Source organism: Alnus glutinosa, chromosome 1 (assembly GCF_958979055.1).
Source record: "Alnus glutinosa chromosome 1, dhAlnGlut1.1, whole genome shotgun sequence".
NCBI lineage: Eukaryota > Viridiplantae > Streptophyta > Magnoliopsida > Fagales > Betulaceae > Alnus > Alnus glutinosa.
The window spans coordinates 52064685-52208863 of NC_084886.1; the positions used below are offsets into that span (position 1 = coordinate 52064685).

The 144179-nt window shown below is 35.2% G+C and overlaps 12 protein-coding genes, 1 long non-coding RNA gene and 2 pseudogenes across 21 annotated transcripts; 13 read left to right on the forward strand and 2 right to left on the reverse strand.

Moving 5' to 3' along the window:
• Nucleotides 1–71: 71 nt before the first annotated feature.
• On the forward strand, nucleotides 72–1161 carry LOC133858161 (acidic endochitinase-like). Its single transcript, XM_062293625.1, has one exon. The coding sequence runs from the start codon at nucleotides 110–112 to the stop codon at nucleotides 989–991; it is 882 nt and encodes a 293-aa protein (XP_062149609.1). The 5' UTR covers nucleotides 72–109; the 3' UTR covers nucleotides 992–1161.
• A 4737-nt stretch (nucleotides 1162–5898) lies between these two features.
• Nucleotides 5899–6830, forward strand: LOC133861620 (cytochrome P450 86A1-like; annotated as a pseudogene).
• Nucleotides 6831–8855: 2025 nt separating this feature from the next.
• On the forward strand, nucleotides 8856–9874 carry LOC133862538 (acidic endochitinase-like; annotated as a pseudogene).
• Nucleotides 9875–25409: 15535 nt separating this feature from the next.
• Nucleotides 25410–26548, forward strand: LOC133862559 (uncharacterized). Its single transcript, XM_062298393.1, has 4 exons — nucleotides 25410–25556; nucleotides 25720–25964; nucleotides 26067–26300; nucleotides 26411–26548. The coding sequence occupies exons 1-4, from the start codon at nucleotides 25448–25450 to the stop codon at nucleotides 26531–26533; spliced, it is 711 nt and encodes a 236-aa protein (XP_062154377.1). The 5' UTR covers nucleotides 25410–25447; the 3' UTR covers nucleotides 26534–26548.
• A 5666-nt stretch (nucleotides 26549–32214) lies between these two features.
• On the forward strand, nucleotides 32215–33347 carry LOC133858152 (hevamine-A-like). The gene has a single exon (XM_062293614.1). The coding sequence runs from the start codon at nucleotides 32254–32256 to the stop codon at nucleotides 33154–33156; it is 903 nt and encodes a 300-aa protein (XP_062149598.1). The 5' UTR covers nucleotides 32215–32253; the 3' UTR covers nucleotides 33157–33347.
• Nucleotides 33348–42498: 9151 nt separating this feature from the next.
• Nucleotides 42499–43579, forward strand: LOC133862567 (hevamine-A-like). The gene has a single exon (XM_062298403.1). The coding sequence runs from the start codon at nucleotides 42534–42536 to the stop codon at nucleotides 43434–43436; it is 903 nt and encodes a 300-aa protein (XP_062154387.1). The 5' UTR covers nucleotides 42499–42533; the 3' UTR covers nucleotides 43437–43579.
• A 2451-nt stretch (nucleotides 43580–46030) lies between these two features.
• LOC133862578 (uncharacterized) lies at nucleotides 46031–49527 on the reverse strand. Of its 5 annotated transcripts, XR_009899254.1 has the most exons (8): nucleotides 49190–49527; nucleotides 48067–48149; nucleotides 47832–47950; nucleotides 47630–47739; nucleotides 46808–47016; nucleotides 46567–46661; nucleotides 46341–46456; nucleotides 46031–46202 (listed from the first exon to the last, which is right to left on the reverse strand). It is a non-coding gene; the product is annotated as an uncharacterized LOC133862578 (long non-coding RNA). The 5 variants fall into 5 exon arrangements; XR_009899247.1 differs by lacking the exon at nucleotides 46567–46661; XR_009899249.1 differs by lacking the exon at nucleotides 46567–46661 and having other exon boundaries at nucleotides 47630–47744.
• A 9709-nt stretch (nucleotides 49528–59236) lies between these two features.
• On the forward strand, nucleotides 59237–60332 carry LOC133862594 (acidic endochitinase-like). The gene has a single exon (XM_062298437.1). The coding sequence runs from the start codon at nucleotides 59247–59249 to the stop codon at nucleotides 60084–60086; it is 840 nt and encodes a 279-aa protein (XP_062154421.1). The 5' UTR covers nucleotides 59237–59246; the 3' UTR covers nucleotides 60087–60332.
• Nucleotides 60333–64264: 3932 nt separating this feature from the next.
• On the forward strand, nucleotides 64265–65363 carry LOC133862604 (hevamine-A-like). Its single transcript, XM_062298448.1, has one exon. The coding sequence runs from the start codon at nucleotides 64322–64324 to the stop codon at nucleotides 65219–65221; it is 900 nt and encodes a 299-aa protein (XP_062154432.1). The 5' UTR covers nucleotides 64265–64321; the 3' UTR covers nucleotides 65222–65363.
• A 2701-nt stretch (nucleotides 65364–68064) lies between these two features.
• Nucleotides 68065–77303, reverse strand: LOC133858166 (plastidial pyruvate kinase 2). 3 transcript variants are annotated; one of them, XM_062293648.1, is made up of 13 exons: nucleotides 76875–77302; nucleotides 76132–76419; nucleotides 75250–75415; nucleotides 74384–74518; nucleotides 74172–74282; nucleotides 73973–74061; nucleotides 73734–73796; nucleotides 73429–73604; nucleotides 72869–72971; nucleotides 72588–72736; nucleotides 72045–72153; nucleotides 71287–71401; nucleotides 68065–68283 (listed from the first exon to the last, which is right to left on the reverse strand). In XM_062293648.1, exons 1-12 carry the CDS (start codon nucleotides 77106–77108, stop codon nucleotides 71294–71296), a joined length of 1731 nt encoding a protein of 576 aa, XP_062149632.1. In that variant the 5' UTR covers nucleotides 77109–77302; the 3' UTR covers nucleotides 68065–68283; nucleotides 71287–71293. The 3 variants fall into 3 exon arrangements, with proteins under 3 accessions (XP_062149632.1, XP_062149640.1, XP_062149622.1); XM_062293656.1 differs by lacking the exon at nucleotides 68065–68283 and having other exon boundaries at nucleotides 71098–71401; nucleotides 76132–76401; nucleotides 76875–77303; XM_062293638.1 differs by lacking the exon at nucleotides 68065–68283 and having other exon boundaries at nucleotides 71098–71401.
• On the forward strand, nucleotides 69254–70457 carry LOC133862614 (hevamine-A-like). Its single transcript, XM_062298458.1, has one exon. It carries the CDS (start codon nucleotides 69371–69373, stop codon nucleotides 70256–70258), a length of 888 nt encoding a protein of 295 aa, XP_062154442.1. The 5' UTR covers nucleotides 69254–69370; the 3' UTR covers nucleotides 70259–70457.
• Nucleotides 77304–83239: 5936 nt separating the features above from the next.
• LOC133858182 (uncharacterized) lies at nucleotides 83240–96866 on the forward strand. 3 transcript variants are annotated; one of them, XM_062293667.1, is made up of 19 exons: nucleotides 83240–83566; nucleotides 84455–84607; nucleotides 84712–84871; nucleotides 85453–85771; nucleotides 86052–86186; nucleotides 86265–86457; nucleotides 86558–86688; nucleotides 87490–87702; nucleotides 90171–90337; nucleotides 90746–90824; nucleotides 91677–92207; nucleotides 92423–92793; nucleotides 93040–93123; nucleotides 93216–93323; nucleotides 93534–93764; nucleotides 93994–94062; nucleotides 94218–94445; nucleotides 95145–95258; nucleotides 96342–96866. In XM_062293667.1, exons 1-19 carry the CDS (start codon nucleotides 83464–83466, stop codon nucleotides 96760–96762), a joined length of 3810 nt encoding a protein of 1269 aa, XP_062149651.1. In that variant the 5' UTR covers nucleotides 83240–83463; the 3' UTR covers nucleotides 96763–96866. The 3 variants fall into 3 exon arrangements, with proteins under 3 accessions (XP_062149651.1, XP_062149652.1, XP_062149653.1); XM_062293668.1 differs by having other exon boundaries at nucleotides 93219–93323; XM_062293669.1 differs by lacking the exons at nucleotides 95145–95258; nucleotides 96342–96866 and having other exon boundaries at nucleotides 94195–94386.
• A 4334-nt stretch (nucleotides 96867–101200) lies between these two features.
• LOC133861629 (receptor-like protein EIX2) lies at nucleotides 101201–101992 on the forward strand. The gene has a single exon (XM_062297423.1). It carries the CDS (start codon nucleotides 101201–101203, stop codon nucleotides 101990–101992), a length of 792 nt encoding a protein of 263 aa, XP_062153407.1.
• A 3964-nt stretch (nucleotides 101993–105956) lies between these two features.
• LOC133861638 (receptor-like protein EIX2) lies at nucleotides 105957–111575 on the forward strand. Its single transcript, XM_062297431.1, has 7 exons — nucleotides 105957–108717; nucleotides 109968–110104; nucleotides 110348–110758; nucleotides 110848–110919; nucleotides 110974–111179; nucleotides 111280–111409; nucleotides 111510–111575. Exons 1-7 carry the CDS (start codon nucleotides 105957–105959, stop codon nucleotides 111573–111575), a joined length of 3783 nt encoding a protein of 1260 aa, XP_062153415.1.
• A 23144-nt stretch (nucleotides 111576–134719) lies between these two features.
• Nucleotides 134720–136855, forward strand: LOC133861647 (receptor-like protein EIX2). Its single transcript, XM_062297439.1, has one exon. It carries the CDS (start codon nucleotides 134720–134722, stop codon nucleotides 136853–136855), a length of 2136 nt encoding a protein of 711 aa, XP_062153423.1.
• The last annotated feature ends 7324 nt before the right edge of the window (nucleotides 136856–144179 follow it).

Here is a 144179-nt window from a genome sequence, read left to right on the forward strand (position 1 = left end):
CTTTTCCTCCCTAGCCCTTTGGACTCACAAGCTAGACCGTACCCCCGCACCTATATATATATATGCACTCACTTCACCATTCACAATTAAGCCAAAGAAGAACCAAAACATGGCAACCCATAAACTAGCATCCTTCCTACTATTCTCCCTATTATTCATCACTTTGTGCAAGTCCTCACAAGCGGCTGGGATTGCCATTTATTGGGGCCAAAGCGGCGATGAAGGCTCTTTGGCCGACACTTGTGCAACGGGGAATTATCAATATGTGAACATAGCTTTCCTATCCTCATTTGGTAGTGGCAAAACCCCGATACTAAACCTAGCTGGGCACTGTAATCCCAGTGTCAATGGTTGCACCCGTCTAAGCACCGACATCAAAGCTTGCCAAGCTCGAGGCATCAAAGTCCTCCTTTCTATTGGTGGCGGCGCCGGAAGCTACTCACTTTCTTCAGCCGACGATGCAAAGCAAGTAGCCAACTACCTTTGGAATAACTACTTAGGCGGTCGGTCCAATTCACGTCCCCTAGGTGATGCGGTTTTAGATGGCATTGATTTTGACATTGAGGCCGGTTCAGGCCACTGGGATGAACTTGCTAGATCTCTTAACGGGTTCAGCCAACAAAAAAAAGTGTACCTAGCGGCAGCTCCACAGTGTCCATTCCCTGATGCTCACCTAGATGCCGCTATCAAAACAGGCCTATTTGATTATGTTTGGGTTCAATTCTACAACAACCCTCCATGTCAATACGCTGGCAATGCTAACAATCTTTTGAAGGCATGGAAGACATGGACCACGGTTCAAGCTAAACAAGTGTTCTTGGGGCTGCCAGCGGCTGCCGCGGCTGCTCCAAGTGGTGGATTTATTCCGGCTGACGTGCTCAAGTCTCAAGTTCTTCCCTCCATTAAGAGCTCACCAAAATATGGAGGGGTTATGCTTTGGAACAAAAAGTTTGATAATGGGTATAGTTCAGCCATAAAGGGCAGCATCTAGATGATCAAATGCCCTGATGAATAAGTTACATGCCCTGATGAATAAGTTACCCATGCAATTGGGTTTTTGGGTTTTCCAATCTATGGAGTGTAACCTAGCTAGCTTGCTAGCCTCTGAATAAGTTGTAGATCAATTAATATATATATATATATATACATATTTCATGACAACTAGCCTTTTCGTACGCTTTATTTATTACCCTTTGACTTTTCGATGAAGTTGGTAATGCCATATATATCCTGGTTTTGCATTTTCATTGAATGGCATTGGATTTAGAGGACTGAAACATTGTTCCACTATTTATAAAAGACATCGCTGTTTTTATGTCATTTATTCGGAACAAAACTCGAATACGGGAAATAGTTTGTGGAGGGCAAGTAACCGTCCCCAACCTCCTCTTTGTATTAAATAAATGAGTTTTAATGACATTAAAGGACATTTTTACATTAAAACTCACTTGTTTAATAAAAAGAGAAGGCAAGGGGACCTGTCCCCTTGCATATCAGGGCTCCTTGAATACACTCTCTTAGCCTTGCATTACCGACTTACCGTGCGTAATACTTTTGTTAAAGTAAAGAAATTATCCGTAAGTATTTTATAAAGATCTTTAAAAGCCATAAAATCAGTTGGAAGATCATAAAACATATAGTTATGGAGCCAATAACAATATTAATTAAGTACTTTATTTTTTTTATCAATTTAAACTTTTGGAACTATAATTTAACATGGTTTCAAAAAATAAAGGAAAAAATATAAAAAATCCTCCTGAATTAATAGCCGTTATTATAATAGCCCTTTAAATTTTCAACTGCACCAATATAATATGACTCATCAAACTACCAAAATGTGCCAAAAATATCACTTTTATCGAAATATAAATCGCATTAGTACGCTCAAAATAAATATGACATTAGCATGGATAGTTCGATGGGTCACATTAATACGCTTGAAAATTTAGTGAGCTATTCTAAAATCGTTTGTTAGTTTAGGGGGCTTTTTTATATTTTTCCCAAATAAAAATTTTGTGTAAAGTTTAACCCCTCTCAAACTACCACATAATTCATAATTTCCTTCCAAACTTTCAATTTGGATAATGTCTCTCAAACTACCAAAAATAGTCAATGTTCCTCCAATGACAAAAATACCCTTAATAGAATAAAATAAAAAAACTAAAAATTAAAATAAAATAAAAAACTAAAAAAAAAAAAAAACTAAAAAAAAAAACTAAAACTAAAAAAGAAAATGAACAAAGAAATAAATAAAAATAAAGGGTGGCCAAATTTAAAAATTTTGAAAATAAAAATAAAATAAAATAGTCATTTAAAAAAAAAAAATCTCTTGCTTTTTCAGAGAAATTAAAAAATTTGGCTTTTAAAAAAAATTAAAATTTTTCTTTTTTTTTAAATAATAATTTAGTTTCTTTTTTCAAACAAATTAAAAAAAAAAAAAATTCTTATTTTTTTTTTTAAAAAAAATCTCATTTTTTTTTAAAAAAAAAATTATAAGGATATTTTTATTTTATTAAAAAGAATTCTAAAGTCATTTTTGTCTTTTAACACATCCTCCTCTTCTTCTTGTACGTCTTGCTGTTGACAAGTTACAACACTCGAAGTGGAAGAGATAACTTCTCTGGGTGCTTATTCAGGGCATAAACGATGCGCTTTAATTTGATCCAACGGTACCCTTCATATTGGATCCATTCGAGGCCAAAACTAATTTTGTTCTTATGGGAAATCCGAACAAAATCTTAATTTACAGATGGAGCGAGCAATAGAAGTAGGAACACGTACACTTCATGGATGGTACTTTAGGTTCCCGATAAACACAAATAATCTTTTTAATTAAACAGATCATAGACATAAAGTGACATCGAATTCCGTTCTTGTTGAGGTATAGTTTAACTTTAATATAATTTTTTTAATTAAACAGATCAGACCCATCAATCTTAATCGGCTAATTTTGTGTTGGGTCGTATCCAAAAAATTTCAACCTTAAATGTTGTGTGTATTGGATTCAAATTATGTTAAGACATTGATATAAAATTATATAAGTCAACTTTAACTTAATTCATTTAATTAAACAAGTCAAACTCACTTATTGAAACCATTGACAATACTGCATTGAAAGAGATGTTTCGCAACAAAGCATTAAATGAGACGTTACACAGCAATTATGATCAGTTCATTGATAAATCAATGAATACTAAATAAGTTTGATTATATAACGGCTGTGTAACGTCTCATTTAATGCTTTGATTTGTTGTATAATATTTCTTTCAATGCAGTCATGGTCTCGATACCTTTAAAATTAAAAATGAAACAACTTTGCCAATAGTGCAGCAATGTAAGATTTTTTATTTTTTCTAAATTGGACTTTTATTTAAAGATATGTTATCTGTACATTTCTCATTAATATTATCAATTATATATTTTTTATGATAGAAAGACAAGAAGAAAAAATGAACTATTTCTCTCTTATTAAAGAATAACTTTAATTAGTCCAATAAAAATGCTCTTTAAGTTTCAGGCTACACTAGTCTTGTGGAATGTGGATAGCTATCTAGCCACCTCTAGAGAAGTCCAAAACCACAACCACAACCATTTTTTCCAAGAAAATTATCAAAATCTTCCAAAACAACGTGATCTTCGGAGAATCTAATATAAATCAAGAAGTCATGTTGTGACAAAGCTGCTTCCAAACACAAACTGGAGGGTAACGTGGCATGATCAATATGTTCAGGAAAATCTGTCCTCTTTTTAGTTTGATTGATGGGTATGCTCGACTTGTCAGTTGTCAGCTGCTGAATTGGGGCAAGAATGTGGAAAATTGTTAGCGTTGAACAGACTTTTTCCACCCAGACAAGAATTGATGGCTACAGATTTGGATAGGATGTAATTAACCGTTTCTAGAGCATGAACAAGGCAAATAAAATAATTTCATATTTGAAATGAAAATGATCCTATTCGGGGCAAGTTCAATCGGCCCACGGAAGAGACCCAACAACCAATTGGTCTAGATTGACCCAATTTGACATTAGCCTATCACTGTAGATTCCACCATCAAGTCGAAGTTGACATTCAGATACTTAACGAACGTACGCTTAACTCAAAAAACTATCCATTGAAAAAAGTCCAGTAATACAAAGATCAGTGGGAATTAACTCCCTGAGGGGGTCATGCAAAAACAACTAAGGCTTCAAAGAGCAGCCTAAGCCAAGAGAGCTAATCGATCTGTCACTAATTTCATTATATAATAATAATAATAATAATAATAATAATAATAATAATAAATAAATAAATAAAACACTCCAAAACCCCATCAGCCACCTACTAATAGGAGATGGCTATTTACCATCCAAGGAATTTATCCTAACTCTAACATTGAAGATAATTACTGAGACGTTAGGTTTTTAGTGTGTTGACAAATCCATGCCTTAATTAAACACATGGTATTTGGGTAGTTGAGTTGTAATGTTTAGGTTTTGAGTTTTGGTTGAGTTGATGTAAAAGTTGGTTCAAGGCATAAAGAATTCCAGACATTATTCAATACTTTGATCGATGCACAATCAACTTCTCTCAACCGAACTAGTGTGACATGGGTTTTTTCAATTCTTGAGAGTTCTATCGACACTTTGATTGATGTTTGATCAAAAGAAGTAGTGCATTGAAGATGATACATATACATGAGAGTTTGATCGATTCCACGATTGATGTTGAATCAATTGAATGTGTACATCAAGTGGAATATTGAAACCTAAGATTTCGATGGAGCGAACTTGCAAGAGCCTTTTTTTCTTTGGGAAAAATATATTTTATCCTCCCAAAGTTCGATCATTTTTTCCCTTTTTACCTCTAATGTTTAAAAAGTGGCAATATGCCCAACAAAGTTTTTGAATTTTTCAATATAAGCACTATGTTAATTATTTCTGTCCTCTTTAACATAAATTATGGAAAGGACCTAAATGCCCCTATTTTTTTAATGAGAAAAGAAGAAGAAGAAGAAAAAAAAAACAAAAAAAACAAAGGGGTGGTCGTAGCCACCCCCATTCGGCCGAAGGGGTGGCCAATCCACCCCCATCTGGCTGGAATGAGGGTGGCAAGCTACCCCCATGGCCCATGGGAGTGGCCGTAGCCACTCTCTTTTTTATTTTTACTTTTAAATGAGATCATTTAGGAAATTAACACGTGTATATGGGGCAATTTTAAAAATTTTGTACAAAAAAATGCATGTGCGGCGCAAGTGAACCATTTTTCGTCAAAAAAGATGGAAATGGCTAACAGAGTACTTACATTGAAAAATTTGAAAAAAAAAAACTTTGTTGGGTAAATAGCCACTTTTTAAATATTGTAAGCAAAAGTGAAAAAGTGGTCAAACTTTAGGAAGTAAAATGTGTTTTCCTTTTCTTAATTGACTTTCCCAACCCCGCCAAGTTTTACCGTAAATATTTAAGTCTCAGTTACACGATTTTGAGAGAGTGTAGTTGTTCCAAAAACCTTGGAGAGAAAATCAAAACTACTTGAACCAAACAAATATTCCTAACCTCCTTGTTTATATGATTAAACTACAATAAACCTTCATTCATCAGATTTTTGGGTTGCAGCGAGCGACTTCGTTCGTGGAGGGAACATAAAGTTATAAAACAAACAATAACCTTTCAATTAAGAAGATAAACATTATCTAAAACTTCTAATTAGTCGTATGATAAAATCTAGGAAAAAATACAATTTGCCCTCCAAAGTTAATCACCCAAATTGCAATCTTGCCTCCAAAGTGAAAAATTTGCAATAGACCCCAACAAAGTTTCAAAAATTTGCAATGTAGCCATTTCGTTAGCTGATTCCATCTTCCTTGACAGAAAGTACTGCACATGCGCCACACATGCGATTTTTGGTCCCGATTTCACGAAAATGCCCTCATTTTTCCAAGCCCTTGCCATGGCCTTTGACACAGCCACCAAATCCACTCTCCAATGCCTTCTCTACGCAATTTTTCTTTGGAGATTGGGAAAGATATTCAGTATCAGAGCGGAGAGGAGATTGAAAGAAAGCCTTCAATTCGTCAAAAACTACATGAACGATGCCATCACAGTACATAAGGAATCTATGTTAGATGATTTACTCTCTCGCTTCATCAACAAACGTGACGTCGACGGCAAAACCTTCTCAATGTCCGTCCTCCAATGCATCGCTCTGAACTTCGTCCTCGCCGACCGCGACATGTTGTTAGTGGTGCTGAGCTGGTTCTTCTGGCTCATCATGCACTACTCGGAGGTCGAGGACAAGATCGTCAAGGAGATATCAATGGTCCTGAACAACAAACGAGGCGCCCACCACCGAAAATGGGTCCAAGAGCCATTGGTTTTTGATGAGGCAGACCAACTGGTCTACCTGAAAGCCAAACTAGCCGAAACGCTGCATTTGTTCCTATATGTGCCAGAGGACTTCAAGTATATCTTCTTAGAGGATGTTTTGCCAAAAAACACGTCCATACCAGCCGATTCGATGGTGACATATTCAATATATTCGGTTGGGAGGACGAAGAGTATATGGGGTGAGGACTGCATGGAGTTCAAACTGGATCGGTGGCTCTCGACCGATGGAGATCGGTTTGAACCGCCCCAAGACGTGTACAAGTTCATGGCCTTCAATGCTGGACCCAGGACTTGGCTTACCTGCAAATGAAGTCTGTCGCTTTGGCTATGCTTTTGAGGTACTAGTTATCGTCGAATCCTGATCACCGGGTGGAGTTGAAGATATCTCTCACGTTGTTCATGAAGAATGGGATCCACGTCAGCTCTTTGGTTGAAAAAGGAGGGAGGAAAATACGAGTAGAAAAATAAGGGCATTTTTTTGAAGTCGAGACCAAAAACAACACATGCAATACTTTCCATATGGGAAGACCGAATCAGCTATCGAAATGGCTACATTGCAAATTTTTTCACTTTGGAGGCAAGATTACAATTTTGGTGAAAATTTAAAAGGGTAAATTGTAATTTTCCCTAAAATCTAAGATAAGCCTCGCTCATTCTTGTAAGCAATTGGTAGCTTTCTTCTTTTAACAAGGGTATGCATGTATTTTGGATCCAACCCACGGAAAAGGACTTGGAGGGGTAAAGTTACCATCCATTGTGTTGTTTATAAAAAGGATAAGATATTAAGATAAGCAGTTAGCATATACATTAGCATCTTCTAGATCGAAGAGAGTTGGAAATTTATGTCCCTTCGAAATTGCCAATAAGGCTAGAACCATTTGTTTAGAAGTCAAATCTGCAGATATTAATTAGGGTTTTTTTCTAAACAACTTGATCCTCAAATCCTAGAAGTTATACCAACAAACTAGTCATCATGACCAGGCATATAGCTACTTTCAAGTACAGACTATTGGCAGATAGATCAGCCAGTCATAAATGGATACATTTCATCATCATCTCTCTCGGATGGCTAAGTGGGAAGCAGTTAAAGTTAATTAACAAGAAAGCTAGCAATCAGGCTCATCTAGTGGCTAAATCGGCTGCCCTCATACATCTCTTAATTGAAAATAATAAATAGATTCTAAACCAACCATAACTAAATAATTCACCAAATATGTAAAGTAGTAAACTGCATTTCATCATCATCTCTCTCGGATGGCTAAGTGGAAAGTATTTAAAGTTAATTAACAAGAAAGCTAGCAATCAGGCTCATCTAGTGGCTAAATCGACTGCCCTCATACATCTTAATTGAAAATAATAACTAGTCTCTAAACCAACCATAACTAAACAATTCAGCAAATATGTAAAGTAGTAAAGCAGTTAAAATGGATATTTGGTTACGAAGTGAAAACTCTTTGAACTCAAAGAGAAAAAATACTTTGGGATAGCCAAACCTAGAAAATCAATTAATTACGAAGAAACAACGAATTACAAGATGTTCATACTTATAAAACATTTGCAGTTATCACACTCTTGAATTATAACAAGTGATCCACTTGTCTGCTTCTCTCTCCAGAACCTCTAAAGAGTTTTTCTTCTTGATTTTCCTTAATCGGAACTCTAGTTGGCTTCAATTGTTCAAGGTTGATGGTTAAACTAAAAAATCTAAGGGATATACAACATAAATCAATCCAGGTCTAATATCCTCTCTTAGCACACATAATTTCAGGCTAAAATTCTTAATAAACTTTTGCCTAGAAACCTCTTTAAATATGCTTTAGAAACCCTAATACAAGTCAGGAATGGATTCCTAAGCGGTGGCTTCTGAACAGGTTATTACCGTGTCCGGACACAATGAAGAAAGTAAACTTTTTGTAATTTCGGTTCGGACAAGAGAACCATTTGTCCGAACATAAGAAGAAAATCGATCTTTCTGTGAGTTCTGTCCGGACACATGAAGAGAATTGATCTTTCTGTAAGTCCTGTCCGGACACGGCTTTTGACTGTTCAAACAAACTAGACTTCTTGAGACTTTTCTTCTCAGAAAAATAAACAAACTTTTGTCACTTGAATGAAGCTAAGAAATAAAACTAACATTAATTATGGGTATTATTCTTGTAATTCCTCCTTATTTTCTTTTCTCTCTGCCTTATTGTAGCCTTTCTTAATTAATTTCCTGTATTACTCCAAAAAAAAAAAAAAAACAGGCTATATATAGGTCGTATGTAGTAATTAGAAGAATTCTAACTTGATTTTTGTTTTTTTTTTTTTTCATATTTTCTCTTTGCTCCACAGAAGAATTAATGAATATTACCAATTTGTTACCCGCAAGACACGACTCTCAAACTTTTCCTCCCTAACCCTTTGGACTCTCATGACCCCCGCACCTATATATATATATATATGCATGCACTCACTTCACCATTCACAATTAAGCCAAAGAAGAACCAAAACATGGCAACCCATTAACAAGCATCCTTCCTACTATTCATCACTTTGTGCAAGTCCTCACAAGCGGCTGGGACTGCAATTTATTGGGGCCAAAGCGGCGATGAAGGCTCTTTGGCCAACACTTGTGCAACGGGAAATTATCAATATGTGAACATAGCTTTTCTATCCTCATTTGGTAGTGGCAAAACCCCCGTACTAAACCTAGCCGGGCGCTGTAATCCTAGTGCCAATGGTTGCACTCATCTAAGCACCGACATCAAAGCTTGCCAAGCTTGAGGCATCAAAGTCCTCCTTTCTATTGGTGGCAGTGCCGAAAGCTACTCACTTTCTTCAGCCGACGATGCAAAGCAAGTAGCCAACTACCTTTGGAATAACTACTTAGGCGGTCGGACCAATTCAAGTCCCTTAGGTGATGCGGTTTTGGATGGCATTGATTTTGACATTGAGGCTAGTTCAGGCCATTGGGATGAACTCGTTAGATCTCTTAACGGGTTCAGCCAACAAAAAAATGTGTACTTAGCGGCAGCTCCACAGTGTCCATTCCCGGATGCTCACCTAGATGCCGCTATCAAAATAGGCCTGTTTGATTATGTTTGGGTTCAATTCTACAACAACCCTCCATGTCAATATGCTGGCAATGCTAACAATCTTTTGAGTGCGTGGAAGACATGGACCACGGTTCAAGCTAAACAAGTGTTCTTGGGGCTCTCAGTGGCTGCCGCGGCTGCTCCAAGTGGTGGATTTATTCCGGCCAACGTGCTCAAGGCTTAGGTTCTTCCAATCATTAAGAGTTCACCAAAGTATGGAGGGGTTATGCTTTGGAACAAAAAGTATGATAATGGGTATAGTTCAGCCATAAAGGGCATCGTCTAGATCATCACATGCCCTAATGAATAAGTTACATATGCCCTGATGAACAAGTTACACATGCAATTAGGTTTCCCTATCTATGGTGTGTAACCTAGCTAACTAGCTAGCCTCTAAATAAGTGACAGGTCAATATATATACATATTTTATGACAACTAGCCTTTTTCGATCATACGCTTTATTACCCTCTGACTGTTCGATGAAGTTAGTATGCCATATATATCCTGGTTTTGCATTTTCATTGGATGGCAATGGATTTAGAGGACTCTGAAACATTGTTCCACTATAAAAGACATCGCTGCTTTTATATTATATATGTATTCACAACAGAGCTCGAATACATTCTCTTAGCTAATTGCATTACCGACTTACCGCAGTACTTTTGTTCAAGTAAAGAAATTATCCGTAAATATTTTATAAAGACCTTTAAAAGCTATAAAATTAGCTGGAATATCATAAAAAAACACACACACACACAATATATGGAGCCAATAACAACCATAAAGTACCGAGGACGAAAATCTTCATTAATTCCATGCTCCTCCTTGTTAAAATTAATATTAATTAAATACTTGAATTTTTTTTTTTATCAATTTAAACTTTTGGAACTATAATTTAACATGGTTTCAAAAAAAGAAAAAAATATATAAAAAATCCTCCTGAACTAATAAGTAATTTTAGAATAGCCCTCTGAATTTTCAACTACACTAATGTGATCCATCAAACTACTAAAATGTGTTAAAGATACCACTTTTATCAAAATATAAATGGCATTAGTACACTCGAAATATATATGGCATTAGCATTGATGGTTTGATGGGTCACATTAGTACACTTGAAAATTCAATGAACTATTCTAAAATCATTTTTTAGTTCAGGGGGCTTTTTTATAATTTCTCCAAATAAAAATTTGGTGAAAAGTCTACATAATCCCTTCAAACTACCACCTAATTCACAATGTCTCCTCCAAACTTTCAATTTGGACAATGTCCCCCAAACTACCAAAATAGTCATTTTCCCCCTAATGACGAAAATACCCTTAATAGAATAAAAACTAAAAATAAAATGAACAAAGAAATAAATAAAAATCAAGGGTGGCCAAATTTAAAAAATTTAAAAATAAAATAAAATAATCATTTTTTAAAAAAATTAAATTTTTTGTTTTTTCATAGAAATTAAAAATTTTCACTTTTTTTAAAAAGAAATAAAATTTTTGTTTTTTTAAATAATAATTTTCTTTTCTTTTTCAAACAAATTAAAAAAAATCTTTTTTTTTAAAAAAAAAAAAAATTATTAGACTATTTTTATTTTATTAAAAAGAATTCTAAAATTATTTTTATCTTTTAACACATCCTCCTCTTCTTCTTGTACGTCTTGCTGTTAAGAAGTGACAACATGCACTCTAAGTGGAAGAGATAACTTCTCTAGGTGCTTATTCAGGACAGAGCAGTGATCGGGAGGACCCTAGCTGGCCGCCTGGCCCCTTCCCTCTCTTTTTTAATAAACAAACCAATTTTATTGAAAAAATAAATAAAACAATAAGACAATTCACTTTTTGAATATAATTGATTTGTTTATTGAAAAGGAGAGGAAGGGGCGACTAGGGGTTCCCTAGCTCCCAATCACTGCTCTTCAGGACATAAACGATGCGCTTTAATTTGATCCAACGGTACCCTTCATATTGGATCCATTCGAGGCAAAAACTAATTTTGTTCTTATGGGAAATCCGAACAAAATCTTTACATATGGAGCGAGCAATAGATAAAAACGATTGGGGGATATGCAAACAAATATATATGATCCGAAAAACCTCCCCAGAAAATGATATTTCTCAAAACATCTTTCGTACAATTGGGCACTGTAAAGTTAGGAAGATTTTTAAGCATATTTTCATGTCATATTCAGTATTCACCTTTCAGGTGGTCTCTGCGATATATTAATGCAGAGTTTAAATTAATGAACCCACCAACTGAAGGTCCAAAAGTTGGCTGGGTGAACTTCCGCAATTATAGGCCCTAGGTGGGCTACGGTAGTGTCCAAATCAAAACCTTATTTGGAAGCATATATAGCTGGTGAGGGGGATAAAAAATAAAAAAAAGTGACAATTTTTGGTCGCGTATCGAATTCGGTTGTTGTTGAGATATGGTTCAACCTTAATATGATCTTTTTAACTAAACGGATCAGACCCCTCAATTCTAATCCGCTAATTTCATTTTAGGTTCGTGAGTCGTGTCAAAAAAAATTCAACTTTAAATATTATATGTTGGGTTCGAATCATGTCGAGACATTGATATAAGACTATATAAGTTAATTGTCATCATTTACTTAAATGAGTCAGACCCCTTTATTGAGACCATTGACAATACTGTATTGAAAGAAATGTTACGCAACAAAGCTAGCATTAAATGAAACGTTACACAGCCGAACATGAAAATTAAAAGGAATTCTTGTTGAACCATTTATCTTTTCTCTTTCTTTTTTTTCCTCTATTTGTTTTTTCTTTTCTCTCTTATCTCTCTTTGAACAACCTTGAAACTCTTTCTTCTCCGTCCAGATTTCGCTGAGTCAATGATTTGTCCTTGTATTCTTGCTACCTCCATGGCCTTTCTCTCCTCTCCTTGAAGCTCTGCATTCTTTTCATTTTTTTGTTCTATATTGTTTTTGCTGTTAAATATTCTCTCTTTGGAGAAAGCACAATGGAAGAAATTTTGGTTTGTGAAGAAGAAGACATGCAGTGCCGTGAAGAAAATCTTAACAAACGGCGTGATACTTGGTTTTCTTAAACGTTTGCCTTCAGGCTCCTCTACGACATCGTTTATAGATAAATGAAATGTTATAAAATCTGAGCCGTTTGTTTTTATTACAGCAGATGTACGTGTTGTAGTTTTTACCACAGCACAGAAGCCGGATCCTTCATTGATTTGAGCTGGATCATCAGTTGCTGTGTAACGTCTCATTTAATGCTTTGTTGCATATCATCTCTTTTAATGCAGTATCGATCGTCAATGGTCTCAATACCCTTAATTACCCTAGTCCGTTAATCCGTTAATTTGTCAAAAAATTGACGATCCAACCAAGAAAAAAAGAAGTCTATTGTAGACGTTTTTTTTTTTTAGATAGACTTTATACTTTTTGGGCTAAGAAGGAATGTTTTCTTTACATCCATTATAGAGTTCCTTGCCGGGTGAATTTCAATAACAAATTAAAAATGAAACAACTTTGCCAATAGTACGTGCAGCAATGTAAGATATTTTTTTTTTCTTTCTAAATTAAACTTTTATTTAAAGATATGTTATCTGTACATTTCTCATTAGTATTATCAATTATATAGTCCCCAAGGGATAACTCAATCGGCTAGGGACTACGCCTCATGAAACGGAGGTCATTAGTTCGAATCCCCATCCCCTTCTTGTGTGGACATGTCAAAAAAAAAAAAAGTATTATCAATTATATATTTGTTATGAGTGTATATTATCAATTATATATATCACATATAGTTAATTACCATATTTGTTAACTTCATCTAAAAATTAATAAGACATATAATAATAATATTTAATTTGTTCAAATTAATAACGTTTTGCTGACCATATATCTTTCTTTGTGCAATATGGTTTGTGTTTTCCTCTAATATGCTTTTCTTTTTTGACTTTTTTTTCACCAATGTGGTCAATTTTGAGTATGTACTATACCGAACTTTTGCAAGTACGTTCTAGGAATTAGTAATATCTTTATGGAGAGCAAAGATGTAACCAAGATGCAAAGATGGATTTAGGGAATATATCATGTGATTTTTTGTTTGAAAGAAGCTAGAACTTTCATTTGTCCATACAAAAAGAGAATAATTAAAAAGAAAACCCATATATGATAAGCCAAGTGCATGGCCAGTAAATTAGTTGGCTAGCAGCCTAGCTAACTATCTTATGACTGGGAGATAGCGTACACTGGAAATTATGGGCCCTCAAAAGAGCGTATGCCATTTGAGCTGAGCTTTACAGACGTCTAATAATATCTCTTATGATCAGGCAATAGGCAGCCATTTCATGATTTCCATTTGCTCTACATTGAGACATGCATGCTATATATAAATAATTTTCTGAATATGTGGGGTAAATAATTTTCTGAATATGCGGGGTTCCTGTATAAGATAACATAGGCAGTGGATAGATCTCATAAATTCAATGATGATTTTAATAAGTACGAGAATAAAAATAAAAAATAAAAAATAAAAAAGACAAGAGAAAGAAATGAATCAATTCTCTTTTATTAAAGATCTAGCCAACGTAACCTTTGATTAATCCAATAAAAATGCTCTTAAGTTTCATGCAACGTTAGCTAGTCTTGTGGACAGCTATCTAGCTACCTCTAGAGAAGTCCACAAGCACAACCATTTTATCCAAGAAAATTATCAAAATCTTCCAAAACAATGTGATCTTCGGAGAATCTAATATAAATCAAGAAATCATGCTATGACAAAGCTGGGCGCTTCCAAACACAGACCGAGGGTACGTAACATGGCATGATCAACATATTCAAGAAAATCTGTCCTCTTTTTAGTTTGATTGAAGGGTATGCTCGACTTGTCAGTTGTCAGCTGCTGAAATTGGGGCAAGAATGTGGAAAATTGTTAGCGTTGAACAGACTTTTTCCTCCCAAACAAGAATTGATGGCCATGGATTTGGATCAGATGTAATTAACCGTTTATAGTGCATGCACATGACAAATAAAATAATTTCATTTGAAATGAAAATGATGCTATCCGGAACAAGTTCAATCGGCCCATGGAAGAGACCCAACAACCAATTGGACTAGATTGGCCCAATTTGACATTAGCGCATCACTGTTGATTCCACCATGTAGTCGAAGTTGACATTCAGATTCTTAACGAAGGTACGCTTAAAAAGAATTCCTTTTAGCTGCCCACCGGCCAGAAGCATCCATCATAATCACTACAAAAATCGCTGCAGTTTGACACGTGTCTACAGTACCTGTTACTGTAGACACGCGTCAAATTTGACACGTGTCACAAGTGACACGTGTCAAATTGTGCAAGCGTCAAAAATGGACACGCGTATGAAATACACGTGTCCAATTGGACACGTGTATTTTATACTCGTGTCCAAATGGACACGTGTATTAAGACACGTGTCCAGTTTGACACGAGTATTTTATACTCGTGTCCACTTGCACACGTGTATTTTTACACGTGGCAAATTGGTATTTTTTGTCAAAATAAACATTAAAAAAAAAAATCAGTGTTGTATTAATTTTTTAAAATTAAAAAAAAAAAAATTAAACTCATTATCTTATTAATCATACAAATCTTTGAAAATACGGTGTACATAACTTATACACATAAAATTAAGTTTGAAAAGTATATGCTATATGTAAATTTTATATTTGAAATTTATACTTTTTAGGTTCTTTATTTATATGTATATAGTATACTATATTGTACTATATACATAATTAACCAAATTTGGTGCTATATATCTAATTAAACCAAATAGTTCAAATTAGGGTTCAGTTTTGTACACCATCTACGTTTAGAAACAAAAAAAAAAAAATTTAAACATAACAAAGTTAAAAAACCTATAATTAATACTATATATATAGATATGCATGCATGTAAACGGTTTAGAAATTATATACAGTAACCTTTTTATTTATGGCTATATATAGTAATTCCAATTATTTTTAGAATTCTGCGCTACATAATGAATTAAATACTTATAGTTTAGTCCCTCATATAGTACATATATACATTTAGGGTTTATGGCTATATATAGTACATACCCTTAGGGTTAGGGTTTATAGCTATATATAGTATATACACTTAGGGCTAGGGTTTATACCTATATATAGTATATATACTTAGGATTATGGTTTATCGATATATATAGTATATACACTTACGGTTTGGGTTTTAGGGTTTATAGGTATATATAATATATACACTTAGGGCTATGAATTATAATTTAATTGATTTTACGTTTAATGAATAATAATGTCAATATATTTTTCACGTTTCATTATTGTACACTTTTAAATATATATATATATATATTAAATCATGAGCAGTTCAAAATTAAATAAAACCGATATATATAGTATATACACTTAAACTTATGATTTATAGCTATATATAGTATACATACTTAGGGTTAGGGTTTATCGCTATATATAGTATATACACTTAGGGTTAGGGTTTATAGCTATATATAGTATATACTTAGGGTTAAGGTTTATCGCTATATATAGTATATACACTTAGGGTTAGGGTTTTATGTTGTATAGGTATATATAATATATACACTTAAAGCTATGGGTTATGATTTAATTGATTTTACATTTTATGAATAATAATGTCAATATATTTTTCATGTGTTATTATTGTATACTTTTAAATATATATATTAAATCACGAGGATTAGGGTTAGGGTTTATGACTATATACAATACGTACCATTAATTAGGATTGTAGTTTATAGCTATATATAGTCTATGCACTTAGGGTTAGAGTTTAATTTTATGGTTAGGTTTTAGTTTTTATTTTTTATTTAGCTATATGTACGGTATATACATTTCAGGCTGCATGGGTTTATATTTTTTTTTTATGTGGTTAAATTATATATATATATATATATATATATATTTTATGCATGCAAATACATTTCGGGACGTGTATTTAAATACACGTCCCGGATTGGACACGTGTACTCAGTACACGTGCCCAAACCTTATAACAAAACAAAAACCCTAACCCTAACCCTAAACCATTTTTTTAAAAAATATCCCCTAACACCCTAACCCTAAACACGGAACAATAAACCCTTTTTATAAAAAGAAGAAATACCCTAAACCCGTATTTGTTTTTGTTTTTTAAATAAAGAACATTCAACTCTTAAAACAAAACAAAAACTGTATCCCAAAACTTTATATCCTAAAATCATAACCATAAAACCAACACAATAATAAACCCTTAAATAAACTCTGAATCGTACACGTTCTTAAAAAAAAACCCTTACCCTAAACCCCAAACCTTAAATCCTAAACCCTAAAAAATAAAAAATTCCTACACTTTCAAACCCTAAAAACCCTAACCCTAAACCCTAAAAACAAAAGTCCTAACCTTAAACCCTAAACCCTAAACCCTAAACCCCAAAAATATCGTACACTTTCTAAAAAAAGAAACTCTAACACTAAAAACAAAATTCAAAAACCTTAAACCTTAAACCCTATACCCTAAAAAAACAAAATATCATACACTTTCAAAAAAAAGAAACCCTAACACTAAAACAAAATTCCTAACCTTAAACCCTAAACCCTAAACCCTAAACCCTTAAACAAAAATATCCTACACTTTCTAAAAAAAGAAACTCTAACACTAAAAACAAAATTCCTAACCTTAAACCTTAAACCCTATACCCTAAAAAAATAATTACCCTACACTTTCTAAATTAAGAAACCCTAACACTGAAACAAAATTCCTAACCTTAAACCCTAAACCCTTAAACAAAAATATCCTACACTTTGTTAAATTTTTTTTCCTAACACTAAAAACAAAAATCATAAACTTAAACCCTAAACCCTAAGAAAGTAAAACCCTAAACCCTAAACCCTAATCCTATATCCTTAAAAAAAAATAAAAAAAAAATAAAAAAAATCCTACAATTTCTAAAACCAAACCCTAACCTTAAACCATAACGAACCCTAAACCCTAAACCCTAAGAAAAAAAAAAACCTACACTTTCTAAAAAAAGAAACCCTAACACTAAAAACTAAAATCCTAACCTTAAACCCTAAACCATAAACCCTTAAACAAAAATATCCTAGACTTTCTAAAAAAAAAATTCGTAACACTAAAAACAAAAATCCTAACCTTAAACCCTAAACCCTAAGAAACTAAAACCCTAAACCCTAACAATTTTTTACGTTGTTAAATTATATATATATATATATATATATATAATTATTTTTTTTTAATTACATACAATTTCTACAATGGGGGACGTGTATTTTACTTACACGTCTCCCGCGCGCCGCCATTTTAAAATTCAAAATAATATATAGTACATATACTTAGGGTTATGGTAGTATAGTATATATACTTATACTTAGTGTCATGATTTAAATTTAGGGTTTATATTTAGTTTTAATTTATAGTTTATGTTTTAGTTTTAGGTCTTAGGGTTTAGCAATGTGTACATGCAGTACATGCAGTGCATACACGTTATGGGTTGCATGGGTTTATATAAAATATATATAATATATTAAATATATATATATATAATATATTAAAAAAAATAAAAAAAAATGACATTTGGAGACGTGTATTTACATACACGTCCCCAATTGGGCACGTGTACTACGTACACGTGTCCAATTGATTGGCCAGGTACTGCGCGGGAGTTCTCCCGCGCGCCACCTGGCCAATCTTAGGATATAAATTATATTTAAATTATATATTATTCAAATTATATACTTTTTAAATATATTTTAAATTTTAAATTTTATATTTAATTTATATAAAAGAAATGGGTAGCTTCCAGAGGAAGCTACCCATTTCTTACGTAAATCTCTCTCTCTCTCACTCTATCTCTCTCTCTCTCTCTCTCTCTCTCTCTCCGTCGAGCTCTGGCCGGCGACGACAGCCCATTCCGGTGCTCTCTGCCGGCGACCCTCCCTCTCTCTCGCTCTCCCTAGCTCTCTCACCTCCCGTTCCGGCCAGTACTGTCCGGTACCGGCCCTCTCTCTCTCTCTCTCTCTCTCTCTAGCTCTCTCTCTCTCTCAGATCTCGCCACTGTCCCCCGCCCACCACAGCCCTCGCGTCCGTTCAAGGTATTCCCTCCACTTCCTCTCACTCTCACTCATCTTCTCAATCTCTCTCTCTCTCTCTCTCTCTCTCTCTCTCTCTCTCTCTCTCTCTCTCTCTCTCTCTCTCGGTTTACAGTGCATATCTGTTCTAACATTTTGAGCTTTAATTTTTTTTTTTTTTTTTTTTCTGTCAAAAATTCCAGGTACACGTACAAGCTTGCACTACAAAAATCACTGTGAGTTATTTTTATTTTTGTTTTGAATTTTTTGCTATAAGTTTGTATATTTTATTAATTTTTTTTGTGATATTTGTATAATTTTTTTCATTGTCTAGTTTGTGGAAATATGGAATATATACTTGTAGATTTTTTATTACTGATTTTTTATTACTGAATCATTGTCTAGTTGGTGGAAATATGGAAAATATGGAATATGGAAATATGGAATTTATTGGTGATTATATTTAATTTTTTTTTTAAAAAAACTCTTGATGTGAGGATATTTGAGATATATTTTAGTGTGCTACTATGGATTTAATGTGCTATTGTGAATTTTGGTATTTTTATGAAGTGGCAAAAAGAAAAAATATCCGCTATCATCTTAATTTTATAAAAATATGATCGTGAGCAATAATGGCAAAGTAAAATTAAAATACAAAATTATAATCAACATATTGTGCTATGAATATATATAAATTGTGGGGAAAATAAATTGTGCTACTAATATATATAAATTGTGGTATTTTCGGGAAAAAAAAAAACAAATATTCCACTGTCCACCATTTACAATTATATTCGTAAAAAAAACCTTAAAACAAACGTCATAAATCATCAATTGCGACGAATTTGTTTTTTATCTTCCATTTTTAACGTTAACTATTCATGTGAAGAGACTACAGATTTATAAGAAGAATTTGGTATCTTCGGATAAAAAAACTCAAAAAAAAAAATACTAAAATTTCTCTCATATGCATATATAAACTTTATATCCTAAAATCATAACCATAAAACCAACACAATAATAAACCCTTAAATAAACTTTGAATCCTATACGTTCTAAAAAAAAACCCTTACCCTAAACCCTAAACCCTAAGCCCTAAAAAAAAATCCTACACTTTCTAAAAAAAACCTAAACTGCTAAACCCTAAACCCTAACAAACCCTAAACTCTTATAAAAAGAATAAAATAAAACCCTAAACCCTTTAAAAAAAATAAAAACTTACTACACTTTCGAAAAAAAAAACGAAAACCCTAAACCCTAATCCTAAATCCTTACAAAAAAAGATTCCTACACTTTCTTAAAAAAAACTCTTAACCCTAAACCCTAAACCGTAACAAACCCTAAACCCTAAAACCCTAAACCCTAAACCCTAATCGCTTTAAACCAAAATAAAACCCTAAATCGTAAACCCTAAACCCTTAAAAAAAAAAAAATTTACCTAAAACCCTAAACCCTAAACCCTTAAAAAATAAAACCCTAAACCCTAACCCTAGACCCTAGACCCTAACAAACCCTAAACCCTAAACCCTAAAAAAAAAAAAAAACCTAAAACCCTAAACCCTAGACCCTAACAAACCCTAAACCCTAAACCATAAACCCTAAAACCCTAAACCCTAAACCCTAATCGCTTAAAAAAAAAAAACCCTAAATCCTAAACCCTAAACCCTTGAAAAAAAAAATTTTACCTACAACCCTAAACCCTAATCGCTTAAAAAAAAAAAAACCTAAAACCCTAAACCCTAACCCTAGACCCTAGACCCTAACAAACCCTAACCGTAAACTCTAAACCTAAACCCTAAACCCTAAACCCTAACAAACCCTAAATCCTAAACCCTAAACCCTAAAAAAAAAATAACCTACACTTTCTAAAAAAAATACCCTAACCCTAAACCCTAAAAAAAAATCCTACACTTTCTAGGAAAAAAATCCTAACCCTAAACCTTAAACCCTAACTCCTAAACCCTAAACCTTAAAAAAAAAAAAATAACCTACACTTTCTAAAAAAATACCTTAACCCTAAACCGAAAAAAAAAAAAAAAATTCCTACACTTTCTAGGAAAAAAACCCTAACCCTAAACCTTAAACCCTAACACTAAACCCTTAAAAATAAAAAAACAAAATCCTACACTTTTAAAGAAACAAATAAAACCTAACCCTAAACCCTAACAAACCCTAACCCTAAACCCTTTAAAAGAATAAAAAAAATAAAAACACTTACACTTTCTAAAAAAAAACTAAAACCCTACATAAAATAATCCTACACTTTCAAAACAAAAAATACCCTAAACCCTAACAAACCATAACCCTAACCCTAAACCCTTAAAAATAAAAAATGAAATATATTTGTACACGTTTATACTGTAAGCCGTATGATTTGTCTTGTCCTCTTAACCCTATACAGATAAACATGGACAAGTCTTGGATGTCAACACCTAGGGGTACGACACGGTATAACGATGGGTGTAGGGCGTTTGTGGCATTTGCCGTTAGTAATTGTACGGCCGGCGATGGAAAAATTTACTGCCCATGCAAGTATTGTCGAAATAACCAGCGTCACACTCCTGAGTACGTTCTTGCCCACCTGACTGGAGGTCGGGGGATGAATCCGGGATACAATTTGTGGTATATGCACGGTGAGACTACGACTGGTTCCGCTATTCCTGGTCAGTGTTCGAGTCATCACAGTGGCACAGAGGCCGCTGACCGTAGCACTGAACATGGTGATCATGTCACAGAACAGGAGGGTGTCGCCGTGGAACAGGATGATAACATGCACGCCATGTTGCGTGACGCCTTCGGCGTGCACGATGTTCCTGAAGGGGTCAGTACTCTTCCGCAACAAGTTGATGAAGATACCTCGTGCGGGGACGCATTGAAGTACCAAGAGCTGTTAAAGACTGCCGAGAAGCCCCTTCACCCTGGTACGAAGCACAGTAAATTGAGTGCTACTGTACACATGTACAACTTGAAGTGCGTTGGAGGTATTAGTAACAAGATATTTTCAGACATTCTCGAATTCATCAATCAGTTGTTGCCTCCTTGCGATGAGGCATTGCCAGATAACACGTATGAGGCGAAAAAGTTCCTAAGTGGCATGGGTCTGGGGTATGAGAAGATTCCGGCGTGCCGTAATGACTGTATGTTATTCTGGAAAGACAATAAAGAATTAGATTCATGTACCGTATGTGGAGAGTCTAAGTGGAGGGCTGATACACATGTAGATGATGATGGTGAGATCATATCAGCGAGAAAAAAACGCCCGGTGAAGATCTTGAGGTGGTTTCCACTCATCCCACGGTTGCAGAGGTTATTCATGTCTGAGCATACTGCGCCCCATATGAGATGGCATGCAGAAGGCCGCACTAGGGATGGCGTATTGAGGCACCCGGCCGACGGTGAGGCATGGAGATCGTTTGACATTTTACACCCATATTTTATGGCAGAGAGTAGGAACGTCCGGCTTGGTTTGACAGCAGATGGATTTAATCCATTTGGGAACATGAGCACATCCCACAGCACATGGCCCGTAATGCTTGTGCCGTACAATTTGCCACCTTGGATGTGCATGAAACAGTCGTCCTTCATCCTTTCCATGGTTATCCCTGGACCGAGCTCACCAGGTATGGATATTGATGTTTACCTTCAGCCATTGATTGATGAGTTGCTGGAACTGTGGAATGTAGGGGTACGAACATTCGATGCTTCAAAGAAGGAAAATTTTATTATGCGATCTCAGTTGATGTGGACGATAAACGACTTTCCAGCGTATGCAGATTTATCTGGTTGGCCTAACAGGGGTGCGAAGGCATGTCCTTGCTGTATGCAATCGACGCGTTCTATACGCTTAAAGAACGGATGCAAATTTTGCTATATGGGGCACAGGAGATATCTGCCGCCTGAACATCTGTGGCGGCTTAACAGGAGGACATTTGACGGTACTGAAGAATTTGACAGCGCCCCGATTGTGCCATGCGGATACGAGGTTCTCCAACAGTTGGACGGAGTTGCGTTTGGGGATGAGACCGCGGGTAAGAAGAAGAAACGGAAGTAGCGGAAGAAGGGTGCAGGGAGTTCCGATGTTATATGGAAGAAGAAAAGTATATTTTTCAGATTGCCGTATTGGGAAGACAATTTGCTTCAGCACAATCTTGATGTTATGCACATAGAGAAAAATGTCATGGACAATATACTTGGCACTATTTTGGATATAAAAGGGAAAACGAAGGACAACTTGGCAGCTCGGCTGGACTTGCAGGAAATGGGGTTGAGACCTAAGTTGCATCCGTTCACGGCCGCCAATGGTAAAACGTATATTCCCGCTGCCTGTCACACCATGACTAGAGAGGACAAAGAAAGTTTTCTGAAGGTTCTTCGAAATGTGAGGGTCCCGGACGGATACGCCTCGAACATTTCACGATGTGTTCGGCTGAAGGACCGTACAATTTCCGGGTTGAAGAGCCACGATAGCCACATACTGATGCAACAGCTTCTTCCAATTGCACTGCGTAAGTCATTGCCTGATAAAGTTGTTAGACCTCTTGTGGAGATTTCGGCATTTTTTAGAGGCATATGCTCAACAAAGCTATCACAAGAAGATATGGACCGACTGCAGGGTGACATCTGTATCACTTTGTGCAAACTAGAACAGATATTCCCTCCAGGGTTTTTTACGAGCATGGTCCACTTGGTCGTGCATCTTGTGCGCGAGTGTAGACTCGGCGGACCCGTGCAGTATAGATGGATGTACCCGGCAGAGAGGTAAAATTCAGCGTAATATGTAAATATATAATTTGATTTAAATGTAACCATAATTGACGACAATTAAATTGTCGTGTATGTGTGTACACCAGGAGTCTGGGGCATTTCAAGTCTACTGTGCGCAATAAAGCGGCTCCTGAGGGGTGCATTGCAGAGGGGTACATAGCGACCGAGCTGGTAACGTTCTGTTCAAGGTATCTGAATAACGCACCAACATTCCACAACAGACCTCAGAGGAATCCTGATGGATCCAAGGGGGCGGGCACGCGTGTTACCCTGAACCGGTTGATAATGCACCAGATTCATCGTTATATTGTGTTCAACTCTGAAGAGTTTCACAATTTGCGGACGTAAGTAGTGTTTATATATTTAACAGAATTCGAATAACGCATCTAATTGATTTTACTACATAATTGTATACGCTGAATGTAGGATGCACAAAGACGCGCTTAGGCGATCATGCACTAGAGGTCGCATTACGGAGGCTCTTATTGAAGCAGAACATCATGAGCAGTTCTGCGAATGGTACCCTGCATATGTAAGGAAATAGTTGTAATTTTTAAGTTGGATAAAGTTATGCGGGTTCAATATAATTACCCAATACACGTGTTTAATATTTGTAATTATAACATAGGTCGATGGCCTTGACGATCAACGTAGGGAGGAATTGGGCCACAACTTGGTTATGCGTTGTAGAGGGCTGAAGGAGACAGCGGTCAAGTACAACAGGTACGTGGTAAATGGGAAATTGTTTCGCACGCTTGCCCATGATGTGGGAAGGAGGACTCAGAACAGCGGCGTATGTGTTCCTACCGTTGAAGGCGAAACGTACTACGGGCAGTTAACCGATATAGTTGAGGTCGAGTACTATGACAGGACTACGTACGTCCTATTTAAGTGCAATTGGGCAGACCCCACGATGGAAAGAGGATTCACAATAGACGAGTATGGCCTAGTGTTTGTCAACTTCAATCACCTCGTCCACAAGGGAGAACTGATTCAGGACGAGCCGTACGTGCTTACATCTCAGGTGGATCAAGTATTCTACGTCGAAGATGGAAGGAACCCAAATTGGGTTTGTGCGGTTAGGACCAAACCGCGCAACGTGTACGACGTTGGCCAGGGGGATGGGAGTAATGAGGATGGTACAACCTACCATGAGTGCGTACCGCTCGTACTAGCCACTGATGACCTACCTGATACGAATGATGAATTCGAGTACGACAGGCCCGATATTGATCCGATTGAAGCTCCCGTGATACAATGATTGATGTATTTCTTGTGAGTATAATTAGCTTGAACTCAACACACTTGACTGATATATAAATTGTTTGTACAATTCGCTTGAACTGAATAAGGGTTTCTATTATTATATGCAAATTTCGTTGTATAATTTGCATATTCATTAAAAATATATTACAAAAAATATTCTAATTAATTTGTCTACATTTATTCGCAGGTATTGATGGACCAGGGACGCCATCCTTATGCATATCGGGCACCTCGCCCACCCGTGCCCCCCATGACCACGCCCACTGATTCGACGCCAGTATATACTGCGGCGTGGCCACCCCACCCAGACGGGGCTTATAGACCATTGTTGCCGGGTATGGTGGCCATGCCCACGTCAGATCACGGGCAGACCAGCACAGCTGGAGTTGGCAGCTCTCCATTGTCGGAGCCGCCGACATTATCTCAGTTAGGGTTCACCCAACCGGGTAACGCCTATCGATGGTGGGTGCAAGAGGGGGTGGGGTCACAGGGTTATGCGCCGTACTTTCCGTATACGTATAGTCGACCTATGACGTGTAACCCTGATAGTGAGACGCAGGATTGTAGATTTCCACTGTCACAGACCGGGGAGATGCAGATGCCGGCTGTGGGGTTGGGACAGATACCGGCACAGGCGGCGATGCAGGGCCAGATTTTGGGGCCGAGACAGATGCCAGCATCGGGGGCGAGTCAGGGCCCGGGGCATGTAGAGAGGCAGATGACGTTACCTGGTGAGAGCCAGATGCCGCTTTCCGGTGAGAGTCAGATGCCGCTTTCCAATGAGAGTCAGATGCCAGATGTGGGGGGGAGCCAGACTACCCATGAGGAGGACGTTACGATGTTGGGTACCGATCAGTTGGCCCCCGGTAGCCCCCAGGGTATGGATTCAGATGATGATCAGCATCCTCCACCAGCCGGAGAGGTTGGCGAGGAGGTTGCAGGCGACCCAGCGACGCAGCACATAGGGACTGGGCAGATTCGGTTGATGGGTAAGTACATATGTAGACATCCTTAAAACTCATATTATGTTACCAAAATATTTTTTTTGGTTTGGAAAAAAATAACTATTTGATTACATTTTGTTTATATATGTGTGTGTGTGTTATTTAGTGTTAACCAATTAAATTAATGTTGAATATATTTTTTCATTAGGGTACAACCCAGACGGGACCATTTATTATGAGGTGATTGACGACCCAGCGAGAAACTGGGTGCTCCCGAGGGGGAAGAAGGTTGTATTGCAGTACAATGCTGCTATACAACCTGTAGGACGAGCCTGCAATCGTTTTCGGCGGGAAGTGGGCAAGATGATCAGGAGTGGGTCCTACATACACATGCGGGACGAATGGGCGAGGGTAAATAGGCAGATTAAGCAGGCAATGTGGAACGCACTGATGGTATGTTTATGAATATAATTTAATTATTTATTTGAATTAAACTTGAGCTTAATGTTTAGGTTGAAGTTTTTAAACCTATAATGCTTTGATTGAAATGTGCAGGAGGAGTTCTATCTACCTGTATCAGTTGACATGCGCAGGGCACAACAGGAGGCGTGGAATGATATTGGACGTAAGCACCGCTCGTGGAAGTCGAGGTTCAAAACCCAACTAGGAATTGGAGACGGTGACACGCCCGAGAGTATCCGTGCGAGAATGCCGGAGAAATTTTTTGAGCAGTATGATGCAGAAGATGTAGAATTCCTGCTGAGAGATTGGTGCAGAGAGCATAAAATCGTATGTAGGCCAAAAAATTGTCAACTATTTTTTAATAACAGTTCATTTAATTTTAGTTTTAATTTAAGTGTGTCAATTGTTACATGTTTATTTTCATGTTCAATGCGTAGGCAACCTCTGAACGGATGAAGAGGTTGCGGGAGCGGAATGACCTACCCCATTGTGCGGGATCTAAAAGTTATGCCAGATTTAATCACGAGGAGGTAATTAAATATATATGTTTATGTTTTTAATATTTGTTGGTAATTGTTTTTCTTTTTCTTTTTCTTTAAACTATTTTTATCGCTATCTGTTTGTTATATATGTCAACTGCATGACGACAAGCATGTACATCTGGCACGCCCCCCACTCGCGCCGCGTCGTTCGTGAAGACCCACACAAAGAAGGACGGCACTTTCCTGAACGACCGTACACGGGTCTTATGCGTATGCTACTGATTTAGTTTACTAATATTTTTAAATTATGTGTGATATGTCATTATTCAATATATGACTTTTTCATGTTGACGACGTACAGGAGAGGATGACGCAGAGTTTAGCCAGTGATCCAGCCGCCACGCAAAGCGTCTCCGCAGACACGGTGCGTTGGGCACCGAACGACGCTTACGAACAGGCGATTGGGAGGCCTGAGTATGCAGGGAGGGTTCGGCAGGTTGGCCCGAACGTCACACCTGTTCGAGGGACATGTTTTTCATATAGGCCTCGGTCACAGGGGGGACCATCTCAGGAGACGTCTCGGGATTGGGCCGAACAGTCTCGGAAGATGGAAGAGATGCAAGCGGAGCTACATGCTGAGCGAGCGAGGAATGACCGTTTGGAGCAGCGCGTGCAACAGTTCGACGGCATAGAGCAGCGCTTGCGAGAGATGGAGGTCTTCATGTCCTCCATGGCAGTACCAGCACCATGTGTTGGTAATCAGTCTTCTCCTGCACACGTAGGTAGTACGCCGTCCGTTGGTAGTGCATCTGCAGGTATGGTTTATATTGTGTATAGGACAAAATTAATTTCAATTTGTTTTCATTACCCCTTTAATTTTGCAAGTAATATTATATACTTTAATTGTCTATATTATTTGCAGGTAATTCGACAACGGTTGGTACGTTCTCGCCTGTTGGACGACAGCTGAGCCAGCACTCCACTGTCGCTACACCTTCGCCCGCTACACCATTCATTGCGCAGCAATCGCCGGTGGGCGAGAACACGCCTGGGACGGTACCTCGTGATTCGCAGAGACGCCTTTCAGATTTGTAGATATTTTGTGTAATTATTTTTTGTTCGTAAATATTTGCTTGTTAACGAATATGTTATTAATTATTTGTTTGTGTAGTATGATTTCGTGTTGGTTTTGGGTAAAATAAATGCTGCGTTATTTGTGGTCGAAAATTACAAAATTTGAAAAATTCAAAAAAAAATTTAATTAACCCAAATAAATTTTATAAAACAATAAAAAATTTATTTTTTTAAAAAAAAAAACTAAATTCAGTTTTTTATTTAATTAAAATTTTTATTTAATTTTTTAATTGTATTTTTAATTTAATTAAAAATACAATTAAATAATTAAATAAAAATTTTAATTAAATAAAAAACTGAATTTAGTTTTTTTTTTAATTAAAAACATTTTGACACGTGTATCGGAATACACGTGTCAAATTTGACACGCGTATTCCAATACGCGTGTCAAAATGTTTTGACACGTGTATTGGAATACACGTGTCAAATTTGACACGCGTATTCCGATACACGTGTCAAAACATTTTGACACGCGTATTGGAATACGCGTGTCAAATTTGACACGTGTATTCCGATACACGTGTCAAAATGTGCAGTTTGTAACATGCACATTTGACACGCGTAATACGCGTGTCAAAGTACACGTGTCTAAATGTTTGACACGTGTACGACACTGTACACGTGTCAAACTGCACGTGGCTACTTATAAGTAGGTTCTACACAAATTAGCATCTTCTTATGGAGATCGATAGAGCAATGATCTAATGCAAAACACAAAGATGGATTTGGAGAATATATCAGGTGCTTTTCTGGCTGAAAAAGAAGATCAAGTAAAACACCAATATAAGAATGATCAGGAGACAATCCTATCTTCTCTAAGAGCTATGCTTCCTCAAGAGAGCATATGTCATTTTGGGATGAGCTCTACAAACCTCCAAAATCAATGTTTGATGACCAGGAAATGTCCATTTTCCATCCATCAGGTCTATGGCTATAAACGAGTCGGGCTTGAGTGAGTAGTACATATGCAAGCTCGGCTCATTTAAATTTATCACGAGCCCGAGCTGAGCTCGAGCTCATTTTTCACGAGCTCGAACCGAGTTCAAGCTCATGATGATTTTAAAAATTAAGTCCAAGTCGGCTGAATGAGCTGAAGCTTATGACGAGTTTAAAAATTAAGCTCAGTTCGGCCGAGTTTGTTGTAAATTATATAGTTTATTTAACATACAAAAAAAAAGGGATAAGCTCATTTAAAAATTAATATTACATTATATAACATATAAACAATATATATTTATATTGTATGTTAAATAAACTATATTACTTACAAAAAAAAAATTATATAATGATTATTAAATATCTAATGATAATACTTATAACATATAGTAAAGTCATTACATGTCATATGCCATAATGTTATATTATTATATGATCATATAGTCTTATTATCCTATTATATTACATGAATAATATGATTAGGTATCTGGATTGTTCTTATATCATATGACTAACAATTAAGTATTGATATTATTTACTTTTACTATTTTATATACATATAACCAATAAATTATAATCAATTAATATATACTGGCCAATGACCATTATTATTTGTTACTTAATTTATGCGTGCATATAGTATATTGTTTATTAATATACTATATTATAAAAATAAGTTATATATTAACAAATTAATATTATATATATACGAGTCGAGCCTTAATAAACGAGTCAATTCTTATATGAGCGGGTTCATGAGCATTAATCACATCAAGCCGATCGAGTTTATACGAATTTGCATCGTTTAATAATCGAGCTTAATTCCGTGTTCACGAATAGCTAATTTAATAATCGATTTGAATACGAGTCGAGTTTATTCGAGCTAATCTCAATCGAGTGAGCTCACGAATAGCTCCGCTAGTGCTCGTTTACACCCCTAATCAGGTCTAGATGTTACATTATTTGACTATGCTTGATGGTTAATTAGGCTTAGGATATATAGTGTGTACTCAGGCAATAGCACGCCTGTAGATCGACAACCATATTTAGATGGGAATTTCCTATAATTTGCTGTTCCAATTGCCTGAGTCGTAGGGTGGAGCTAGCTCACTTATTTAAATTGGTGGTTCTTATACGAACAAAGGAGCCCCTGCCCCCTGGTCAGGCAAAAGCTAGGCCTCATCAAAAGTCTTGCATAGCCCCTCTCCGAAGTACAGAAGGACCAAGAATATATTAGAGAAAATTCCAATCCCAATCTACGTGCTGCATCTACCAGTTTTTCAAAATGTAACATCATAGAGAAAACTAATTAAAACAATCTTCCAAAACAATGTGATCATCTTCCTGATCATAAAATCCGAAGGTTCCGTCAAAGCTATTGCGTGGACCTGGCCTATTGTTAACTTTAATTTGCTTATCACATAAAGTTTTCAATCTTTTTTTCTTTTTTTAATCTCATAAAGCTATTGGCAACTCAATAAAACTCCTTAGATGGTTTTGCATTTTTCTCATTATTAAAATTTAAAAGCCAAAGTCCAAGTCAAATCACCATCTAACGTCTTGCGCACTTAAAGCCAATGGTACGTGGATTATATTAATAATGTACGACTCAATTCACCTATCTACAAGAAATTTTATTTTATTTTATTTTTTTCTCCGAGTCATATATATATAAAAGGTACTTTCGAGTTTTTTCACTGCTAAGAAGTAAGGCTAGCTATTAAATACGAGTTTGTGCCTTAGACTTGTTTGGATCTGATTTTTCAACAATTTGTTATTTAGATTATCTTTTATATTTATTATTTAGATAATAAAATTGTTGAAACCTCTTTCTAATTCACACATCTGGGAATATCACATTTGGTCAGGATAATGTATAAAATGAATACACAAATCGTGGTCGCCAAAATCAAAGTGATATAGTACTTAAAGTTATCCTGGCCGTTAAGCATACGATAATATGTGTGGACCAATTAGATTTATTGATCTAGTCAAACCTAGGCTAATAAAAGGAGCCGACCCATAGCTTATTGCGCAAACATTGAATCTTCATGCTTGTGCGCCAACGTAATTAATATTTAAGATATAACGTACGGTATCAAGTGGTCAGATATTTCGCATTACGACTGCTAGTTTCTCATTAATTAATTACGATATTGTATCACTCTTTTCTAGATATTAAAGGAGTAATGTTATAATCTATCTTTTTCTTTTCTTCTTTTTTATTTTACAATTATTCAGTTATCCCATAATACTAATGTCACTGTACAGCTTCCTCAACGTTCAATCATTCATAAAGTTATGATTTTTATTTTTTTAACTTATTAATGCTGGTCTAAAAAAAGATGTAGTGCAGCCTTAAATTATTGCCTCCATTCCTATATATATATATATACAGTACATATATTAAGGAAGGACATAAGGAACTTCTTGAAGAACTAATAAAAAAAATGATTGATTTTTTTTTATTCACTCGTATTTGAACAATCAAAAGAAGTTCATGTTTGAGGAAAAACATATATTAAGGGCATACAACATTTATTTTTCTTCTTTAAAATTTTGTAAATTATAAACTCTCCCTATAGCATATTTCATGATATACAAAGCGATTGATTAACATTTTTATTTTGATGGAAAACCCTGTTAATTTGTGCAATTTGTATGCTAGTCAATAGTACTTAGGAAAATAACAGCAAAGTAAAATTATACACAAATATATAACAATAAAAAGGAGGGTAGCTGTCTTTAGTGTTGCTGACATGATATCAATAATTCAGGATTAAAAAAGAAAATAAAAGGCCGTACCTACCAAATGGACAAGAGGATCTGCCCATTTTCCTTGAAATAGAGGGAAGATTTTAATTTTGTTAAATTTAACAGTTAATATAATGTCAATTATTTATAATTTTTAAATGATATAGTAATATATTTACCTCGTGATATCACGTACATTGTTAAATATATGAAATGAAATATTGACCATGAAATGAATCAATTGTATTCACTTGAAATGACTCTAAAAAATTATTTTGTCACAAAAATAATTGTATGAGATCTATGTATGGCTTTTGCTTAAACAAGTGTCATGGTTTTTGATGCATCTGCAATTATACTTATTACTTTTTATACAATCTTTCATCACTTTTACAATTATACTTTTAAACTTTAAAATTTGTTGATTTAGTGTATTTATCTTTCAATTTTTTTTTTCAATTTCACCGTTCCATTAAGATTTTTCATTAAATACTATCAAAATTCTCAAAATACCCTTATTTTTTAAAATATATATATATTAGAGATTCAGGCATAGATATTTTTATAAATTCTATTAAATCCTGACCAATGTCAAAATCCTTGCAATTTTTTTTTTCCTTAAAAAAATCATGGGTATTTTATTAATTTTGACCCTCCTCCTTTAAGATTTAATGAAAAATTATAACAAATTTTTGAAATTGAAAAAAATAAATAAATAAATGAATATACTAAATTCATATTTTTTTTAAATTTAAGAATATGATCGTGAAAATGACAAAAGGCCAAATCGGGTGAAAAGCGAAATTTTTCTCGCTCATGAACGTTATTGGAATTATTTAATTGATAAGCATCGTTGGTCAAGTTACCAAACCCAAAGGGCACTGGGAACCCTATAAAAGGAGCCTTCCGTTAACACTATGAAAGCACAAAGCACCCCAACAAAAGAAAAGAAACTTCACGTACATTGAGCAATAATGGCCACCATTAATCTTCGACTTACACCTCTACTCTTTCCCCTCTTACTCGCCCTGAGCCTAATCCAAACCTCTGACGCCGGTGGCATTGCCATCTACTGGGGCCAAAGTGGCAGCGAGGGAACACTAATCGAAACATGTGCCACCGGAAGATACGAGTACGTAAACATAGCCTTCCTCAACAAATTCGGCAGTGGCCGAAAGCCAGAAATCAACCTCGCGGGTCATTGCAACCCAGCATCCAATGGATGCAGGATTGTTAGCAATGGCATTAGATATTGCCAAGAGCGTGGAATCAAGGTGATGCTCTCCATCGGAGGTGGAATTGGAAGCTACTCTCTGTCTTCTGCTAAGGATGCTCAAAACACAGCACTTTATTTGTGGAACAATTTCTTGGGTGGTAAGTCACCATCACGTCCACTAGGAGATGCCATATTGGATGGTATAGATTTCGACATAGAGCTGGGCTCCACAAAATATTGGAATGACCTCGCGAGGTATTTAAAGGCGTACAGCAAACCAGGAAGAAAGGTGTACTTAAGCGCAGCTCCCCAATGTCCATTTCCTGATAGATTTCTTGGTGCCGCGCTTAACACAGGCCTTTTTGACTATGTTTGGGTTCAATTCTATAATAATGCTCCATGTCAGTATAGTTCGGGTAACATCAACAAACTTATTAGTTCGTGGAACCGATGGACTAAGTCATTGAAGGCTGGGAAGTTATTTTTGGGTTTACCGGCAGCTCCACAGGCAGCCGGAAGTGGGTATGTTCCACCCAACGTGCTCATTTCTCAAATTCTTCCTGTCATTAAGAAGTCGTCAGAGTATGGAGGTGTGATGCTTTGGTCAAAGTATTATGATGATAAGACTGGATATAGTTCTAAAATTGTGAAATATGTTTAAACTGTGTTTCAATTTGTCTAGTTTAATTTAAGTGATAACGAGTTGGATATCCATGTATGGCTCTCAAATAAAAAACCCTAGCTAAATAAAAGATCTCGGGATCAGTATCGTTTAGGGTATTAATAAATAAACCTCAAGTGCGCGCATGTATTTCAACTCACATTTGTATTATTGTACTTCGTATGCTATGTTATGCCTACATTTATGGTTGCTCGCCTTCTTTCTTTTCTTCATTAATCATCATCCAATATTTTTTTTCCAGATTTTTGTTTTATTTTTTAATGTTTTAACAGTATATAGTTGATAAGGTTGAAAAATGCACTTGTGAGTCTAAAAAAAAAAAAAGTACTTTTCAGTACTTAAAAACATATGCACTTCTAACCCTCAAAAAACTATACCAAACCGATCCCAAATTCCTATATGTGGGGCTAAAATCACAATTCATGCCATGTTACATTAGTTTTCGAATTTATGTGACTATATATATGTGCTTCTAAAAGAATACTAGAGATCGAGGTTTTGTCAAGGTATAGTAGATATATTGTTCTTTCAGTTTTTTTTTTTTTTTTTAATGCTTTTTGGACTTAATTTTTCTTTTGACTTTTGCACTATACAAATGAATATAAATCCATCGATTTGAATGAGATAATCCCGGAATTTGACCAGTAACAGCAACATAACAGCTAGCTTCAATTCTAAAAGCCTTGTACCACCCGCCATTTCCTTAACTATCCAATTCCAAGATAAAATTATATCCGGCCCGGTTGCAATGTGTACTCAAAATGAATTTAATGGGCTGTCCAGTACGTACTCCTCAATTAAAGCCCAAGGAATTATTGTTGTTAGAATTTTAGTATCGGCAAATTTAGTGTCCATATTTGTTGTAACTTGTAGGTCTAGGTTGTATTGGGGTGTAACTTTAGTGCTGAGATTGAAAACTTTGTTCGAATGAAACCATTTTGTTCCAACAAGAATATGCATCATATTCTAGATGACTCGATCAAAGAATCGCTCAAAGCTCAATCGAACGAAGGACTTAAAGAAATTCCAGAATGATGTGATTGCAACCTCGTTTGAAAGAGAGCCATAGATTTGTGAAACCTTACATGTCATTTCCGAAACTTATTATCGTTTGAACAAGATTGTGGCAGATCCTAAAACCTAGCTGACTTAGCTTAAAAAGTTAAGTTTTTTCCCCCTTCTATATAAGCCTCATATATATATCACGATTTTTGGGTTGACGCAACGAAGTTCATTTGTGAAGGTTATTCATGTAAAAGAAGGCCATAGGTTCCGAAGCTACTGCAGTGTTGAGGTAAACATATTGTTTTTTTTAGGGTCACAAATTGAGTTTTCAGAGTTACAAAAGTTTTATAAGTAAGAAGAATCTGCGACCCAAGTCTATTATGATGGGTACCTTTGGGTTTGGCTAGCCCTCAAAGTAATTTTACTTTTGAATGGTTTTTTCAAAAAGTTTCTATTTCATTATTAAAATACTTGTGTTGTTTGATTTTATGCTTTAGTCCGTAGATTTTGGTATTAATGAGTTGATAATTGTCTGATAATCTTGTGTTTAATTAACAACTTGAGGTCAATGTCAATTGCTTGTTCAGGGTTTAAACTTGATTGCATGCCCATAGATGTTTGGAATTGATCAGGCCGATCGACTTAGAAATTCTTGACGGAGTAGTAGTGTTATGTTTAATCCTTTATTAAGGCCCAGTAAAGAATGATGTCACTAGCTAATACCCAATTGGACTAGGCTAAACCAATTTGACATCAGCCCATGAGTCTAGATAATTCCACCATCAAGTTGATAATTAGAATCTTAACAATAGCTTAAAATGAATTCGATCATTTTAGCTGCCCGGCCGGCCGGCCACCAGAAGTCATATATATATATATATCCTTGGTCATTTTTTATTTTTTCTCTCTTCCACGTTAGCACCATTTTTAGATATGGATAGTAATATATACATAAAACCATGTTTTTTTATAAGAACTAGAAAAATTTTGTCATAAATTTAATTATTTGAAAATAAAATATTGAAATTTTATTTTAGAATTATATCCACATCCATAAACATCTTAGTTTCATCCCTACAAGTAATTAGTAGTTATTATATGAATAGGATGTGATTATTTGATCGAAAAAAAAGTATTAAAAACGCAAACAAGAGTGAATCAATCCACGAAAGACAACATGTTTGGTTTGGAAGATCTTCTCAGGGTTAACAGAATCAAATGATTGTAAAGCTCTCTAACCTGCAAATCTTGGCGTCTTTAAAAAATATTTTTACCATGTAAATTATGTACAGTCAGGTGGTTGGTCTCTTGTTATCATCTGTGAATTTTTAATTTTAGGTATCTTAGATGACATCCTTCAATTCATGGGCCTTTTTTTTTTGGCTCACCATGACCTGATTGGTGCTTTGTGTTTCCTAGCTACGTTGCAAATTACCTCCCCATAATTTTCCGAAGTAGAGACCATTGGGCACCACCACCACTGATGTCTCATACTCAACTAAGACATGAACTGTGCGTTCTTTCAGTTTCGAACATTACCCATTATAATAATGATCAGGGATGAACCTTTCGCACGTTGAGAGTTCGCTTCTCTCAGTAATAATAATTGGGCCCAAATCGCCAGACATACTCCTTGATATCTACCGGCATGCTATGATCCACTGCTAAGTTTTAGGATTGCTGTCCACTCAATCGTATGCCAAAAATGTTAATGCAGTGATTAATCAGTTGATTAAGCAGATCATTATGCTAGAGAGGTAACTTGCACAGACCATTCATTGGATGCCTGTTTCTTGTTGCTGGTCCCTGCGGGCTCACAAAAGAAATATGAACACTGAAATCACCCCTTGCAAGTGGGTGCCATGTTGTTATCTATTTGCGCTTGCATTACATTTTTTAATCTCTCTCAATTCTCATGCTTCTGTTTTCTCAATAAGTTATTGTTCTGTACATATATCCATTAATATTGTCTCCATCATTCTACTTGCATGGCATTGTCTGAAAAGTTGTGGAACATGCAGGTCTATTGCAAATGGAGCTCTAAGATGGCTGAAAGACAATCTCTAGTCTTGATAGATTTATTAGGTGTGGCCTAAACTCACTGACACTTCTTGCCCTGTGTACCAACCAATGTTGGCTCTAGATTTTTCTACCTCTCATAATAGATTAATCATTTATCTTACAGAAGCTTATCAGCACTGTACTACACAGATTGAATTGCACTAGCTACGTGTATTAATTACACGTAGCCAACTAGCAACGTGTATTTATTACACGTGGCTAATTGGTCATGTGTATTATTTACACGTGGCTAACTGGTTACGTATAATTAATACACGTTGCGAGTTGGCCACGTGTATTATTTACACGTGGCTAAAATATTCTTTTCTTTTCTTTTCTTTCTTTGAGGTTTGAAATTTTAGCCACGTGTAATTTTTGTCAAGTCGCCAATTAGCCACGTGTATAATAAGACACGTGGCTAAAATATTCATATTTTTTTAATTTTTTATTTTAAGAATTAGATTCTTTTTAAAATATTTTTAAAATTTCAAATTTTAGCAACATGTTTTATGACCACGTTGCCATTTGCATGTTTTGGGGGGAAGGGTCGCGCCTCTGTTCTAAGTTTATCATTGTTTTTAATTTTTTAATTATTTTTTTTCGTTTCTTTTTAAAAGCCAAGGCGATCGATCGCCTGGCTTCTTAGTTTTTTTTTTCTTTTTTTTTTAGAAATCTCTCTCTCTCTTTCTCTGTGTCGTCTCTCCTCAGTTTCTTTTTGTTTTTTAGAAATCTCTCTCTCTCTCTCTCTCTCTCTCTCTCTCTCTCTCTCTCTCTCCCCTTCCTCTTTTCCTTCTTTTTTTCTTATTTTTTTCAACTCTCCCGATTTTCTTCTTTTTCCAACTCTCTCGTCTCTCCCCATTTTTCATCCAAAAAATTTCTCACTTTGTTTGTATTTTTTTCTCAACAGAGGACCACTCACCTCCACCCGGACGCACGACCCAATCGCCAACACCCGGAGAAGCTTGTTTTCGTTGTCAATGATGGAGAAGAGGCCGGTGGTTTATGGGTCCTTTTGATGGTGATTTTTGGTATTTTTGTTACCTTTTTTTTGGTCATTTTTGTTAGTCACCGGAGTAGTTGGTGTCTTTTGGTATTTTTTGCTCATTCTCGAACAAATGGGTATTTTTGGAGTGGGTTTTTTCGTCGATCAGTGGCCGGCGTGGGTATTTTCGTCGATCGGTGCCGTGGGTTTTCTCGTCGGATCCAGTGAGATATACGTACGTATACGTATATCGTATACAATATTAGGAAGGAAAAAAATAATACTGATTTTTGCGACGTGTGTTAAGAATACGTGGCAAAAAATATATAATTTTTCATTTTTTTTAAAAAAAAAAAAACATTTAGCCACTTAAGGGTGGCGCGTAGCTAAATGTCAAGTGCCTAAATAGCCACGTATATAAAAGGACACGTTGCTAAATGTACATTTAGTAACAACCGGATTCACCACGAGGAATACACGTAGCTAACTGCATGTGGCTAAAAACTAAATTTTTTGTAGTGTGTTGTCGAAGTTGACATTCAGATTCTTAACTAACGTACGCTTAAAAAGAATTCCTTTTAGCTGCCCACCGGCCAAAAGCATCCATCATAAGTAGGTTCTACACAAATTAGCATCTTCTTATGGAGATCGATAGAGCAATGATCTAATGCAAAACACAAAGATGGATTTGGAGAATATATTAAGTGCTTTTCTGGCTGAAAAAGAAGATCAAGTAAAACACCAATATAAGAATGATCAGGAGACAATCCTATCTTCTCTAAGAGCTATGCTTCCTCAAGAGAGCATATGTCATTTTGGGATGAGCTCTACAAATTAACCTCCAAAATCAATGTTTGATGACCAGGAAATGTCCATTTTCCATCCATCGCGTCTATGGCAATAAACGAGTCGGGCTTGAGTGAGTAGTACATATGCAAGCTCGGCTCATTTAAATTTATCACGAGCCCGAGCTGAGCTCGAGCTCATTTTTCACGAGCTCGAACCAAGTTCAAGCTCATGATGATTTTAAAAATTAAGTCCAAGTCGGCTAAATGAGCTGAAGCTTATGACGAGTTTAAAAATTAAGCTCAATTCGGCCAAGTTTGTTGTAAGTTATATAGTTTATTTAACATACAAAAAAGAGGGATAAGCCCATTTAAAAATTAATATTACATTATATAACATATAAACAATATATATTTATATTGTATGTTAAATAAACTATATTACTTACAAAAAAAAAATTATATAATGATTATTAAATATCTAATGAAAATACTTATAACATATAGTAAAGTCATTACATGTCATATGCCATAATGTTATATTATTATATGATCATATAGTCTTATTATCCTATTATATTACATGAATAATATGATTAGGTATCTGGATTGTTCTTATATCATATGACTAACAATTAAATATTGATATTATTTACTTTTACTATTTTATATACATATAACCAATAAATTATAATCAATTAATATATACTGGCCAATGACCATTATTATTTGTTACTTAATTTATGCGTGCATATAGTATATTGTTTATTAATATACTATATTATAAAAATAAGTTATATATTAACAAATTAATATTATATATACACGAGTCGAGCCTTAATAAACGAATCAATTCTTATATGAGCGGGTTCATGAGCATTAATCACATCGAGCCGATCGAATTTATACGAGTTTACATCGTTTAATAATCGAACTTAATTCGGTGTTCACGAATAGCTCATTTAATAATCGATTCGAATGCGAGTCGAGTTTATTCGAGCTAATCTCAATCGAGTGAGCTCACGAATAGCTCCGCTAGCACTCGTTTACACCCCTAATCAGGTCTAGATGTTACGTTATTTGACCATGCATGATGGTTAATTAGTCTTAGGATATATAGTGTGCACTCTGGCAACAGCACGCCTGTAGATCGACAACCATATTTAGATGGGAATTTCCTACAATTTCCTGTTCCAATTGCCTGAGTCGTAGGGTGGAGCTAGCTCACTTATTTAAATCGGTGGTTCTTATACGATCAAAGGAGCCACAGCCCCCTGGTCAGGCAAAAGCTAGGCCTCATCAAAAGCCTTGCATAGCCCCTCGATCTCCGAAGTACAAAAGGACCAAGAATATATTAGAGAAAATTCCAATCCCAATCTACGTACTGCATCTACCAGTTTTTCAAAATGTAACATCATAGAGAAAACTAATTAAAACAATCTTCCAAAACAATGTGATCATCTTCGTGAATCGTGATCATAAAAATATGAAGGTTCCGTCAAAGCTAGTGCGTGGACCTGGCCTATTGTTAACTTTAATTAATTTGCTTATCACATAAAGTTTTCAATCATTTTTTCTTTTTTTAATCTCATAAAGCTATTGGCAACTCAATAAAACTCCTGAGATGGTTTTGCATTTCTCTCATTATTAAAATTTAAAAGCCAAAGTCCAAGTCAATCACCATCTAACATCTTGCGCACTTAAAGCCAATGGTACGTGGATTATATTAATAACGTACGACGCAATTCACCTATCTACAAGAGATTTTATTTTATTTTATTTTTCTTTCTGAGTTATATATATATATATATATATAAAAGGTACTTTCTAGTTTTTTGTCTGCGTAGAAGTAAGGCTAGCTATTAAATACGAGTTTGTGCCTTAGACTTGGTTGGATCTGAATTTTCAATAATTTGTTATTTAGATTATCTTTTATATTTATTATTTAGATAATAAAATTGTTGAAATCTCTTTCTAATTCACACATATGGGAATATCACATTTGGTCAAGATCATGTATAAAATGAATACACGAATCTTGGTCTCCAAAATCAAAGTGATATAGTAGTTAAGGTTATCCCGGCCGTTAAGCATACGATAATATGTGTGGACCAATATTTAGATTTATTGATCTAGTCAAACCTTGGTTAATTAATAAAAGGAGCCGACCCATAGCTTATTGCGCAAACATTGAATCATCATGCTTGTGCGCCAACGTAATATTTAAGATATAACGTACGGTATCAAGTGGCCAGATATTTCGCATTAAGACTGCTAATTTCTCATTAATTAATTACGATATTGTATCACTCTTTTCTAAATATTAAAAGAGTAATGCATGTTATAAACTATCTTTTTCTTTTCTGTTTTTTTATTTTTTTATTTTACAGTTATTCGGTTATCCTATAATACTAACGTGGCCGTATCAACTACAGCTTCCTCAATGATCAATCATTCATAAAGTTATGATTTTTATTTTTTTAACTTATTAATGCTGGTCTAAAAAAAGATGTAGTGCAGCCTTCCCTTCTAGCTAGCTTAAATTCTTGCCTCCATTCCTACATATATATATATATACAGTACATATATTAAGGAAGGACATATGCAACTTCTTGAAGAACTAATAAAAGAAATGATTGATTTTTATTTTTTTTTGTCACTCGTATTTGAACAATCAAAAGAAGTTCATGTTTGACGAAAAACATATATTAAGGGCATACAACATTTATTTTTCTTCTTTAAAATTTTGTAAATTATAAATTCTCCCTATAGCATATTTCATGATATACAAAGCGATTGATTAACATTTTTATTTTGATGGAACACCCTGCTAATTTGTGCAATTTGTATGCTAGTCAATAGTACTTAGGAAAATTAATAACAGCAAAGTAACATTACACACAAATATATAACAATAAAAAGGAGGGTAGTTGTCTTTAGTGTTGCTGACATGATATCAATAATTCAGGATTAAAAAAGAAAATAAAAGGCCGTACCTAACAAATGGACAAGAGGATCTGCCCATTTTCCTTGAAATAGAGGAAAGATTCTAATTTTGTTAAATCTAACGGTGAATATGATGTCAGTTATTTATAATTTTTAAATGATGTAGTAAAATATTTATCTCGTGATATCATGTACACTGTTAGATATATGAAATGAAATATTGACCATGAAATGACTCAATTGTATTCACTTGAAATGACTCCGAAAAATTATTTTGTCACAAAAAAAATTGTATGAGATCTATGTATGGCTTTTGCTTAAACAAGTGTCATGGTTTTTGATGCATTTGGTTAAGAGTATGGATGACTCTTGGAGGAAAGTTGTGTTTGGCGACCAGCAATTAATGCAATTCTTGTACACGTAACACTCTTAAATCTGTAAACGACTCGCATGCGATGAGGAGCTAGGTCAATATGGAAAAGACTCATATCAATCACACGTTAATGGAAGATCAGTTAGGAGTACATATGTGAGTGTTGCGTCTCACTGAAGAAAATAAACCAAATGAATAGTTAATATACACAAGTAGACCCAAACTCATTAGCTTAAGTTTTTAAATTAAAATGGCCATATCCTATGAAATAAAGAAGATAATGGCTAGGATCGAGATATGGCCAAATCCTATGAAATAAACTATATATTGTGCTCAATGACAATTCTAGAGAAATGGTTTAAACGTTAACGTTCTCCGAGTTAGCCAACCAAGACTTCTCAAACTATAAGTAAGCTTTATTCTCCTGACAGCCGGGACTATAGAGCTATATAATGAACGGGAAAATTTCACTTATTATTTCTTATACGATCTTTCATCACTTTTCCAATTATACTTTTAAACTTTAAAAGGTGTTAATTTAGTCATGTATTTATCTTTTAATTTTTTTTTTTCAATTTCACCATTCCGTTAGGATTTTTCATTTAATACTATCAAAATTTTTAAAATACCCTTGTTTTTTTAAAATAAATAAATAAATAAATATATATATATATATATATATATATATATATATATATATATATATATATATATATATATATATATATATATATATATATATATATATATATAAATAAATTTTTAGAGATTTAGGCATAGATATTTTTACAAATTCTGTTAAATCCTGACCAATACCAAAATTCTTGCAATTTTTTTTTTTTTTCCTTAAAAAAATCAGGGGTATTTTAGTAATTTTGACACTCTTCCCTTATGATTTAACAAAAAATCCTAACAAATTGTTGAAATTGAAAAAAAATAAAAAATAAAAAATAGATATACTAAATTAATATTTTTTAAAGTTAATATGATTGCATGTAAAAATGACAAAAGGCCAAATCGGGTGAAAAGCGAAATTTTTCTCGCTCATGAGCGTTATTGGAATTAATTAATTGATAAGCATCGTTGGTCAAGTTACCAAACCCAAAGGGCACTGGGAACCCTATAAAAGGAGCCTTCCGTTAACACTATGAAAGCACAAAGCACCCCAACAAAAGAAAAGAAACTTCACGTACGTTGAGCAATAATGGCCACCATTAATCTTCGACTTACACCTCTACTCTTTCCCCTCTTACTCGGCCTGAGCCTTATCCAAACCTCTGACGCCGGTGGCATTGCCATCTACTGGGGCCAAAGTGGCAGCGAGGGAACACTAATCGAAACATGTGCCACCGGAAGATACAAGTACGTAAACATAGCCTTCCTCAACAAATTCGGCAGTGGCCGAAAGCCAGAAATCAACCTCGCGGGTCATTGCAACCCGGCATCCAATGGATGCAGGATTGTTAGCAATGGCATTAGATATTGCCAAGAGCGTGGAATCAAGGTGATGCTCGCCATCGGAGGTGGAATTGGAAGCTACTCTCTGTCTTCTGCTAAGGATGCTCAAAACACAGCACTTTATTTGTGGAACAATTTCTTGGGTGGTAAGTCACCATCACGTCCACTAGGAGATGCCATATTGGATGGTATAGATTTCGACATAGAGCTCGGCTCCACAAAATATTGGAATGACCTCGCAAGTTACTTAAAGGCATATAGCAAGCCAGGAAGAAAGGTGTACTTAAGCGCAGCTCCCCAATGTCCATTTCCTGACAGATTTCTTGGTGCCGCGCTTAACACAGGCCTTTTTGACTATGTTTGGGTTCAATTCTATAATAATGCTCCATGTCAGTATAGTTCGGGTAACATCAACAAACTTATTAGTTCGTGGAACCGATGGACTAAGTCATTGAAGGCTGGGAAGTTATTTTTGGGTTTACCAGCAGCTCCACAGGCAGCTGGAAGTGGGTATGTTCCACCCAACGTGCTCACTTCTCAAATTCTTCCTGTCATTAAGAAGTCGTCAGAGTATGGAGGTGTGATGCTTTGGTCAAAGTATTATGATGATAGGACTGGATATAGTTCTAAAATTGTGAAAAATGTTTGAACTGTGTTTTAATTTGTCTGGTTTTAAGTGATAACGAGTTGGATATCCATGTATGGCTCTCAACTTCTCAAGACAAAAACGTACCCTAGATAAATAAAAGATCTTGGGATCAGTATATATCGTTTAGGGTATTAATTAATAAACCTTAAGTACTGTATTTGATCTATCACATTTGTATTATTGTACTTCATATGCTATGTCATGCCTACATTTATGGTTGCTCACCTTCTTAATTTCTTTTCTTCATTAATCATCATCCAATATTTTTTTTCCATATTTTTATTTTATTTTTTAATGTTTTAACAGTATACGGTTGATAAGGTTGAAAAATGCACTTGTGAGTCTAAAAAAAAAAAGTACTTTGCAGTTAAAAACACATGCACTTCTAACCCTCAAAAAACTATACCAAACCGATCCCAAATTCCTATATGTGGGGCTAAAATCACAATTCATGCCATGTTACATTCGTTTTCGAATTTCATGTGACTATATGTGTTTCTAAAAAAATACTAGAGATCAAGGTTTTGTCAAGGTACAGTAGATATATTGTTCTTAATTAGAGTTTTTTTTTTTTAATGCTTTTTGGACTTAATTTTTCTTTTGACTTTTCGCACTGTACAAATGAATATAAATCCATCGATTTGAATGAGATAATCCCGGAATTTGACCAGTAACAGCAACATAACAGGCTTAACAGCTAGCTTCAATTCTAAAGCCTTGTACCACCCGCCATTTCCTTAACTATCCAATTCCAAGATAAAATTATATCCGGCCCGGTTGCAATATGTACTCAAAATGAATTTAATGGGCTGTCCAGTACGTACTCCTCAAAGTCCAAGGAATTATTGTTGTTAGAATTTTAGTATAGACAAATTTAGTATCCATATTTGTTGTAACTTTTAGGTCTAGGTTGTATTGGGGTGTAATTTTAGTGCTGAGATATAATTGAAAACTTCGTTAGAATGAAACCATTTTGTTCCAACAAGAATATGCGTCATATTAGAAAGACTCGATCATAGAACCGCTCAAAGCTCAATCGAACGAAGGACTTAATTGAAGAAATTTCAGAATACTGTGATTGCAACCTCGTTTAAAGAGAGCCACAAAATGTTTAGGTTGAAGTGTCATTTGAAGCCCGGCCCGTTTGATCGCCGCACGATAAATTTGTGAAACCTTAGATGTCATTTGAACGAAACTTATTCTCGTTTGAACGAGATTGTAGCAGATCCTAAAAGCCTAGCTCACTTAGCTTAAAAAGTTAGGTTTTTTTCTCCTTTTATATATATATATATATATATATATATATATATATATATATATATAACGACTTCTTGGTTGAAGCAGATGAGGTTCATCTGTGAAGGTTATTCATGTAGAAGAAGGCCATAGGTTCCAAAGCCACTGCGGTGTTGAGGTAAACATATTGTTTTTTTTAGGGTCACAAATTGAGTTTTTAGAGTTATAAAAGTTTGTAAGTAAGAATAACCTACAACACAAGTACTCTATTATGGTGGATACCTTTGGGTTTGGCTAGCCCTCAAAGTAATTTTACTTTTGAATGGTTTTTTCAAAAAGTTTCTATTTCAATATTATAATACCCGTGTTGTTTGATTTTATGCTTTTGTGGATTTTGGTATTGATAATTGTAGTAACTGAGTTGATAATTGTCTGATGATCTTGTGTTTATTTAACAACTTGAGGTAATTTTCAATTGCTTGTTCAGGGTTTAAACTTGATTGCATGCCCATAGATTTTTGGAATTGATCAGGCCGATCGACTTAGAAATTCATGACGGAGTGGTAGTGTTATGTTTAATCCTTTATTAAGGCCCAGTTAAGAATGATGTCACTAGCTTCCAGCGGACAAATATTTGACCTATATATACTACAAAAAATTTGCTCATTAGGGGCCAACAAATTTGGCCGCTAATGATGTTATTTTGGCCGCTATTGATCAATAGCGGCCAACTTTGGCCGCTAAAGTGTGACCGCTAATAGTCTGACGCTAAAGACTATTAGCGGCTACTTTTTTATGTTCACCGCTAATAATTGCTTTATAGCGGCCACTAAGTTCGCCGCTAAAAGTAATTTTGTCCGCCGCTAATAATTGTCAACTGAGTCTAAAGTCGCCGCTAATACTAGACTATTAGCGACCACACATATGTGGCCGCTAATAGTTAAAACAGTTGGATATTATTAGCGGCCACAAATAGTCTAGTATTAGCGGCCACATGTGTAGCCGCTAATAATACCCATTTGTGTTAACTATTAGCGGCCACACATGTGACCGCTAATAGTCTAGTATTATGTGGCCGCTAATAATACCCATTTTTATTAATTATTAGCGGCCACACATGTGGCCGCTATTACTATTAAAAAAAAAAAAAAAAAAAGGCATCAAATGGATAAACAAAAATTCACCTGACTTGAGTAGCTAAATATTTGACAGGTAAAAAGAAAAGAAAATTAACAACTAAAAAAGAAAAGAAAAAGAATAAAAAAAAAAAAAAAGAATTTTAATAAAATATGGTCTGTTTTATAATTGCTTCATTTTATTAAAAAAAAATTATAACAAAACAAAACATTGTTTCCTTTGGTTACTCATACACTACAGGTTTATACAAGTTCTTTGATAACTGACAGAACCTGAACCATAATTGACGCAAAATCCAGGTCAGATTCTCCTTCTAGTATGGTTGAGAGTTCACGATAGACCCTTTCAGCATTTAAAAGTACACAAAGCCGGCAGATTATCAGAGCACCACGCCTGAGGAATAAAATAAAGAACAAAACAAGAGAACTAATCACAGAAGAAAGAAATAATACAGTTAAATTATTACTTATAAAGCATCGGTAAGAAGAGTAGCTTTAAGAAAGCACAAAAGAGATAAGGACGGAAACTCACTTCTCCAGAAGAAAATTGTCTATCCGGAAATTATGAACAAGGAAAACCACAAGCTGGCGAAAATGCAGAAGATCTTCTGCTATGCACGCATGAACCTCAAGAACAAGAAGCACCACCTGCAGAGATCCATCATTGCCAAAAGATGATTTCATTCATTCATTCATGTACCTATTCATTTACTTAATTTGTATGAAGTGAATAAAATCAGTGAATTCAAACGCATAACCAGTTAAGAATGCAGCAACCAGAAAGGAAGTGGCTGGATGTGAGACTTTATTCATGAGAATGACAATTTGTAAAAGATCAAAGACTAAACCTTGCCTGATAACAACAATGAAAATCCATTTTTTCCATCAATGAATGAAGAGAAGAATTAACCCAATATCAAATATCAAACTATATAACAGTAACAAGAAAGCTCATCCAACTAGAGTAGTTGAGCAACTCCAGTATGTAATTTCACGTACATTTTCAGGTCAGCCAATAATGGAAACACCTCTAAACTGGGAACCAGATGAAGAACACCAACATTTAGAGCACTGGCATCAGAACGCAGAATACCTCCTTTGGATAAAGGAACTTCAAACCCTCCAAGTCCAGTAGTTCCAGGTGGAGCCATTGGTACCGGGGCAGTAATCTCAGTTCCCTTCTGCACAAACTTCTCCATCCATGAAATCTGCATTTGAACCCACATTGAACCATTCGTGAGAATTTGTAGGAATACAAAAGGAAATAATCAACAAAAATACTTCTAAAGAGGTATGGGCTTCTGGAGCTAAAAGGACAAAGCATAGGAGCAAAAATTCAGAATTAGTTAAACTAGAACATTGGCATTTCAACCACAGGCCTCTCTTCAAGTACTAGACCATCAACCATTTTCGGAGGAAATTTAAAAAATTGGCTTGGACCAGGTATGTGAGTGTACCTAATTCCCCTGATCATCTACCAAATCAATAAATATGTTATATTACAATTAAAATGATAACAAAGGACCTCATGTTTGTTACAAAAAGAATAATCTGCTTTTACTTAGTAAAGGTGATGCTCACCAATGTGAAGCAACAACATATATCTCAGATATAGGATGAGGAAAGCTAGGGTCAATCTTACAAGTACTAGATAGAATTTTAAAAAAATCCTTATCTAACCCATGATAAAACAAATAATATAGAAGGATTTAATGAATCAAGACAAACACCGATTCATATACAGGTTAATTTTGCATGATGAAGTTGTAAAACAGATTAGTTAGCTACAAAGGTGACTAAGTTGCTTATTGCAGGGTCAACCTTTAATTCTTTCCTTTTGCCAAATTTTCAATCGCATTCTTCAACTTCAAAGGTTCTTCAACTTCAAAGGTACTCTTGCCAACTTTTATCAGTGTCCTTCCAGGAGAACCCTATGCTACAATTATTAGGACTTTCTTGATGGTAAATGGGCTAACAGCCAAACTCAAAGGTAACTCATTGAAACCAAGTAAAACATACTCACTTAGAAAATGTAACAAATTTCTCCTTGTAGAACCTGAAAATATCAGTCTATATTAACTGAATATCATTTCTCATCTTTAACTTGCTCATCCTGCTGGTACTTGAGTACTCCACAAGCAACTGTTCCGGCAACAAACAAGAAGACTGTTGGAGTAAAGGATGGGTACAAGTGCTTCACAAAGAATTTATCATTAAAATAGAAGGTGAGTGATAGAGGTAAAGACATGTTAATTCACCAATAATCTTAAAAGGTCAGAAAACTTTGGTCTTCCTCTCATTTCGAAGTGGAAGTGTCGTGGCCACGGAGCAACTGCAACTCCTACATCAACATTGACAACACCAACCGCGAGAATAAAGTCAGAAACGAAACAGAGAAGAGTTGCCATTGAAAAATAAATCTGATTTAACATAATCCGACAAATAATGGTGGAAGTTTAGTCTTGGTATGGTCAGCAAATGCTTCATTTTCTTCGTCTTTTGGGTCTACTTACAGACACGCAGGTGACAAGTTTGTGGGATCCATGGATCCTCCATCCCATGATCTTCAGTAGAGCTAAAGGCTAAATATGCTAATCATGATCTCAAATCATAGAAATATTTCCCCTAGTTTCCAGTGAATTGCCAAAACTGGAAATGATGCCACTATAAATTCTGAATAAGTTGTTATCAATTATATTCAAAATCATTCACGAAAAAGAAAATGACTACCAGGAACAGTATGCAGAGTCTCTGGTTTGTTTTGGCAGACTGCGTTGTGCGTGCTTATGACTTTGAGTCCAGAAGTTCACTTAAAACACGTCACATCAATCTACTTTATTTATTTATTTAATTTTAGATGAATGAATTCTTTATAAAACCAAACATAAGCTACAAACTCTCCGGTAAAAATTGGAGCAATCCAGCCAAAAGGGCAAAAACACAGCTACACACAGCAGCTACAACAATCAAACTAACAAACCAAAACTGCAGATATAACAGGATGACTGCAGCAAACAACAAAACACCAAACCCCTTGCAAACCAACAAACCAAAATGCAGAAATCAACAGGACAAGACAACCTATCAAGTCCACTGAACAACATCCTCCCAGGCCTCCACCGGATTAGACACCAGACAAGAAGTCATAAGATCTTTCCATAATCTGTTACTGAAGCTGCATTTGAAGAACAAATGCTCCCTGTTTTCCAATTTATATTCCAGTTCAATTAAAAATTGTTTTTTATAGGTTTATGGTACTGGTGTTTTAATAGTTTGCACTTGAAAGCAATTAAAGTAAGAAAAACCAAATCACCCAATGGAGAGAAATTTCTCTAAACCCTAAATGGTAAGAAATTAAAGTAAGAAAAATCAAATCTTTACCCAAAAACTTAAATTGATGATAGCAGTGCAGTTGAAGTGCAAATCTTAGACAAATGCGTTGGCTGGAGGCTGCCGGAGAAGCGGTCGACGGAGCTAGCTGGAAACGGCGCCAAAGATCGGAGGTGAGGGGTAGTATGGCAGTTGAGGGGAAAAGAGAGAGCGTGAGAGAGAGACTCGACAGGGACGAGAGAGAGAGAGAGAGAGAGAGAGAGAGAGAGAGAGTGAGTGAGACGTGAGAGTGGATGAGAGATAGAGCTTGAGAGAGACTTCTAAAAATGTTGAAGAAAGGGGAGAACATGGAAGTGAAGAAACTGGCCTGGAAGAATTTCGTCTCAAAAAATCCCGTAGCGCCAAGAACACCCGCCTAAATTTTAGCATCAAAACGCTGTGTTTTACATATTAGTGGCCACTTTTTTTTATGTGGCCGCTAATAATTGATTATATGTGGCTGTTAATAATATTTTTACTTTTTTTTTTATTTTTTTATGTTTTCAAAATCTTCAATTTTTTAAAAAAAAAAAACGAAAAAACAAATCTTTTTCATTTTTAATTTTTTATTTGTTTTTCTTTAATTTTTTTTTTTAATTTGTTTGTATGAAATATATATATATTTTTTGTTTTAGTTTTTTTTTTTCGAAAAATTGGTTTTTTTTAAAAAATAAAAAATAAAGGTTAATTTTTGGTTTTTCTTTCAACCAAAAAAAAAAATCGTTCTTTTTTCTTTTTTCTTTTTTAAAAAAAAAAACTAATAGAAAACTATTTTCTCTTTTTTATTTTTCGTTTTTTTAAAAAAAAAAAAAAAATTATTTCCATAACTAATACACTATGGTCGATCAGATGGTTTATCAATCATATTAATCGATCAAATCTTCATTGTGTGAAGTCTGATTAGTTGAACTCCATCACGATCGATCAAATGATCTATTGATCCTATTGGTCTATAAAGATCGATCGGATGATCTATCGATCATATTAATCGATCACGATCGATCGGATGATCTATCGATCCTATTGATCGATCACAATCAATCAGATGATCTACCAATTATATGGATCTATCAAGACCGATCGGATGATCTATCGATCCTATTGATCGATCACGATCGATCGGATGATCTATTGATCCTATTGATCGATCAGGATCGATCGGATTATCTATCGGTCCTATTGATTGATCATGATTGATCGGATGATCTATCGGTCTTATCAATCGATCGCAATCAATTGAATGATCTATCAATCCTATTGGTATATCAAGATCGATCATATGAACTATCGATCTTATTGATCGATCACGATCGATCGGATGATCTATCGGTCCTATTGATCCATCACGATCGATCAGATGATCTATGGATCATATTGGTCTATCAAAATCGATCAATAGGATCGATAGATCATCCGATCGATCGTGATCGATCAATAAAACCGATAGATCATCAAATCGATTGTGATCGATTCATAGGATCGATAGATCATCCGATTGATCTTGATTGACCAATTCGATCTTGATAGACCTATAGGATCGATAAATCTCGATAGACCTATAGGATCGATAGATCTTGATAGACCAATTCGATCTTAATAGACTTATAGGATCGATAGATCATCCAATCAATCTTGATAGACCTATAGAATTGATAGATCATCAAATTGATCGTGATAAATCAATAAATCGATAGAACATTCGATCGATCGTGATCGATCAATAGAATTGATAGATCATCCGATCGATCTTGATAGACCAATAGAATCAATAGATCATCCGATCGATCGTGATCGATCAATAGGACCGATAGATCTTCCGATCGATCGTGATTGATCAATAGGACCGATAGATCTTCCGATCGATCGTGATCGATCAATAGGATCGATAAATCATTCGATCGATCTTGATAGACTAATAGGATCGATAGATTATCCAATCGATCGTGATCGATCGATAAGACTGGTAGATCATCCGATCGATCCTGATCAATCAATAGGACCAATAGATCATCCGATCGATCAATATGATCAATAGATCATTCGATCAATCATAATAGACCAATAGGATCGATAGATTATTTGATCGATCGTGATAGAGTTCGACTGATCAGACTTCACACAATGAAGGTTTGATCGATTAATATGATTGATAAACTATCTGGTCGACCATAGTGCATTAATTATGAAAACAATTTTTTATTTTGTATTTTTTTTTAAAAACCTAGTTTTCTATTAATTTTTTTTTAAAAAAAAGGAAAAAGAACAAATTTTTTTTTTTTGCTTGTTTTGTTGAAAGAAAAACCAAAAACTAACTTATTTTTTTTTTTAAAAAAATAAATAATAAAACCAATTTTTAGGAAAAAAAAATAGTTTTTACAAACAAATTAAAAAAATTAAAGAAAAACAAAAAAAAAACTGAAAATTTTGAAAATATAAAAAAAGAAAAAACGAAAAAAGAAAAAAAGTAAAAATATTATTAGCGGCCACATAAAAAAGTGACCGCTAATAATTGATTATTAGCGGCCAAAAAAGTGGCAGCTAATTGTTCTGGAAAACATTTTTTTTTTAAAAAAAAAAAAAAAACAAACGAAAAAATAAATAAAAAAGAAAAACTAGTTTTCTATTAATCTCTCTTTTTTTTTTTATAAAAAAAAAAAGGGAAAAATAACGATTTTTTTTTTTATAGAAAAACCAAAAATTAACTTTTCTTTTTATTATTTTAAAAAAAAACCAATTTTTTTTTAAAAAAATATTTTTTACAAACAAATTAAAAAAATTAAAGAAAAACACACAAAAAAAAAAGAATGAAAAATATATATTTAAAATAAAAAGAAACAAAAAAAATGAAAATTTTGAAAACATTAAAAAAAAAAAAACGAAAAAAGTTAGCACATATTATTTTGAAAACATAAAAAAAACGCTAAATATTATTAGCGGCCACATAAAAAAGTGGCCGCTAATAATTGATTATTAGCGGCCAAAAAAGTGGCCGCTAATAGTTATGGAAAACATTTTTTTTTTTAAAAAAAAAAACAAACGAAAAAATAAATAAAAAAGAAAAACTAGTTTTCTATTAATCTTTCTTTTTTTTTTAAAAAAAAAAAAAGAAAAAAAAAAGAAAAAGAATGATTTTTTTTTTTGATAGAAAAACCAAAAATTAACTTTTCTTTTTATTATTTAAAAAAAAAACCAATTTTTTTTTAAAAAATATTTTTTACAAACAAATTAAAAAAATTAAAGAAAAACACACAAAAAAAAAAGAATGAAAAATATATATTTGAAATAAAAAGAAACAAAAAAAATGAAAATTTTGAAAACATTAAAAAAAAAAAAAAAAAAAAAAAACGAAAAAAGTTAGCACATATTATTTTGAAAACATAATAAAAACGCTAAATATTATTAGCGGCCACATAAAAAAGTGGCCGCTAATAATTGATTATTAGCGGCCAAAAAAGTGGCCGCTAATAGTTCTGGAAAACATTTTTTTTTTTTTTTTAAAAAAAAACAAACGAAAAAATAAATAAAAAAGAAAAACTAGTTTTCTATTAATCTTTTTTTTTTAAAAAAAAAAAGGAAAAAGAACGATTTTTTTTTTGATAGAAAAACCAAAAATTAACTTTTCTTTTTATTATTTTAAAAAAACCAATTTTTTTAAAAAAATATTTTTTACATACAAGTTAAAAAAATTAAATAAAAACAAAAAAAATAAAATTAAGAATGAAAAATATATATTTAAAATAAAAAGAAACAAAAAAAAAAAAAGAAAATTTTGAAAACGTTAAATAAAAAAAACAAAAAAAGGAAAAAAGTTAGCACATATTATTTTGAAAACATAAAAAAAATGCTAAATATTATTAGCGGCCACATAAAAAAGTGGCCGCTAATAATTGATTATTAGCGACCAAAAAGTGGCCGCTAATAGTTCTGGAAAACATTTTTTTTTTTTTTTAAAAAAAAAACAAACGAAAAAATAAATAAAAAAGAAAAATAGTTTTCTATTAATCTTTTTTTTTAAAAAAAAAAAAAAAGGAAAAAGAACGATTTTTTTTTTTGATAGAAAAACCAAAAATTAACTTTTCTTTTTATTATTTTAAAAAAACCAATTTTTTTTAAAAAAATATTTTTTACAAAAAATTAAAAAAATTAAAGAAAACAAAAAAAAAATAAGAATGAAAAATATATATTTAAAATAAAAAGAAACAAAAAAACTGAAAATTTTGAAAACATTAAAAAAAAAAAAAAAAAAAAAAAAGGAAAAAAGTTAGCACATATTATTTTGAAAACATAAAAAAAAACGCTAAATATTATTAGCGGCCACATAAAAAAGTGGCCGCTAATAGTTCTGGAAAACATTTTTTTTTTTTAAAAAAAAAAAAAAACAAACGAAAAAATAAATAAAATAAATAAAGAAGAAAAACTAGTTTTCTTTCAAAAAAAAAAATGAAAATTTTGAAAACATTAAAAAAAACAAAAAATAGGAAAAAAGTTTGCACATATTATTTTGAAAACAAAAAAAAACGCTAAATATTATTAGCGGCCATATAAAAAAGTGGCCGCTAATAATTTGGTCAGGAATGGATTATTAGCGGCCAACAAAGTGGCCACTAATAATTGATTATTAGCGGCCATATAAAAAAGTAGCCGCTAATAATCAACTATTAGCGGCCAGTTTGTTGGCCGCTAATATTTTTATCATTAGCGGCGACTAATAGTTTCTCGGAATTTTCCGCACCTCCCCGCCAAGTTATTAGCGGCCATTTTTACGGCCACAATTAGGTGGCCGCTAATAGTTTACAAATAATGGTGACTATTAGCGGCCAATTGTGTTTGGCCGCTAATAATATGATCATTAGCGGCCACTATGCGTTGGCCGCTAATAATGTGGCCGCTAATGATCAAATTTCTAATACCCAATTGGACTAGGCTAAACCAATTTGACATCAGCCCATGAGTCTAGATAATTCCACTATCAAGTTGATAATTAATTAGAATCTTAACAATAGCTTAAAATGAATTCATTTTAGCTGCCCGGCCACCAGAAGTCGTATATATATTCTTGGTCATTGTAGATCAGGACAAGGAAGAGGCCAGGGAAACTTTCTTACTCGACAATATTTGTAAGTCATTATACGCCCAAGATTTGCTTCCAAATGATATGGTTGGAATGTGCAGGATAATCATTCTATATATGGTTGAATTATTCAGGTCCGGCATTTGGGGCAGATTTTTTTTTTTTGTCTAATCTCGTGTGGTGTACGTTAACTATTTTAAAACCGAATGGAAGTATTACCACATAATGTATGATTGAAAGCCTAATTAAAGCTAGGGAGTGGTTCAGCACCTTCAAAACTAAATGCTAGGGATATTGAATCACCGATCAAGGGCTATAAAGCCATAAAGGTGGTTCAGCTTGTTAGAATATTTCGATAATAGATCCATTCTATTTTCATAGCATGTATCGATCAAGTATTAGAATGACATGCCTCTATTGTTCTCAAGACAAGCTTCTAATATTTGGCTAATGAATCTTTTTATAGATGCCCTAAAATTAGAGAATAAAAAAGTGTTGTGTGTGTGTGTGTGTGTTGAGAGACTATTGCCCTTATTCCTAATTCTGCATATTGATTGGTTGAAGTCTAATTAATGGGCCAACTTCACTTATATATAGGGTGAGAGTAAAGACTTCCTAATGTGTCCACAAAAAGTGGCACATCCCATTATGGGCCTAAAACTAAACAAATGACTATGCAAGTCCACTCAAAAAGAATAAATTCAACACGGTTACCCTCTAAATCAGTCAATGGGGATCGTCAACCATCCCAAGGTAAAGGTGGTTCACCTAACTCTAAAATTTGTGGGAGTCAGCCATAGAAATAATTTGCCCACCATATGAACTGGCCCCCAAGGTGGCCGGACCACTCCAAAGATCCTCTCAACCCAACTTTTTTTACCCCCTTTATTTCTTTTTTTTATTTGTAGGTAAAATTATAATTTTCTTAGTCCTTATAAGAGAAATAACCGAAATTTGTACAGAAAATAATTTTGTTGCAAAGGCATGCATGCATGCATACCAAAAGGATTTGTAAGCACCTTTTGAAGTCACAGTGACTTATTTGTTATAAGGTGAAACCAAAGTGACTAACTTTAATAACATTCCCTATGACACAGTTTTACTTTTCACTCATAATATTTGAACAATCAAAAATCAATGCAAAACATGCAATTACGTACGTACGTTGCTTTGTAATGAAAAGACAATAAGTTTTTAGTTTTCAAGGAGTAGCTCAATCGGTTAAGGATCACATTTTATCAAGCGGAAGTCATTAGTTCAAATCTCCTCTCCCCTCTTGTGTGAACATGTCAAAAAAAGACAATAAGTTTCTTCGGATTTTGCACAGAATTAAGAGGTCAATCCTCATATATTTTCTTTGAGTTTCCTACTTATAAAGTCTTCACTATTCAACATTTAAATAGGAAAAAAAAAAAAAAAAACTGATAATATCGTAAATTAATGTATTTGAAGATCGTTTTAATTTTGAGTGGGTGTAATGGCGTTATAAATTCACTCATATATATTTATGTCACGCGTGTCATGTGTGTGACGTACGTATGCTAGTGATCAGTAGTAAGGAAAACAACAGCGAAGTAACGTTATACATACAAATAATAATAAGAGGAGAGTAGCTCCATCTCCTCATTAATATATTGATGCCAATATGTGATCAAGAAGGATTATACAACAAAGAAAATACAAGCATACATAACTACGTTACATATAAATAAAGACAAATAGTAAACGACTGAAACTATATATCGATCGAATATATATAGCTGTGCTGTCAAAGATAATAGATAGGAATTCAAATATTTACTAACGAAATTAATTTAGATGATATTTGGATTGAGGGTCCGTTTGAATTTGCGATTTCAAAAAGTGCGATTTAAAATAACGATTTTAAAATGTGCGATTTAAAAAAGTGATTTTTAAAAACGTAGTCAAGCGTTTAGCAAAATCGCAGTTTAGCCTTTAAAATTATGAGTTTTTTTTAAAAAAAAACACCATCTTACCTGCAATTTGAAAAAACTGATTTTTTGCGTTTTCAAATCGCAATTTTTAAAAACGTCGTTCCCAAACAATTTATGTTTTACAATTTGGTTTAGAATCGTACTTATTGTCTATAAAATCGCAATCCCAAACGCACCTTAATTCTAGCTACGACAGATTAAGTTTTAAAATTAGTTTGATTAAATATATCTGGAAATTTTAATAAATTATCGCCTAGTTAATCTGGTGCGGCTGTTTCCATTGTTTTGTATGGGAAATGGCTTTGACAGGAAGGCTAGCTACAATATTGTACGACCTAGTGTTGCAATCACATAATAATATGATAATATAACTACTATTACTCGATCGGCCCTTAATTAGAGGTAAGAAATAGCTTAATTAGTTTGATAAAACGTTTTCTTTCTTTTCTTTTTCTGTTTTTCAAAACAAAAACATTAATAAATATTCTAAAACACAAATTATATATGTAAAAGTACTGGCCCCTCTCCGAAGTACAAATTAAAGGAGCAAGAATTATAGAAAATTCCAATCCCAATCTACGTACTGCATCTACCTCTAGGGCCCTAGGCAGTATTTTGTAACATTATAGAGAAAACTATAACAAACTTCCAAAACAATGTGATCATCTTCGTGATCATAAAAATCTGAAGGTTCTGAGTTTTCTGACTGCGTAAAAGAAATGCTAGTTGCCATTAAATACGAGTTTGTGCCCAAGACTTGTTTCTATCCGAATATTCAACAATCTGTTATTTAGATTGCCTTTTATGTTTATTATTTAGATAGTAAAATATCTGGGAATATCACATTTTTTTGGTCAGGATAATGTATAAAATAAAATACACGAATCGTGCTTAATTGGTCTCTGCAATCAAAAAAAGTGATATAGTTTTAAGGTTATGCGGAAGTTAATTAAGCATACAGTAATATGGGTGGACCAATTAGATTTATTGATCTAGTCAAACCTAGCTTGATAAAAGGAGCCACGCGCGTATATTGCGCAAACATTGAATCTTCATGGTTGTACGCCAACATAATTTGATATAACATTATCAAGTGGCCAGATATTTCGCTCTTTCGAGCTTAATTTATGGTAATGCGTAATTTACACTTTGTTATATAATACTGCTAATTTCTCATTAATTAATTACAATATTGTATCACTCTTTTCTAGATAATATTAATTAAAGGAGTAATATATATATATATATATATATATATATATATATATATATATATATATATATATTTTAACAGAAATACTCATACTCTCCATTCATAACAAAATACATTTGACCCTCAAAAGCAAGGATATAGAGACATACAGCTTCCTTAACAACAATACTGGAGATACTAATGGGAGTATCCTCCAGCAAACACAAATCATTCATTGTACTAGCAGCCTCTTTAGCAAGACAATGAACTGCACGAGTGGCTTCACGATAAACAAAATTGAAACTACATGTATGTAAACTTTGCCGCTCAACATGAATACTCTCCAAAATATGGTCTGATCTCGAAAGGTAGGGAGGATTTGAGTTAATCTCCGCAATAACATGGGCTGCATCTCCTTCAAATATAGCATCTAAAAACATGTTAGAGGCGCGTACATGAGACTTTTAATAGACTTTAACCGTGTTAACTTCCCGTTTCTTTTTCTTTTTCTTTTTCTCTTTTTTTTTTTTCCTTTCTAAAACATTAGAAAGGAATACTCATGAGTGATGAGCATATATGGAAAACTCTGGGAAAAAAAATAGACAAAATTTTGCTAAAAAAAAAAAAAAGGAATACTCATGAGTCATGAACATAAGAAAATCATCAAGTAAACTTGCTGTTAAGAACAATCATGAACCTGCTGTGAAGAAAAAACTTGGGAAAAAAAAAATCTCTCACAACTAAACTCTTCCTTATCACGTGAAAGCCAATTAATTGGAAAGACAACATGAAAAAAAAAGGGGTTGGAAGAATCAAAGGTCAGGTTTATTTGATAGAGAGATTAGGTTAGAAGAAGAAAGGTTAAAAAAAAAACACACACACACACAAACACAAACGGAAAGTTAACACCACATTAAAGTCTATTAATTAAAAGTCACATGTACGTGCTTCTCACAAGTTTGTAGCTAATTTTTCTCCATATTATAAACTATTTTTTTTTATCTTACAATTATCTCATGATATAGATACTGACGTGGCCGTCTCAACTACTTCCTCAGCGTTCAATCATTCATAAAGATATGATTTTTTATTTTTTATTTTTACTTATTAATGCTGGTCTAAAAATAGATGTAGTGCAGCCTTCCCTTCTAGCTTAAATTCTTGCCTCCATTCCTGCATATACACATAAATTAAGGAAGGACATGCAACTTCTTGAAGAACTAATAAACAAAATGATTGATTCTTTTTTTTTTTTCTTTTTTTCTTTTTGTCACTCGTATTTGAACAATCAAAAGAAGTTCACGTTTGAGGCAAAACGTATATTAAGGACATGCATACAACATTTATTTTTCTTCTTTAAAATTTTGCAAATTATAAACTCTCCCTATTTCATATACAAAGCGATGGATTAACATTTTAATTTTGATGGAACACCCTGTTAATTTGTGCAATTTGTACGCTAGTCAATGGTACTTTGGAAAAGAACATCAAAGTAAAATTACACACAAATATATAACTAATAAAAAGGAGGGTAGCTGGCTTTAATATTGCTGACATGACACAAGTACGTACTTTGGACGTCAGCGGGTTGCCTGTTTTTAGTTTGATTGGAGTAGTGTTTGAATTGGTCAGTGAACTTTGCATTAGAATTCTTCCTCGATTTTTTTTTTTTTTTTCCTCATATTTTCACTTTGCTCCACAGAAGAATTAATGAATATATATAAACAATTTGTTACCCGCAAGACACGACTCTCATACTTTTCCTCCCTAACCCTTTGGATTCACATGACCTCTATATATATGCACTCACTTCAATCACCGCTCACAATTAAGCCAAAGAAGAACCAAAACATGGCAACCCATAAACAATTATCCTTCCTACTATTCTCCCTACTATTCATCACTTTGTGCAAGTCCTCACAAGCGGTTGGGATTGCAATTTATTGGGGCCAAAGCGGCGATGAAGGCTCTTTAGCCGACACTTGTGCAACGAAAAATTATCAATATGTGAACATAGCTTTTCTATCCTCATTTGGTAATGGCCAAACCCCAGTACTAAACCTAGCTGGGCACTGTAATCCCAGTGCCAATGGTTGCACCAGTCAAAGCACCGATATCAAAGCTTGCCAAGCTCGTGGCATCAAAGTCCTCCTTTCTATTGGCGGCGGTGCCGGAAGCTACTCTCTTTCTTCAGCCGACGATGCAAAGCAAATAGCCAACTACCTTTGGAATAACTTCTTAGGCGGTCAGTCAAATTCACGTCCCCTAAGTGATGCGGTTTTGGATGGCATTGATTTTGACATTGAGGCCAGTTCAGGCTACTGGGATGAACTCGCTAGGTCACTTAACGGGTTCAGCCAACAGAAAAAGGTGTACTTAGCGGCAGCTCCACAGTGTCCATTCCCAGACGCTCACCTAGATGCCGCTATCAAAACAGGTCTGTTTGATTATGTTTGGGTTCAATTCTACAACAACCCTTCATGTCAATACGTCGATAATGCTAACAATCTTTTGAGTGCGTGGAAGACATGGACCACAGTTCAAGCTAAGCAAGTGTTCTTGGGGTTGCCAGCGGCTGCTGCGGCTGCTCCAAGTGGTGGATTTATTCCGGCCGACGTGCTCAAGTCTCAAGTTCTTCCAACCATTAAGAGTTCACCGAAGTATGGAGGGGTTATGCTTTGGAGCAAATAGTATGATAATGGGTATAGTTCAGCCATAAAGGGCAGCGTCTAGCTAGATCACCACATGCCCTAATTATGAATAAGTTACACATGCATGCCCTGATGAACAAGTTATACATGCAATTGGGTTTCCCTATCTATGTAGTGTAACCTAGCTAGCTAGCCTCTGAATAAGTTACAGATCAATATATAGATGTTTTGCTATCTTTATGGATATTGTACGTATTTTTATGACAACTATCCTTAATTTTCGTACGCTTTATTTCCACTGTTCGTGAAGTTAGTATGCCATATATATCCTCGTTTTGCATTTTCATTAATGGATGCATGGCATTGAATTTAGAGGACACATAGAATTACTCCTGTTTTATTTTATTTATTCGGAACAGAACTCGAATACACTCTCTTAATTAGCTTGCATTACCGTCGACTTACCGTAGTAATAGTACTTTTGTTAAAGTAAAGAAATTATCCGTAAGTATTTTATAAAGATCGATCTTTAAAAGCCATAAAATCAGCTGGAAGATCATAAAACATATATAAATAGTTATGGAGCCAATAACAACCATAAAGTACTCATGAAGACGAAAATCTTCATTAATTGCATGCTCCTCCTTCGTGATCATAAAAATCTGAAGGTTCCGTCAAAGTGCGTGTGACCTGTCCTATTTGTTAACTTTGCTTATCACATAATTTTTTCAATCATTTTCTTTTTTTTAATCTCATAAAGCTTTTGGCAACTCAATAAAACTCCTGAGATCGATGGTTTTACATTTTTCTCATTATTAAAAGCCAAAGTCCAAGTTGAATCACCATGTAACGCCTTGAGCACTTAAAACCAAAGGTTATCAAATCATTCCAACTTTCCAAGTAATTGTTTTTTTAGGGGATTCGCACATATACAGCTTCTGAGGCAATTAATGATGGATACATATATCTAGAGGCAATTAATAATATAACCACTGAATTCATCTATCTACAAGAGATTTTTTTTTTCTCTCTCGGTTATATATATAGAAGGTATTTGGTAAGGAGGATAATGTATAAAATGAATACACGAATCGTGGTCTCCGCAATCAAAGTGATATGTTAAGGTCATGCCGGCAGGTAAGCATACAATAACATGGGTGGACCAATTAGATTTATTGATCTAGTCAATCCTATATAGATTGATAAAAGGAGCCGACCCATAGCTGACTTAGCTAAAAAAGTTATGTTTTTTCCCCTTCTATATAAAAGATATACATATATATCACAACTTTTGGGTTGAAGCGGATGAGGTTTATCTGTGAAGGTCATTTGTGTAGAAGAAGTCTATAGGTTCTAGAGCCACTGTGGTGTGAGGTAAACATTTTTTTTTTTTAGGGTTACAAATTGAGTTTTCAGAGTTACAAAAGTTTTGTAAGTAAAAACAATTTCCAACACAAGTCTATTATGGTAGATGCCTTTGGGTTTGGCTAGCCCCCAAAGTAGTTTTACTTTTGAATTGTTTTTCAAAGAGTTTCTACTGCATTACTAAAATATTTGTGTTGTTTGATTTTATGCTTTTTGTGGATTTTGGTATTGATAATTGTAGTAACTGAGTTGATAATTGTCTCATGATAATCTTGTGTTTAATTAACAACTTGAGGTCATTTCAATTGCTTGCTCAGGGTTTAAACTTGATTGCATGCCCGTAGATGTTTGGAATATTTGATGAGGCCGACTTAGAAATTCATGACGGAGTAGACAAAGTAGTAGTGTTATGTTTAATCCTTTATTAAGGCCCAGTTAAGAATGATGTCACTTCCAGTGGACAAATTGACCTAGCTAATACCCAATTGGACTAGGCTAAACCAATTTGACATTAGCCCGTGAGTCTAGATAATTCCACTGTACGTATATCAAGTTGATAATTAGAATCTTAACATTAATAGCTTAAAATGATTTCCTTTTAATTAGCTGCCCGGCCACCAGAAGTCATATATATATCCTTGGTCATTGTAGATCAGGACAAGCTAGGAAGAGGTCAGGGAAACTTTCTTACTCGATCGACAATATTTGTAAGTCATTATACGCCCAAGATTTGCTTCCAAATGATATGGTTGGAATATATCTGCAGGATAATCATTCTATATATGGTTGAACTATTCAAGTCCGGCATTTTGGGGCAGAAATTATTATTATTATTATTATTGTCTAATCAATCTCTTGTGGTGTTAACTATTTTAAAACCGAATTGAAGTATGACCACATAATGTATGATTGAAAGCCTAATTAAAGCTTGGGAGTGGTTCAGCCAACTAGCTTCAAAACTAAATGCTAGGGTCATTGAATCACCGTCAAGGGCTATAGAGGTGATTTGGCTTGTTAGAATATTTCGATAATAGATCTGTTCTATTTTCATGGCATGTATCGATCGAGTATTAGAATGACATACCTCTATTGTTCTTAGGATAAGCTTCTAATATTTGGTTGACGAATCTTTTTGTAAATACCCTAAAATTAGATAATAAAAAGTGTTCTGTGTGTGTTGAGAGACTATTGCCCTTAACCCTAATTTTGCATATTGACTGGTTGAAGTCTAATGGGCCAACTTCGATCACTTATATATAGGGTGAAAGTAAAAGCTTTCTCATGTGTCCACAAAAAGTCTCGAAGATTTCCAAGAATTAATGAAAAGAGAATAAGTTTTTTCGGATTTTGCACGGAATTAAGAGGTCGATCCTCATATATTTCTTTGAGTTTCCTACTCATAAGGTCTTCACTCTTCAACATTTAAACTGATAACATCGTGAAAAAAAAAAAAAAAAAAAAAAAAAAAAAAAAAAAAGAAAAGAATCTGATAATATCGTAAATTAATGTAATTGAAGATCGTTTTAATTTTGAGCGGGTGTAATGCCATTATAAATTCACTCATATTTATGTCACGCGTGTCATGTGTGTGGCGTACGTATGCTAGTGATCAGTAGTAAGGAAAACAACAGCGAAGTAACGTTATACATACAAATAATAATAAGAGGAGAGTAGCTCCATCTCCTCATTAATATATTGATGCCAATATGTAACCAAGAAGGATTATACAACAAAAAAAAATACAAGATATACATAACTACGTTACATAAAAATAAAGACAAATAGTAAACGACTGAAACTATATATCGATCGAATATATATATATATATATATATATATATATATATATATATATAGCTGTGCTGTCGAAGATAATAGATAGGAATTCAAATATTTACTAACGAAATTAATTTAGATGATATTTGGATTGATTCTAGCTACGACAGATTAAGTTTTAAAGGTAGTTTGATTAAATATATCTGGAAATTTTAATAAATTATCGCCTAATTAATCTGGTGCGGCTGTTTCCATTGTTTTGTATGGGAAATGGCTTTGACAGGAAGGGTAGCTACCATGTACGACCTAGTGTTGCAATCACATAATAATGACAATATAACTACTATTACTCGATCGGCCCTTAATTAGAGGTAAGAAATAGCTTAATTAGTTTGATAAAACGTTTTCTTTCTTTTCTTTTTCCGTTTTTTCAAAACAAAAACATTAATAAATATTCTAAAACACAAATTTTATATGTAAAACTAGCTTCACATTTATATTACATCAAAACATTTTTTTAAATAAAAAATAAAAAAGTAGCCTCACATCAGAACAATTTCTCCCTCTTTTTCGCTTAATATATAATTATCCTCATTTAAGTCTAAAGCCCAAAGCTAAACCTTCGAACAATATTTATGAATTGGTCGTACGTACATAATTAACATGGCCCTTTCTTCTTGTTTCTTGTTGTTGTCCATCATCAGAGGGACCATTGGACCCACAAGGCCGGACTAAAAGTACTGAAAACTAAAATATAATGTCTTATACTTGTAAAAAATGTCCATGCCTTTGTCGTCTTTTACCTAATTATAATGAACGTGCTTTGTAGTGATTATTCTTTAATTTCGAATAATTGATTTGAAATTTCATTAGCTCCCAGTAGAGCATTTGTTTTCACAATATTCTTGGAGTAAGTCAACAAATCCTGCTTAAAACTGATCGAGTCAGCTTCAGCCTACAAATACAGCTCGATCAACTATATATATATATATATATATATATATATTGGAAATTCGGAATTTACTGAAACTCGTTATCGGTCAAATTTTCCAACTCGGAACCCTCTGAACTCCATAAAAGGAGCCTCCCCTTAACATTAATTATGTGAGCACAAAACACATTCTTCACACAAAAATGGCTAGAAATCTTAGAATTACACCGCTACTCCTTCCCCTCTTGTTCCTAACGACCCTGATCAAAACATCTCACGCCGGTGGCATCGCCATCTACTGGGGTCAAAACGGCAACGAGGGAACACTAACCGACACCTGTGCCACCGGAAGATATTCGTACGTAAACATAGCCTTCCTCAACAAATTTGGCAATGGCCAGACCCCGGAAATCAACCTCGCCGGCCATTGCAACCCAGCATCCAATGGGTGCACAATAGTAAGTGAAGGCATTAGAAATTGCCAAAAGCGTGGAATCAAGGTGATGCTCTCCATTGGAGGTGGAGTTGGAAACTACTCTCTAGCTTCTCCATCGGATGCAGAAAACGTAGCACAATATTTGTGGAATAATTTCTTGGGTGGGAAGTCATCGTCACGTCCATTAGGTGATGCCATATTGGATGGCATAGACTTTGACATAGAGCTCGGCTCAACTCAATACTGGGAGGACCTTGCAAAGTACCTAAAAGCATATAGCAAGCATGGAAGAAAGGTGCACTTAGGCGCAGCTCCGCAATGTCCATTTCCCGATGCATTTCTTGGCACCGCGCTTAACACACGCCTTTTTAACTACGTTTGGGTTCAATTCTACAATAATGCTCCGTGCCAATATAGTTCCGGTAACATCACTAACCTAGTAAATTCATGGGACCGGTGGACGACGTCGATAAAGGCTGGTAGGATATTTTTGGGTTTACCGGCAGCTCCTCAGGCAGCCGGAAGTGGGTATATTCCACCTGACGTGCTGACTTCTCAGATTCTTCCCATCATTAGGAAATCACGAAAGTATGGAGGTGTGATGCTTTGGTCAAAGTATTATGATGATCAGACTGGATATAGTTCCGCCATTTTGAAAAGTGTATGAATTATGCTTTGTCTTTTTCAAATGATATTTTGAGTTGCATGCATGTGTATCTTTTTCAATCCAAGATCGATCTTGACGATATGGTTCTTGGTTTTTAAAAATAAATGAAGAAATAAAAGAGAAATAATTGTGTGTTATTTAAGTTGACTTTTCTTTTTATTTTGTTCTTCTAGCACAAAGTCAATGCAATTTTCTGCTCATTTGTAGGAAACAGGCCAGGTAATTAAATTTGTTTTATTTAATGGCGATAGTGGGCTGGCCTGGGCACAGGCAACCTGGCAAAGGTGCATCATGTTTTGGTCAAGATATATAGATGGATAACCTTCGATTCACCCAATGGATTAAGATTAGGAAAATGATACGGGCAATGCACAACTTCAAAATATATTGGGGTGGGGCTTATACATGTAAGTCTTTCTCAATTTGTCTTGGAGTTGTGCATTAATAGTTCACGTATTGTAATTTTAACATTTCCCTTAAGATTAATTCCTACGGGCTACGTTTAATGGGCTAATTATTTCATTAATTATTCATAGATGTAGTACGAAGAAGAATTATCCAAGATATCATAACTTTAGAGATGAATTTTGATGATTGAAAATAGAGGATCACAAGAATATTGCCCTTCTCACAATACTATAATGTATATGGGGTTGGCCGGGTACACTTTTTCAGGAAGGACTTCATACATTGCAAATAATATCATCATAGATTATTGTATCAAATTATGGCTGAATTGTAGTGAAATTTTCATGAGTACCATTGTCATCACTTATTTTCATTTATTTGGCCATAATTTTAATTTGAAGAGAAATGCTAGCTAGAGTTTCTTCCCCCTTGAACCAACAAGGTATTAATAGAAGTATGGGCTTTAGATAATGGGCTGAAATTTTGTGGTTTTGTTCATTTTTTTTTTATTATTATTATTATTTTTTAATTCAAAGCATAGAAGAGGAAAAGGGGGAGTTCTTCTTGTTCAGTTAAACATCTTGGGAATGGACGGCCGGAAAAACTTAGAATCAAGTTTTTAAATTCGAGGATAAACTAATGGTATTATCATTATTAGTCCATTAAAAATAATTTATCTTTAATCATTATTTGAGGATCAAGATTCTCTAAAATTCATAAGGTATTTTACATGTTCTTCAAATTTTAAATTAAATTGTTGATAATATTCTAACATATATATATATTAGCATTTATTGTTTTTAAAATACGAAAAAACACTTTTGTTAAAATAGTGAGGTGAAAAATATTGAGTTGATGGATATAGAAAATTTCTAGGTATTTAATTTATGAGTAATGCTACACATCATCCCATTGTCCTCCTTTTGTCCTCCCAAATTTGATGTGGCTCTTAAAATCACCATTGAATTTATGATAGATCATTATTGAATTTTGATCCAATGGTGATTTTAAGAGCCACATTAATTTTGGGAGGATAAAAGGTGGACAAGAGGATGATGTGTAGCATTACTCTTAATTTAAAAACAGTTATTAAACTTTGAAGAAATCTATCCCCTTAAAAATTCTATAAAAAATCATATAAAAGTTAGAAAAGAAACAGTACTATAAATTATAATTGCACCCAAATAATCATTTTAAAAGTTAGATTATTTATTATTTATTTAAATATTTCATAAAAGTAAAAAAAATAAAATAATAATAATCAACAAGTCTGATGCAAAAAAGTACTCCACGAACAGAGTGGTTAGGACGCCGTATTAACAAGATTGTGATGAGGATAATTATGCCGTCACGCAAGAGTGTACCACGATATATATACGTATGATGTACCTATACGTATAATAATAGGAGCCAGCCCAAGTAGTATGGCGTAAACGTTGAGCTTAATTCATCCTTGTGGAACAATTTGGATATTTAATAATGCTTAATTACCAAGAAAAAGAAAAGTATCTAATCATTCCTAAAGTGAGTGAGATTTGAGAATATACCATTCTTCTTTTCTTTTATTTTTTGTGTTTTTGCTTTTTATTTTCAAAATACATACATTAACAAATACTCAAAACACAAAATACTCTTAAAAACTCAAAAATAAATTTCACATTTATATTGCATTAGAACAATTTTTTTTAAACATAAAATAAAAATCCCTTCAAATATAACGACACGTACACCCCAACGACACAATATTATCCACTTTTGAGAAAAAAAATCACTCTCGCAGAAGCATACTTAACTGCAGAGTTCTGATATATCCATGGTTATCATGGCTTTAAAACGCGTCTAATTCAAATGAGTTAAAAGCGGGCAATATTGTATCATTAAGGTGAGTCGTTGCACCAAAATACATTATCAAACATACTTCTATATTTTAACCTTATCGACGAACAAAATATTCATACATTTCCGAGAAAAACACTATTATCCCCATAAACCTGCAATTCATTCGTGTTTGACCCTTTCAACTACCATTTAAATGTAAAGAGCTCCTTTTGTTAGTCGAAGACATTAAATCAGACCAAAATTCGAGCACGTGACATGCTTGTATATTTTATTGGAGAAATAATTTTTATACATTATTTTTTTAAATCAATTATTGGATCTGTAGAACCCATAATGATTCGCATGTGAGTTCTACAAATTCAATGGTTGATTTTAAAAAGTGGTGTACAAAAAATGTACAAGTTATGTGCATGTAACATGTCTCATATTATTGATGTGAATGACAGAAATGCCATTAGTTAAGACAATAAATTTACTTAAATACCCTCTAATATTAAATGATGAAAATGACTTTCCCATTTTACAGGAAGATTTTGGACATTGTTTGGCCGTAAAGCTTCATTTTCTAGGAAAAATAATAAAATGACTCTGATGCATATATAAAATGTACTTTTCTTATTTCCACAAGTAAATCTCTTCATTTAACTTTACGGCACGCACTCACTCCATCAAATAAATATGAAACAAATAAAAAGTGGGGTACGTAAACTCTGTGACACAAATATCAAACAAATAAAAAGGGGCAGCTATCGTAAGTCGTAACACCGTGGCGCGTCAGGAGCTGAAACATTACCAATTAATTGACACGTAAAAACCTGAAAAAAGAAAAAAGGAAAAAGGAATCGACATTAATGAGCAGAAAAAAAAATAAAATAAAAATAAAGGCCTATTTTTGGTAAAACTTTGACAAATGTTTTGAATTTTGGGTTTTGAAAAAGATAAAAGTTGAGAATTGATATGGGAGAGACCACATTTGACCAAAGTTGAAAATTGGTTTAATAAAATTTTGGAAGAGTGAGTTGTAAAAATTAAAAGTTTGAGAAATATTTTTATAAAATAAAAGAAATTTAAAGAATTAAAAAAAGTGTTGTACCACGGTGCCCGTGCTGCCACCATGATGGTCATCCGCAGCCTTGGCGGTAGGCGCCAGACGGTAGCCATGCACCGCCTGAGAAAAAAATATTGACTTTTTAAAAAAGAAAGATTAAAAAATATTGTGTTTTATTTTTTAGAAAGTATTTTGAGTTTTGAGGAGAGTTTTGTAATTTTGTGAATGCCACATTTGAAAATCCGTTTCGTTAAATGATATTTAAAAAGAGTTTTCAACATTTTGAGAGGTTAAAAAAGCATTAAAAAAGTTTACCAAACAGGCTCCGAAATATATGTTGGAGGCGTATTAGGATTAGACCCTTGAATATTTATAAATTATTGCACCTAGCTAGATGGTACACGGCTTCCACCTTTTACAGAGAAAATTTGCAGTAGATCCTCTATTTTTTCCCATAATAGTAAAATAGCAAATGTTATGAAATTCTGAAACTCATATGAATGGTAATCTTGAACTAAAAACCTAATGTCGTAATCGTGAACAAAATATTATTCTCATTATTCATCAAAATATATATATATATATATATATATATTATTCTGATTGATCCAAAAATGTTGCTTCCGCATCTCCTTCTCTTATGAATCTTGCCACATAAGAGAGAAGATATGATAACGACACTTTCTTATATATAAATCAGTGAAATGTACATGAAATTTTAAATCAAAACGCGTCATTCTCAAATTTTAGAAAAGCAGGGGCATCCTTGATGCTATAAAAGAGAACAACCCCGGATGGCATGGCAGCAAAAAACATTGGTGCCACTTCCATATTGATATACGTACTTAGCAACAATGGCTAGAATTCCTCTATTCCTTCCCCTCCTAATCCTGCTGAGCCTCATCACACACTCTCACGCTGGTGGCATTGCCATCTACTGGGGCCAAAGTAGCTACGAAGGAAGCCTAACGGAAACATGTGCGACAGGAAAATACTCCCATGTAATCATATCTTTCCTAGACCAATTTGGCAACGGCCGAACCCCAGAAATCAACCTTGCGGGTCATTGCAACCCGGCATCCAATGGGTGCACCGTAATCAGCAATGGCATAAGAAGTTGCCAAGCTCGAGGAGTTAAGGTGCTGCTCTCCATTGGAGGAGGAATTGGAAGTTACTCTCTAGCTTCTTCATTGGATGCCCAAAACGTAGCTGATTATTTATGGAACAATTTCTTGGGTGGGCAATCACCTTCACGTCCCCTAGGCGGCGCCGTATTTGATGGCATAGACTTTGACATAGAGCTCGGCTCAACATACCATTGGGCGGATCTTGCTCGTTGCCTAAAGGCGTATAGCCAGCCAGGAAGAACGGTGTTGTTGAGTGCAGCTCCTCAATGTCCATTTCCAGATATGTTTCTTCGTAACGCTCTTAACACAGGGCTTTTCAACTACGTTTGGGTTCAGTTCTATAATAATGTTCCATGCCAGTACAGTGTGAGTAACATCAATGACCTTATAAGTTCATGGAACCGTTGGACTACATCCATAAATGCAGGGAGTGTATTTATAGGGTTGCCGGCAGCTCCAAGGGCGGCCGGAAGCGGGTATATTCCACCCAGCGTGCTGACTTCTCAAATCCTTCCACTGATAAAGCAGTCACCTAAGTATGGAGGCGTGATGCTTTGGTCCAAGTATTTTGATGATAGGAGTGGATATGGTTCCTTCATCATGGGGAGTGTATGAGGTTTACTACTTCGAGTGGGCTACACTCCAATCATTATAGAAACATAATATCCCTTTTCATTCTATGGTATTGTATATGTGGTTTCTTAGCCTCAAAGGGGGAAATAAATAGATTGGGAATTTTAGGTTTGCATGGATTGATAGTTTGTACTTGAATGCTTCTTATAAATAAATAAATGTTTAGCCTATGTTTTCTAAACTTGGTGTAACAGTTTCTTGAGTTTAATTGCAATTGTTGACTTTCTTTTGTTCTTTTCATGTTGTATATAGTTGTTTACCCCTTAAAAAGAAGGGCGAAAAAGAAAAAAAGCCGTGTAGCGTATCTAATCCTTAGTCTTTACGAAAACAGTGTAACACAGTGTCCATGCAAACCACAACTAGTAACCTAAGCAGGCAGACAGTTGAACTGATTAGGCTTATTCTCGTTAGTGCTCCATGATCAACAGAGGTTGAGTTTTGGGTGCTTTTAGAAACAACTGAAACCAGAGAAACATATTATGTCAAATTAAGTGAGGAAAAAATATATTATGCTAGAAACACAAACACTAGCAATTTTCTTGCCAAGCCTACAGCCATTTCTGCAAGGCAAGTGAGGGTAATTATAGCGTAGAAGAAAAGGATACCCTCTTCTAAGCTATGAGATGGGGAAGTTTTTGCAAAATTATTCAAGACAGTAAAGTGTAATTTTCTCCCAAGTTTTTTCCTCTGTATTAAGATTAACATTCAGGATCAGCGACAAATTGTGTTATGGTCTATAGAGGAAAACTGTGTAAGTTTTTAACAAGATGCACCAGCAAGCAGTTGAAATTTAGCATATACCAGGAAATTCAAAGCCTGGGTATTCTAGGAAAAGCGGTAAATCAACGAGAAGCAGATGGAATCTTGAAATACACATATAATAACAATGCAAACAAAAATTACGCCAATCCATCCGAGGGAAGCCCCCAAATGAATCCATGCGTTCTGATAGTTTGAAATGATGACAGTACATGGGCAAGTAACTCAATGGTGCAAGCTCTTTGTCTTACTTTGCGCCTACGCTTGCCGGACCTGAATATTGTGAGTGGATTGGAATCGCCAGATGGGTTGTCTTCCACTCTGAAGAAGAGCTACCTCTTCTCCTTCCTTCACCATCCCTTGCTTCTGCATATGAAAACCAATAAAGTACATCATGCATTACGAAAATAGCCAGCCAACAAAGAGAAACAGATATTCGATCATGCAAAACCTATTTCCATCAATTCTCAATGCAATGAAATCTACTAGAGCTGTCATGTGAAAGCTAGTACTCAATGGCCAGAATATTGGTTGAATTATATCAGACTAACTATGAAGTAGAGCACGGATAGTTTACTTAGCTTTGGAAGTGCAAAAAATCTTAAATTTTCTTTTCTAAATGTATGCCCTCCAATTTGAAATGGTTGACATCATTCGGTACTCCCAATGGATAGCACAGTTGGTCGTAAAGTAAACCAGATACATCAAAAGCAAAAGCACAACTGCCACAGGACAGGAGATAGGGAACCCCTGTAGAATGCTATTATATATCCTATCTAAATATGGAACCTTCCCAGATTGAAATTCTGACCCAGAAACCCAGATGCATCACAAACCCAATGATGAGGATAAGCTTTTGGGTTTCAAAGAGAAACACAAATGAACACGTTGAACTTTTAAATCCAACATAAACTAATCCTGACTTCGTTTAGTTAAAATTGGGTAGATCACTGCATCTCAACTGCTGCCAAAGTAGAGTGCAAGTGGATTTTCCTGTCAAAAACCTCACCTTTAGTAAAGTCAAGGCATTCGCAAAGGTCTCTTCAGCATCATCTGAGAACTGGATGTATATGGGGCACACTCCTTGATACAAAGCCAGCCTTTGTTGTATCCTCTTCCTGCATGGCCATCAAAGTTACAGAGTCGGCCAATATTAGATTCACATTCCTTGTCTGTCCTTTTTCCATTTGCTTTTTTTTTTTGGGGGGGGGGGGGGGGGAAGGATTCATATTCGTTTTCAATCCAAACTAGTTAATACACCGAAACAGAAAGTACCTCCATTCATGAATTGCTAATCCAGTCAGTAAGGAACTTACAGTTCAGTTCTTATATACTTTCACTCGGTCAAACTCAGATAAAATACGATATTTAGTATTCAAGTTTTTCCAGGGCTAAGAATCTGTCAAGAGTAAACTATGCCTACAGAAAAATCTAAAAAAAATAAAAAATTTAAGCCTGCAACATGGAGATCCAATTTGCAATACCGTATCATAACCTCTCACGCAAACAGCATCCTCATTGCACAATGAGGCAGGGGACACAAGAAACTCACTCATTCGTAAAAGCAAATATGGTGCCAGAAGGTCGATAGTGGCTCAGTAGCATGCCCATGAAACCACTTCTGGTGAAGACAACAATTGAGGTTCCAAGAGTGTTAGACATCATGGTTGCATGGTAAGCAAACATCTCGCTCATATGGTTCTACAGAGACAAAAAACACTTCTAATCAGTATTCAGAGCTTACATTCAAATTCATATTGGGGGAGAGCGTGCTACAATGCCGATAAACTCAACGAAGCATCAAAATATATGAAAACTTATATGTTAAATAACCTTGAAGGCTTGACCAAGATTAGGTGGCATTTCACCGCATGATATGGTAGCTTCTGTCCGTAATGCAACCGTGTGCATGACTTTAACAGCTTTCAAGGGGAACCTGCATGGCATTAAGGTGTAAAAGTTTATACATAAACAATCCCCATTATTAGAATAAAAATAAAAAAAAAAAATTAAAAAAAAAAATCCCCATTATTAAATCCCATAATGGCTTTTAGGCAATGTTGATGTTACTTTGAGTGTTGCAACTAGAGTCACTCTGAACATGCATATCTTTAGTGACCAAAATTTTATATGCAAGCATTTGCTGCATTTCAAACCATTGAATATGCATTGCTTTCAAGGGACATCAAATCTCTTTGTATGCAAGGAGTGATCAGAAGTACATCTATTCCTCAACACCGGCTAAACCTTTAGATAGAGAAAGTGCTAACCCAATGCTGCCAGATAGTGGGTTCCAATGACAGATGTCTCTCAATATGCATGATGCTCACAAAAAAATTTCATCTAGTCACGTCCCAAGTAACCGACTAAAAAGTCGAAAAGAAACAACTTACTTTCCATGAGCAGTTTCACCAGAAAGCATGATTGCATCAGCACCCTCTCGGACAGCGATGGCAATGTCTGATACCTCTGCTCTGGTTGGAGTTGGGTGTACAATCATGCTTTCCAGCATATTTGTTGCCACAATAACAGCTTTCCCCATGCTACGGCAGATTCTGATTATCTCCTCCTGCATTTTGATTTGACAATATTCTGAATGTCAGAGAATAACTCATATTTGATGTCTTAAAAGTCCTGTATAATGCCACCAACATGTAATGACATCTCTTCTATTGCTCTTCCAGTAAAAATAAAATACCTGCAGAAGCGGAACCTCCTCAATAGGGAGCTCTGCTCCAAGGTCTCCTCTTGCAACCATTGCCTAAAATTAGAAGAGCATGTGTGACTTTCAAAGGGTATGAAAGTGACTTAAGCAGCCAGATTTAGACTAATACCTAAAAATACTTGATAACAGTCATAATCTTCAAGGTCTAAATGTAAACTTTAATCAAATTTAACAGCATTTAAAAGATACAATGCAATGATTAGTATGATCACCCCATCAGATGCTGTGATAATGGAATGCAAATTTGGGATAGAGTCTGCACTTTCAATTTTTACAATGACGTGTATATCTGCACCACAGCCTGCCATATCAAATGGAAAACTAAATTATAATTTGTACTCTGCAGCAGGGTAACAGACATGTTGCCCAAATTTTGTTTCTAAAAATAAGAAATCATATCTGGATATTTACTTTGCAAATAATTCTTCAACTCATGAACTACTTGTGCATCTTTAACAAAGGAAACAGCATAAAAGTCAACTTTATTGTCCACTCCAAATTTGATATCATCCCAATCCTTCTCTGTAGCAAATCAATACAGAAAATTATAGAGGAGAATAAGAAGAAGAAGAAAATGCAAATCGGTGGGATAATATCGAGGACATGATGATTCAAGGTCTAACCAGTGATGGAAGGCAGTGTTGCACTTTTTCCTCGAACATTTAAGTGACGCCTAGATTTAAGTTCTCCTCCATCAACAACTTCACATTTCACTGAATCTTCTGTCTTGGACTTCACCAAAAATGACATCATACCACCTGCAGAGTAGATCAAGAGTGAGCAGTGCATATATCTTAAGAAGACATGTTACATTTTTTCAATTCTCATCTATTATACAGATAGAGAGCTTGCCTTTTCAATTAAAATTGTAATTCAAAGACCCCACAGTTCTAAAAGGAAGCTACAGTTACAATCTATGGGTCGTAGAATTTTGTGGATTTAAAACTAAAGCTAAAAACAGTTTGTGAGGGCCTCAAGAGTTCTAAAATCGTATATAAAATGTGAAATCTGGGGATATGGCATCAGCATTTTTCTGCCCTATCCATGTTTTAAATCCCGAATTCATAATAATCTTTAACCACCAGATTTCTAAAAGCATGTTGATTTCATCTTAGGACATGTGGGATTATGATTCTTTCACAGTAATACTCACCCATGCAGACATGCTCTGTTCAATCTCAGTACTCAGAAAACTTAATAATAAGTGACAAAACCATGCATATATGCCCACACTAGTGTATAAGTGTAAATGTATAAGTGCAAATGCAAATGGCCACACAAATATATGACTTACAGACCAAGCTTCTTTACTGTCATTAACACCATTATCCTTCACTAAAATATGTGATATCCAAATATTTCACAAAATTAAGCTTGAACTGTGAATAAAATAAACTATTATCTCCTCCGAGCAAATCTTTTCAATCTATGAGCACAGTTCAGATGATAGAAACTTCCTTGTTTACCAGAGAGGACAAATATAGCATACCATCAACGAGAAGCATGTCACCCACTTCTACGTCATTAACAAAATCATCATAGTTCACACTAACACAATCTGCTGTGCCAACTCCTCTCCGAATTGTAAAAGTGAATTCTTGCCCACTCATTAATGTGATTGGTTGTGGCAGGTCCCCACTCCTAACTTCAGGACCCTGATGAAAACCAAAGGAAAAATGATAAATTATTTAGAAATTAGATAAAAGAAGATATTGATAAATCAAAAAAAAAAAATCAAGATACATATACCTGACTAGGAAATAAAACACAATACTATGAACTAGCAGGTTACAATATTGCTCCTTACAATGCCCATGTAGCAATAAATTAGTTCCATTTTAGCATCTCCACGGGTAAGAGACTGCATATTTTTAGCTAAATTAACAATAAGATCCTAAACCTAGTCACCATATGAATGGCACACAACATAGATCCTGCTTGCTTCCCGCACACAGAAAATGCAATGCCCTAATTATCATCTGTGTCTCCTCAAAGTGGAGAGGTCAAATACCTACTTCAATATCTCTCCACAACTATGATGCATAAAAACTCCAGAGGGAAGTTTGATGACTTCTTATGTTACAAATAGAAAGGTGTTTCTGCGTATACTTTATCTTGTGACAGTAAATTCAGCTAGCATAAATTCTTGTAACATGTTGGAACACCACCTTAACCCAAAAGCTTAAGCCTATTGATTTAGGTCCGGCTCTATTATATCAATTATTCAATCTCATCACAATTATTTGATGTGGATTTAACCACTCAGACTCGTAGTCAGTTTCTATCTAAATAATGCCTAGCCTGCTTTAGCAACGCGGTGTACTAATTTAACATAGAAGGAAATAGAATCGAATGTAAAGCAAAAACTTGCCTTGGTGTCGAGCATGATTGCAATTACATTGTCTTTGGATTGAGCATTATATTCCTTAACCAAATCTATAACTTTCTGATGAGACGCGTGGTCTCCATGAGACATGTTCATCCGAGCAACATTCATTCCAGCTTCGGCCAGCTTCCATATCATTTCACGTGTGTTGGTAGAAGGACCGATCGTGCACACGATCTTCGTCTTGCGTCTAACCGTCGGCTTGGACCAAACGCCCACCGGTGGCGAGTCGAGAAGTTGCTGAACTTGTAGATGCTGAAATTGCCCCTCTCTCTGATCAGCATCATACAAAAATAGTAAGAAATAAATACAAGGAAAAATTTGCAAAGTTCCTCTCTCTTTCTTTCTTTTTTCCTTTGCAACTTTAAGATAATTGATTAACAATAAATAATTTTCTTTGCTCTTTTAATCAGTTTTCACAGCAACCAAACAGACTTGTCGAACAAACACATCAACGCTCTGATTTCATCTCAATGCCCTCAGCATCCAAACAAAGCCTCTTAAACATTAAGCTTACTTAATTGCCTACTCCGCAAATAAAGAAGCTTCAATTTTTTGCATGCTTTTGTTTTCAACTAGAACGAGAATTTTCAAAAGCACGAAAAGTACTTCCGAACAACGTGCTTATAAAAAAAAGCTTCCAATTTTCCTACATTCCCTCCACACCTAAACAAAATCAAAGTGAACCGTTAAAGAAAATGAAAGAACAAGGTGTAAATAGGACCAACATTTGGTACATCCTCGGGTGAGACCGGGACGACCTCAGGCTCGGCACGTGCGGATCCCCTCGCGACAATGCGAGACCTTCTGTGAACGGCTCGGTAGCTCTTCTTCTCCTCCAGTCCCAAAACCTTGGAAGCAAAACTTGAAGGTTTTAGCTTTTCGACTCTGTCCTGTACAGATCCAGTGCTAGGACACAGCAACGAGCTCTGAATCGATCGCGTGACCACCACTTGCGCCATTGTCACAGAGCAACGGACAGAGAGAGAGATAGAGGTTTTAGAGAGAGTGGATAGAATTAAAGTCGGAGCGAGAGATTTAGGTGATGTATATATGGAGGTATTGGAGAAATCGCCGCGAAATTTGGCTTGGCGGAGGAATTGAGGAGAGAGAAGGCGCTTTGGTTGTATCGAGAAACGAATAGCAAACACTTTTAAAATTAAAAAAATAAATAAACCCTCTTGGGTTTATACATTTATTCAAAGCGGTTGGAGGTTTAGGCAGTGGAAAAGGACGGAACAAATTGGTCCCATTGAAAGAGATACGTGTCTATTAAACATGTAGAAGTTACATATTTTTTTTTTATTAATATTATTAAAATAATATATAAGAAAATAATATATATTTTTCTCATATTAATAACTATATGTCAATTTTATCTGTGAGTTATAAAAAATTTTTTACAAATCAATTTGTAAAAAATTTATATCCAATAAAAAATAGGAATTGGGAAGTGATATATTGTCAATGGGGGGTTTAACACTGGACGAAAATGAATACGTCGCCGTTCTAAGTATCTACTGGAAACTATTACCTTTACAAAATTTTGGGTAAGTTGAAGTTAAATAAATTCTAAAGATAAGTATATGTTATATGCACATTTTTTTTATATATTTTTTAAGTATTATTTTTAGAAAAAAAATTAATTATTAAATTTGTAAGACCTATAAGTAGATTCTTATTGGTTCTACAAATTTAATAATTAATCTAAAAAAATGATATACAAGAGATGTGCAAAAATTATTTTTCTAAGTGATAATTTTTTTATAAACTTACCTGACAATCAATGATAATATTTATCATATCAATTATTAAAATATGAATTATTACGTAAGTGTTTATGTTACATTCATTTTCGTAAAATCCAGATTAACGCCTTGGCTTTGCTTGGCCACCAACTTGTCACCAACCGGTTCTTTTGGAGCCAGGTTTTTTAGCTCAGGTTAACTTCCTAAAGTTTCAAGAATTATAAAACTTATAAATTAAATTTCATAAAACATAGAATCTATAATTATACTTCAAATTTTAGAAGACCGTAATTTGCTTTAATCATGGGCCTAATGCATTTTTAGTGGTCTAATGGGGATTTAATGGACAAATGAGAAAATAAAAGGAAAAAATTATATTCAGTGCTTAGGTTTTTGTCTCGTATCAATTTAGTTTTTAAAATTTTAATTTTGATAATTATAATCTTAAGCCTTTCTCAAGTTTCAAATAAATTTCTCTCATCACTTTAACTTTACCATGATTTTTTTTTTTTTTTTTTGCCTCGTACTGGTAACACATGCAACATGGAATAAGATTCTCTCAATTTCATTTAATAAAATAGATACTATCAATTTCAAATAAAATGTCAAGATTTTAAATTGATGTATCTAATCGTGTATATGAAGTCAATGTTGGCATGTCATTTAAAATTTTAAATAATGTAAAATCATGTACACCATTAGATGTTATCAACTTTAAATCATGATCGTAAAATTGATAGTATCCATTTCATTTTAAATTGAGAGGATCCTATTCCGTGTGACATATGCACGGTGTTAATGCCACATTTACAAACTTGCGGGTTTTTTTTTTTTTCTATTCAATAATAGGACTGTTATTGGGAAAAAATAAAATAAAACGGGATGGGTTCCCAACAACAAAACTCAAACGAAAAAAGGCAATGCAATGCAATGATAAAAGCGAACAGTAGACAATGGATTTAAAAACGATCAAAGCCGCACGAAGTGGTAAACAATGGCAAAAGTATTCGATTATGAGTCTCAAGCGATAAATGCAACAACCACCATTAAGTGGTTGTTGCAAGGAAGTATCGTCAATAGCCAAACATAAATCATCGAAGATGAACGAATGTTGGCTACAAAAGTCACCACTAACAAATCATTCCACATAAGTCCAAGGGAGACGGCAACCCAAACATCACAAAGCAAGCTGTGAAAAAACACCAAAAAAAATTAGAAATGCAACAAAACACCATAAAACAATTTCAATTGCAGATGAGGACGATGACGCTGCAATCTGGAAAGGCCACGCGCAGATGAGGGGGAACCACACATTGGCGCGTGTGATGACATTCGCTAGCAAGTGAGATCCACACCTCGGAGCATGGAGGCCCAGGAGCACGAAGGTGGGACGCGTCTAAAGTCAGGGCTGATGGTAGGGTTAGCAAAACGAGTTATCGTGTCGAGTTCGGGTCGACTCAATTGACTCGCCAACCCGTTTAGACAAATTCGAACCCGACACGATTAGTTAAACGGGTTAAGACACAAAACCCGAACACAACACGTTTATAAGGGTCATAAAAGTGTTATAAATGAGTTGACGGGTCATAAACGAGTTGATGTGTCATAAACGGGTCAACCCATTTAGCATAAACCCAAACCTTATAATTTTGTGTTGTGTTCATGTTGGATTCGTGAGTCATATCAAAATTTGCTAATCCTAACTGACAGAGGTTGTCAAATATGGCATTGAAAAAATCAAATATGTGAACCTCTACAAATTTGTGAAGCAGACGACAGGGGGGAGGGGGATCTAAGGTGAAGAGCATCACAACGGCAAGGAACGTCAGGCTGAAGGTGGAGGCTGAGCTACAACAATGTTGTTTGGAGGAAACAGAGACAACAATTAAGGAAAACACAAGGAAGGCATCGGGAAAAGGAGAAAACAAGGAAGGACAAGAAAAAGGAACAAGGAAAAGGGAGGAGGGAATGGAAGAGATCCATCCCTCCTCCTTTGTAAAACCACCAAAGGTTGAGGAAAAACTTCACTAGGAAGTGAAAAAGCCTTATTTTGTTTAGAGATAAGGATGACGTTCTCCCTTTAGAGGGAACCTTACAAACTTGTGAGTTGCGACGCTAGTCAAGTGCCTCCGTTAAACACTATTGATCCTTATGTAGTTTAAAAAATTTATTTATTTTTTATTTAAGTTTCAATTTGTATTGTAGATGGTACATACCTTACTTATCACTAAAAATAAAGATGGTACATCCGTCCAATTTTCGTCCATAATTTGTGATGTAAATTTTAAATGTACTCGCAAGTGTACAAATCGTTTGCTATAAAGGGTTTTGCAAGTGCGAGGTCGATCCGACAAAGAATTGTATTTTTGAAAACAAATTTATGACTAAATTAATCAAATCCTAACCTATTTCCAAAAATTAAGAGATTTTGGTAAATAAAAGAAAAACATAAGTAAAATAAAACAAAACAAAAGGTACTAAGGTTTTAGAATCCACACCCACCAAATCATAATAATATATTCTCATGTTCATCAATACACATCCGAAGTTCTCACCATACAAATCTTATGTATGTTCTACTATGCTTCAAAAATTCATTAAATCATTCAATGAATCCGCTCTTTGCACAAATCACAAAAGATATCCAGTTTAAACCAAATTATCAAATATATCCGTAGAACGAAACACAATGAATATCCAACGTTTTGATAAATAAAAATCCAAACAATCAATTATGTGAAATTATCTCAAATCATCAAATGTATCATTGAATTACAAAAGATATCAAAGAATCATCCCACAGATTGAAAAAAAATAAAACATTGAAAAAATTAAAACCAAATAAAATCGGATAGTATAAACTTACATGAAAATATTGTTGCTCTTCATTGATGAGGCTTCATCCTCAACCTTAGTTGAAAATCTAGCTACACATGATTATTGAAAATAAAAACCTACCCTAAAGAAAAACTAAACTAAAAAGAAAAAAATATATTTGGTCTCTAGCTTCTCACACTTTTTCTTTAGGCTTAGAGGTCTATTTATAGGGAAAGAACAAATCCTGGAAGCCCTATAATTTATAGAAAAATTGGAGGTTAGTCTTATAGTTTGAGTAGGAGACTCAAAACTCAATCCAACAAGGAAAATGACTCCAAATTCGTCAAGATTTGCGGTCTTTTATTGCGAGATACTTTTGGCATAGTAAATGTTCGAATTAGAAAAATCATATTTCATAATGATTTGTAGAAAATTGAGTTATCTTTCCAACGCTGCTTGATTCACCTTAATCAGATACTTGAGTTAAAAGTTATGACCAAAATACTGTGACATATGCAGAATCTGAAATTTAGTCCAATCCGATTTTGACTCCAATTAGAGAAATTTCTCTTGATTTGGTTGAACATAACCACATTATCTAAGTCTTCTCAAAGTGTGCTTTATTTCACCATAAATCTATTGTTTTTTCTCAATGACCTGGAAAATACTAAAATATCAAAACTAACAAAAAACATTAGAAAATAACAAAACTAAAGGTTTAGTAAATGCAAATTAAGGGGTCCACATATGCAATATTTGAGACTCATCAATTTGATGAAAGTCTACGTTAATATCATTCAAAAAGGGATACGTGTCACTATGGCTCATAAAAAAAATTTAAAAATAGAAAACTAAAAAACTAAAATAAAATATAAACAAAAAGAAGTTTAGGTGGGGTTCGGCAAAAAGAAAAAAGAAAAACTTAAGATTTTGCCCTTGAGGTGGTTGAAACCATCCTCATTTTGCTATTTGGGGGTGATCGAACCACGTGCATGGCCATTGAAAATGGTTCGGCCACCCCCAAATTGGCCATGGGGTGGCTCGAGCCACCCATTTAGCACAATGCCACTCCCCAAGAGTCTACTTTAAAAGGAGTAATGTTTTTTTTTTTTTTTTTTTTTTTTTTTTTTCCTTCATATTTATGCTCTATTTGTTTTGACGTAAAATGATTTCCGTCGTAAAATATTTTTTACGAAATCATTTTAAAAAAAATGATTTTTCTTGAAAAGTGAAAATGCAACTATCGCCAGAATCCGGCAACATCCGGTCGCCGTTGCCGGATTCCGGCGAGCCTGTTTAGCTGGATTGGCCAAAATGGCCTGATTCCGGCCAGGCTCTTACAGACCCGATCAGATCCGGCCGGATCTCGACCATTTTTGGCAAGATCTGGCCGGCTTCTAACCATGGCCAGATTCCGGCCAGTTTCAGTTGGAATCTGGTTCACCGGCATCCGGCGACGGTGACCGGATGTCGCCGAATTACGGCACCGGCAATATTCCAGTGGCCGGATATTGCTGAATTCCGGTGCCTCCTGGATTCCAAATACTAACAATTGCCAGATTCCAGCAATTAGATATCAAACGTGCGTGCAAGGACGAAGAGTTTAATTTCGAAAAACAATTTACAGTTTTAAAAACCGTAAATCGTTTTCCAAAAATTAAAGAAGCTTTTACGATCAAACTAAAAATGATTTTAGTTGACTATTATTTTCGCCTTTACTAAACACCGTAAAATGCTAAAATCATTTTACGCCAAAACAAACAAAAAAATTATTTTACATTTGATGATTTGTGTGATTTAAATGGTTGTTTTATGTTAGCCACTTTGAAAAAAAATATAAATAAAACAAAATTACTTAAAACACGTCACTTAAGCCAATATAAAATTAGTGTAATAAATATGTGTGAAAAATAATATTATTTGGCCAAAACATACTACAAACTTTAGAAGACCATAGTTTGTTTGTTTGTTTGTTTTTTTTTTTTTTTAAAGAAAAGAATACCACAATTTGGTTTACTGGTGGGCCAAATGCATTTCCGGTTGGTCCGACAGGGCTTTAAGAGTAACGTTAAGAACTATTTTTTTAGTAATGTTACACATCATCCTCTTGTCCTCCCAAAATTGATGTGGCTCTTAAAATTACCATTAGATCAAAATCCAAGAGTGATATATCAAAAATTCAATGGTGATTTTAAGATCCACATCAATTTTGGGGGGACAAAATGAGGACAAGGGGATGATGTATAGCATTACTCCTATTTTTTTTGTTATTTTTTTATCTTATTGAAGTTGACGTGGCTTTTAAAATTACAATTGAATCAAAATTTAATAGTAGTTCATCCTAAAGCTAACGATGATTTAAAATCACGTCAACTTTAGAAGAATAAAAAGAGGTAAAAAAAAAAAATGGTTTATAGTATTGCTCGAGCTTTAATGTATGTATAAAATAAGAAAAGAAAAATAGAAAAATCATAGTATGCCACATCATTGGGTACAGACGGTTCCTTTTACACCCGCAGAAGCACCATATCATCACCGCCCCAAGCTAGGCCTTCACAATCTCAGCTCAGAAAGCGCGGGAAAATTCCCATACCCATTTGGCGCCTCTGAAGCCCTAACTATAAACCTCTCTCTCCCTCTCTCTCTGATCAGATCTCTCACAGCTGCAGCAAAACCCCTCATTTCTCTGTCTCTATAAATCCGAAACCAATCCAATTTTCAAAACCGTAACGCTGACAAAAAGTGAAAGAAAATGGACACGGAGGGCTTATCGGTGATCTGCGCGGGTCTCGGAATCGCCGAGGAGGACGAGAACGGCAATCGAATTGGCTACATAAAGGGCGAGTACTGTCTAGGTATACCCTCCATTCACGCTCTCCACAACTCTCCGTTTGGTTTATTGGAAAATGTGCGAATCCTTCGAAGGAAAAAAGAAAGCCGTGAATTTCATTATTCGTGTTTTTTCTTGTAATTATTTATTTTTTCTCTGATATGTTAGTGAATTATTAAATCAGTCGGGCTAAACTTTTCGATTTGATTCCTTAAAAATAGAAGGTATGGAAAATTATTAAGTCTAAGTTTGTCTTTTCTTGCTCTTGCTGTTCGATACATATTTTTCATGAAGTTAGGTAGAAACCATGCTGAATCATTGTATCAGTTTTTGTTCTTTCGGGTAGAATTTTGGCAATTCGAAATTTACGATTGTAATCTTTTGGTGCAAATCCATGACAATATTTAATTGCTGAATTTCATAAATATGAAATTAATCTCAATTAAAGTTTTTTTTCTTATTGTTTTGATCTGATGATCAATTTTCGCTAAGCCATTGATTCTCTGCAAATGGGGTTTTCTATTCTTTTTTTTTTTTTTTTTTTTTGTTAAATTACCTAGATCAAATGTTTATTTCTAATTGTTTAGCTGTTACAATTTTTTTTTTTTGTTTGCTTTATATTGTATTGTGTTTCAGAAATCGAAAAGTTCACCTTAAGTAAGACAATGTGTCAGTATCACTTGAGAAGAGGGTTTTGTTGTTCTGCAGGTCTAAATGATGGAAACCATAAGAATTAGGATTTAATTTAGTTTAATTTGTACTTACATAAAAAATAGTTTAATTCCCTGCAATTTTATCAATAATTGAAAAGGATTTAATATCATTTCACCCTAGACTTTTGTGGGTTACTGGGTTGCAAAGGTTTGAGTGGTTTTATTCGTCATATTTAATTTTAAATTCCTACGTTTGGCAGATAATTTGAAGGATTTGCTGAGGTTTTTGAGGCGTGATGATCCACAAACTCGAGATGTGTTTAAGCAAGTCTGTAAATGGAACATTGTATCTAAAGATTTGATACCTATTATTGAACTCTGCCAAGATGATTCTAGTTTGGTTCTAAATGCAGGCAGGTTTTGCTTATTTCTCCATCATGTGTTTGGAAAAAAAAACATAGGATCAGTTTATTATTATTATCATTATTGTTACTATTTTTTTTTTCCTGTTTTGCAGTGAAAGTTTTGGTGTTCCTTGGCATGCCTATTGAGCCTACATCAAATGATATTTCACAACAGATAGAATATCTATGGGGGTTGAAGGCTTCAATTACATGTAGTGACGTTATTGCAGTGATAGTATCGCTTCTAGAAAGCCCACTGGAAAATTTGGAACGGTAAGGATTACACATATTCATAATCATAGATTTTGCATCATTTAAGCCTGGTATTGATTTTTTTGTTGAACTGCAGCTAATACAAGTGTTTGGATATTTTACTTTTTAATTATTATCCAAATTTTTTGCCACAAACGAATTGAGGGCATGGTTCTAGTTGATTTTCCTTATATGTAAGTTCCTTGTATGCCTCTTCAAATTGATTACTACCTGTGAATGTCTTGTTGATACTCATGAGTTCTGTTCATGCCTTAGAAACACTAATTTTATTCTCATTTCCGTTTCTTTTATTTGTAAAAGTGAATATTAATTAAAAATGCTTCATATTTACTTACCCATGTTGGTTGTCTTTAAATGTTGGCTCTTATATATATATGTTACTTATATTACTTTTCACTGCATCTTGACATGCCAATTGTTCATGCATCATAAGTTTTTGAGATGATTATCATTTCCAAAGTCTTGTTATCTTCACATTGTTGTTGTCCTTATTTATTTTAGCTCTTTTTATTTGTTGAGTTAGTGACTAATGCCTGCTTCTTTCTTAAAATTGGTTTTATGAGTAATTTTTTGTTACACAGTGAAACATTCACAGAGGATGACTGGAAATTGATGCAGTTGGTGCTTACGTTATTTCGAAATATTCTAGCTATTCAAGAAATCTCATTGCAGCAGAAGGCTGGGGGGTCTGCTAGTCAATTTTTATTGCTGAGAGATAGATTTCTTGAACTTTTATTTCACGAGAATGTAATGGACTTAATTTTAGTCATAACTCAGCATCTTGGTGGTTCTTGTGGCTATCTCCATCAGGATAACTTACTTTTGCTGGAGATTTTCCATTACATTTTTATGGGTCAAGAGCCAGAGTTGATTGCCAAGGCACATCTGAAGGGTTTTAAGGTTGGTTTCACTTCATCTCTTTTCAGTGTCTTTTATGGTAACACTAAAAGTTTGTCAAGCTGGCCAAACTTAAGGAAAAAAATAGGTAAACAGACACGAACAGGAAAAATCAGAGATAAAATAAAGCTTTCTTATGAATTGGTGACTCGTTTCCTTCTCTTCATGTTATTGGCTGTTGAGTTTTGCAGTATCTGAGTACTGATATCATCTTTCACCTGTTGTACAGTTTCTTGTTTGGCATGCATGTGGTAGTGCAATAATAATACGTTTTGTCCATCAGGTGGATGAAGACAACAAAGCTTCTCTGGGTAGTCTCAAGTCCATTATGGAGGAAGAAGAGAAAAGAAGGCGTTCTAGACTATTGAATATGGGTCGGCATTCACAGTTTATTGGGACGTTTACACGGCTTAAGATGGTATGAAGTTCCACTGCTGCTGATACTAGCTAGAGTTCTGATTTAAAGTTTCAGTAACATCGGTAGTTTTTACTACAGGATGGTTCAAAGGCAGTACTAAAGGGGAACCCGGCTTCTGCATCTCAAGATACCATGCTTAAGCCACACAAGATTCCCCGGGGTCCAATAAAAAGGATTGCGTGGGATATTGGAAGATTACCTTCAACAGAGGATAAAGTTTTGAAGTTGCTTCATGGTTTTGTGAGCCAGTTTCTATCAGGGGGTTACAATGGCAAGTCTCTTGGAAAATGCCTATTTTAACTTGATCTTTGTTTCTTTCATATTTTAATTGTAATGTTCTGACATCGTAATGCAATCCAAATTTTTATCAGTTCTAATGCAGTCAATTCGTGAGGATATTGGAAAGGAAAGCCATGCAATTCAGAAGAGTGATATCATTGTTTTCTTTCAAGTTGCTCAGTTTGTCACTTCCTTTCAATATCACAAGTTTTTGAATTCTCAGGTGAGACATGAAATCTTGCATATTCTCATCTCTATATTTTTTCATATACTTGGACATATTTCTTTTCCTTGGACACATTAGCAAGAGGTTAAATCAGCCCTAAGTTTGAAGAGAGGTTAATTTACACTTTCATTAAATTTTTATTAACATCTTTGTAACGATATAATATGCTCCTTTCTGGAGTTCCTAGGCATGATGAGATTCTTTTACGAGTAACTAGCTCTTCTTTCTTATAGTGGGCCCACCAACAAGGTTCCAAAATAGTGGAAACATAGTTCTGATTATATATGTTGTGAGCTTCAGATGTATCTATGATGGAGTATCTTAACTGGGAAAACTTGGTTCAATGAAAGATTTGTCGTTACATTTGCCTTTTCAAAATATTAGGGGCGCGTTATGCTTTTAATGATATTTGTCGATTACTTAAAATAAATAAATAAATAGGCTTATTGGAAATTTTTTTGCATGTGTAAAGGATAAAATACAGTTTTGGATTGAAAACAAGAAAACACAATTTTAAGCCTTGGTTCCTTTCTTTGTTGGTAAGTTATACATTGCACCCAGTGAATTTTGAATCCACGAGCTCTCAAGCACTTTGTTTTTATAAAGGGAGGAAATTTTATTCGAGCTCATTGGTTTAAAGCGCTGTTTTTGACATGTTATAGCATTTTGTTTGAAGTTCTATTTCTTAATGTCTAGTTTGACGTATTTTTTGTTGCTCAATAATTAGTTGTTATTTCAATATTCTTTTTGCTATAAAATATTTTGAAGTGTTCTTTTGGGTTTTCTGTGGTTTAACAGCCAAATGTGGGGGCAGACATTTCTGAAGCTTTTGTTGATAAAGATGCTAACAGCATAATTTTTAGAGGTGATATATGTGGACCAATCACTGAATCGATGAATGAATCAATGTTCCAACTAGTCATTTTAAAGTGGCGTGATGCATTTGATGGGTTGAAGGAAACACATGACTACAAATTCCTCTCTGCAGCTGGTTCTCTTATGAAAACTATGGTGATTTTTCCACCTTCAACTCAAAAGTTTACTAGCTTTGTTAGCCTGACCAATATATGCCTCTGTAGTTTGCTAATTTATGGATGATGAATCAATAAACATTTCTCTGCTTCCTTAGCATCATATTTTTACCTGCACTAAATGTGAAGACATGTAGCGGTTATGTGACTATTGCTTATTTATCTGTTATTTCTTTTCTCCCTGCAATAAGAACACATAGATCCAAAAGAGCACCATATTATGCGACTGGAGGAATTGGGCTTCTTATAAAACCTTAGATGATGGTTGTTTGGAAAAGAGAGTTTTTGTGGCCCAGTGTATTTTTACACGACAGATAATTTGATTATTTTGACAATTGTAAGGAGAGGTTTGTAATAAATGTTTGTTGTTTCCTAGATTGGAATTTAATTCTGAAATTTTGCCGTTTTGTTAAAATAAACAAAATTTTCTATAGCAACTCAAATTTCAAATATGAGAACTTGTATAGCAATGCACTGAAGGAGTGCCTTGAAATTGAATTATCACAAATCATAGATACGACTTTGCTAGCCCACAAATATATTTAAGGCACTAAAGGCAAGGCAAATGCTTTGTAGATAACATACATGGTGTCAGCCTAATCCAGCTCTTTTGCACAGGATAGGTATAGAATATCTTATATAGTCCAGAACCTCTTGTCCTATCCAGGAACCCAAAAGTGTTCTATACAGCAATAGTCACTCTAAGCTATGAACAATTTTCTAAGCTATATAACGTTGGAATTTGTTTGTTAGTTTGCAACGTGCTGTCAGTTAGATGTTCCATTCGTTAACTGGGACATTGCTTTACCTGCCATAAAAAGTAGAACAATCACTTCTCATATTGGTGAGGTGGAGGATGTTGAAGGGTTGGCCCAACTTATGGGTTGTAGGGTTGGATCGCTACCTATGACATATTTGGGTATGCCTTTGGGTGCCTCTTACAAGTCCGTTCTTACTTGGAAAGGGGTGATTGAGAAAATGGAAAGGAAGCTGGCTGGTTGGAAGCGTATGTATTTGTCAAAGGGCGGTCGGTTGACTCTTATTAAGAGCACGCTGTCCAATATCCCCACGTATCTCTTGTCGCTGTTCCCTATTCCTTTGAGGGTGGCTAATCGTCTTGAAAAAATCCAGAGGGATTTCCTATGGGGTGGCATAGGGGATGAGGCCAAATTTCATTTAGTGAAATCCGTTGCATTCAGGTGGGTTGGGAGTTCACAACCTTTCCCTGTTTAACCAAGCTCTTTTAGGTAAATGGTTGTGGAGATATGGTAGGGAGAGAGAGGCTCTATGGCGTTTGGTGATTGACGCCAAATTTGGGAGCCTAAAGGGTGGGTGGTGCTCTATTGAGGTGTCGGGTTCCTATGGAGTAGGGGTTTGGAAATATATTAGGAAAGGGTGGGAGAAGTTTTGTAATTATGTTCGGTTTGTGGTAGGGGATGGATCATATATCAGTTTCTGGCATGATCGGTGGTGTGGGGAGATTTCTTTGAAGCTTTGTTTTCCAGTTCTGTATAGTCTTGTGAGGAACAAAGCGGCTATGGTGGTAGATAATATGGCTGTTCATAATGGCAATATTCATTGGAATGTTCTCTTTACGCGGCAATTACAGGACTGGGAGTTGGAGATGGTGCTCTCTTTCTTCGAGCGGTTGTACTCCACTCCGATTCGACAAGGAGAGGGTGACAAGTTAGTTTGGAACCTCTCTACAAGGAGCTATTTTGAAGTAAGGTCATATTATGAAGCACTTAGTCGGAAAGAAGGTCCATCATTCCCGTGGAAGAAGATATGGTGTGCTAAGGCTCCGACAAGGGTGGCGTTCTTTGTATGGATTGCAGCTTTAGGAAAAATTTTGACTCATGACAATCTACGAAAGAGGAATATTGTGGTTATTGAGTGGTGTTGTATGTGTAAAAAGAAGGGGGAGTCTATTGATCATCTGTTACTTCATTGCGACACCGCCCGTGAGCTTTGGAGTTTTATGTTTTCTTTATTTGGAGTTGAATGGGTCATGCCACAATCGGTGATGGGTTTGTTGACTACTTGGGGTGCTTTTCGAGGGCATGGCCTAGCAAAAAATGTTTGGCGTTTAGTTCCTCACTGTGTTTTGTGGAGCATTTGGAGGGAGCGGAATGCGAGGCTTTTTGAAGATGTCGAGACTGTAATGGTAGTTTTAAGGAAGCGTCTTCTTAACACGCTATATCTATGGATAGCTCCCCATCTTTGCCACCTAGGTGTTTCTACTTTTGTAGACTTTCTTAATTTATTAGTTGTTCCTCCTGTTTAGGGGCTCTCTTGTATACTTCCCGTGTATTAGGGTTGCGCTCCTCTGCGCTTTTTTATTGAATTTTAAATTACTTATCAAAAAAATTTTGTGATCCACAAAAAATGAAATTCAAGCTACTCCTTGCAGTAATCTTCTTTCTGATTTGTAGCCTTGCCTGTTTGCAGATTTGCATGCTAGATTTGGTGCTTAAGTTATCGCCAGACAACTCCAAGGAATCTCACACAGTGCGCATCCTTCTTTACAAGTTATTTTATGATCAGACAGATCACGGGATTACTCAGTTCCTCTTAAACTTGATCAAAATGTTTGACACTCACAAACAACCAAAAAGGTTTTTCCTTTGCACATTGACATCACAAAATATTTTGTTTGTTTATCTATTTTTTTTAATCTCTCAAATGTGGTAGCAGGGAGTTTCCTCCTAGTAGTTGAATTCAATAGCAGGAGAATTGATTTTGGTTTATAGGCCTTCTTTTCTTGGTAGAGTATTTAGATTCCTTTCTAAATCATTCATGAAGGTCTTTCATATGCACATATGCATATGGCAGCTATACCCACAATGAAAGTTTGTGGTATGCCCTTGAATGTATAGGTGCCAGATTCCACCCCGGCTATTAGGGTCCCCATGGTAAATATGTAATTCTACTCACACATATGCATGTAGCAGCTATTCACATAATATAGTTTCTATTCTTTCTTGACTGTATTGGTGTCATATTTATGATCTTTTTCTTCTCAGTGATCTTGCAGATTTGGTAGAGATAATTCATAGTATTGTGCAGCTCATGGAGAACCTTCAAGAACGTGGAACATTGAGGGTGTGTTATGCTTTTCTCATGCTTTTGTGGGTTAAATTTAGATTGAAAAGCTTTTTTTCTTGCTTTCATATTATTCGGTCTTATTGTTTGTGTCGCGGAGAAAGTAAATGGTACAAATTTGGCAGATGGAGTCACTTCTAAAATTACATTTCAACAAGCTTAACTAATATTTCTGTTGTTCCTCACTCTAGTTTGATATCTATTGTAAATTGAAACACCTCAAAGCTAATAATTTTCTTCCACTAAGTTTATAACTATACCAAGTACAATCATGTAAAAGTGCATAAACATCTTCCCTTATCAATTTGTAAGAGATGTATCTAAATGATACTTTTTTATATGTCATATTTTAAATAGAATATTGTTCTATTTTCCTACAGATGGTGTATCATTTTCCTTACTAGACGTATATCTAACAAGTAAAAGTTGATTTGTATTTCCTGGTTTATTTTGTCCTTTTTGAGTTGGTTATGAATTCATTGCATTGTCTTTTATCTTGAGCACGGCAATATGTAATGCTATAAAATGCTACTTCTGCGCAGCTATATACTCTTCTATGGAAAGAGGTTTTCATTGCAGCATTTATTCTATAATCAGTTTGAATTTATGCATGCATCTTTTGACTTGAAAACTGTCCGTGATACTGATGCATCCATTTTTCTTTCCATTTGCTAATGCTAGGAAAATGTATTCCATTATTAGCATATGTGAAGTATCTCTTAGAATAAGTAATTGTTTTGCTTATTTTCTGCCTATTTATTTATTTATTTATTTTTTTTTCATGGATAGCCTAAATCAGTCTAGGATAGCCTTTGTTTTGAATCTCCACTAAAACCTCTTCTCATTATTAAGGTTTCTAGAAAGTCAAGGAGAAAGAGAAAGAAGTCGTTGAGCAACAAGGAAGCGGAAAATGGACTTCTGGGAGATCATGTTACCATTCAGAATGAGATTGGCATCTCTAATGGTGAGCAATCAGTGGATATGAGCATCGGCCAGAAGGGAAGTCCAACAAATACAAATTCTAATGGGAAAGAAAACATTGTTGGCCCTTCACAGGCTGATGAATCTGAAATATCTGTGTCGGAGTCAGGGAACCTTAAAGGCAGTATGTTACAGATGGGTAACAAAAGTGCTGATCATGCTAATGATGATCTCTGTTATGGCACTGGTGATTCTTCCGGTGAGGAGCGGCTAGATTCAACTGATGAAGTTGATTTTAGAGTGTCCACTTTGATTTCTGCTTTTGCAAGAGACAACATTATTCATAAATTGTGTTGGCTGCTTAAGTTTTATAAGAGCAATTCCACCAGTACAAATCACTACATAATATGCATGTTGCGGAGGATTACTGATGACTTGGAGCTCTCTTCAATGCTTTATCAGGTTAAAATTTGTAATGTACTTACCTTCCAAAAAAGTAGGAAAAAGCACAGGATGTCCTATCTATTAAAAGACAAATAATCTTGCTTCTTTCAAGCTGAAATTTCCCTTTTTACAAAATATAACTATGAGGACATCCATATTTTCCCAAAGATAAAACTAATCCAAGTTATTTATGAATATATATCTCATCAACTATTTTTATGGACATTTTGCAGTTATCAATCCTCACCACGTTCCAAAGTATCCTGGTTGAGCAGAACTCATGTCCATCAAAAGAATATGAAAATATTGTTGATTTCTTAACGAGTTTGGTGAGAAGGATGCTAAGAAAAATGAAAAGCCAACCCCTTCTTTTTGTGGAAGTTCTCTTTTGGAAGACCCGCAAAGAATGCCATTATATTAATGCTGAATATTTAGTGCATGAGTTAGGTTCTTTGAAGAAAGAAAGTAGAAACTGGGAAAATATTTCCATGAGTGGAGAAATTGGTTCATCACAGGCCAAGGAATGGACCCGAAGAAACATAGCAGATGCACTTGGTGAAGATGAAGCTGATGTTGTGATCTCTCATGAGCAAGGATATGAGAAGTAAGACTTATTCTGGAAACTTGATTATTTGTCTAGTCTTTATTTTTTTTTTCTCGACCTTTTCATTTTCTATTTCTTACTGGAAATACTGCATCTCAAGCCATCCATTTGTAGGCTGCCTTGTTCAGAGATACTGTTTATCGAAGTTTGTTTATTGAGAAAAAGGAAAAGAAACAAAGGAAGTTTGTTTTAATTGAACAGTGGTGCCGCAAGAAAATGAATTATTAAATACCCTTTTATTTGTAGTATTGAAGAAAATTCTGGCAAAGAGGAGGGAGGCGTCACATCCATTTCAGAGAGTGATATTAATAGAAAAGAAATTTCTGATAAGTATGCCCTCAGAATTATAGTTCTTGGGAATTGGTATTGTACTTGAAGATTTTCATGTATATGAAACTCCTTGATGCATTTTGCTGTTTCAGTAGGGACCAGTCCAACAAGGAACATGAATCTGAAAGGGCCCCTAGAGGAAAGAGAAGACTTTTTCTTAATGGTGAGATGGAGACAAAAATTAAGGATCTCTATGAGAAGTAAGTGTTCTTAAAGCATTGCTTTCAATAGAGCTCTTAGATTATCACATTTATGCCTCAAATGATCTGAAGCGTACATAACTTTGAATGCCTTTTTTTTTTTTTGGGTGAATTGATTAGGTATTCTTTAGTAGTCTCATTTTATTCTCATCCTGTTCCTTCTGAACTCTTTGCACTAAATCTTTTTTCTGACAAATGTGGCTATTTTAGATTCAAAGATGATCAACATTGTAGTTGTCGAATTGCGGAAGTTCTAGATCCTGATGGTAAAGTTTCACCAGCACAAATTTCTAATAAGCTTAGACAGCTAGGACTGAAAGTTGCACCAAGGAAAAAGATGCGATATGTTGATGAGCATGAGGGTGAAAAAAAATCAGCAGAAAGTATTAGTAATTGTCATAACTCGGATGATTTAGAAGGAAGTTTGTTGAATCGACCCTTGTAAGTATTAATTTCATGCTTTCCGGATATTGCAGATTATATTTGCTTTCGATGAGCTTGTTTCTAAAGCAGCAGTATTGAACTTGCAAAGCATGATCCATATAAAATGCATTTGGTGTTATTTATTTAAAGTCTGAATTCCTTGTTGACTAATTGTCCCTTCCATTTTGGAATAAGTCTGTAATACATGCATTTTTTTTTTCTCTTGTTTCTTATTATATTTTTATAGGCACACAAAGAAAAGAGTCCGAGCCTTTAGTGAAGATCAGGAAGCTATGATCAGAGCTCTATATGAGAAGTGAGTGTTACTTAGCTCAGTTGCTGGTTACAATGTCAGCTTAAATTTCCTTTTACTAAATAGACGCTCAAAAGCTGATAAAGATATGCTGGAATATGTTATTCCCTTTTTTAAAAAATAAAAATAAAAAAGGGGGGTTTGTTTCTTTTACACAGATTCAAAGAGCATAAGAGATGCAGCTATATGATTGCAAAAGCATTGGATGCAGATAGTAAATTCACGGCTGTCCAAGTTTCTCACAAACTTAAGCAACTTGGTCTATGTGTTCCTCAACATAGGAGATTTGAAGCTAACATGCATCTGAGGGATGAGAATCTTAATGACTCCTTTACAGACGAAGCTCATGATTCTGATGATGAAACATTGTTATCGTTAATGAATAGGTAATAATATCATGTTCACGAGCAGTATCCAGTGCTCTTTCATGTTCACAGACAGCATCCAGTGCTCTTCTTGATGTACAGCCCTGTGTACATCTTCTGCTTTTAATAATCTTCATATTATTGAATATCCATTTTTTTTTTTGGGTACTAAGCTCATTTTATTCTAATACATCCCTTTTCAGTTGTAATTTTTATTCTGCTTTGTGAATTTGCAAGTGACGCAATTTGTTAACTAAATACTTTTGCGGTAATCTTTTAAATTTTACGACTGTTCTGGTTCTTATGGTAAACCGTCAAAACATTTTTGTTGAAATCCGTCATTGGTTGGAATTATGAAATTTTGTAATGTTCTAAAGTTCCGCTGCGTTGTGTAGATGACATCAGACATGGTGATGGAATATTCTCATGTTATTATTATTGCTCACATGTAGATATTTACCCACCCTAATCATGTGACTCCTGGGATAATTTTCATAATTTCATGCATGCATCATATTCTATTTTGTTCGGTAGTATTTTTTGGAAAATAGTTATATATATATATATATATATATATATATATATATATATATTTATTTCTTTTAGCTACACTGCAACATTTAATTAGAGTTTCAGTGTGTTAAGCTTGTTCATTACTTTTCTTCTTGTATTTTCTTATAGTACTTGTTGATTTAAAATGAATTCATCTTTTGGACATAGGAAAACTAAAAGGCCCCTTCCTCAGTCGAAGTATGAGAAGGTTGCAGCCATCTCGATTCAGGGGACAACTCAAAATGATTCTGGAAATAGAGCTACCGAAGGTGTTATAGAACGGTATTTTGCTCATCCACTATATTTCTTCTTGACAGTTACTGAACGCTATTCAACTTATTCTACCAACCTTATATTGCTGTACATATCATTCAGACTGAACTAGGAATGTTAGTGTCACCTTTTTTTATTTTCAAGTAGTAACTGCATCTGCAATCGGAAAGGAATTCTTGGAAAAGGAGGATACGGGTGCTGTTGAATGTGTATGGTATCAATATAGTTGTGATGTTGGTGTACCATGTTTGAAGTATTTGCATACTTTGAGATGAATAAGAAGTTAACAGTTGGCTTAAAATCTGAAAAGCATTTCCATTTTTCCTTGGAAGAGACATGTTATCTTGCGCTGAATGAATGACATCTTATCATCTTTCTAGAAACTGTTTTCTGCATCTAATCATCCTCACTTCCCTAGGATGCATAGATATAAATAAACACCAATTGCCTTATATTTAGAATTATTGTAGTTGAAGCTCCATGTCCATTTTAGATTGAGTAGGCTAGCACTAGCAGTTAACATGAAAGCCAAAATTGCAAAGTGGATCTAATGTTTGAAGAGTAAGGTTCTTGATCTTCCATTATAAGTCGGCAAGTCACTCCTAGAAAAAGAGAAAAAAAAAAAAAGTTTCAGAATTCGCATATTCAACAGTACTACTTTATGGAGGAAATAAGGTGAAAGAAAAAAGGAGATATAAAGACAGTTGATTGAGCTTCTTAAGTTTACCTGCGTTTACAGACAGTTTGCAACAGTGGCATGCAGGAATAATGTCAAATAAAGTGTTTTTTTTTCCCTTAATAAAGGTTATTTATCTTTCCCATTGTTACAGTGCTACTTTTTAGTTCAAAATCTGCATTTCATTTTCACTAGGCTGTTAATATTTATAAAGGTGTGTCATATTTATTAAGCCGGCTATTTCTTGTAGAAAAAAAATTATTTAATAAAGAATGACCTCAGATATTTACTTGAGGTTGGTTGCCCCGATAATTGTTTGTGATGGGAGTAGCTACAGCAGAGCTTCCATTGTCAGGAATGGTCTATTAAGATTTATCACTTTGACGTAAAATTCATCCTACTTCATCTCTTTTCAGGGATGTTAACGACCAATGCAGAAGGTTGGAGCCTGCAGGAATCGATGTGGATGATGCTTTTAACCACGGCAATCTGAATGGCAGTGCAGAAGCCAAAGTGACTTGCATGGGCAGTGGAAATTTTTTAGGCGTTGCACCTTTGAACAATTTAGATCATTTGTCACATCAGCAAGTGGATAATGAGTTGGGAGATTTGAGGGATGAAGTGGCTCTAGTTGCATCTCCAAAGAATGCTCTTATTAGGGCTGGTAGTGAAAATTTGTTAGGTGTTGCACCTGAAAACAATTTAGATCATGTGTCACATCAGCAAGTGGACGATGAGTTGGCGGATTGGGGGGATGAAGTGGTTTCTAGTGTACCTCCAAAGAGTGCTGTAATGAGAAGGAAGTTGAGGATGGTACTTGATCTTGAGGATGACTGAGACTGGAGTGTGGTCGATCAGTTTTTCTCTTATTTTTAAAGCTTTATAATTTTAATAAATTGCTTCTATTACTATATAATTATGTATATTATATATAGCATTCATGAACTTTGTCGTTACCTATGATCTTGTCTCATCCAAAGTTTTTCCATCCCAACCAAAATTTTGAATTAGTAAAATCCCATATTTTGTCGGTTGCATTTCTTTTCTTTGTTGGGGCCATAACTGTTTAGCATATCTTAGAAATATCTAGATCTCTCGGGGAAAAAAAATAAAGAACAGATATCTTTATCTTACAATGCTCGTTTTTAGTGGAATGATCTCTTATCTTTATCTTACAATAGATCTCAGCTTCCTTGAGATATATTGACACAAGTTTTGGCCATCTTCAATTGGCTTCCTCGTCTTTCTTCTTTGAGATACATTGGCATAAAACTTGGCTTACCTGAGTGATGTTTACAGTTGTGTAAAAGCAATCTACATGCTCTGTTACCTGATTGATTGTGAATGTTATGCCATGATGCCATCACACACGTAAATTTTATAGAGAAATGTTAGTAGAATCATCTGTAATTTTTCATTAGTTGGAGAGGTTGATTGCCAGATTTTCATTGGTTGACCGGATTTCTCTAATTTTTCATTCTTTATTTGAAACTAACAGGTTGTTACTTATGTCTCCAATAGGAGTTTAAAAGAGAATTAAGGAAGATTAAGAGAGATTTGAGAGAGAATTAAGAGAGTTTTGAGAGAAAGATTGAAGGAAGAACATGAAGAACAATTGCATTCAAACCCTTGGCAATTCGAGGAGCCAATCCCTCCGTATCCAATCTGTTAACAACAAGACTGCATGAACTACCCTTTACAAGTTTCCTTATTTATACCCCCGCCATACAACAGAATTAACAACCAAGCAAAATACCACAACTATACGACAACGTTTTGACAGAACCATAAACTGTACAACAGAAACATAAGCAACAACTAATCCAGCTGTAGCTTAAGTCCCACGCCAGCTCCTTAAGCAATGAACCGCCACGTATATAGGAAGCACCACGTGTCATCTTAAGCAGAAGGTCACAGCTTACAGAAAATGAGATAAATTGATAACGACAACCATTGGAGTCGTTTTCTTTTTCGCTGCTTTTTCTTAATTTTTGGTCGTAAGCCATTTAACGGTGGGTGGGTGGGATGGTTTCAACTTTCAAGCCTTTTTCATTCTAATTAATGCTAATTGAACTCATTAAAGTTGAACCATTTTAAATAAAAACAATTATTTTAATTTTTTTTTTCACTTTTATATCACATTAATTATTTTTTATTACTATTCAAATAAAAAAATTACTACAAAAAAATTATTATTATTATTATTATTATTATTTTTTTCACTTTCTCATAAAAAAAAAATTTCAAACTTCTTGTTCTTTTTACTTTATTTCACGTAAGTCACTTTTTATTAGTGGAAGAGAGTCCCCGTCAACAATTTTTCATCAATTTTTCTAGAATCTCAGCAATTTCGTTAAATGAATTCTCCATGAAACTGCAGTGTTCAATAGTAATCTGTTCCCAGGAGAAAGTTGGAAAAGGGCCATTCTTGGACAAAGACGTCAGACTCGTTGATAGTCTAGTCTTTCCTGAAGCCTCTGCCCAGTCCTTTCACTCTCAACAATTAAAGTTTGTTTGACGAAAGATGACAAGTTGACTGGTCGAGTCTTCTTCGAAGCTTTTGTCCCGCTCTCATTTCACTAAAAATGAATTCCACTGAAACCACTGAAAAGCGAACCAATTACACCCATATTTATGTTCAAAGATCACAAAAAGCTCTGTCCCTCTATATTGTTGCACTATGCCACCATTATATTATTTATATATATCAGATCGAGTAAAATCAAAAACCTCTTATAAGCATCTGAATTACCTTGATCTTTCAGATAATTTGTTATCTGGAGAACTCTCTAGTTGTTGAAAAAATATGCCAAATTTGATGGTGCTTAATTTGGCAAACAATAATCTCTCTGGAAGAATATTTGATTCAATTGGAGGAATTTGTGATTATGGTGGAACGCCTCGAACATTGCATTTGCAGAACAACAGTTTCATTGGAGAACTGCCCCAATCATTAATGAATTGCTCTAAAAGAAATCTAAAACCTAAAATAAATAAAATGAAGAATAATAAAATAAGAGAGATAAGAGATTTTACGTGGTTCGGTCGATAACCTACGTCCATAGAGTAAAGCCCAAAGGGCTACATTGTTGCTCTTATTGCTTGGTTAATTTACAATACAAATGATCCCTATTTATAGGAATATAGAGAGAATACAAAATGGTATGTAATAAGGAGACTATAATCAAATCAGAATTGAATGTATTTAAATCTGATTTGATTATAATCAATTACAATTAATGAGGATTAAATCAAATCCTACAATATATGGAGAGTACCGTAATATACGGTATCAATATATTCTCTAACATCCCCTTGCAAACTCAAGGTGGAAGATTTTGAAAGCTTAAGTTTGATTTTTTTATTTTATTTTATTTTATGTTGGGTCAAATATAACCCAGTTTGGAGAACAACTTTCTTCTTCTTCATCTTCTTCTTCTTCGAGCCAACTGTGGGCTAAATAAGCTTGGGTAGTGAGGTTTCAGGTAGTACCTCGAAGGCTAAACACATAATGGGTCATCTATGGACCAAAGAAAATGAGCCAACTATGGGCTGAAATGGGCATGAGTTTTTAAAGAATACCTCAAATGCTAAAAGAAATGTGTGGCCATCTATGGGCTAAAATAAGAGCCAACTATGAGCTAAAATGAGTTTGGGTTTGAAACAATACCACAAAGGCTGAATACAAGTAATGGGCCATCAAAGGGCCAAAAACAATATAGGCAACTTTGGCCTCTTTTAATGATTTTTTTTTTAATTTTTTTTTTTCATTACATCTGCATGACGCTACACTCATTCGATTCAAGTCATGCACAAAAATAACCAAGCCTTTCTCGATTTCTTTACACGTTTCCCTTTTTTTTTTTTTTAAACCAAGAAAACACTAAACTGAACGGTTTGAAAAACCAAACGAAATACCTGCAACTAAACGGAGACCTTCGTCTCCAACAGCTTGCATGAGACTTGCCGAAAACTTGCCGGCACGACTAAATCTCGCCGGAGAACACCACAGATCGCCTGGAACGTCGCCGGACCACTCAAAAGCTGGCGAAAAATATCAAAATACCACAAAAGCCGCTGACAACCATGAAAACCACCATTAATGGCCAAACGTCGCTGGGGAACACAACAGAACCGCCGGGAACTCGACAAAGACAACCAGAAGCCGCCTCAAATGATTTGAAACTGCCAGAGTAGATGAGAACTTGCCGATGACACCAACTAGGATCGACAAAGAGCCAATCTACAAACACCCACCGTGAAAACACACTGAAAGAATATATATATATATATATATATATATATATATATATATATATATATTTTTCATCTAGTCAAATGCGACCAGTAAGAAGATTTTTTTCTTTTCTTTTCTTTTCTTAGGAACAATACAAAATCTCCTCAAAACGAAATGCAATTTTTTTTTCTTTTCTCAGGAACAGTACGAAATCTCCCCATAACGAAATTTCTCCCCTTTTTTATTTATTTATTTATTTTCTTCCTCTCTCTCTCTCTCTCTCTCTCTCTCTCTCTCTCTCTCTCTCTCTCTCTCTCTCTCTTCGTCATATACATTGCAATATCTATGGGGATGAGATTTGCAAAGCATTGACTATAAGAAAACTGAAATAAAAGAAAATGAAAAACAAGAGAAATAAATCACATGACCATTGGATCGAACACTGGCGTTAGCCTATAGCTCTGATACCATAAAAGAAATCTAAAACCTAAAATAAATAAAATGAAGAATAATAAAATAAGAGAGATAAGAGATTTTACGTGGTTCGGTCGATGACCTATGTCCATAGAGTAAAGCCCAAAGGGCTACATTGTTGCTCTTATTACTTGGTTAATTTACAATACAAATGATTCCTATTTATAGGGATATAGAGAGAATACAAAATGGTATGTAAGGAGAATATAATCAAATCAGAATTGAATGTATTTAAATCTGATTTGATTATAATCAATTACAATTAATGAGGATTAAATCAAATCCTATAATATATGGAGAGTACCGTCATATACAGTATCAACATATTCTCTAACATGCTCTTCATTGAGGGTATTAGATCTTGGAGAAAACAAACTCTCTGGAAGGATATCAGCATGGATAGGCACAAGCCTACCACATTTGGTGGTCCTTCGCCTACTATCAAATTTGTTCGTTGGTAGAATGCCATTGCAATTATGTCATCTAACATCTCTTCAAATCTTAGATCTCTCTCACAATAATATCACAGGAACTATACCTCTCTGCCTTAGGAACTTCACTGCCATGGCTCAAAAACAAAATCTAGATGTAAGCATCATTTATTCTTTTACTTCGGTTCAGAACATTGATGAATTTTCCTCGTCTAATTCTAACTATTTTGATCATACATTGGTAATTATAAAAGGAAAATATCTTGAGTATAAGAAAACTCTTGGACTAGTAAAAATCATCGATCTTTCAAGTAACAAACTAAAAGGAGAAATTCGTAGAGAAGTATTAAGTCTCTCAGGATTGATTGGGTTGAACATATCTAAAAACTTGTTGACTGGCATTATCCTTAGGAGCATTGGTGATTTAGACAGATTAGAGTCTCTAGACTTATCAAGAAATCACCTTTCAGGCATAATACCACCAAGCCTAGCTAATTTGAGTTTTTTAAGTTACTTGAATTTGTCAAACAACAACTTCTCAAGTGGAATCCCAACAGGAACTCAACTCCAGAGCTTTAGTGGTTCTGCCTATGCAGGTAACCCATATCTTTGTGGCTTGCCTCTTCCAAAAAGGTGCTTAGGAGATGAATCAGTTCCAAGTCCAAAAGTTGGTGGCAAACAAGGAGGCAATATTCAAGAACATGCAAACTCCAACGAACGTCTATGGTTTTATATTGGCATTACACCCGGATTCATTGTCGGCTTTTGGGGAGTTTGTGGGATGTTTCTGCTGAAGCCTTCTTGGAGGCATGCCTACTACCAGTTCTTCGACAGAATTGGAGATAGGCTCTGCATAACAATAGCTATCAACATGGCCAAATTGCTGAGGAACTTCAAGACTCGCTGTCAACAAGAAACCCTTTAGCTAGTCAAGGTAGAAATGTTATTCTCAATCATTGCCCTTTCTTCCTAATCATTCATGCATGTAAATTCATTGTCTTCCGTAATGGTTATACAACTGTTGGGTTTTGTTGAAGCTATGTATTGATTTTTTGGGCTCTACATGAGAACAATTCTTTTTTCTTTTCTTTTTTTTTCGTTTTTTTTTTTTTAAATTATTATTTTTTATTATTATTTTTTATTTTTTATGGCCTCTTTTACCTTGTCGTTAGTTATTTTTGTAGGCCTTCTGTTTTGATGGCTGGCTTCTTGTATTTTCGGGGGTTGTATCTGTTTTAGTTTCTGTTGTGTTTGTACTTTCTCATCTGAAAAAAAAAGAACTCTCTTTTCCTTTCAAACAATTCATTGTTTTTCTATATATTAAACCAAAAGAATACTTTTTGAGTAGGTGACAAAATAATATTTATACATTTTTAATATTTTTGGTTAGCAGATTTCCAGTGGATGGTGAATGCTTACTTTGCATGAAGCTGTATCTAGCGTCTCCAGCCTAATGATTTTCTAGCTTTTACCTTGGTGCTGATATCAAGAGTTGCTGCTGCGCTGCAGCCTGCACATGGAAACATGAGTGTCTACTGTTCTCGAAAGGACCAGTTTGTAATATTTGGGTGGATCTGTCTATATGCTTTGTTTTATCACCTTATGTCTATATTTCATTTTAATATAGAAAATGTATAAGAAACAAATATTTTACATGTTTCTGTCTATGCTCTATATCTATAGGATAAAGTTTAAATGACTACATTTTATTTTTATTTCTTATTGATTTTACAACACAAAATACTCTTATTTATAGGAGAATTGATACATATAAGTATGATAATTAAATCAATCATCAAATTTAATTACAATCAACCTATAAAAGATAAGTAATTTATAATATTATATTAATATATATCTCCTTTTAATATAGGAAATATATTACATGTTACGAACATCACGCTGTTCAAACATTTCATTCAATTTTTCCACATAGTACTCATCAATAGTTAGTAACCTTAATGTCCTCCTAAAAAACCGTTGTGGTCTCTCATCTTATAAAAGCAACGTTTTTGTATATATTATACTCATAAAAAAATAAAACACTTTTCGTCGCAATTCTAGTCAACTCTCTTGAATGATTTGGGTTTTCTTTATACATATATATATATATATAAAAGAGGAATAGTTTTTGACAGACGCTAACTAATGCTTCCCTTGAACTGATTATTATAAGAATTAAAGCATCTCCAATAGACCCTTCAAATTGCTAATAATAGCTATATTTCAGTCTCTTGCAGATGCTTCAAAATAAAACAATTTTTATCCATTTTGCTATATATAGTAATTAGTAAACTTTCATATATGAAAGTTCACTGTAATATCTTTTAGTCTTTATTTATTTATTTATTTTTATTCTTTTATCTCCCGTCTTTCTCCTTCTCTCTCTCTCTCTCTCTCTCTCTCTCTCTCTCTCTCTCTCTCTCAAACTTCACAATAAAAAATTACATAGAAAAATAGTATTTAAAGAAAGTAAAGAGTGTGGTAGATAATCTGTTGGAGTTTGTATTGAAAAGCTAGTAGTTAAAATAGAAAAATGTGTATTTTAAGTAGCTAAAATAATCATTACTGCTAGAGATGTTCTTAGAAACAGAACCATAATTAGACCGACCAAGGGGAGCCCTTGTTTTTATTTATATATATATATATATGTGTGTGTGTGTGTGTGTGTGTGTGTGTGTGTGTGTGTGTATTTTTAGGCTTAAAAACTAGGCTTGCATACCCATATAAAATAAGTTTGCATTCATATTTTGGCCCCTCCATACGAGAGATCCTGGTTCGGTCCCTCGTAAGCAAGCTTTTCATTTTCTTGATAATCCAAATTAATTGCCGTTGATTTAGCCATGTTTCCAACAGGAAATGCCACTTCTTTGATACATGATATGAGATTGTATTATTGGTTTATGGACTCGGAATGAGAAAAAATCTTCTTGAATACAATAGTTTTAATATAGTACATAAAGACCCATTTTTCTTTCAAAAGATTTCCTATACCTTCCTTGGGTCCAGAGTAATGATTTTTTCTATTCCTATAGAACATTCGAGTTAATGACTAAAACTCGAAATTAAATAATTAAAAATTTGAAGAAAGCTCAAGTCCACTTACAATTTGATAATTGTCTTCAACTAAATATACTTGAGATGGGGTACAGAATACTTGACACTTTCTGATTTCACACTCAGCCTTAATTATTAGCAAATATTCTTCACTGTGGTGGAAATTTGTAGGTGGTAATCTCTGGAAGCTGTGAATTTCGGTTGCTGAAAAGTTGGAAAAGGGCTATTCTTGGATAGAGACACGTTCATAGTCAAGTCTTCCTTTCTACCCAGTCCTTTCACTTTCAAAGCCCTATCATTTTATTTTTCTAAGCAAGCACCATTAGTTTGATTGACAAGTTGAGTGTTAAGTTTTCTTTGGAGCTTTTCTCCAGTCCCTTGTTTCACTCACAACCACTAATGACTTGTTTTTAGTTGCGGAGTTCCTTGTTTTGCCTTTGATAGCAGTCTTTCATGGTTACATTGATTTTCTCTATTGGCCGGGTCATATATTTGACCTATTCCAGTCAGTTATGGTGTTATTTTCTTTTAGCACCGTCTTCAAGTTAGTTTGATTGACAAGTTGAGTGTTAAGTTTTCTTTGGAGCTTTTCTCCGGCCCCTTGTTTCACTTACAACTACAAATGACTTGTTTTTTGTTGCGGAGTTCCTTGTTTTGCCTTTGATAGCGGTCTTTCATGGTTACATTGATTTTCTCTATTGGCTGGGTCATATATTTGACCTATTCTAGTCGTTTATGGTGTTATTTTCTTTTAGCACCGTCTTCAAGTTAGTTTGATTGACAAGTTGAGTGTTAAGTTTTCTTTGGAGCTTTTCTCCGGCCCCTTGTTTCACTTACAACTACTAATGACTTGTTTTTTGTTGCGGAGTTCCTTGTTTTGCCTTTGATAGCGGTCTTTCATGGTTACATTGATTTTCTCTATTGGCTGGGTCATAGATTTGACCTATTCTAGTCGTTTATGGTGTTATTTTCTTTTAGCACTGTCTTCAAGTTAGTTTGATTGACAAGTTGAGTGTTAAGTTTTCTTTGGAGCTTTTCTCCGGCCCCTAGTTTCACTCGCAACCACTAATGACTTGTTTTTCGTTGCGGAGTTCCTTGTTTTGCCTTTGATAGCAGTCTTTCATGGTTACATTGATTTTCTCTATTGGCCGGGTCATATATTTGACCCATTCTAGTCGGTTATGGTGTTATTTTCTTTTGGCATCGTCTTCAAGTTATTTTGAGATGTTGTTTGGGTTGCCTGCACTTTTTTGTGTTTTATTCTATTGTAATTTCTCATTTTCCCTCTCCCTATATTTGAATAAAAAAGAAAAAAAGAAAAGCTCTAAAGACTTGTTTGACAACACCTTTCAGGTAATTTTTAAATAAAAACAATAAGAACAAAAAATACATTCTAAAAGGTTGTCAAACGCAACCTAATTATTATTGAATTTAAGCTATTGATGAACTTGACAAAAAACTACATTCTTTTCTTATTAAATTCTTAGTAAACACTCGAACTTTAAATTAATAAAGACAATTTTGAAGAAAGACTCAGAGTCCATCTACAAGTTGTTACAATTTTTGATTTCACACCCTAGTGACCCTACAACTCTCGTTCTAATGCACCTTCTTTTCTTATTAAATTCTTTGGGTGCTTTGAGTGTCTGAATTAATTATAACTACTCTTGACTTGGGCGCACTGTTACACTAGCCAATACCAATATAAATACAATCCATGTGGTTTTCTTGGGACATCAAAACCAGCAGCGGCATCTATGTACTAAAACTTGTTTATCTCAGCTTCACCTCTTACTTACCACCACCGTCCTAAAGAGATTGAGTTTCAAACAATGAGAGGCCCTTATTGTGCAGAATTGTTGCTTCTACTTGGCCTCCTCCTTTGCACCGCAACTACAATTTGTTTCGGTTTAAATTTGCGTAATTCAGAAGTGAGATGCATAGAGAAAGAAAGCCAAGCACTCCTCAAATTCAAACAAGGCCTTCGAGATGATAACGGCCTACTGTCTTCTTGGGGCAATCATGAGGGAGATTGTTGCAAATGGGAAGGAATTAAATGCAACAACCGAACAGGTCATGTTGTCAAGCTTGACCTCCGGGGAAAGCATTTCTTTGGAGGCAATAAAGTTGTATCAGGTGAGATAAGCTCTTCGTTACTTGGATTGCAACATTTGACTTACTTGGACTTAAGTTCCAATGAGTTTTCCGTATTCCTCCCAGAGTTCATTGGTTCACTCACCAAATTACAATATCTCAATCTTTCTCACAACTCTATTTTTGGAACCATTCCACCGCAGCTTGGAAATCTCACAAGTTTGATTTCTCTTGATCTCAGCTGGACCTATTATGGGCTGGTTGAGGAGCACAATCTTGACTGGTTCCGTCATCTCTCGTCTCTAAGAAACTTAAATATGTGCCAAGTGAACCTTAGCAAGGTAGTCAATTGGCCAGATAAGGTTGATATGCTGCCTTCTTTATCAGACTTGCGTTTAAGTTGTGAGCTCTCCATGCCGCTTCCTTATGCTCTTTCCAATGCTAATTCTTCTTCACCACTTTCATTCCTTGATCTTTCTTTTAATCAGCTCAATTCCTCGATTTTCTCTTGGCTGCTCAAATATACTAATAGCCTTGTCGTTCTTGACCTCAGTTATAACGAGTTACAAGGTTCAATTCCAAAATCTTTTGGGGATATGGTTGCTCTTGTTGATGCTGACCTCTCTTTCAACAACCTTGAAGGGGTGATGCCACAAACTTTGGAGAATCTTCACAACTTGCAAGTACTAGACTTGTCAAACAATAACATAAGTGGAGAGGTACTTGATCTTAGAAAATGCTCTTTCTTGAGAGAGTTACAACTATCCAAAAATCGGTTAAATGGGAGTTTAACCAAAAGTGTGGCAGAACTATCTATGCTCCAGGTTCTAGATGTGTCTTCAAATTCTTTAGAAGGTGATATCACTGAATCACATTTGTCAAATCTTTCCCACTTACATAAACTGGATTTCTCTTTCAATTCTTTGACATTGAAGTTTAGTCCAGCATGGGTTCCATCATTTCATGATTTGGATGTCATTAGATTGGGCTCTTGCAAATTGGGGCCAGCTTTTCCTAAATGGCTTCAAACACAAAAGAATTTTTCACAACTTGATATATCTGATGCAGGAATTTCAGACACCATCCCAACTTGGTTTTGGGACCTTTCTTCCAATATACAATTTTTAAACCTCTCCCACAACCAGATCACTGGCACCATACCTCTTCAATGGTTTTTGACAAGGTTTATTGGTTCTCCTCTAATAGATTTGAGTTATAACTACCTCAATGGTCATTTGCCACAATTTCATTCCGATTCATCGGTGTTGAATCTCTCCAATAATCTGTTCCAAGGATCTATTACATCCATATGTGAGACAAATGGGAACTTGAGTTACCTTGATCTTTCAAATAACTTGTTATCCGGAGAACTCCCAAACTGTTGGGGAAATATGATGTTGTTGGCCATGCTTAATTTGGCAAGCAATAATCTTTCTGGGAGAATCCCTTATTCTATCTGTGGTTCTGGAGATTGGCTTCAGACATTGCATTTGAATAATAATAATTTTACCGGAGAATTGCCCAAGTCATTGATGAACTGCTCTTCATTAGGGCTACTAGATCTTGGAGAAAACAGACTCTTCGGAAGGATACCAACATGGATAGGCACAAGCCTGCCAGATTTGATAGTTCTTCGCCTGACATCAAACTTGTTCATGGGTCACATACCATTGCAATTATGTCATCTAACATCTCTTCAAATCTTGGACCTCTCTCTCAACAATATTACAGGGACTATACCAGATTGTCTCAATAACATCACTGTTATGACTCAAACACAAAGTTCACATGTAAGCATTGATCATCCATACTTTCCTCCTTCCAGCACCTCCTTTATTATCGATTTTGAGTACATTGACAACTTATTGGTGACTTTCAAAGAAAAATATCTCGAGTACAGTAAAACTCTTGGACTAGTAAAAGCCATTGATCTTTCGAGCAACAAATTGGAAGGAGAAATTCCAAGAGAAATAACAAGTCTCTCAGGATTGATTGCGTTGAACCTGTCTAGTAACTTGTTGACTGGCATCATCCTTCAGAATATTAGTCACATGGAGAGATTGGAGTCTTTGGACTTGTCGAGAAATCACCTTTCGGGCATAATTCCCCCGAGCCTAACTACTTTGAGCTTATTAAGCTACTTGAATTTGTCAAGTAACAACTTATCAGGTAGAATCCCATTAGGTACCCAGCTTCAGAGCTTTAGTGTTTCTGCATATGCAGGTAACCGAGATCTTTGTGGCTTGCCTCTTCCAAAAAAGTGTCTAGAAGATGAAGCAGCTCAAGATCCTCAAACTGGTAGTAGTCATGAAGAAGGCAACATTCAAGAACATGCATACTCCCATGAACATCTATGGTTTTATGCTACCATTGCACTCGGATTCATTATTGGATTTTGGGGCGTTTGTGGATCATTGATATTGAAGAGTTCTTGGAGGCATGCCTATTTCGGGTTCTTTGAGAGAATAGGAGATAGGCTTTACGTAACAATAGTTGTTGGTATGCCCAAATTACTGAGGAGCTTGAAGACTCGGTGCTAATAGAAAAACCTTTAGTCAAGGTAAAAATGTTGTTCTCAATAATTCTACTTTCTTTCAAATAATTCATGCTTGAAGTTTTGTTGTTGGTTGTCCTCCGTAAACTGTAATAGTAATATAATTTTTGGTCTTTGTCGAAGCTATAACTTTTGCCTCCACTTAACAACAATTTACAATTTTGCCATAAGTAAATCATCCAACTTTCTGGGCCACAGCTGGCTCAAGAAAATGGACTACCATCAAACCTGAGTCATGCAAAATAAAGTGAAAAGGAGGCCCATCCATCTCCATGAACCCAATTCATTTGGGCTTGAAAAGTTTTGTTTCGTATGAAGTGTCCAAAACAACCCCTTTTTCTTGATTCTCACCATACACAGCCCAATTTGTTTTTTCAATTTAACTTTAAAATTTTATTTTAGTTGATTTAGCATCTAGCCACTTTTTAAAATCACTTTTATATATATATATTAGCGGTTTATGGTTTACTGTAGGTCAATGAGTTGTGCCTTTATTTTTCCGCCGAATAAATGAGACCAATTTTTAAGTATATACTAAACTGTCATTTGCTTTTCGTACCTAAAAGTGTCATCGTTTCATGTAAACACTACCAATTTTTAAAAATATCAGATAAACTATTAGTAGTTTATCATCACTTAAAAGGTTGTCTCTTAATGTAGGTAAGTGTTCAGGTGGGAGGTTAAAAATTACTATGCAACCATTAACCACCAATTCAATAGGTTGTGGGCGTATTTTCAGCCCCTAATTTCAAGTGAGTAGATACCATATTCACTATCTGTGTATATGCGTGCAGAATGTGGATAGGTATTGGAAGTTTAAAAATTATTTGTTTTCGTGTATCGATCCATATATATTAAAAATAATAATTTTGTTTTATTATATTAAAAAATTTTATGTATATCCCAAAGTTTATATATAAATGCATTTTTATATAAAAATTCAATTTATAAATATTTGAATTGGCCTATATTTTCATTTCATGTAGACTTCAAATCGCATGCCAGTTAGCAGATTTCCACTGAAGGCAACGGGGCAAAACAAACACTTGACCGGCCTAATGATTTTGTTTTACCTTGGGGCTGATATCAAAAGTTATTGCTGCAGCCTGCACATGGAAACATGAGTTTCTACTGCATGTTTGTAATACTTGTGTGGATGTCTCTATATGCTTTGTTTTATCACCTTCTGTTTCAGCGTTCTCTTTCTGGAAGTACTATTTGTACCATTATTGGCGGAAGCATTTGACATTGTTGAATCAAAATGTTAAATTGACATATAATTCAAGAAACTCCAGAGCGATTTTTACGCTCGCTAGTCACATGATCTACACTGTAATTTTAAAACAATTAGTTAAGTTAGAGAATAACTTCTATAAGAACTTGACACAAACTAATTAGTTCTTTATACCCTCCATTAAAAGAATGGCACGGCACCTTAGCGTGGAACACGAAAACACCATATTATTTACTATACACGTCCATTTTCCTTCATCTCTCCCTCGCTCTCTTTGTCTCAGTCCAATATTGTTGGAGCTTGCCCCAGCCTTATCTTTTGTTATCTGTCTCTCAACACAGATCTCCTGGATTTCCTTCAATATCTACCGTGCTACCCATCGTGTTCATGGCCGATTTTTGTGTAGTTTAAAGGTCGAAGTCGTTACACTTAGATCTACTATTCTCCACTCGATCACGGCCTACACGCTCCTCCCCACCGAGACCACCGTCGTCCTCCGGTCACACCGACACCATCCGCTCCGCCTCCAGACCACCCGTCACTTTAGCGTGGCTTGCACGCGCCAGCAACAGTTCTACCTCTGCCGGCGCTTGCTAGCCCTGCTTCCCCTCTCCGCCTTCATCCACTTCCGCCGTTGGTGGTTTCTGGTCGACTTTGCTGCTCTTGGCCATGGAGAGGCCTTCTTGTGTTGGCGCGTGGACTACACGCGCCATCACGGACGGCTCCCATCCCTGCTGATCCACTGTGTTGTGGTTTTTTCTTGCTTCTGTGTTGTTTATCTGTTGATTTCCCACACTGTTATGGGTGCTTTTTTGTTTTTGTTATGTGGTTTGGGTTATAGTATCGTGGGCATATTTCCTACATCCAGATCAGTCTGGTTTGCCTCCTCCCGCTCATGGCTGTGGATCCACCGGTATCTTGAAGTTTTTAGATCTGATGTTTTTCAACTTAGATCTATCAACTTCAGGAGGCCTCTTCACCATACGTTCCATACCATCGGATTCCCGGTTCTTTCTCCTTCAACCCACCGTCAGCCGCTTCGTCGCCCGGCACTCTCACGCCGGAGCATGCAGCCCATGCGCCAGATTTGGACGCCGTGCGTGCTGACTCCCCATGTTATTTTCCACCTTCGATGCTTTGTGATTCGTTTATGCTTTTTGTTTTTCCTTTCCTGTAATTTTTTTTCCTGAGTTCTGGTTTCTATTGGAAACCCATTCACTGGATATTTTGTTCTAATATTTGTGGTGCCAATTCTCTTTCATATCCAAATTAGTGCCCGCCCATCCCTCTTAAAGGGGTTGTTTTGGACCGGGTTGAAGGCCTCTGCATGGGTCATGCCCCTGTTCACCACTGATTTGGTCTCTAATCTGCTTTATGCGGACCAGACCTTGGCTTTGTTCAAGGTAGATAGGGCCGGAACCTTTTTAGTTCTTCTAGAACTGAAAACTCACCATTCCCTCTTTAGTTACCATGTTACCTCTACTTTTGGCATTACTTTTTCAGATTTGGGTTTATTGTTGGGGTGCCCTCTCTTCTGCTTTTATGTTTGTAACCCATCTTGTTGAATGAAATTCGTACTTACAAAAAAAAAAAAAAAAAAAAAAAAAAAAAAAAAGAATTACGTGAAGAAACCGCAGTATTTGAGTCAAGTGGCATATACGAGATGATGTGAGGGGAACCACACACTTTTGTCTCTTTTATTTGAGTCAAGTGGCATATATATACGAGATGATGTGAGGAGAACCACACACTTTTGTCTCTTTTGTTTGAGTCAGGTGGCATATACGAGATGATGGGAGAAAAAATGTTCATCTTTTTTCTGTTCTTGGCCTGCATCTTATTCTCCAAACCCACCTAAAAAAAAAATTACACGCTAGCTTGTACGTACACATGTAACGAAGAAGACACTTTTTCCAATATTTCATTGAATTTTTTCACAAATTCATGAACAGTAGGTTTAGCTTAACACGATTTGGCTGAATGAATTTCCAGTAAATTTCTCCTTATAAAAAAAAAAGAAAAAAAAAAGTGGCAAAAAGGATCATTCAATTTCTCGGAGTTGGACATAGCCAAGTTGACTCTAAGTCTTCCGTGAAATTTTTATCTGGTCCTTCTTTTCTTTACCTTTCAAATATTAAAGTTTTTGACAAAAGATGACATTTGTTGAATTTTAGGCTGTTTTCCAAGTAAAATATGATTTTTCTTATTGGAATGGGTCAAAGCATGAAGAAGGGGCCAAATCTAGTTCTGATAAAAACAAAGCCTAATTTTTAAACCCAAATCCGTTTTTTCAATGGACCAATAAGTTATTGGAACATATACTTTAATTGGCCTATTTTTAGTTTACAAAAATCAAAAAACAAAAATAAAATACATAAAACCAGGAGTTGCCAAATTTAAAAATTAAAAGAAGAACTAAAAAATTTTCCTTTTATATATATATATATATATATATATATATATATATATATATATATATATATTAAAATTTATAAGGGTATTTCGTCTAATTGAAAAATTGTAAGGTCATTTTTATCTTTTTGGTAGCTTTAGGAGGTCTGTGGACTTTTCCTATATATATATGGGTCATCAGAACGGGTTAAACGTGTTGTGTTAGATGGTGTCTAAATGAGTTAAACATGTCGCGTTTGGGTCTAAATGGGTCAAGCTGGCTATGTCAATGTTGAAGAGTTTAACCCGTTTAATTAAACTGAACGTGTCTGGGTTGACTCTTAACGGATTGGCGGGCCAAGCAGACAGAACCAAACTCGACCGCCCTCTAAGCCATCAAACCAGAGTCATGCAAAACTAAGTGCAAATGAAGGAGTCAGAGCCATTTATTATCTGTTTATCCCAAAACCCATGAACCCCTTTGAAGGGAGACTAAAAGAATGAATTACATATAGAGAATGAAAGGCTTTGGTGAGGGAAATTAAGAGATGCTGAGTTTTGGGAAAGAAGTACAACCCCCCTTATTTGAACTCACTACACACATCCGCAACGCACAAATTTGAACATCAATGAACTCTGCACAGATCATATTGTAAATGTGTACAGAACATTAAAAATATTGGCAAAGAATCGCAGCACTCCCCCTATAAGCTTAAAACATAGAGACAAGAAAAAGAAATGTTATTTTCTGTGACTCAGAGAGACATGGGCAAGAAAACAAGGACCAATACTAAAAGAATTTCATGATTGTAAAAAAATTCCCAAAAAAGAAAAAGAAAGAGGAAATTACAGAAAAATAAAAGAAAATAAGGGTTTCGTGATTGTGAAAACAACCTGAACCAAAAAGAAATAACAGGGAAATAAAAGAACTAAAAAAATAGAAATAAATAAATTACAAAAAATATAAACAAAAAAAAAAACTTAGCCCGGAATCTAACAATTCGTGTTAGCCTATTAGCTCTGATACCATGAAAGAAAACATAAAGTTAAAATAAAATAAAGCGGAATAATAGAAAATAGAGACTTGCGAAAATAATAAAAGACACAAACTTAAGGTGGTTTGGCAGTATGCCTATATTGACACACGAAAGCCCTATAGGCTACATATTGCTTTTATTGAATGATTGAATACAAATAGTGCTCTCTTATTTATAGAGAGAAGAATAGGAATGTGTCTTCTATCTTAGCAATGCGGGATTACCAACATATTATCTTTAACAAAAAAAATGCTAGATGCAGGGGGAGAGAGAGATCGATGGGGGGAGCAGAAATCACCGGAGAGAGAGAGAGATCGGGATGGCAGTGGTCGGCTAGTCTCCGGCCGAAAGCCCCAAAATACACAATCAAACACCCTCCTTCGGCCATCAACAGTGACCAGCCGTAGAGAGAGAGAGAGAGAGAGAGAGAGAAAAAAAAACACAATAAAAATCCAATGGCCGACCGTGGAGAGACAGATACCGTAGAGAGAGAATAAGGTGATCGGCGTCCTGGTCGGTGGTGGGAAGGCGACCTGCGGTGGGCGGTGCTCCGACAGGTGGTGGGGGATGGGTGGCGGGGGATGGCTGTCGGTGGGATGAGGGAGGAGGGAAAAATTTGGGGGAAAGTTTTTGGGGGAAGAAAACTTTTTTGAAAATTTTGGGGAAATCGTGTGTTTAATGAACGCTGGTCTTTTTTTTTTTGTTAAAAAAGAAATGCCACGTGACAAAAAAGTCGGACTATAGTGTGATAAGGGTGAGCCAGATAGACGAACTCCTAAATTACAAACTTGAAGACTCGGTGCTAACAGAAAAACCTTTAGTCAAGGTAAAAATGTTGTTCTCAATAATTCTACTTTCTTTCAAATAATTCATGCTTGAAGTTTTGGTCGTCCTCCGATCCGTAAACTGTAATGGTAATATAAATTTTGGTTTTTGTCAAACTGTCGCAGCTATAACTCTTGCCCCTACAGCCTACTTGAGAACAATTTTGCCATAAGTAGGCTTTGTTCAGGAGAAAAGGGTGGCTACTTGTCATCATCCAATTTTTTGGGCCACAGCTGGCTCAAGAAAATGGACAACCATCAAACCCGAGTCAAGCAAAATCAAGTGAAAAGGAGGCCCATCCATCTCCTTGGACCCAATTCATTTGGGCTTGAAAAGTTTTGTTTCGTATAAAGTGTTTAAAACAACCCATTTGATCCGGCTTCCATGCGGTAGTTTAAATTACTGCATGGGTGCTATAGTGGAAAACAATACAAAATAGTATTGTTTTCCACTTAAAAAAATTTGCAAAACTTAAACTTAATAATAACAAATTTATTAAAACTTAAAAATTATAAAAATAATAGGGATAACTACACTTCACCCCCCTGATTTATCCACGGTATGGCGATTTACCCCCCAATGTACAAAAATTGGTACATGACCCCCCCGAACTTGCCAGTGTGTAATGAAATGGACCTTTCGTCCAGTCGCCCGTTCGTTTGAACGGCAAGTCGGTCACGTGTAAGTCAAGTGACCGTTTCAGACAGAAATTCCACCCAAAATACCCCCGCCTCACCTATCGTTTGGATTTAGACATTTCGTGCGTGAGGTCCCCACTTCCACTTAGCACGGACGGCTACTTTCGAAGGTTCTACACGAACTGACCCACCCACAACCTGTAGCCGAAATCCATACCGAAATCCATACCGCTCAACTAGTTCATAATCGTTGTTAAATAAAGGTTAGTGGTTTTTTAATGGAGAAAGTTTTTTTTTTTTTTGGTAGGCGATTTGGGGGGTTTTTGTTAATCTAGGGTTTCGGATTTGGGGGTTTTTGTTAATTTAGGGTTGTCGGCTTTGGGGTTTTTGTTAATGTTGTTTGTTTAGTCTCATTTTTAATGTAGAAATTGACTGCAATTTGGGTATAAAAAAATGTTAGGGTTTGTCGGGATTTGGGGGTTTCGCTTACAGTATGTGTTTTTTAATCATTTGTGGTCCCGATTTGTATCCTTTTTTGCTTTGTTTGTTGTCTGCCGAAAACGTAATTGGTTTGTTAAAGTGCATTGGGTTTGATTTGTTAAAGTGCATTGGGTCCCGATTTGTATCCTTTTTGTTGTTTTTTACTAATTTATATGCAGTGGGGTCCCGATTTGTATCATTTTTTGATTTGTTTGTTGTCTGCCGAGAAACTAATTGGTTTGTTTTGTTTATATGCATTGGGTTTGGTTTATATGCATTGGGTCCCATGTGGTTTGTTTTGTTTACACCTTATATATGCAGTGGGGTCCCAATGCACTATTTTTTTGCAATTGATTTTGGAGCATTATTGGGTCCTTATTTAATATGTCTCTGCATTGGTTAATATGTATGTGTACCTATCAAATATATTTTTTTGCATATTAGTTGTACTATTTTTTTTGGAGCACTATTTGTTTTGCATGTTACTACTTTATATGTAGTGGGGTCCCGATTGCAGTTGTGCTTTGCAATATTAGTTGCAGTGCCTTATTATTGTGGTCCCCTTGTCCCATGCATAATATATTTTTTTGTTTGCATGTGTAGAATGAAGCTAGTCTTTGAGATTTATTATTGTGGTCCCCTTGTCCCATGCATAATATATTTTTTTTGTTTGCATGTGTAGAATGAAGCTAGTCTTTGAGATAAACTATGGGGGTAGGTTTGACAGAAAATATGGATGTATTTATGTGGGGGGTCAAGTGGATGTCCATTCGGATAACGTTGATCCTGATGATGTGTCATTTGTCCTGATAGAGTTTATAGTGGGACAATATGGGTATAGTCCAGGTGATTTGATTTACTTTAGGGACCCTACCAAAGATCTAGTGGATGGTCTACAACTAGTATCCTCGGATTATGATGTAGCTTATATGGTTGCCAAACATGTGGATACTCCTAATGTAGTCCTTTATATTGTTTCTTTCCAAAATGTTAGAGGTGGGGATGGGGAAGATTTGGAAAATAATGAAGAGGGAGATGATGGAGGTAGGGTTGATTTAAATGATCCATGGTGGGATGATAAAATCAGTGATGATGACGATGTTTTTGAAGATTATCTGGTGGATAGTGCCGGCCCCTCAAAAATGCCAGAAACTGATGAGGGCGTGGAGGGTGATGGAGAGGATGGGGATGGGGATGGAGATGGTGGTGATGGTACTGAGGTTGAGGGTGGGGGTGATGGTGGGGGTGAGAGTGGGGGTGAAAGTTGGGGTGAGAGTGGGGGTACTTTGGGTAATGATGATGGCCAGAGTGGGCCATCTAGTATAAAAATGTCATCGTTTGAAGATGTTGAGGTGGATGAGAATGACTTTGAGATTGGTAGAAGTGACATCCTATTGTCACCAGTACCTGTCAGTGATGAAGAGGATGGTGGGACTTCATGTGGGACTTCATCTCACCCTGATGTGGAGTTCCATGAAGTTGACATTGTCAATCCAAACCTGAAGCTTAGAATGAAGTTCGCTAACATTCAACTATTTAGAGAAGCTGTTAAGCAATACAATGTGAGAAGGGGAAAGGACATAAGGTTTGAGAAAAATGAAAGAGCCAAGTGTGTAGCTGTGTGTAGAGATTCAGGTTGTGGTTATAGAGTGTATGGTAGACAGATGGCGACTGAGGCCTCATTTGAAATAAGGTCCTTAAGACCTACACATTCTTGTACTCGAGTATACAAGAGCTCAATTGTCAATTCGAGGTGGATAGCAGATAAACTTTATGATAAGTTTAAGGTTCAACCAGACATGCCACTGCGAGTGATACAAGATGAAGTCAAGAGAAAATGGAATGTTGAAGTCAGCAGGAGTCAAATGTATAGGGGTAGGAAGAAGGCAGAAAAGAAGATATACGGTTGTCTTGGTGAATAGTATGGCAGGCTGTGCGATTACTTTGAGACTTTAAGGCGTACTAACCCGGGTAGCTGTGTAGTGATGAAGGTTGAAAGACCAAACCCTAATTTGCCTGCTAAGTTTCAGAGACTCTACTTGTCCCTTGCAGCCATGAAGAATGGGTTCTTGGAAGGTTGTAAGCCTGTCATAGGCCTGTCATAGGCCTAGACGGGTGCTTTCTAAAAGGACCTTACAAGGGAATGCTACTGGCTGCGATTGGTCGAGATGCCAACAACATGTACCCAATTGCAACCGCCGTTGTAGAATCTGAGACAAAAGACAGTTGGACCTAGTTCCTGGAGTGCCTTGTTTCAGATCTTGGTCATCATGAGAGGCACACTGCTCCTACATTCATTTCTGATCGGCAAAAGGTTAGTTATATTACTTGCATAATTTTACATATTACTTTTAGCTATTTTTTTTTTCTACATATAAACTTACCCATTTTGCACATTGGATTGATGTAGGGTCTTGTGCCAAGTTTTGATGTTGTTATGCCAATGGCGGATCACCGAATCTGTGTAAGGCATTTATATGCCAACTTTTAAGATAAAGGATTTCGGGGGGTGGCCTTGAAGGAATTGTTGTGGAAGGCAGCATCGGCATATACTAAGGTCGAGTTCAGATTTCAGATGGAAGAGATGAAGAAAGTCAGTCCTAATACTTTTGACTACCTAGACAAGATTGACCCCAGCGGATGGTCGAGAGCATGGTTCAGTGACTATCCTAAATGTGACCTCCTTGTCAACAATATATGCGAGTGTTTCAACTCATACATCCTAAAGGCACGTGAAAAGCCAATTCTGATGATGCTTGAGATGATTAGGAAGCAGCTCATGAGAAGGTACCAACTTAAAAGAGATGGCATCAACAAATTGAAGGGCAAGTTGTGCCCTAGAATTGTTGAGAAGCTTGAGGCCATTGGTGAGGCTGCATCGGACTGCCTATCCCGTTTTGCTGGTGATGGCATATTTGAAGTAGAGCAGGGAAGGAGGCAATATGCTGTGGATTTGAGGAGGAGGACATGTGGTTGCAGACAGTGGGAGGTGACTGGGATCCCATGTGCACATGCACATTCTGCCATAACATTTCATGGGCATAAACCGGAGGATTATGTAGATTCATGTTATAGCATTGAGATGTACAAGAAGGCTTATGCTCCCATCATATATCCAATGCCTAGTGAGGAACAGTGGGTAAAGACTGCGCATGATGTATTGGATCCGCCTAGATCAAGAAATATGCCAGGCAGACCTCGAAAGGCCAGGGTAAGAGGTCCTGATGAGTCGAGAGTTCCTCAGAATCCTTATAGAATGAGAAAGTTTGGATTGAAGGATAGATGTGGGATTTACAAGCTGGTTGGACACAACAGCAGGACTTGTCCAATGAAGAAGGACCAGCCCTCAACAGAAGTTGATTTGCCTACTCCACCCCCAGCTAGTTTGCCCACTCCACCCCCAACAAGTGTAAGTCTCACTAACCAATATAGTTGTATAGTAGTTGATGTGCCATTAATGTATTATTTGATGTGTTATTAATGTTGGCCTTCAGACCCAAAGCGTTGGATGTAGCAGTAGGACAAGGGGGGGTGCACAACCAGCCCCCAACAGTCGAAGGGGGGGTGCACAACCAGCCCTCAAAAGGACAATTACTAGTGCTACACAACAACCCACTGCCACTGCCCCACCTATTGCAACAGCTGAGAAAAATTTGGTACTTACTTTAGTTTAGTCTTTAAAATGCATCATATTGTTTATTTGTCAATATCTCATATTTGAAATTTATGGCAGCAAAATCCTGTTGGACTTAAAGTGCCCAGTTGGAACAGGCAACCGCCAGCACCCAAACCATGCATACCAGTTAGAAGAGTGTCTAATCGAATCAGGGCCATGGTGCAGAGTGTTCCAATTCAAAAGGGTCCACCTGTTTTGATTGACCTCACAGCTAGGACTAGTACTGATGGAGGAGGGAGAGTATTTGGGTTGACCCTAAGAACCCCACAAGTTGCAGAACACGATGCGGCGACAACATCCTCAACACCGGCGAAAGGAAAAAGGATCGCCCATACCATTGAAAAAGGATTACAGATTATGGAGTCAAAGCCGAAAAGGAAAAGACCAGAATGGAAGCATTGAAGTTTTTGTTTTCTGGAATATAATGGCATTTTATATATAGGAAAGGGTTAGACATGTAGTTTATGTAAGTAGTTTGAATTGCATGCTGATTTCTTTTGGACAGATTTCAGTGTCTTTAAAAAACCTATGGTGTAGTGAATGCATGCTTTTGGTATGTTTGAACAGATTTCAGTGTCTTTAAAAAACCTATGGTGTAGTGAATGCATGGTATGTGCATGGTATTGGTGAATGCATGCTTTAACACAAAATTAGAGTGGACATGCATGCTTTAACACAACTGGACTCAAATAAGTTCAAGTTCAACACACATACATTTTTCATTTCCAAAACATCATCCATTACGTACCAATAATGGTCTACATAAAGTAACCATAAACACATCACCATAAACTCTGCCCAAAACATCACCCTAAATCTTCATGGTAACAACATATGATCATGTTTGGAATCGAATACACCCTTTGATTCTGATCCAGCCATAAGCAGATACACAATCATCAATATCCATGTACATACAATTATTGTCTTATAAATCTTCATCATTGTTTGGTAATTGATCCCCTAAATCTCGATTTCTTTACGGAGGGCAGCATTTTCAATCTCCATATTTGCCCTCAACTTTGCAACTTTAGCTTCAACTATAAGTCGGCATTGTTCGGCTTCCTCTATCCCCATATTCGCCTTCAACTTTGCAACTTCAGTTTCAACCATTGTACGGCATCGTTCAGCGTCTTGAATCAAACTTCCATGCCACTCACGCAAACGACCTACCACCCTCTCTCCATGTGAACACATTTTGGGATCAACCCATTGCCAGAAACCACAAGCTCGATTTATCTGAAAAACGATAACAAAAATAAATCAAAAAATAAATAAAATAAAACAGACAGAAACAAAGGTTATTTCTGGCTTATGTTATTTGAAAATTAATCGTCGTAGGCTATTTATGCACTTTTCCATATCATTTCAAAACTCATTAATCTTCAGAAAATTAATGAGTTTAATACATGTATTGAATTTGATGTTGAATGATTATGTAAAGCAGGAACAAGTTGTGAATATGAAACTGAACAAAAGGTTTGAGAGAAAAATGATTCTCTGATTTAGTATTGAATAGCATAATCAACTGTACATGACTCGCAGTATATATATACCGAGTTACATGACTTGCTTTGCAAGTTATAATCTAACAGTCTAACTAACTAACAAAACAAAAGTCACGTGTCTATACAGAATTAATCACATGTGTAAAAATGTAATCTAATAACATGCTCCAAAAAAAAAAAACTACTAAATAAAAATCAACCCAGTCCATTTTTTTTTTAAATATTTATATAAGTACAGTAAGAGGTAAGCAGCATTGCTCTTCATAAAAATTGCTGAAGATTTTCGGTTAAATTACCTTGTAATTTTGGCATTTTACAAACCTTCTACCGAAATTTTTTTCGGTGTAGGAGGTTAACATACAAGCCGGACGCTCGCAATAACAAATCGGCATTACTGCAGAAGTTGCCCCACTCGTTGTCGACTCCGACTCCGTAGAAGCAGTGCCTGATGGTTGCATCTTCGAGAAATGGTGCGAAACTGGTCAGAGATGTCGAAAATCGGAAGCCCACTTCGAAAACCCTAGTTCCTAGTTCTTGCAAAGAGCCGTTGGTGAAGGAGATGAGAAATATGTGCGAGCACGGGGGTGTATAAAGATGAGGTGAGGCGGGGGTATTTTGGGTAGAATTTCTGTCTGAAACGGTCACGTGACTTGCACGTGACTGACTTGCCGTCCAAAATAACGGGCGACTGGACGGAAGGTCCATTTCGTTACACGCTGGCAAGTTCGGGGGGGTCATGTACCAATTTTTGTACATTGGGGGGGAAATCGCCACACCGTGGATAAATCAGGGGGGTGAAGTGTAGTTATCCCAAAATAATAATAATTAAAAACCAAAAATATTAAAAATCTAAAAAAATAAAAGGGGTTGCCGTCGTTGCCCATGGGGGTGGTTGGACACCCCATTATTGGCCAATGGGGTGGCCGGAGCCACCCCTTTGGCCAATCTGGGGTGGACGAACCACCCCAGTTGGCTCTGGGGGTGGTTCGGCCACCCCCAAAAGGCCAAAAAAAAAGAAGTTAGAGTTTTAAGGGGTGGCCGGACCACCCCCATATCGGGTGTATCCAGGCCCTTGGGGGTGGTCCGGCCACCCCCAAAAGGTCAAAAAACAAAAAACAAAATAAAAAAGGTTTGGGTTTTGGGGGTGGCCAGACCACCCCTAATGGCTTGGGGGTGGTTTCGACCACCCCATACGGCTGATCTTGGGGGTGGCCAGACCACCCCCTAAGTCAACTGGGGTTGACGATCCACCCCAGATTGGCCAAGGGGGTGGCTCTTGCCCAATAATGGGGTGGCCGACCACTCCTTTTGTTTTTTTAGGTTTTTATATCTTTGGTTTTTAATTATTATTATTTTTTTTTAATTTTTAAGTTTTGCAAATTTTTTTAAGTGAAAAATAGTACTGTTTTGTGAAAAAAATGGTACCGTTTTCCACTACAGCACCCATGCGTTAGTTTAAATTACCGCATGGAAGCCGAATCCTTTTTTATTGATTCTAACCATACACAACCCTTTTTTTTTCTTTTTTTCATTTTAACTTTAAAATTTTTTTTAATTTTTTTTTTTTATGCTCTTAACACAATCTCAAACATGCCCTTAAAAGAGTAAAAAGATTATTAGAAGCTATTACGTTATTGTCAAACATGAATTTCTCTTTATTATTATTTTCTTATTTTCAATCGAAGTTTCGCACTATTTGAACTAACTCCTCCGAAGTCCACAAACTCATCAATAGTCTGTCCAGCAACTTGGCTCTGTTCACTCTCAATTATTAAAGTTTGAGATATGATCTTTTGTCACCTTAGATACAATTCTTGACCACCTTACTTATGTGGCAATTAAGGTAGTCTCCTAGCTATCTTAGAGATTTTTATTTTTTTTTTTTCTAAAAAAAAATAAAAGTTTAAATTACCACGTCAACAAAAATATCAAGAATTATGTGTTGATTGGCAATGTATCATTAAAATTTAGTTTACAAAAGACGACGTTCGCTCTCAAGCATTAAAATTTGTTTGACTAGTTGATGGCGAAGTCTTTCACTCTAATTTTAGCGATATTGATGAACTTGACTTGACATGGGAGCTTCTCATAAATCACTGGAAAATGAACCATCATGTGGACACATTTATTTTCCTCAATTATTGTGGCAGGATTCATAGTGAAAAAAAAAAAAAAAAAGTTTTTTTAACCATTTACTGTTACTATTTCATTTATATTCTACTTTTCTCTATCAGACTGACATTTCTCCCCGATCCAAATAAGTGATTATAGTGCTATATAGAGTAATAGAGCTTTAGATCATGATTCATACTTAAAAAACTAGAAAATAACATGGCAAGTAGACACATCATAGATTACAAGTCTTGATTCTCTATTGACCATTGTAAGGGAAGAATGTCGAATTAAGCCATTTAAAAAAATATTTATGTATTAATCTACATGTAACAAATTACAAATTGTAGCTTCTAGGAGAGGCAATGGATACTATTTAAGAAATCTAAAGAATTGGTTTTTATACCAGTGATGATGTGCGTGAGAGGCTAATGTGTGGGAAGGAAAGGGAAAAAAAAAAAAAAAAAAGTGTGAGAGAGATGACCATATTTTTATAGTTTTTTAATGATTTGGTGATTAAATAATACTTACTATTGTCGGTAAGTACCGTTTACTCATCAAAATTTTTTGGTTATAGTAGTGAGGCTGCTGTGAGTGATTTTTGTGTGTTTTTATCAAATTGCTTAACTAAAATAGCTAAAAAAAACTATTTTGATGGATTTGCTAAGAATGCTCAAACGCAATCTCAAATATTCCCTTAAAAAAGTAATAATATTATTAGAAGTTGTCCGTTATTTTCGCTCATTAATTTTATAAGCCTTAAGAAAAGGCTTTTTATACTATAAATTAGCTCATAATTCGCGTGATTATTTATTATAATTTAATTTCAAATTCTCAACATATTCTCATTGTATTTTTCTTTATATGTTAAAAAAGTTGTATAAAAAAATTCTTAGAATTCAAGTGGTAAGAAATGTTACAAAAATCAATTATTAACTCTCTATCTCTCTCACTATAATTTTCCATGAATCTCACCCTATTAAGTAGAGAGTTAGCTGTTCAAATATATACCAATAGCCTTGTTCATCTTAACCTCTGTTTCAACAACTTTGAGGGGACGATTTCACAAACCTTGAAGAATCTTCACAATTTACATGCATTAGATCTATCAAACAATAATATAAGTGGAGAGATACCTGATCTTTCAAAACTCTCTCTCTTGAGCAAGTTGTATCTAATCCACAGTCAGTTAAATGGGAGTTTCCCCAACGTTTTAGGAAAACTTTCCAAGCTTTCGGTTCTGGATAAGCTCTAGATACAAAAACAATGTGGTGAATGCCTGGTTGGAACAGTTACACACATGATATTTGATTGTAGTATTGGCTGAGGTATGTACTTGGAAGGACCAAAAATCTTCTTCAATCACTCAAACTTGAAAATGAATTTAATTTTGAAGAAATATCACGTCAATTTTAAGAGGACAAAAAAAAAAGTTTATAACATTACTAAATTTTAATTCAATAATAATTCTAAAAGTCACGTCCTGAAAGTTCAGAATCAGCCAATCCCATTGTTTGAAATTAGGGTGCTCTACCAATTATTTCAATCAGTGCTAAATTCTGTTACTAAAAAAAAATTTACATGCGTGTACACATGTAAAGAAGATGACGCTCTTTCCAATATTTCATCGAATTTTTTCACAAATTCATGTACAGTAAGTTTAGCTTGACACGATTTGGTTGAATGAATTTCCAGGAAATTTCTCCCTAAAAAAAAAAAAAAAAAAAAGAGTGGCAAAAAGCATCATTCAATTTCTTGGAGTTTGACATAGCAAAGTTGACTCCCAAGTCTTCCGTGAAATTTCTATCTAATGCTTCTTTGCCTTTCAAATATTAAAGTTTTTGACAAAATATGACGTTTGTTGAATTTTAGGCTGTTCTCCTTTTTTTACTTTTTAGGAAAATGTTTTTTTTTTTTTTTGCAGAAAATACTTCGTTTTTTATATTTTCATTCAAATTAAACTATAAAAAATTAGTTTTTATTCACTATATAAAAATACTAACATAAATTTTTTTTTCTTGAAAAAAGCAACCTAAAAATTTGAGTTTCAAGGGTTTGTGAAGGAGAAACACAAATTTCGAAAATAGTTTACAAAATTTAAAAACGAAAACTATTTTCCTAAACTAAATAAGTTTTTTTGGTCAAACCAAAAATATTTTCAGTTTGACTATTATTTTCGGTTACACCTGATGAGTACCAAATATTGTGTATTTGGACCCCTTAATTTACATTAGTTAAACCTTTAGCTTTGTTATTTTCTAATGCTTTGGTTAGTTTTAGTGTTTTTATATTTTGTAGGACAATAAGAGAGAAATGATACAATTCAAGCAAAATACAAGGAAATTCGGATGCAGCAGATCAGTACATTTAGACTGATCATAACAGGACCAAAAGATATCCTTTTTGGGAGTTTCTTAGGTCTAAATTGAAGTTCAAGATGTCAGCTTTCCAACGCAACAAGTTTCAGCCAATTTGGAGATGCGTGGAAAAAGATATGGCTGTTTGAATTTCAGTCATCGGATCATCCCGAAAATCCGGAACCATCACTCTTATTATTTTTCTTTTGCTTCATCCCTTGTCTCCCCAAAGCTAGAGCCAATACACGTTTTTCTCCACATTCTCAGCCACTTAATCACTTTTTTTTTCCACTCAACATCATTCCATAAAACACTCCATAAAACACTCACCACTCATTCCATAAAACACTCACCACTCATCTCTCCACTCATACACCCACTCACCCATTCCACACAAAACCACTTGGCTATAAAAGGAGACCAAGGCTGAAAATGAAGAAAAGAGGAGAAGAGGCATGAGCCTCTTTGTACATAACTTCTTGCTTCTCTTCTTCTTGTAGCTTATTTCTTTCCTTTTGCAACTCTTTGATTTTTATGCTTTTAATGTTTTAAGTTGTAGTTATTTTATCATGTGTAGCTAATATTTTCGTTTGGGGTTGAGGATGAAACCTCACCATTGAAGAGAAACCGAGTTTCTTGCTTGTTCATGCTATTTGAGTTTATGGGTTTGATTTCTCATTGTTCTACTTCGATTTTCTTGAAATGATGTTTTGATATCTCTTGTGGTTTCCGGATACAAGTGATGATGTGGAATAAGTTTCATTAAATCGGTTGCTTGGTTTTTCATCTATCAAAACATTGGACATTCATTGTGCGTCGTTTGACTAATACATTGTTTTATCGGTTCGAATGAAGATATCCATTGTGATTGAATGATACATTGGATGTTTGGATTTCAATTGGTACTCTTTGTGATTTGTGCTATGAACGAAATCATTGAATGATCTAAATGATTTTTGAAGCAATGTAGAGCATACCTAAGATTTATACCTGACAACCTCGAATAAGTGTGATGAGCATGAGATTAGGTTGATATGATTTGGTGAGTGTGGATTCCAAAACCCTAGACCCCTTTATCTTCATTATTTTTGTTCATGTTTTCTTTTATCAAAAACCCATAAATTTGGAACTAGGTTAAAATAGGATTAGTTTGAATAGAGATTAATTTTCGCAACACAATTCCCTGTGGGATCGACCTCGCACTTGCATAACGCTATATTGCAAAACGATTCGTGCACTTGCGAGTAACTATTTTAAAACACATCAACACCTAATACCAAAAAGGGGAAAAACTATGATTTTTTATTGGAAAGGATCAAATCTAGTTCTGATAAAAACAAAGCCTAATTTTTAAACCCAAATGTGTGTATATATACACACACTCATTTTTAAGCCCAGATGATTATTTTGACCATTATCAACTCTTTATTGCTATATATAGATGAGAAATGTTAAAAATACTACTAATGCACAATCCCAAGACACATTTGGAGGGACTCATACACCCTAATGTATCTTGGGGTTGTATACTAGTTGTGCACTAATAGTGCATGAATCATTCCTCATATGTAGATAATTGCAAGCCCACATGCAAATGAGTTATATGGTGTTTTATTAACCGGGGACGGAGTTGAGGGGACCATCACCCCCACCAGCCACTCACAATTTTGTCCCTGATCAAAAAATACAAAACTATAAAAATATTTTACGTCGAAATAAATATAACCTTAATTATTGATGAATTTGATCTAATAATAATTTTAAAAGTCATGTCAAAATTTAGAATCAAAGGTTTTTAATATTTTAGGTGAGTGAGTTTTTAAACATCATAGGGATAGAAGGGCACATGAACCAAATCTATCACTTTTAAAAACCAAAAATGTTTTTGATAAAATGGAAAGCTACAACTAAATATGTATTGAATAGTGATAGACTTACGACCGCTATACAACTCTTTTATAATTTCCTGAAATGTGTTAGCATGTAATTGAAGGATGTTAAATTGTTTGTAGTGACCCATATAACTCCAATCAAATAGTGTTGTGTTAATAATTTGTAAAGGAAATGTAGATGAGTTAAGGAACATTACTAGTTCGTAGGAGTGTACAAGTGGACGGTTATTAACCTCTAACTGCATATGACGGTGTGGTTGGCGGTTTTAGGGGTAGACATAGGTGGTTAATAACAGCCAACCGCCTACCCTTATAATATAACATATATTATATATATATAAAGATCGTCATCACTACAAAAAAACGGCTTTTTGAGCCTTTTTTTTTTTTTGAGTCGTTTTAAGGCCTTAAAACAGCTCAAAATGTTTTGTGTCAATTTTTTTAGCCGTTTTCAAAATGGCTCAACATATATGGTATTAAAATCTTAGTTTGAGCCGTTTTAATAAAAACGGCTCAAACATGTTTAAGCCGCTTTTTAAAACGGCTAAAATCGGTTGGAGCCGTTTTAAAGAACTTAAAACGGCTCTAATAAGAGACAAAAAAAATATATATATTAATTTCTTTAGAGCCGTTTTAAGGACCGTAAAACGACTCTAAATAAAAATTTACAAAAAAATAAAAAAATTTAGAGTCGTTTTATGGACCCCTAAAACGGCTCTAAATAAAAAAAAATTACAAAAAAAAAAAATATTTTTTAGAGTCGTTTTAGGAACTCTAAAATGACTCTAAATTAAAAAAATAAAATTCCTTTCCAGCACACCATATACATCCAATCAAAACAACTCCAAATCAAAATATCCATCAACAAAGGTCACAAAGCAAATACTTATCTAAATTTATCACAGCATCAAGACCATTTAGGTTACAAACATTACCACAACCCACAATACACAACTTGCCAGAACACCACACCACCAGAAAACATCAAAGCATATCATATTCACGGCTCAGTCCATCAAGAACACCAAAACAGAGAAACATCCAGTTAACATTGTTTATTGCAACTGAGATCACAAATAAAGCAACATATTTTGCAAGAGTTATTTACTTAGAGGATTTTCGTAGAAAATCAACCAGAAATCATGTCTTAGGCCACAGGAAATTTCAACGGAAGCCTCTCCTGTTTTGTCGTCGTTGATCCCTTCTCCAGTCGCCGGGATTCGCTCCTAATCACTGAAAACCAGCTTCTGGCTGGGTCTCCAGAGACCCACGGCGTGGGTCTCTGGGAGATCCACGTCTCCAGGAGACCAATGGTGGTTCTCCAGGAGACGTGAGAGAGAGAGAGAGAGAGAGAGAGAGAGAGAGAGAGAGGGGAAGGAAGAAGAAGAAGAAAGAAGAAAGACAGTGAAAAAGGAAAATATAGAGAGAATGAGAGATGAGAGTGACGGGAGAGTGAGAAGATATTTTATTGGGGTGCGAAAGAAAAAATAAACTAATATTTAAAATTTGAATTTCATCATTACTGTGCGCGCGGGACACGAAAATTTCGTATCCTGCCTAAACTTTTGAGTCGTTTTAGGAAGAAAACGACTCCAACTGAGAAAAAAAATATAAAAAGTATTTTTTAAAAAAAAAATTAAAAAAATTAAAGAAAAACAAATTTTTGTTTAAAAAAAACTGAGAATTATAAAAATAATTAAATAAATAATTAAATAAACAAATGAAAAAAAAAATTAAAACCATTTTTTAATTAATTTTTTGATATAAAATTCAAAAGGTTGGATTTTTTTTTTTTTTTTTTACTGTGCGCCCAAAATTTAGAGCCGTTTTGGAAGAAATAGCTCTAGTTGGAGCCCTTTCCTTCCAAAACGGCTCCAAATGGAGTCATTTTCAACCAAAAGGGATCCAAATGGAGCCATTTTGTTTCAAAGCGATTCCAATCACTTGTTTTTATTTTTAATTAATTTTTTGATATAAAATTCAAAAAGTTGATTTTTTTTTTTTATTTTTTTTTTTGCTGTATGTGCGGGACATGAAATTTCGTGTCTCGCCCAAAATTTAGAGCCGTTTTCGAAGAAAAGGGCTCTAGTTGGAGCCCTTTCCTTTCAAAGCGGCTCCAATAACTTGTTTTTATTTTTAATTAATTTTTTGATATAAAACTCAAAAAGTTGGATTTTTTTTTTTTTTTAACTGTGCGCCCAAAATTTAGAGCCGTTTTGGAAGAAACGGCTCTAGTTGGAGCCCTTTCCTTCCAAAAAGGCTCCAAATGGAGTCGTTTTTTACCAAAACGGCTCCAAATGGAGCTCTTTTCTTTCAAAGCGGCTCCAATCACTTGTTTTTATTTTTAATTAATTTTTTGATATAAAATTCAAAAAGTAGAATTTTTTAAAGCCGTTTTATTCCAAAACGACTCCAATCACTTGTTTTTATTTTTAATTAATTTTTTGTTAACTAAGCATATAGTATACTAGCTAATTAAATATAGTATTACATATTAATTATAGAGAAAAATACACATAAAAAAAATATTGTTTAAAAAACAAATAAAAAATTAAAGAAATAAGGAAAAAAAAATAAAAACAATTTTTTTTTTTTTTTTTTTTTTTTTTTTTTTTTTTTAAAAAAAAACTTAAAATTAAATAAACAAACGAAAAAAAATATAAATGTAATCAATCATGGTACGATCTATGTGATGGATCATGGTACGAATAGTGTGATCGATTGTGATACGATCTATGTGATGGAACATGGTAAGATCATGTGATTGATCATGGTATGATCATGTATGATCGATCGTGGTATGATCATGTATGATCGATCGTGGTACGATCATAGTAGGATCTGTGTGATCGATCGTGGTATGATCATGTGTGATGAAATGTGGTACGATTTGTGTGATCGATCATGGTACGATCTATGTGATGGAACGTGGTACAATCTATGTGATGGAACGTAGTACGATCATGTGATTGATCGTGGTATTATCAATGTGATCGATCGTGGTATGATTTGTGTGATCGATCGTGGTATGATTTGTGAGATCGATCGTGGTATGATCATGTGTGATCGATCATGGTACGATCTATGTGATGGAACGTGGTACGATCATGTGATAGATCGTGGTACGATCAATGTGGTAGGTCGTGGTATGATCTATATGATCGATCGTGGTACGATCATATGTGATAGGTCGTTGTGCGATCATGGTAGGATCACGTGTGATTGATCGTGATAAGATCATGTGTGCTCGATCGTGGTACGATCAATGTGATCGATCGTGTTAGGATCTATGTGTTCGATTTGTGGTACGATTTATGATCGATTATGGTACGATCAATGTGATCGATCGTGGTATGATTTATGTGTTCGATTTGTGGTACGATCTATGATCGATTATGGTACGATCAATGTGATTGATCGTCGTATGATCAATATAATCGAACATGGTACGATCTATGTGATGGAACGTGGTATGATCATGTGATCGATCATAGTACGATCTAGTGATCGTTCATGGTACGATCTATGTGATCGAACGTGGTACGATCTATGTGATCAAACGTGGTACGATCAATGTGATCGATCGTGGTACGATCTAAGTGATCGATCGTGATACGATCACATGTGATAGATCGTGGAATGATCTATGTGATAGGTCGTTGTGCGATCATGTGTGATCGATCGTGATAAGATCATGTGTGCTCGATTGTGGTACGATCAATGTGATTGATCAAGGTACGATTATGTGTGATTTATAGTGGTAGGATCTAAGTGTGATCGATCGTGGTAGGATCTAAGTAAGATTGATCATGGTAGGATCTAAGCGTGATCAATCGTGGAACGATTAATGTGATCGATTGTGGTATGATCTATGTGTTCGATTTGTGGTACGATCTATGGTACGATTATGGTACGATCCGTGTGATCGATCGTAGTACAATCTATGTGATCGATCGTGGTACGATTAATGTGATCGGTCATGGTACGATTTATGTGATGGAACGTGGTACGATCATGTGATTGATCATAGTACGATTTATCATCGATCGTGGTACGATCTTTGATTGATTGTGGTAGGATCTAAGTGTGATCGATCGTGGTACAATCAATGTGAGATTTTTTTTTATTTTTTTATTTTTTTAATGGCTGCAATTAGAGTCGTTTTGATCAAAACGACTCCATTTTGTAAAAACAGCTCAAATTAGAGCCGCTTTAACAAAACGCCTCTAATTAGAGCCGCTTTTTTTAAAACATCTTAAACTAATTTGACCTGTTGTAACGAAAACATCTCTAATCTGAGCTGTTTTAGAAAAAAAAAAAAAGAAAAAAAAGAAAAAAAAAGGGTTCAAATTAGAGCCGTTTTAACAAAAGCGGCTCTAATTTGAACCATTTTTACCAAAACGGCTCCAAAATTAATTAGAGTCATTTTAATAAAACGTGTCTAATTAGAGCCGCTTTAGTTAAAAATAACTCAAATTAGAGCCATTTTATTAAAAAGGCTCTAACAAAAACGACTCAAAAAGCCGTTCCTGGCCACCGCTGGCTCAAGAAAATGGACAATCATCAAACCTGAGTCATGCAAAATAAAGTGAAAAGGAGGCACATCCATCTCCTTGGACCCAATTCATTTGGGCTTGAAAAGTTTTGTTTCATATAAAGTGTACAAAACAACCCCTTTTTTCTTGATTCTAACAATGCACAGCCCGATTCTTTTTTGAAATTTAACTTTAAAAGTTCTTTTTATGCTCTTACTGCAATTCCAAATATGCCCTTAAAAAAGTAATAAGATTATTAGAAGCTGTTACGTTATTTTCAGACATTAATTTCTCTCTATTATTATTTTCTTATTTTCAATCGAAATTACCCACTATTTGAACTAACTCCTCCAAAGTCGTCAAACTCATCAATAGTCTGTCCAGCAACATGGCTCTGTTCGGTCCTTTCACACTCAATTATCAAAGTCTGTTTACGAAAGACAACGTTCGCTCTCAAGCATTAAAGTTTGTTTGACAAGTTTTTTTTTTTTTAAGACAAACTTGATGGCCAAGTCTTCCACTCTAATTTTAGGGTATTGATGTACTTGACTTGACATGGGAGCTTCTCAGAAATCACTGCAAAGGAACCATCATGTCGACACATTTATTTTCCTCAATTATTGTGGCAGGATTCTTAGTGAAAAAAAAAAGACTAAATAGAGTTTATCCAAATATTGCATCCCTTTATCATTTCATATTTTCATGCCTTGACGATAATACAAAATTTCTTTCTTCAAAGTTATTACATTAGTGGCTACTAAAAATCTTAGAAATCAAGTGGTAAGAAATGTACCAGTTACTGACATTCACTGATTTCATCGTTTCATCTCCAACAAAAATCAAGAAGAGAATTAGCGTAGCATGAATTATCAACTCTCTCTCTCTCTCTCTCTCTATAATTTTCCATGAATCTCATTTTCACCCTATTAAGTAGAGAGTTAGCTGTTCAAATATATACATACCAATGGCCTTGTCGTTCTTGACCTCACTGATAGCAAGTTAGAAGGTTGAATTTCAAAAGCTTTTGGAAAGATGGTTGCTCTTGTTCATCTTAACATCTCTTTCAACAACTTTGAGAGGCAGATTTCACAAACCTTGGAGAATCTTCACAATTTACATGCATTAGACTTATCAAACAATAGTATAAGTGGAGAGGTATCTGATCTTTCAAAACTCTCTTTCTTGAGCAAGTTGTATCTATTTTGTAGTCAGTTAAATGGGAGTTTCGCCAATGTTCTAGGAAAACTTTCCAAGCTTCAGGTTCTGGATAAATTGTAGATACAAAAAGAATGTAGTGATTGCCTGATTGGAACAATTAAAAGTTATTTTTGGCCTTCTATATAATACAAAGATTAAAACTGTATATACATGCATGTACATGATGATTAATGCTAGGAACCATTGGCTTCGGGATATATAGACAACAATTTGATTTTGGTCCAATTATAATTTTAAAAAGCACATCAATTTTATAAGAACGAAAAAAAACATAATAAAAATGGTTCATAACATTACTTACCATTAGCTTTGAGATAAAAAAGTGGCAAAAAGGATTATTCAATTTCTTAGAGTTGGACATAGCCAAGTAGACTCTCAAGTCTTCCGTGAAATTTCTATCTGGTCCTTCTTTGCCTTTCAAATATTAAAGTTTTTGACAAAAGATGACATTCGTTGAATTTTAGGCTGTTTTGCAAGTAAAATATTTTTCGTCTAATTTTTTTTTAAAAAAAATTACTTTTTAGGAAAATGTTTTTTTTTTCCTGCTGAAAATACTTCATTTTTTATATTTTCATTCATATTAAACTATAAAAAATTAGATTTTATTCACAATATAAAAATACTAACATCAAATTTTTCTTAAAAAAGTAACATAAAAATTTGAGTTGCGACGATTTGAGAAGGAGAAACACAAATTTAGAAAAACATCAAAAATTCCAAATTGGATAAGTTTCTCCTCAACAAATAAGTGCTTGGGCCAATAAAATCCTACCCAATGGGGAGATAGTTGGAGAGGTCACAAAACCTTATACTAAGGGGCAGAGCTAGCATTTGAAATTTGAGAGCAGAATTGAAAAAAGAAATTTGGGGGGCAAAACTAAAAAAATAAAAAATTTATAGGCAAAATTTTAATTTCTAAATTTTTTTTAACAGAAGACATGGTGGCTTTGGGGGGCCTAAGCTCCCCCACGCCCAGTGTAGCTCTACCTCTGCTTATACTTTTCGTTACAAAACTAATAAACCGCCGGAAGGAGAAACACAAATTTGAGTTCCAGCAATTCCATTTCTTGAAGTTGACAAATCTGATTTTGAAAATTAAAACTTCAATAAAAAAACTTTAAAAAGAGGGCGAATCCGAGACCGAAAACAACTAGAGGAGGCCAAAACTGGGCAGACCACCCCCTTTTTTTTTTGGCCTTTTGTTTTGCTTTTTATATGTATTTGTTTCTAGATTTTTTGGATTGATTAAGTTTTTATTCTAAAGAACACATGATGTAATATTATTGGTGTTGATATTGTATATTAACGGATTTAGTCCAATTTTTTACGGAAAGCACGTCCTGGGACCTATTTGTGTTTTTTTTTTTTTTTTTTTTGGCTTCCCTCAAGAGTTTTCAGTCTATTAACGTGCGCACATACGATTCCATGTAGTTCTCATCTACTCCGTAATGATTAAGTCAAGAGTTATCCTCTCTGTGAACCTAATGATAAGAGTCCAAGTGATAAGGTATGAGAAGATAAATACAAGAAGAAGAGTACGTACTTACAGTTGTTTATGTATGAAGAAACAGAGTCATGGTTAGATTTGTATCAGAGTTAGAGTTAACTTGTAAACAACCTCATCATGTAATCTCTATATATATCAATACAAGACCCGATGGGTCTTCCCCAGACCCAAGGTTGTTTGAATTTTAGTTATTTATGAATTTTCAAGACTTGGACAGAGAGCAAAGTTGAGTCCCAAGTCTATCATTTAGACCTTGCGTGATTTGCGGGGTATTAGTGGCGTGATTTGGCAAGATGGCGTTCACTCTCAAGCATTAAAGTTTGTTTAATTGGCAAGTTAATTGTCAATCAAGTCTTCTTTCAAGTTTTCTTTTCCAGCCCTTTGTTTCACACTAGGGTTAAATAATCAGAGTAGACACGTACGGTGCGTACAGTAGCTAATTACAATATAAAAATAATCCTCGTTGTTCACTTGAGACATCAAAACCAGCAGTGGCATCTACTAAAACCACCACCGTCCCAAAGAGAGCGTCAAACAATGAGAGGTCCTTATGCTCAATTGTTGCTTCTACTTGGCCTCCTCCTATGTACCGCAACTTCAATTTGTTTTGCTTTGAATAATTCTGAGGTGAGATGCATAGAGGAAGAAAGACAAGCACTCCTCAAATTCAAACAAGGCCTTATAGATGATTCGAATTTGCTGTCTTCTTGGGGCAGTCAGAAAGATTGCTGCAAATGGAAAGGAATTGAATGCAGCGATCAAACAGGTCACGTTGTCACGCTTAATCTGGGGCGAGATAATACTTCTGACGGGCATTTTCTATCAGGTGAGATGAGCTCTTCATTACTTGGTTTGCAGCATTTGACTTACTTGGACTTAAGTTTCAATAAGTTTTCCATCCTGCCAGAGTTCATTGGTTCATTCACTAACTTGCAAGTATTAGACTTGTCTTCAAATTCATTAGAAGGTGACATCACCGATTCACATTTGTCGAATCTTTCCAGCTTATTTCAATTGGACTTCTCATCTAATTCTTTGTCTTTGAAGTTTAGTCCAAGTTGGGTTCCACCATTTCATTTGGAAACCATCAAATTGAGCTCTTGCAATTTGGGGCCAGCTTTTCCTCAATGGCTTCAAACACAAAAGAATTTTTCATGGCTTGATATATCTAATGCAAAAATCTCAGACACCATTCCCAATTGGTTTTGGGACCTTTCTTCCAATATAAAATTTTTAAATCTCTCACACAACCAGATTAATGGCACTATACCTCTTCAATGGTTTTCGACAAACTTTATTGGTTCTCCTCTGATAGATTTGAGTTATAATCGCCTCAGTGGTCCATTTCCACAATTTAATTCCGCTTCAATCGTGTTGAATCTCTCCAATAATTTGTTCCAAGGATCTATTACATCCATATGTGAAACAAATGGCTCCGTGAATGCCATTTCTATGTATTTGAGTTATCTTGATCTTTCGGATAACTTGTTATCCGGAGAACTCCCTAACTGTTGGGGAAATATGTTGTTTCTAACCATGCTTAATTTGGCAAACAATAATCTCTCTGGGAGAATTCCTGACTCTTTCTGCGGTTCTAGTGTTTGGCTTCAATCGTTGCATTTGCAAAACAATAGTTTCATCGGAGAACTGCCCAGATCATTAATAAGATGCTCTTTATTGGAGCTACTAGATCTCGGAGAAAATAGACTCTTTGGCACGATACCAACATGGATAGGTACAAGCCTACCGCATTTGGCTATTCTTCGCCTGCCATCAAACTTGTTCATGGGTCGTATACCATTGCAATTATGTGATCTAACATCTCTTCAAATCTTAGACCTCTCTCAAAACAATATTACAGGGACTATACCAGAATGCCTCAATAACTTCACTGTCATGGCTCAAAAAATTAGTTCAGATGTAAGCATTTTTCATGTATATCCGTTTTCTTCTATTGGGACCAACTTGTATTCCACTTCCAGCTATGTTGACAATTTATTGGTGACTATCCAAGCAAAATATAAAAAGTATAGTAAAACTCTTGGACTAGTAAAAATCATCGATCTTTCGAACAACAAATTGGAAGGAGAAATTCCAAGAGAAATAACAAGTCTCTCGGGATTGATTGCGTTGAACTTGTCTAGTAACTTGTTGACTGGCATCATCCCTCAGAATATTAGTCACATGGAGAGTTTGGAGTCTTTGGACTTGTCGAGAAATCACCTTTCAGGTATAATTGCCCCAAGCTTGGCTACTATGAGCTATTTGAACTATTTGGATTTGTCAAACAACAACTTGTCAGGTAGAATCCCAACAGGTACCCAGCTCCAGAGCTTCAATGCTTCTGCATATATGGGTAACCGAGATCTTTGTGGCTTGCCTCTTCTTAAAAGGTGTGTGGGAGATAATGTAGCTCAAGGTCCTCAAGCTGGTAGTAAACAAGGAGAAGGCAACATTCAAGAACATGCAAACTCCCACGAACATCTATGGTTTTATGCTACAATTGCACTCGGATTCATTGTCGGATTTTGGGGCGTTTGTGGATCATTGATATTGAAGAGTTCTTGGAGGCATGCCTATTTCGGGTTCTTAGAGAGAACAGGAGATAGGCTCTATGTAAAAATAGCAATCAGCATGGCCAAATTAGTGAGAAACTTCAAGACTCAATGTTAACAAGAAAACTTTTAGTCAAAGGTACAATTGTTGTTCTGAGAATAAGTGTGCCCTTTTTTTTTTTCTTTTTTTTCTTTTTTTTCTTTTTTTCCTAAAGTATATGTATATGCCCTTTCTTTCAAATAATTCATGCTTGAAGTTTCGTTGTCGGTTGTCCTCTGTAAACTGTAATGGTAATATAAATGTTGATTTTTGTTGAAGCTCTTAAATTTGGCCTTTACTTAAGAACAATTTTTAATTTTTTTAATTTAATTTTTAATTTTTTTTATTTTGAGCGCATTATTTATATGATCCGGTGAGTGTGTACGTACTTAGGTAATTATATTTTTTCTAAGCTCACCAATGTTCTCCGAAAAAACCATTGTGGTCTCTCATCTAAACGCAACGTTTTTGTATACTACTATTCTAAAAGGTTAAAGATCATGACATTCCATTAATAACAGTTCAAAACAATTCTAGTAAACCCAACCAAACGCAACATAAATTACTGGTAGATCTCATTCCTCATCCGAAGGCCACCATCCACTGGGTTGTGTGACAATTGACATGTTAATATTAGGATACAAAAGAATTATATTTGATTTAGATTTTTAATATACCTTGATCTATGCTTATATATTCTACTTATAAAAAGTAAAACACTTGTCGTCTTAATGCTTCCCTTGAACTGATTATTATATATAAGCATTAGAGACTATCCAGCGGAACCTTTATATTGCTCATAATAGCTATGTTTAGCTATTATGAGCCACTTTATCTCTCTGTCAATTTTGCTACAGTGAACTTTCATAGATGAAAGTTTATTGTAGCACATTTTAGTCTTTTTTTTTTATTAATTTATTTATTTTTTATTCGTTTCTCTCCCATTTTTCTCCTTCTCTCTCCCTTATCTCTCCTTCTTCCTCAACTTTCACAATAAAAAATACATAGAAAAAATATATTCAAAGAAAGTAGAGAATTGTGATAGATGTTGGAGTTTGTATTAAAAAGTTAGTAGCTAAAATAGAAAAATGTATATTTTGAGTAGTTAAAATAATAATTACTGCTAGAGATGCTCTTAGGGACGAAACCATGCATGATTAGACCGATCAAGGGGGTCCATACTAGCTAGCATTGCACTCGGATGAATATCTATGGTTTTATACTAGCATTGTACTCGGATTCATTGTTGGATTTTGGAGTGTTTGTGGATCGTTGTTATTGAAGAGTTCTTGGAGGCATGCCTATATGCAATACCTAGAGAGAATAGGAGATTGGCTTTAGGTAACAATAGTTGCCGGCATGCCCAAATTACGTACTGAGGAACTTGAAGACTCGGTGCTAACAGAAAAACATTTAGTCAAGGTCAAAATGTTGTTCAGTTCTCAATAATTCTACTTTCTTTCAAATAATTCATGCTTGAAGTATTAATTTGTTGTTTGCGCATTGTTCGACTAATAACTGTTCAATACAATTGTAGTAAACCCAATCAAGCGGAACATCCGAACATAAATTACTGGTATCACCATTTACAAGAAAAACAAGACATAAAGGTAGTAGGCTTTGTTCAGGAGACAAGGGTGGCTAATTGTCATCATCCAACTTTCTGGGCCACAGCTGGCTCAAGAAAATGGATTACCATCAAACCTGAGTCATTCAAAATAAAGTGAAAAGGAGGCCCATCCATCTCCTTCGACCCAATTCATTTGGGCTTGAAAAGTTTTGTTTCGTAGAAAGTGTCCAAAACAACTCCTTTTTAATTTCTTGATTCTCACCATACACAGCCCAATTTGTTTTTTCAATTTAACTTTAAAATTTTATTTTAGTTGATTTAGCATCTAGCCACTTTTTAAAATCACTAATAATCTTTTTTTTTTCTTTTTTTTTTGGAGAGGTTTATTGTCTACTGTAGGCCAATGAGTTGTGCCTTTTTTTTTTTTTTCGCCACATAAATGAGACCAATTTTTAAGTATATACTAAACTGTCTTTTGCTTTTCATACCTATAAGCGTCATTGTTTCGTGTAGACGCTACTAATTTTTAAAAATATCTGATAAATTATTAGTCGTTTATCATCGCTCAAAAAGCTGTCCCTTAATTTAGGTAAGTGTTCAAGTGGGAGGTTAAAAATTGCTATGCAACCATTAACCACCTGTTCGCTTAGATTGCGAGCACATTTTCAACCCCTAATTTCAAGTGAGTAGATACCATATTCGCTATTTGCACATATGCGGGCAAAATGTGGATAGATGGAAGTTTATATATTATCTGTTTCCGTATACCGGCCCATATATATTAAAAAAATAATTTTGTTTTATTAAACTAAAAATATTTATGTATATCCCAAAGTTTATATATAAATGCATTGTTATATAAAAATTCAATTTATAAATATTTGTATTGGCCAATATTTTCATTTCATATATACTTTAAATTGCATGCAAGTTAGCAGATTTCGAGCCTAATGATTTGTTTTACCTTGGTGTTGATATCAAAAGTTGTTGTTGCAGCCTGTATCGGGAAATACAGTATGAAAGGGAAAGAACAACAAGAAGCTTGAGAGAGTTTTGGGAAACTTGCGGAAGTTTTTCTTTCATTCTCATTAAAAAGAAAATAATACAAGAGAAAACTATATATACTTACAGCTTTTACAAAGCGATACAATCTAATCTAGAGATCTTCTAACACGTGATAAATAAGAATTAACAATTCTAACACGTGATACATGTGAAACCCCCCCTCATGATGAAGCTGCAAAAATGTTGAGAAGATTCATCTTGGAAGTAATAGCAGTGAAAGGATGAAGACTAAGAGGTTTAGTAAAAATATCTGCTAATTGATGCTCAGATTGAACATGTAAAGTCCGAACAGCCCCTTTTTGAATCTGATCTCGAACCAAATGGCAATCTATATCAATGTGTTTGGTTCTCTCATGGAAGACCGGATTAGCAGCAATATGGAGAGCAGCCTTAGAATCACAAAACAATAAAGCCGAGGAAGGCAAACAAACTTGGAAGTCTTGAAGCAAATTAGTAATCCACATAAGCTCACAACAAGCAACAGTCATTGCCCTATACTCTGCCTCAGCTGAAGACCGAGAGATGGTTTGCTGTTTCTTGGACTTCCAAGAAATTAAGGAGTCATCAAGAAAGAGACAAAACCCAGTGACAGATTTTCTGGTGTCAGGACAAGCAGCCCAATCTGCATCACAAAAGGCCTTGAACTTGAAGTCTGATTTGGCAGGGAAAATTAGACCTTGACTTGGAGCAGATCTGATGTAATGAAGAACCTTGTGGGCAGCATCAAGGTGGGGTTGTCTCGACTGAGACATAAATTGACTGAGAACCTAAATGGAGTAAACCAGATCAGGTCTAGTAAGGGAGAGGTATAAGAATAGCCAACAGCAAACCTTCATGCTGTTAAAGACGAAGATTGGGATCCATAGGCAACTTCGATGGTTTGCAAGCAAGCAAACCAGAATCCTCTAGGATCTCAAGGGCATACTTGCGTTGGTAGAGAGAAATTCCAGTGGAATTTCGAGCAATTTCCAATCCTAAGAAGAACTTCAAATCACTTAAGTCTTTAAGTTGGAATTGCTAATTAAGAAGTAGAGTAAAAGTGGATAAAGCCTCAGAATCATTCCCTGCAAGCACAGTGTCATCCACATACACTAATAAAGCTATGAATGAAGAACCTTGCAACCGAGTGAACAAACTATAATCACTCTTAGATTGAATAAAACCAAGCTTAAGCAAAGTGTTTGAAAACTTGGAAAACCACTGTCAGGAAGCTTGTTTAAGACCATAAAGGGATTTGGTCAAACGGCAAACTTGAGAGCTTCCTTTTGCACCAAACCCGGGAGGCAACTCCATGTAGACTTCTTCATCCAACTCCCCATGAAGGAAAGCATTATTGACATCCAACTGTCGTAAATGCCAGTCCTTTGCTGCAGCCACTGCCAAAAGACACCGAACTGTGGTTAACTTGACCACAGGAGAAAAAGTCTCATAGTAGTCAAGCTCTTCACTTTGTGTGTAGCCCTTGGCAACTAATCTGGCCTTGTACTGCTCAAGAGAGCCATCAGCCTTAAGCTTGACTTTCTACACACATTTGCAACCAATGGCATGTTTATTAGGTGGTAGAGAAGTGAGCTTCCAAGTGTTATTGGCTTTAAGGGCAGCAATCTCAACTTTCATGGCATCACACCAGTGAGGGATTTTGATAGCTGGATGATAGAATTTAGGCTCAAAGTGGGAAGAAACTGAAAGACTAAAGGATCTTTGAGCAGGAGACAGATTAGTATATGAAAGAAAAGAAGAAAGACCAAAAGGTATACCTGAAGAAGCATTGGAGAATTGAGAGGATGATGGAATCGGGTGTGAAGCAGTAGCCAGTTGACAGTGATAATCCTCTAGATAACTTGGTTGGAGTCGAGATCTAGTGGACCTGCGGAGCAATCTAGAAGAGCTAGGAACAACAGAACTAGGAGCAGAAGAATTATCAACAACAGGACTATTAGGAAGAACAGAACTAGCAGGAGAGAATTGGGGACAAATAACAGGACTATTGGGAGAAGATTGAGAACAAATAGCAAGCCTAGTAGAAGACTGAAAAGAAGGAAGATCAGAATTATAGAGAGAAGAAATAAAAGAAGGAATAACAGTGTGAGGTGCAGTAGTAGAAGGCAAAGAAAATTGAAAAGAAGCATAAGGGAAAATGTGCTCATGAAAAATTACATCACGGGAAACCAAAAATTGTTTGAGGAAAATATCAAAAAATCGATAGCCTTTGACACCAAAAGGGTATCCAAGGAAAATACAAGCACGAGCTCTAGGATCAAATTTTGACCTACGGCGAGTAATGGTAGAAGCATAACATAAGCAACCAAAGACTCGAAGATGAGCATATTGAGGAGGAGAAGAAAACAAACATTCATAAGGGATTCTATTTTTAAGGAGAGGGGTGGGAGTTCTATTAATGAGGTATGCTGCAGTAAGTATACATTCGCCCCAAAAATGTAAAGGAAGATTGGATTGGAACCTTAGAGCACGAGCAACATTTAGGAGATGTTGGTGCTTACTTTCGGCTACAGCATTTTGCTGATGTGTTTCAACACAAGTAAGTTGATGAATGATTCCCTTAGAAGAGAAACAATCATTCATAAGAAATTCACTTCCATTATCAGTTCGGAAACATTTGATTTTGGAGTTGAATTGAGTATAGACTAAATGATAAAAAGATTCAAGAAGCACTCGGGTTTGAGACTTGTTATGCATCAAATAAACCCAAGTGAACCTACTGCAGTCATCTACAATGGTAAGAAAAAACTTAGAACCATTTGAAGAAGGAGAAGAAAAAGGTCCCCATATGTCACAGTGAACCAAAGCAAACAATTGTGTAGTGTGTGTGACTAGTAGGAAAAGGAATTCTGTGTTGTTTGGCCAAAGGACAAACAGAACAATCTTTATTGGAAATTGATGAACAACCAAGAATTACATTATTCAGCAATTGGATTGTAGAATCAGATAAATGCCCTAATCTAGAATGCCAAACACTGGCTGAAACATCAACAGAATTAACAAGATGCGTATTTACAACAGGCTTTGAATCAACAGATTTGAAATCTATTTTTATTGGTACAAAGGAAGATGCGAAAACAAGTACACCTGAATCACAGAAACCATCCAAGTCATGCAGGAGATGATATAAACCACCTTGCTCTTTACCCAATCCAATCATCTTCCAGCCTGACAGTTGCTGAATGACACAAAATTCAGCAATGAAAATTAAACAACAGTGAAGAATAGTAATCAACTTGCTGACGGAAATCAAATTGAAAGAAAATGAGGGAACACATAAGACATTTGTAAGTGTTAAGGTCGCATTAATCTTAACAGTGCCTATATGTGTGACTTTAGCAAATTGACCATTCGGTAGTCGAACATGTTTAGAGACAATTGAGGTAATTGTAGTGAGAAAAGAAAGTGAATAGACCATGTGATCTGTAGCACCAGTGTCGATTATCCATGGATGTTCAATAGAATTGTTAATAGCTATTTTGAAAAGAGAATCAGAGGAGAAAATTGAATGTTTATCTCTTGAGAGTGAGGACTGAAAACATATAGAATGATGTGACTTACCTGCCATCTCACTAAATAGATGATCCTGATTGTCAGTAGGAGCAGAGGCAGGAATACTAACAGATGAGGAAGCATCATCAGAGCACTTAGACCGGAGTAAAGTCAATATTTGCTGACACTGCTCGGAGCTGAGTGGAAGTTGTGGTAGGGGTGAATCATGCACCAGGTTGGCTGAGGAAGGAAGAGGCTTGCCCTTGATGAATTTGTATCCTGGAGGATAGCCGTGCAACTTATAACACTTCTCAATGGTGTGACTGAGAAGTCCACAATGAGTACAAAGTGGACGTTCCTTGCGAGCAAAGCCTTGTGGCTTAGGACCTTGAGTCCGAGAAGGAGTGTATTTGGAAACCATTGCAACAGGAGCATGGTTCAAAGGTGCAAAGAAAGTGGAGGTGATTTCTCTTTGACGCTCCTCTTGCACAATCATAGAGAAAATTTTGTTGATCGGTGGCAGAGGATCCATGAGCAAAATTTGTCCTCTTATGTGGGAGGACTCATTTAGTCCCATCAAGAATTGGAACACATATTCTTGATGTTGATAATCAAGAATAGTGCGTGAAGTTCCACAAGAACACAAAAGGAGGGGGCGATAGTTGTTCAGTTCATCCCAAAGCCCTTTGGGAGAAGTGTAATATGAACTTACAGAGTTATTGTTCTGAGAGAGTGCTGAAATCGCATTTTGCAATTGGAAAATTCTCGGTCCATTTGATTGAGAGAAGCGCTCCTAAATATCATCCCACATTTCTTGTGCGGACTCGCTGTAGATGATACTGGAAGAAATCTCCTGTGATACTGAATTGAGGATCCATGAAAGAACCATATTGTTGCACCGATTCCATGCTGAGTATTTAGGAGCATCCATTGCTAGTTTTGCCACAGTTCCATCAATAAAACCTAGCTTATTCTTGGCTGAAAGTGCCATTGTCATGGATCTCTTCCATGCGTGGTAGTTATTCCCAACCAATGGTTGTGAAACCAGAAGAGTCCCTAGACTATCTCCATGATGAAGATAGAAGGGGCTGGAGAACTCCATCGCAGAAGGCACAAAGTTAATTGGAAGATTATCAATGGAGTTAACGTTATCAATAGATGCATTAACGAAGGTATTAGTTGGAATTGAAGACATTTGTGAAGATCAGAAAGGAATCAAGATGAAGAAATTGAAGAAATTTGGACGAAAAGGAAAAAAAATGAAAGGAATCAGAG

Excerpts from the sequence above, each read along its gene's own strand:
- LOC133861647 (XM_062297439.1), top strand. The coding sequence starts at position 134,720 with ATGAGAGGTCCTTATGCTCAATTGTTGCTTCTACTTGGCCTCCTCCTA.
- LOC133858182 (XM_062293667.1), top strand. The coding sequence starts at position 83,464 with ATGGACACGGAGGGCTTATCGGTGATCTGCGCGGGTCTCGGAATCGCC. Across the intron at positions 83,567-84,454 it reads AAAGGGCGAGTACTGTCTAG|ATAATTTGAAGGATTTGCTG; the intron begins GTATACCCTCCA and ends TACGTTTGGCAG. Across the intron at positions 86,458-86,557 it reads TCTATCAGGGGGTTACAATG|TTCTAATGCAGTCAATTCGT; the intron begins GCAAGTCTCTTG and ends AATTTTTATCAG.
- LOC133862567 (XM_062298403.1), top strand. The coding sequence starts at position 42,534 with ATGGCCACCATTAATCTTCGACTTACACCTCTACTCTTTCCCCTCTTA.
- LOC133862614 (XM_062298458.1), top strand. The coding sequence starts at position 69,371 with ATGGCTAGAATTCCTCTATTCCTTCCCCTCCTAATCCTGCTGAGCCTC.
- LOC133861638 (XM_062297431.1), top strand. The coding sequence starts at position 105,957 with ATGAGAGGCCCTTATTGTGCAGAATTGTTGCTTCTACTTGGCCTCCTC. Across the intron at positions 108,718-109,967 it reads TTACGTAACAATAGTTGTTG|CGTTCTCTTTCTGGAAGTAC; the intron begins GTATGCCCAAAT and ends CTTCTGTTTCAG. Across the intron at positions 111,410-111,509 it reads AGACCTTGGCTTTGTTCAAG|ATTTGGGTTTATTGTTGGGG; the intron begins GTAGATAGGGCC and ends TTACTTTTTCAG.
- LOC133862594 (XM_062298437.1), top strand. The coding sequence starts at position 59,247 with ATGGCAACCCATAAACAATTATCCTTCCTACTATTCTCCCTACTATTC.
- LOC133862604 (XM_062298448.1), top strand. The coding sequence starts at position 64,322 with ATGGCTAGAAATCTTAGAATTACACCGCTACTCCTTCCCCTCTTGTTC.
- LOC133861629 (XM_062297423.1), top strand. The coding sequence starts at position 101,201 with ATGGCTCAAAAACAAAATCTAGATGTAAGCATCATTTATTCTTTTACT.
- LOC133858166 (XM_062293648.1), bottom strand. The coding sequence starts at position 77,108 with ATGGCGCAAGTGGTGGTCACGCGATCGATTCAGAGCTCGTTGCTGTGT. Across the intron at positions 75,416-76,131 it reads CAATCATGCTCGACACCAAG|GGTCCTGAAGTTAGGAGTGG; the intron begins GCAAGTTTTTGC and ends GGTTTTCATCAG. Across the intron at positions 73,605-73,733 it reads AGGAGGTTCCGCTTCTGCAG|GAGGAGATAATCAGAATCTG; the intron begins GTATTTTATTTT and ends ATCAAAATGCAG.
- LOC133862559 (XM_062298393.1), top strand. The coding sequence starts at position 25,448 with ATGGATTCAGATGATGATCAGCATCCTCCACCAGCCGGAGAGGTTGGC. Across the intron at positions 25,557-25,719 it reads TGGGCAGATTCGGTTGATGG|GGTACAACCCAGACGGGACC; the intron begins GTAAGTACATAT and ends TTTTTTCATTAG. Across the intron at positions 26,301-26,410 it reads GGTGCAGAGAGCATAAAATC|GCAACCTCTGAACGGATGAA; the intron begins GTATGTAGGCCA and ends TTCAATGCGTAG.
- LOC133858161 (XM_062293625.1), top strand. The coding sequence starts at position 110 with ATGGCAACCCATAAACTAGCATCCTTCCTACTATTCTCCCTATTATTC.
- LOC133858152 (XM_062293614.1), top strand. The coding sequence starts at position 32,254 with ATGGCCACCATTAATCTTCGACTTACACCTCTACTCTTTCCCCTCTTA.